The 144179-nt window shown below is 38.7% G+C and overlaps 2 long non-coding RNA genes across 3 annotated transcripts; both read right to left on the bottom strand.

The window, feature by feature from the left end:
- Positions 1-45531: 45531 nt before the first annotated feature.
- On the bottom strand, positions 45532-62704 carry LOC130543041 (uncharacterized). The gene is made up of 4 exons (XR_008958061.1): positions 62618-62704; positions 60028-60170; positions 49961-50027; positions 45532-48595 (listed from the first exon to the last, which is right to left on the bottom strand). It is a non-coding gene; the product is annotated as an uncharacterized LOC130543041 (long non-coding RNA).
- An 814-nt stretch (positions 62705-63518) lies between these two features.
- Positions 63519-132598, bottom strand: LOC113251909 (uncharacterized). 2 transcript variants are annotated; one of them, XR_008958060.1, is made up of 8 exons: positions 132281-132598; positions 126726-126860; positions 93850-94005; positions 92577-92610; positions 92349-92476; positions 90668-90761; positions 83209-83381; positions 63519-63771 (listed from the first exon to the last, which is right to left on the bottom strand). It is a non-coding gene; the product is annotated as an uncharacterized LOC113251909 (long non-coding RNA). The 2 variants fall into 2 exon arrangements; XR_006408946.3 differs by lacking the exon at positions 92577-92610.
- Between the last annotated feature and the right edge of the window lie 11581 nt (positions 132599-144179).

Here is a 144179-nt window from a genome sequence, read left to right as displayed (position 1 = left end):
ATCATGCTCAGACTACCATCCATTCAGGAGCCAGGACTATGAAAAGAAAGGCATCTCTCCCTAGGCCATTTGACAGTAGGTGATGTCCCGATACTCTCCATAGTTTCACCCCAATTCAAGACAACGTTTCTTATCAAATGGGGCCTTTCTACATGACATGCATTATTTTGCTAAGCTTGCCAAGTGCAAAACTAAATCTTTGCTAATTTTAAATCTAGCTTGACTTTAACTAGAAACTCAAGCTTATAATCTTTCAGTTAAGCTTTTATAGCCTTATGTACTTTCATCTGTAACCCTGATGCTTCACAAAACCAAGGAAAAACACAGTTTATTTTAATAAATTTTTGATTTAGCAGTCCAATAAACTCACTAATAACTTGCGAGAATAAGTCATTGTTGGACTGAAACCAACAGCATAATTAGCCTGGTGTACCCCTGTCTTCTTTATCGTAAAATAGTAACCTCATAAAGCTTGAGGGAATTTAACAGTTGAATAACCAGAAGAGATTTTCTGTGGAGGAACAGGAATTTCTTAAAATTTTACCTTCTCTTTTAAAATTTTTTGTAAAAAATCATAAACAGGGTTTTCTTTTGAATAAGTGTAGTATTATGCCATCCTGAGCTCAATACAGTTTTGGTACAATTTTTCTTTGTAGTTATTTGTTCCATTTTATTGTCCCATTGTTTTATCATATAGATGAAAACAGTCTAAAGCATGAGAAATTTAATAGCTTCTCATTATACAGTCATATATATATATATAGATATATATATATCACCTGTCTATAATTTTATTAATGTTTACTTCATTTATTTTAAGATGGCTCTTTGAATGATAGAAACAATTAAAATAATTGAAAAGCAAAAAGTCCCTATCTCTAGGATCTTTGTTTCTATTAAGAATCAAAATGAAGACGAGAGAAGAAGGAAACAGATTTGGGTTTTAAAAGCCTGGTGATCCCTAATAGAAGTAGATGCTTCATGAAATCTGCAAAATTGGGAACCATCAAACAAGTCTGGACACTTAATGAAAATCATCCTACAGGTACCTGAAAGCTTTGTGTTATAATTTTAACCTCCCCTTTGGAGAGTGAAAACACACACTCAACAGTCTCTAACTTAGTCACCTTGTGTTGTTCTAACTGCTTGGATTTATTGAGAGTGCATTATATGTCAGGCGCTGGATACTAGATACTGGAGGCTGCCCATCGTCTCCCTATAACCTTAAGCAGAGGTGCTATGATCATCTTCATTGCACTGATGAGGAAGCTGAGGTTAAGAGCAGTAAATCGCCTACCTCACGGTAGAGCATGGATCTAAGAAAACAGATGGATTTTAAAACCCCACTAACTCACACTTGAGTTGTGAGGAGACAATAATTTCATACCACACGCTTCTTGTCTAGCTTTTTCCTCTTTCTTCATTGTGTTAATTGATATGTCTATGCCCCCACTTTCAGCTTCCTGAAATCAGATGTCACATCTTAGAGGGAAGGAATCTTACAATGAATATAGGGCTCCTCTCAGAGTCTAGCCAATGGCACTGCTGAGTCAGTGGCAGAGTCCTTTATTCCCTTAGTAGGTAAAGCTGTGCGTGAAGACATACTGAAGGCCCCTGGTTAGCCAGGAGGATTTCTCAGCTCAAGACACCCACGCATGATCTCACCAAGAAGGCCCTTGAGGCCTAGATTCTTGTCACCAAGGGAAGGCCCTACAGGTGCAATCCAGCAGGACAGAAATCATTCTGTAGAGAAGCATTGTTATTCAGGTCTCTAGACCAGGTAAGCACACAAAGACCAGACACATGAATTTAAATAATCCAGCACCTGGTACAGAGTCTGACACAGAAATGACACTTGTTAAAATAATAATGTCACAGCATTTGACAATAAGTAAACATCAATAACACTTTTATGAACACTTTTTGTTCATTATTTAATACTCCCTGAGTTCTGCTAATTTACATACTACTACATTTTTTAAGAAATATGAGGTTACAGAAAATATATTAATTCTCTCATATTCAACTTCAAATAGTGACCGAAGTTTTAAGAAGTTTGCTTGAATCTGGAGCTCTTAAACACTAAGCTGTTTTTTTTGTCCTATAATCTCAAGACATAGCCCAACTCCTGGCACATAATTAAGTCTCATTAAATTTTGGAGACTGGCCAAATAGGTATAAAGCAGGTGTCAGACACAACAATTATAGCCAGGCATGGAGTCACCAGAAACCAGCAGCCACTTAACTATAGGGAGTTTTGGCTCAGTCTTCATGGCTATTTGAGAGATGATGATAGTAGAGATGGAAATAGTTTCTGTTCTTGTGCCACAGTTACATCATCCTTTCTCCTCTTACCCTAATCTTTTCCTTAGCTACTTACGTAGTCCAGATAAGGAGTCTTGGTGTCCTCAGCAGTACAGCCATGCAATGATGCGTTCAAGGCAAAAGGTGAGAACAATGACAAGAGGGGCCCCACCCACCCCCTGTGTGTTCTATAGCCAGATCTACATACTTTATTAGTAATTAATGCGGCATTTCATGTTCTCCACTTTCTCTGTGCTAATTGCCTGCTGCAGTGTTATCATAGACTATTAGGAGGAACCACAGAGGCAGCAGAACTCTCTCATCATCTTGTACACCATCAAGGAGATTTAATTCCAGCCTTTGGAAGAAACTTTAGATGATACTACAGTCTTAGAGAATCTGAAAATCTATGTCTTATTTTCTTTAATTTTATTCTTGTTTTACTGTCCGCCAGACAGTAAAATACATTCCCAGGTCACTAGTTCCAGGAAGTCTGAGCAAGACGGCTAATTCTTGCTGCCATGAAATTCAAGTGTCATAAAATATTTGTGAAAAAGAAATGACAAAGAATCAAATCTTTAGAACATTGCCTTCATCCATCATGTACAGTGGACTTGGCCCCAAAAGAATTTTGATTTTAATATTGTTAGAATAACTATATAGCATCCTGTAAGACACAACGTTTCCTCTCTTTGTTGTAGTTGTTGTTTTTTAAAACAACAGCACTTTTGGATGCAATGGAAAGTCTCCTCTTTTTGCCACCAACTAACATTTGACAATTTATCCTGTAAACACCATTTATTACGCTTACCAGCACTACTATAGATATTGGTACATCTGGCAGCCAGTAAAAGCAAGTGAGGTTAAAAAAATATATACATGCATACTTAACTGTGAAATGCATTATTTACTCATGGCTGCAAAGTAAGTGGCCCTATACACCCTATTAAGCTTATTCAGAAATTTAAAGTGAATATTCCAGTAAATCCTCCTGTTTAATTCCCATCTAATCCTTTAAATGCTCCTGAGCATTCTTTTTTCTTGCAACATCTTTTGCCCTAGCCTACCTACCCTAGCCTATTTTATCTTCCCATTCCCTTAAACTTTCTTTTAGAAAGAACTGGTTTTGAGGTCATACTAGGTTTTAGACACTCAAAGGAATTCAAAATACTGAGATATTCTAGAAACTGCTTTCAAGAATACTATTTCCTGGTTATATACCCAGGCACAGGAACACATAATCATAGAAGTGCAATGATGGCGCCACTGTAAACAATTTAAAATAAGACCTGCGGTTCAGATGTATTGGTGTGCTGTTAATCACTGCTTCATGCAGTCTTTGTGATTTAGCTACCCCATGCTAGCTAGCTCATTCAAAATTTACAGAAAACCTCAAGGAGAGTGGCTAAATATAACTCGTATCAAAAACACATGCAACTTTTATCAATAATGAGAGCTTCATTGCTTCTCTTATTTTATTTGTGCAGCAGGTAATCATTAAAATTAAGCCCTTGGTAAAATGAAACTCAAGGTAATTCATCCTGGGCTACATCTCACATATTGGGGAAATGACTCATGAATAGTTATAGGGCTCAAGCTTCTGCGATTAAAAAAATGTAGCATTAATGGAAAGATCACAATAATTAAGTGGAAGCCAACCTTTGGATATCAATAGCCACTCACAGACTCATTGGCAAAGGTAATGAAGGAATTACAGCTATCATGAATATTCCATATTAGGTTTTAATTACCAGGGCAGGAGCCTGAGCCTTGATGATTTTTTAATGAAAGGTGGGATGATTTCCTAATTTAGCATTTTTCATTTTAAAAGCTCATTAGCTCACCAAAAAAAAAAAAAAGTACATGAAATGTATATGTTAATTAGCTTGACTGTAGTTATTGTTTCACTGTGTAAATGTATATCAAAACACCATGTTGTATACCTTAATATATACAAGCTTTATTTAAAGTTGTTTTAAAATGCATAAATAATAAGAATCGGGAAAATATTTTAAAAATAAATAAAAGTTCATTATTCCATTATATTAAGGATATTCCACAATGCAACGAGACTTAAAAAAACAAAAAAGAAAAAAGTGAACCAACCAGGGGTAAAAGTATTTAAGCTACATCTTCCAGAGCAGACTTCTTCAAGATGTATTTTATATTTTTTGTTACCTAATAAATCGTTCTTTGCCAATTTGTCCTGTCCTCATTGTGCTATAAAATATGAGCCCTTTATTCCCTCCCAAAGACAGAGGACTTTGCGTTACTTAGTACTAGGGGTATTTTGGATGCTGCAAACTCTGGAAGGCTAAGTTCAGGTGAGAAAGAGGTGGAGCTAGATCCCTTGCCTTGAGGACCTCAGATAATACAATACTTAGGCTCTAACACATCACTAGGCCACTGTAATGTAGGAAAGAACGTTAGGGTTCAAAGTCAACAACCAAGAAAGAATTCTTGAGATGCCTTTGGTGCAAAAAGGTGGTTTTATTAAAGCATAGGGACCAGACTTGTGGGCAGAAAGGGCTGCACCAGGGGCGTGAGGAGTGGCCGATTATATACTTTCAAGTTGAGAGGGGGTTAGGGATAGCATAAGTCTCTAAGGAATTTGGAAGCAAGGTTTCCAGGACCTTGAGGGGGCTAGCTATTGTTGGGAAAAGGTCATTTATTACCATCTAATAAAACCTTAGTCATGAGACCATTCAGATGTATATTGGCAGGCCATACGCTTGGGGGGTAATTGCCAACATGTATCTTGGGGTTTTAGAGATAAAGGAAATTTCTAAATGAATTTTGATTTGTTAAAGTAGACTTACAGGATTGGGGGGGAGAGGGGGTGCGTCAGGCTAGGATTGCCTTTTGCCCTTAGTGAAGTATAAACATCCAGGCATTTGAGCCCTAGAGGAATGTCACTCTGGCTATTTCAAGGACTTGTCAGTGGGCTGTAGGTGTAAAGAAATTTAATAATTTTTCTTCTGCCTTTGTTTCCCATATCAACTGGGGTTCAAAATAATATCATCGAAGCAAAGAAAAGGCTTCAAGACTGAGTCCCACAAACCCATCTGCAGTATAAGCTGCTTGGTAACTAGCACACAAAAACAAATGAACCAAACTCTTATTGGTTTTACAGTAACAATTTCTATTAATTCAGCAAAGGAGAAGAAGCATGGGTTACTGTCCAGAGAAGAAAACTGTTTAGCAGGAGCTGATGATCTAGTCAGTATATTTGGAAATAAGCTTTGGCTTTTTTTAATCCTTCCTCTGAAATTTGCAGGCAGGGCTAGGTTTTTAAATTACATTAGTGTGGATTTTCATTCTTCATGGCAAATACATTAAAGGTAGCCACTGTTAAAGTTTCCTTTCATATATATTGAAAAGGAAATGAATTGCCACCCTATTAGACCTGTTTTAATGTTCTCTAAGCATATTATTTGCACATTTGATTGTAAGCCATCAATAAGCAATGTCTGGATTAATTTTTTTTCAGCATGAATAAGAAGAGTAGGGGTGTATTTTTAATTATAGTGACATGCACCCTCTATCTTAAACACCCAAGAGAAACATAATTTCATAAATCCATGTGATAAGAGGAATGTGGGAATAACCACTTTTTTCTTATTAATAATTTCTATTTCTATAAGGGAGATAGATTGAGAATCTCATCTGGAGGTTATACTTTTAAATAGTCAGATGAAAAGCAGTTATGAAATAGCTTTTGAAGTTTGGATGCAATTGGAGTTCATTTGCAGCCCATTTCCATCATAATAGGATCTTAGAAGTGAGCACAGGAAATCGGGCTGATTCAGCCCTTGACACAATGTGGAGTTGTTCTCTATAATAATATCTGTAAGGTTTTGTCCGGACTGGTAATACACCCCTATCTCACGGTCTCATTATTCTTAACTTGAAAACCTGTTTCCTAATACTGGTAATGAGTATCCTACCAAACCCTTTCTCTCATCAAAAAATGAAAAGAAAGCAGTATTTTAAGAAACTAAGCATGAAGGAAAGTTGGCACACAGGTGCCCAGCTACAGCCAGGCAATGCCCAAGGGAGCACAAATGCTTTTGTTATCCCAGCTTAGTGCTGTCTGGTGGAATAAGCATTATTTTAAAATGGAGTTGAGACAATAAGAGGGAACCCGAGGAAGCTGAAAAGACAATTATAAATTGGGGGTGCTAGAGAAACTTAAAGCTAGGTATAGATTTTGATTTCTACACTTCTTCTAAACTGGTAAAATTATGACATCGGTGGACTTTGATAAGTTATGTACATATACTGTGATCCCTACAGCAACCACTGAAAAAAGACATATACAGATACACACAAAAACACCACAGGTAAATTAAAATAAAATTCTAATAAAAGTACAAGTTACCCGCAAGAAAGCAGGAAAGGAAGCAATGAAACAATGAAAGGAGAACTAACATATAATAAAAAGTAAAATGTCTGACTTAGGTCTTAACATGTTGGTAATTACACTAAACAGAAATGACCCAACTATTTACTATCTGTAAGAAACTAAATTCAAATGTAACAATGTAGGTGTATTGAATGTCTAAGAAACAAAAAAATAAATGTATATCATGGAAACCTTAGTCAAAGAAAGCAGGAGAATCTATATGAACATCTGATAAAGTGGACATTAGAGCTATATCTGTATCTATAACGGGAGACAGAGAAGCGCATTACACATTTATAAAAAAGCCGGTCTACCAAGGAGACGTAGTCTTAAATATGTTTTCACAGTAGAAAATATGCAAAGTAAAAACTGGTATAACTGAAAGGGAAAATAGAAAAATCTATACTTACAGTTGGAAGAATGCACATCCCATCTCAGAATTGATAAAACAACTACATAGAAAATTAGGGGCGCCTGGGTGGCACAGCGGTTAAGCGTCTGCCTTCAGCTCAGGGCGTGATCCCGGCGTTATGGGATCGAGCCCCACATCAGGCTCCTCTGCTATGAGCCTGCTTCTTCCTCTCCCACTCCCCCTGCCTGTGTTCCTTCTCTCGCTGGCTATCTCTATCTCTGTCAAATAAATAAATAAAATCTTAAAAAAAAAAAAAAAAAGAAAATCAGGAAAAAATGTAGAAGAACATAGCAACATTAACTACCAAAATCTAATTGACATTTATAGAATATTCCACCAAACATTAGCAGAATATACGTTCTTTTCAAGTGCTAATGGAATATACCAGAACAGACAATATTTTGGCCTATAAAATCCCCTTCAATGAATTTGGAAGAACTAAAACCATATCCAATATGTTCTCTGACTATAAAGGAATCAAACCAGAGATCAATAACAGAGATAGAAAAAAATCTTCCAAAATTTAGATACTAAATAATAAACTTCTGAGTATTTCATAAGTTAATAAGGAAATTTCAACACACTGAGCTGAATAAAACAGAACATATCAAAATATGTAGGATACAGTAAAACAAGTATTGTGCAAGAAATGTATGATACTAAAATGCATAAAAAAGAGGAAAGTGTAGAATCAATAATCAAAGCTCCTACCTCAAAACCTGGAAGAGCGAAATAAAGCCAAAGCAAGTACAATGAAAGAAATAATAAGGATAAGATCAGAAATCAATGAAATTGAAAACAAAAACAGAGAAAATCAGTGAAACAATAAGCTTCTTTTCGGAAAATCTTTTTTAAAGATTATATTTATTTATTTGAGAGAGAGAGAGAGCACAAGCAGGGGGAGGGGAAGGCAGAGGGCAGAAGGAGAAGCAGGCTCCCCCTGAACAAGGAACGCAATCCATCCCAGGACCCTGGGGTCATGACCTGAGCCGAGAACACCTGCTTAACCAACTGAGCCACCCAGGAGCCCTGGAAAAGATTTTTAAAAGTTGGCAGACTCTAGGAAGACTAACAAAGGAAAACAAGAGGAAAAAAAATCAACAATATCAGGAACGAAATGAACAATGAACATAAAATCAATATCAGATAGATACATGAAAAGGTGCTCAGTATCACATATTATCAGGGAAATGCAAACTAAAATCACAGTGAAATACCATCATACCTGCTAGAATGACTACCAGCAGAAATATAAGAGGTAACAAGGGTTGGTAAGGATGTGGAGGAAAGGGAACCTTGTATACTTCAGTCAAGGTATACGTTGGCACAGCCACTATGGAAAACAGTTTGGAGGTTCCTCAAACAATTAACTACAGAATTGCCATGTGATCTAGCTCTTCTGCTTCCAGGGTATATCTGAAGAAGATGAAATCACTATCTCAAAGAACTATCTGTATTCTCATGTTCGCTGCAGCATTATTGACAATGGCCAACACATGGAAACAACCTCATTGTCCATCAACAAACAAACGGATAAAAAAAAGTGACACATGCATGCGTGCGCGTACACACACACACACACACACACACACACACACTAGAGTATTATTCAGCCATAAAAAGAAGGAAATCCTGTCATTTGTGACAACGTGGATAAAACTTTAGGTCATTGAACTAAGTGAATTAAGTCCGATGCTGTAAATGATATCTTACATAAACTCTGAGTTTTATTACAATCCTCTAGAGGATGTTGATATTTTCAGCTTAAAAGACAAGCAGGTTAGTTAGATTCCACCTGGGCAGGATGGTACAAATCTCAGTTCAGTTCTCAAAGCCTTCGATCTGCTGCTTTGGGGCTACTTTGTACTGTTGCCAGTTTCAGGAATCAGACTGAAATTGAATGGATGCATACACGGAATTAGGTATCATCTTCTCTGGCTTTCTCCTCTCTGTAGTTTCCTTCGGTCTCTGGCTTATATCTTCTTCTTTCTGTAGTTCTTTTGGTATGGTTTCTACTGGAGTTTTAGCCATGCTACCTTGCTCCATTTTGGGGGAATATTCTTGTAATGAAGCCACCAGTAAGGGAAAGTCACAAATTTGATCTAATTTCATGCTGATTATTTACCCACATTTTAAACTTCCTCCTAACAATCTGCCTATTTTTATTTGTTCTGTTTAATTTTCAGGTAGTCACCTTCTCTTTTGAATTTTGTCCATCATCTTATTTGTAATTGGCTGGAGGGCTGGTCTTAATGGTTCTACTGAAATAGTAGAACTGGACCTATAGGTGTATATTTTCATAACAAAGGTAAAGGGATTATATTATATATCAGCTACTGATACAGAGAAAGAATTCAAGAATGAGTTCATAGATTTTGGCCTGACAACTGATCTAATGCCATTGCCATTATTTTAAAAGTGGAATATTTCAGAAGGAATAGGTTTGGGGTGGGGGTGTAAAGAAGTCAGTGTGAACACGTAGAGATTGAGATTGCTATTACACATCCATCTGGAGATTTTAAGTGAGAAATTCATTATACAAGTCTTTATTCAATGGAGATGTCAAACTGGAGATAGTTTTGTGAATCATCAGCATGTAGATAATATAAAAAGATATGGAACCAAGTAAGATTCCCAAGGGATTGGATGCAGATAGGAAAGAGAAGACACCAAAAGAAACCCAAGGCTGAGACCTGACTCACTTCAAGAAGCAATACAACAAAATGTGAAAACATGCTCAAAGCAATACATAAAATGGAATTATGAAAAGGAATGACTATTCCAGTTTGAGGATATCAAGGAAGTTTCATAAGATACCTCTTAAAATGAATCTGAAAGTTTGAGTAAAAGTTAACTAAGAACAGGAAAGGATGAAACTTTCCCCGGTGGTGGGACCACAATGAGCCAAGGCAGGGGATAAACAGCATGCCCTCTAGTTCAGCAGTGCCAGAGAAAGCATGGGTCAGGGAATGGGAAAGGCTGCCCTGGAGAGGAAAGAATAGGGTAAACCACCACAGAACTATTTGTCCTGTTAAGAAAACATCCCTTATCAAGAGAGTTTGTGGTTTTAAACTCATCCTGAAGGTAGACTATTTTACTTGAGTAACCTGAGGGAGAATTTAAATTTACAAAACAAAAGGGGAGTTTCTCTGTTGAACTTAGCGCATTTAGAGAAAGGCGGGGGTTCCCATTCCCATTTTGCCAGTCAGGGTGGCAGCCCCTAATATACCTACCTGCCCATGATCTGTAGAACATAGACTTTGGAACACATGGAGCTAGTGAGGTGTTTGCAATGACATGACCAAGTTTTCGTTATAAATATTGTACTATCACTTATTATCATTGGAAATATTATCAAATTCAGGGAAAGAAGAAATGAAGAGAAGGTCATGTAATAGTCTCTGAAAGAAGTGACAGACCCAGTAGAAGTGGCTTCTTACAGAAAATTCTATGAAGTCTTTGAGGATAATAAGATTTGGGAACTCTGTGGTAAGCTGAGTCTTTCTTTCTTAGAAACTAGACTCTAGGGGCGCCTGGGTGGCACAGCGGTTAAGCATCTGCCTTCGGCTCAGGGTGTGATCCCGGCTTTATGGGATCGAGCCCCACATCGGGCTCCTCCGCTATGAGCCTGCTTCTTCCTCTCCCACTCCCCCTGCTGTGTTCCCTCTCTCACTGGCTGTCTCTATCTCTGTTAAATAAATAAATAAAATCTTTAAAAAAAAAAAAAAAGAAAAAAAAAGAAACTAGACTCTAGTTCATAATGATGGGAACTCTGCCATTCAAATTAGATTTTCTTTAAAGAACTCTAATTCATAAAACAAATGCAAAAGGAGTTTCTCTTTGAAATTGAAAGTGGATCAATATGTATTTGAGGTGGATGGAGGCACCTTCCACAAATTCTTCACTCTCAGTATCAGCACCCACATCCTTCAGGGCCTTTCTACAATACAACATAGCATTTACACACAGTGACGTTTACTGATAAACAGTGTACCATTCTTATAAGTTTTTAAAAACATATTAATTAATATAACCACCATCACAGCGAAGACATGAAACAGTTCCCTTACTGCCCAAATGTTCCCTCTGGAATTTTGGAGTTATCTTTTTCCCAAATCTGGCCCTTGGCAATCATTGATGTGACATCAATCTCTAGGGTGGTGTCTTTCCTGGATGTTATATAAATGGAATTATACAGTATATGGTGTTTGTAAAACTAGTGTCTTTGATTTAGCTCTGTGTATCTGAGTGACATCCATATAGTTGAATGTGACAGGATTTTCTCCCTTTTTAGTGCTGAGGGCTCCTCTACACATGTGAACCCATTCCCTAGCTGTGGGCCATTTGGGTTGTCTCCAGGTTTGGGTGATTATAAATAAAACCAGTATAAACATCTGACTAGAAATTCTTGTGTGAGCATATGTTTTTCTGTCCCATGGGTGAATATCTGGAGAGAAACAAGATAACTGAGTTGGGTGGTAAATGCATGTTTAGCTTCATAAAAAATTCTCAAGCTGTTTCTGTATTGTCCGGACATGCTTCCACCTGAGGACAGCAAAGATGAGTTGTGATGAGTGAGATGATATGGTTCACAAAGCTTAACGCATTTATTATTTTGCTCTTTATAGAAGAAATTTGCTGAACTTTGGCTTAGAATATGGTTTAATCTTGGCGAACGTTCCATGTGTACTTGAAAATAAAATCTTTGGGGGCGCCTGGGTGGCACAGCGTTAAGCGTCTGCCTTCGGCTCAGGGCGTGATCCCAGCGTTATGGGATCGAGCCCCACATCAGGCTCTTCTGCTAGGAGCCTGCTTCTTCCTCTCCCACTCCCCCTGCTTGTGTTCCCTCTCTCGCTGGCTGTCTCTATCTCTGTCACATAAATAAATAAAATCTTTAAAAAAAAAAAAAAGAAAAGAAAAGAAATCTTTGCTATCATTGGATGAAGTGTTCGCATTCATGGATAGTGATGTTCTACTCTTCTACCTTCTTCCCGACTTTTCTAGTTATTTGTTCTATTGCTTATGGAATGTGTAGTGTTGAAGAATGTTGATGTTTCCAACACAAATTTTGTATCTGTCTCTTTTTCCTTTCAGTTTTATCTACTTTTGTTTCACGTGTTTTGAAGTTATTAGGTTCACACCCATTTAGGATTACTACGCCAAATTGCTGAATTCAACGTTTTGTTATTATATGATGCCTCCCTTCCTCAATCTCTGGTAATATGTTCTGTTTTTAATTCAATTTTGCCTGATATTAATATAGACACACCAGCTTTGATTAATGTTTGCATGGTGTATCTACTTCTATCCTTTTTTACTTCCCATCCATCTAGGCTTTCATAGTCAATCTAAGTTTCTTATAACTTGTAGTTATATCTAGCCTTTTTAAATTAATATATTATGTTTAGATCAGTTTTAGGTTTACACAAAAATTGAACAAAAATTGAGCAAAAATTTAGTGTCCTTGTAGAAACATCTCCCCTCTCCCCTTCTCCCTTAGAGAAGGTGTCATATCTTACATTTAGTGTGGAGAATTTGTTATAATTGATGAACCAATATTGTGCATTATTAACTAATAGCCATAGTTCACAGTTCAACCTTTGTGTACATTCTGTGGATTTTGACAAGTTATAAGGACTTGTATCTCTCACTATAGTGTCATACAGAATCATTTCACTGCCCTGAAAATCCCCTGTTCCACATATTCAGCCCTCCCTCCCCAAAAACCTCTAGTGATGCACTGAGCTTTTTACTGTCTGTATAGCTTTGCCTTTTCAAAAACGTCATACAATTTGAATCCCACCGTGTGTAATCTTTTCTTATTGACATCTTTTACGTAATACTATACATGTAAGTTTCCTCCATACATCTTCATGACTGAATTGTTACTTGTCTTTTTGTAACTATATTGGCTTCTTTTTATGGCTGAATAATAATCCATTTTATGGATGAACCACAGTTTCCGTATCCATTTACCTCTTGAAGGACAGCTTGGTTCCTTCCAAGGTCTGGGGATTATGAAAAAACTTATAAATTTTGGTATGAAGTTTTTATTTGTTTATGGACATACCAAAGAGTGTGAATCTGGATCATGTGGTAAAAGTTTGTTTCATTTTTTAAGAAACTGCCAAACTGTCATCTAAAGGGGCTGTGCTATTTTGCATTTCTATCAGTAATGAACGACAGTTCCTGTGGCTTCACACTCTTTCCAGGGTTTGACGGTGTTACTGATTTGGGTATTAGCCATTCTTATAGGTGCAGAGTGGTATCTCATAGTTGTTCGGTATTGCTTTCTTTTTGAAAGAGATTGAGAACACCCACAAGCTGAGGCAGGAAGGGCAGAGATGGGGGAGAGAATAAATCTTAAGCAGGTTCCATGCCTAGCACAGAGCCCGACAAAGGGCTTGATCTTACGACCCTAAGATCATGACCTGAGCCAAAGTCAAGAGTAGGGACGCTTTAGCCAACTGAGCCACCCAGGTGTCCCTAGGCCTTGCTTTTTAAATCCAGTTTGACAACCTCTGTTTTAAGTAATATTTTAAACCATTGATAGTTAATTTAATAATTATGGTTTGATAAAAATCTATAATCTACTATCTTGGTAGCTATTTTCTATTTACTTTGATCTTTGGTTTTTTTTTTTTTCCTTTTTTACTGCCTTTTAAAAATCAGTTGCATCTATTTTACAACATTGTAATAACTTGACTATTGGCTTATATTTATACCTCTTGATTTTTGAATACTTTTCCTAGGTTTTATAGTATATATCATTATCTGAATCTATCTTCAAATACTACACAGCTTCTTGTTTAATATATGGACATTACAACAGTATAGTATAATCCCAATTCCTCCCTCCCAATTTTTGTTGTATTTCTGTCATACATTTTATGTTCACTTTCTACAAACACATAGTTTACTACCACTGTTTTTGATCTAGACAGTCATAAAAATATATATTTATATTTAAAATTTAATGTGTCTTTTCTGGCTTTATTTCTTTCTTTTTTTTTTTTTTTTTTTAGATTTGTGTCTTTGAGGTTTCTTTAATTTTTTTTTTTTCAATACGGCTCTGCTGACATTGAATTCTCCCAGCTTTTGTTTGTCTGAAAAGGTCTGTAGTTCTCCTTCATTATTGAAAAATATTTACCCTGGGCATAGAAATCTGAGTTTACAGATATCACTTCATTATCCTCTAGTTTATTGAGTTTCTGATGAAAAGTCTGCTTCGAACATTTCTCTTGACCCTCAGTATGTCATGTGTGTTTTTCTTCTGGCTGCCTTCAAGATTTTCTCATTGTCTTTCATTTTGAACAATTTTAATAAACTATGTCTAGGGTTTTTGTTTATTTGGTTTGTTTTGATTTTGTTTAGTATTTGTCCTTCTGGAGTTATATCAGCTTTTTGGATCTGTGACTTGGGGGTCTCTCTTTTATTTTGAAAGTGTCTCAGCCATTATCATTTCAAACAATTAATCTTCCCCATCCTCTCTTTCTTCTCCTTGTAAGATTCCAATTACTCATGTATTAGACTATTTGATATCATTCTATGCCTCTTAAAGTCTCTGTTCCTTTTTTCTCTATTTTATCTTCTTGTGTTTCTAGTATAGTAGTTTCTATTGACCTTTCTTAAATTATAAACACACACACACAAACACACAATATATACTGCATTTTGTTATATTTTGTTGGATTAAAATTGGCTCTTTAATAGTTAATAAATTATTTCATCATATTGAAACATTGACTTTCTATTTTAAAATTAATGATGAGTATTGGATAATTTTACTTCACATAATGAAGGTTGACATATTCCAGAAAGTTATACATAAATTAAATTTTTTATATACAAATATATATAATTTAATGAATATGAAGAATATTGTGGCATGCCCTTTAGGAAATAAATAATCTCTACTAAACATACTTAGCTCATAAATTACTCTTTTATGTATAATTTTTAAAAAATGAATCCAACCCATAAGACATTTTGTCAAGGGGACAATTATTCTTGTGCCATAGTCTCATTTTCAATGGTTAAGGGATTGTATTTGCAGTTCTTTTAAAATGTCTTAATGGAAGGTTACCTTTAATCACATTTTAGCAACAGTATCTTTTACTGCAACATATTACTATATTTTATTTCCTAGCAAGTACAAAGTTAAAATAGTATGGGCAACAAGTTAGAGTTCTAGTCTAACCTACAATTACCAGAACACATCTTGAGTGACATGCTTTGTTCTGTCAGTTGAAAGCCATTGACAAGGTAAATGTAATGTAATCCAGAGTCTATATGCAGGCTGACAGGAGGCTAGAGGCCATCTCCTCTAAAGAATAATTAATGGAGCAGAAAGTCAAAGTGAAGATTCAGTTTAGACATAATAACACTTTCCAAATATCTGCAGATATCTTCTGAGGAAAAAGGGTATAACATTGGAATATTTCAGAGAATTGAACTAAGATCAACAGATATGAATCATAATATGAATTGTAATTATAATAATTACTTATCTTTGTTTAAAAAAATTTTTTTTAATGATTAGAATTTCCCAACCATTGAACACCCTGGCTCTTAAAGCAGTAAACTCCCAGTCACTGGTAGTGTTCAGATAGAAGCTGGGTAACTACCTACCCAAGATCTTATGTCCTGTATCATTTCTAAGCACCCTACCTACCTCCTGGCACTAAGACTCTGCGTATAGAAACAATGCCCAATAATAATTAGATATAAAATATCTTAATGAATAAATTAGGGAAAAAATAGTGGTTTTAGTTTGCAAAAGTCAAGAGATTGTAGAGATTTCTTAATGATATATGACTTACATTGCACCTTGGCTGTTGAGTAAAATTTGAATACAAGGATGAAGGAGTACCAAACAGGCTATTTTGTGAACAGAGTGTATCAATGAGGGCTCTTAGTTATACGAAACAGATTACGAAGTTCTATGAGTGTGATCATAAAATATTTACTCTTTTATATTATTTTTGGCAGCAATATTTCTGTGGTTCATCCATATTACAAGTAGTCTTTTTTTTTCCCCATTACCATGTATTATCACATACAGAACTATCCCATGATAATAGAAATTAGAATACTGGTTGCCTTATATGTAGTGACTAGGAAGGTGCAGAAGCAGGTTTCTGTGATACAGGAAATATTTTTTATCCTTATTTTCAGGTGTTTGCATGGGCTTATATGGGTATAAAAATTCATCAGTCTGGACTCTTAATATTTGCATACCCTATTGCATATGAACAGCACAACAATAATTATTTTTTTATTTTGTTTTTCATTTAAATTGCATGGAGTGAAGATCTAATTGGCCTAGGAGGGTCTCACCCTTACTCTTGGGCTTGGGCAGGACAGAGTACCATAAGTAAGAATTTTGCAAAATCACAATAAGGAGAAGGGGTTTTCCAAGAAAATTAAAACAATTATTACCATAAAAGGAGGATAGGTGGTTGTGCAGGCAAATCAACAGACGGTCACCAAATATGGTAAGGGCAAGACATTAATAATAACTGACAAGTTTAAATAGGACTTTAATATAATCTTACCTCCTTTAACCTCAACAACAATTCTATAATCAAGTAATGTCTTTATTCATATTTTACATTTAAGGTCAATAAGACAGAGGGCACTTAGAGGCAGATTTGGGATTTGAACACAGATTACCTGTCTCAAGAGTCTACATTATGAACTTCTGTTACACTGCTTCTCAAATGTGCACTATATGTTCAAGGGTGTTGAGCTAGACCAGGTAGAATGGAGCAAAGGGAAAACAAAGACATGGATGCGTTAAGCTATTTCATTGTTCTGTTACATTCTGCTTATGCAAAAGGTTTTCAAACCTTCATCTTATAAATCGGAAATTTATGCTACAAATTCACTAAAGCCTGGGAGATTATAAACACAAGTACACACACACATAATGGTTTTGTTTTTAATGATTTATCACATATAATTAGAAATTGGGAGTTTTTGTTCTTTCTAAAGCTCAGTATCTTCTTTTTCAAAATTAGACACTTTAGTTTTTGTGTTACCATGACTCATCTTGCTATTCATTCAAAGATTAGAACTTCTACTTGGAAGTGGATAACTGAGAAAATGTCATTCAGGTCTCTCATCATAATATTGAATAGGGTCACATAATTGGAAAGTTATTTAAGCATAGCAAGTGTTATCAGGTGCTGATACAATCAAATACTACGGTTATCTTCCTGCTTGCAAACCCAGGTCATTTCACAGTGGAAAGGGTACCAGTCTCAAAAGGGACAAAGGAAAAGAAGTCTCATGAAAGAAATCATTCTGCAATGGCAAATATACCAATGCCCTCAGGAAACTGTAGCAACAATCAGGCTTTAATCCAACTGCAGCAGGTACTGTGGGACACAGGAAGGTAATGTCAAATAAGAGGTTTTATTGGACTGGCCTGCAAAACAGATAAATGTGCAAATGCAAAGCTGATGAAAAGAAATGTTTGCTACTACAAATTAAATGGATCAATATGAATCTGCTAACTCCGATCTTTTTGTGGCAGTTTTCATTATAAATAATGACCTGCAGTTTTAAACAATCCACCATCAAACATCTAGCTTTGAGTGAAATTAAGACTTACTTTTACATATTATTAATGCACTTGCTCCTGAATATTAACTCACAACACGTTTGTCATTTCCCTTACAGGCAGCTCACCTTTGTGGTCTTTCAAGATCCTTATGTTTACATCATTCTATTCGGCTTAAAATATTCTGATCTTTTAAAAATGGGCAGAAACCATAGCAGAAATTCATGAGCTTCCATAAATCTTGACAATTCAGATAAACTCTTATGTATGCCTTCATGACAAAACAGCTTCTCAAAGTCACTTCCATTCTGGTGTCAGTATTCTCATTCATACCCACCCATGGGCAACTTGGAGAACAGGGACAACAAATGTCCACATAAAGAAGCTTTTTTTAAGGATGATAGAAATGAGATAGAAACAGGAGTAAGAATCACATGATACATTTTTAAGAATATCGTATTTTAATAGAATATTTAAAAAGTTCATTTGGTTTAATCTAGAATGGGGATTTTTGCAAAGATAATTTGATCCATCTTTCTATTCTCAAATATAATTTCCTTGTGTACGTCTTTCTCCAAAATGGGGAGTAATAGCAGCCGTTAATATGAGGGAAGAGAATCTCTCATGTGTAAGTAAAATATTCCTACTGGTGTAGCAGAAGAAGCAGGACAACTAACTAACTATCTTGTATATTTCAACCTGTTGTTCTGAGACCAACAGTGTTGTCTATCCCTAACATTTGAAGAAAGTTCCTATGATAGCATAGGCCTGCATAGGAGAAGCCTTCAGAAGGAAGTTACTACATTAACTTTCAATCTTGGGAAGACAGGAGAAAGGAAGAATAGAAACCCTATAATAAAACAAATTATTATAAAATAGATGTAAATTAGAAAAAAAACTATCTAGAACCAAAGAAAGCAATAGAGTTGTGAAACAAAGGTAAATTGAGGCCAGAGACAAGAAAGTACAACTTAGGAAGTAAATAGATACTTAAATGATTTCTCTTAAGGTGATTTCATAAAGCCTCCAAGCTAGTTAACAGTTCCTAATATTAGAGAAAAGAAGTTAATGAAACCTCCTTAACACCAGCTAACAAATGAGCGGATGTTTTAAAAATTAAAGGAGGAAGAAGGCAGAAAGAGACAGAAGAAGTGATGGAGACAGGGAGAGAGAAAAATTTTGGTAATAAAAATGAAAGAAAAAAACCTCCTTCTGGGACTGCAGAAATGGTCAAATATATATACATATATTTGCAGGCCAATCATATATATATATATATACACACACACACACACACACACACACACACACACACACACATATATAGTATCCATTTATACACACACACATATATATTTAGCATATATTCATAAAATTAAAAAAATGGGAGTTTTATATGCCAGACATTGTGCTAAACTATGAAGTCCAAAGATGGAAAATACTATGCATGGTTTAAAAAAGAATTAAAGTGCAGACTCTGATTGTTGCATTAGAGGAGAAAAGGCCCAGCTCTGGACAGACGCAGTCCTAAGGAAAGGATGGAACAACTTTCCAGATAGAGATAGAGATGGGCATTTGCCTAATGGCAAAAAATGGAATCAGAAAATCCTCAGGATCTCTCTGATTGTATTGTATCTTAAGAGGAAGAGTAATTGTAAAAGTGGAACATTGGATATTTTACCAATCAAATCTGCTAGAAGTTCAACCATCCCGAATTTAATATTCTACATATGGCATGTGAAGATGGTCATATTTAAATAATCCAGTTCTAACATCCCTGTCTTGTTCTTTCTGTTTTTATTCACATTTCCAATCTAGATAGATGTTTTAATTTGGAAGGAGGTAAATTTGAGTAACTACATTTTTAATATAGTTATATTTATTTAAAATTGCATATGGAAGGATGTATACTGGTGGAGGGAGGAGAGAATGAACACACTCCAGAATAAGATCCGAAATTTAACCTAAGTTCTGCTCTTTATTTAGTATGTGGCCTTGACCAAGTTTAATTCTCTGCATATTCAGTTCTCTTATCTATAATATGAAGGTAATAAAACTACAATGTCTGGGCCACATATGTTAATGTATGAACAGGGCTAGCCTAGTATCTATGATAGGATACACCCTGAAAACATTGATATTAGCTAAATTCTATTAAGCAATTTCTCTATTTCAAATATTATGTCAAGTTATTTACATGTACTATCTCCTTTATCTCTCAATACAAGTCTATAAGTTAGTATCTATTATTTTCAGCAGTACTGAGATGTAAACCTATCTCTCTGGCTTCGGAGTTAGGACTTCTAACCACAATTCTCTACTGTGCTCCATACACTGCCGTCTTAGTTACTTCTTTCCTTCCCCCTCTGTTCTGCCTTTTTCTTCTCCTTCTGGTATTCCCATTGCACATACATTACACCAGTTGTAATTATCTTAGAGTTCTTAGATAGTCTCTTCCATCTTTCTCATTCTACTTTTCAGTTTGCTTTTCAGTTCTGGAAGTTTTTATTGACTTATCTTTAAGCTCACTGGTTCTTTCCTTGGCCATGTCTAGTTTATGGATGAGTCCATCAAAGGCATTCTTAGTTTTGTTAGAGTGTTTTCATTTACAGCATTTCCTTTTGATTCTTCCTTAGAGTTTCCATCTCTCTGATTACATTATCCATTTATTTTACTGTTTGTCCACTTTTTTTCATAAAGAGCCCTTAGTTTTTTAATGATGGCTATTTAAATTCCTGATCTATAATTCCAAAATCCCTGCCATAATTATGTCTAGTTCTGATGTTTGTTTTGTCTCTTCAAATTGTGCTGTTTGTCTATTAGTATGTCTTGTAATTTTTGGAAGGAAGCTAGACATGATGTACAGTATAAAAGGGCCTGAGGCAAATAGGCCTTTAGTGTGAAGTCTTATATTTACCTGACTAGGAGTTAGACCATGTTCTCTGTTTGCCACAGCTGTGGGTTTCAGAGCCTGAACTATCCCCTATTGCTCTTGTCTTTGTTTCCTCTGTTGTCTTTGTGTTTCTCTAGAGAATTCTTAAATAATTTCTGACATGGGCAGTTCTTTCAACTGCAATTCCCTAATATAGGAGCACTGTTGATATGGTGATAAGATGTGGGAGGAAAGGAAGCATTCTATAGTCCTACAATTAGGTCTCACTCATTTTGTGAGTCTGTTCCCTGGGTTGTGTCACCCACAAGTGCTTCTCAGCTCTCCCCCCAAAACACTTAAATGAGATAGGAAGACTAGAGGGGGCTGGAGTTTGGGCATTTCCCTTCCTTGAACCCAGTTAATCTCTGGTAAAACTCAAGGTAGTCAGGATCTAGTGAAATATTTTCCCTTAAGGCACACTTTTGTTAAGACAAACAGAACACACTGGGTGTATTTCAAAATGGCTACTTTCCCCTTCCTCATGACTGAAACAGTGGCATTTTTTTTTTCCTGATTTTCACCTTGAGAATCTGATGGGACTCCCACAGGTAAATCTTAGGAATGTGTGAAGTCCCCCTAAGACTAAGGGTTTTTAACTCTCAAGCTTATCCATACTGATCTTCCAGTAGTTCATCAATTAAAGCTTAAGTTTTTGTACATCATTATTAGTTCAAGTGATGAGCTTATGGTCCTAGAATTCTGCTCTAGTTAAGTTCTGATTCTCTATATCTGCCTATCTGTCTCTCCTATTTTCAAGGCAGTTTTTGCCTTATGACCTCAGTTTTCTGATGAATCTAAGAAGAATTATTAATTTTTAGTTAGTTCAGCTTTTTTTTTTTTCTTTTTTTCTTTTCTGTGACAACAGGAGAGACAATTTCTAAGCTCCTTATATGCTAGGCTGGGAACCAGAAATACTCCTTAACTTTTTAAGTTTCTTAACATCTTCATAGTCATAGTCTTCTCTTTTCCTTTCCTCTTCCTTTTCCCAAGCTGTCATTCCTTCCTCAGGAGTCATCCCTGATTCTTCATTCCATTACTTCTTCCTCATCAAACTTACATTTTCCTTCCATCCATTGTGATTCATGGAAAGAAGTCTGTGTTCTCATGAGAGAATGAGAGACACCTCCATTTCTACCTAAGGTGAGATGAGGGAGCTTCTGGGTTCTGAATTCAGCATAGACTGACTGAACTGTTTGAATTCAGCATAGACAGAAAACTGTTCAGTGCTGCTGTGGTTTTAGGAAAGATCACGGATAGAGGCTTGCATAAAATACAAACAAAGAAAAAGTAAACAGAGGGCCTGCAGCATTTTCCTGAATAGAAACATAAGAATAGAGAACTAGAGAGCTGGAGGAAATGTAGAAATACTGCCCTATTTGTCTGCACACACAAAACATGTTTGAATAATTTCTTGGGGAAGAAAAGTTTAAACCACTGACTGAGTAAAGTGTTCTTCTCCACTGAGCTGTCAAAGGAAGCATTGAATGTACGAGAATGAAGAGATACTTTCCTGGTAGACAGTGTAAATACAGGCTCCTTTCAAAAGTGATATGAGTACTTTGGAGTTATATACAACAGAGAGATAATTAAATTCGCAGGTTGGCTGGACTCAAGCAATCCCAGAAATATAATGGAAGAAAGAGGACAGGATAACTAAGGGCCTCAACACCAGCCTAAAAGGGTAGCTTGTGTTTGCCAATTTTTGTTAGGTATCAGGTCTCGTTTGGCACTTTATACAGAATTTCTACCACTTAATCTTTACAAGAACCTTATCATAGAAGAATTATTAGACTTATTATAAGGATGAACAAATTGAGCTTCAGAGTATTAGGTAACAAGGTCATGGTCACCTCATTACTTTTTTCTATAACTAGGATTCAAACCCAAAACTGCATTATCTCAAAGCTCATGCTTTTAAACCATTCTGCTCTCCTCTTAAGAAAGCCACTTTTTGTTATCACCACTCCCTTGTCAAATTAGGAACTGAATTTTCTAGCTGAGAACTTGTGCTAACAAAGAAATTGAAAGCTCCAATGCCTTAGAGAAGTAGCCTCAATTCCCAAACTGGAAAAGCAGGGGCTTACTATGTTATTAGTATTTATTTAAACCCACCATACTCTTTGATTCTTTTTAAAATTTTATTTTTTTAATTTATTTTAATTAATTAATTTATTTTTATTAATATTTTTTATTATATTATGTTAGTCACCATACAGTACATCCCTAGTTTTTGATGTAAAGTTCCATGATTCATTACTTGCATATAACACCCAATGCACCATGCAATACGTGCCCTCCTTAATACCCATCACCAGCCTATCCCATTCCCCCCCTGCCGAAGCCCTCAGTTTGTTTCTCAGAGTCCATAGTCTCTCATGCTTCATTCCCCCTTCTGTTTACCCCCCACTTTTTTCTTCCCTTTCTTCTCTTACCGATCTTCCTACTTCTTATGTTCCACAAATGAGTGAAACCATATGATAATTGTCTTTCTCTGCTTGACTTATTTCGCTTAGCATTATCTCCTCCAGTCCCGTCCATGTTGCAGCAAATATTGAGAAATCATTCTTTCTGACGGCTGAGTAATATTCCATTGTATATATGGACCCCATCTTCTTAATCCAGTCACCTGTTGAAGGGCATCTCAGCTCCTTCCACGATTTAGCTATTGTGGACAATGCTGCTATGAACATTGGGGTGCATAAGGCCCTTCTCTTCACTACGTCTGTATCTTTGGGGTAAATACCCAGTAGTGCAATTGCTGGATCATAGGGTAGCTCAATTTTTAACTTTTTAAGGGACCTCCACACTGTTTTCCAGAGTGGCTGTACCAACTTGCATTCCCACCAACAATGTAAGAGGGATCCCCTTTCTCCACATCCCTAAATTCAATTGATTAACATATATTATATTTTTAGTTTCAAAGGTAGAGGTCAGTGGTTCATCAGTCTTACATAATATCCAGTGCTCATTATATCACATACCCTCTCTAATGTATATCACGTAGTTACCCCATCCCCCCCCAACCCTGTCCCCTCTAGCAACCCTCAGTTTGTTTCCTATGATTAAGAGTCTCTTACGGTTTGTCTCCTTCTCTGATTTCATCTTGTTTTATTTTTCCTCTCTCTCTACCTTACTCTTTATGGACACGTGGCTTTTAGGTATGGCCTGTTAAAAACATATCATATCTTTCTGGGTCATGAGGACCCACTTAAATATGTAATTGAGCTTTATTTTTATTTTATTTTTGTCTATCAGCTCCACTTACCCCTCATTCTATAACATTAAGGCAAATGCCATATTAGGCATAAGAGTACATGAAAAATGTCTCTGGGAGCAGTGAATCTGATTATAGTGAACAGGAATGAAGACATTTTCTTTTATGATGCAGTCTCCTTTATTAGCTAAATCTCTTCCTGGGATGTATTGATGCACCATGCTTTGTTGGACCCTTTATTATTATGGAGGAGTGCAGGGAAGATTGGTCATGGCAAAACAGTATAACTTATTTCCAAGACACTTTTTTCCAAGACACATCAGTCAGGATGTTGAGGCAACTGGTATAATAAATAGGGCGTGTTCTGGGTGATGTAGAGCTTTTGGTGATTCTGTTACTTGTTACTATATGTTTGTAGGACTTCTTGGTCTCCATAACCACATGAGCCAATTTCTATAATAAATCTCTTTATCTATCTATCTATCTATCTATCTATGTATCTATCATCCATTATCTATCTATCATCTATCTCCTACTGATTAGGTTCTCTGGAGAATGTTTGTATTACTCAGAATTCTCCAGAGAACCAAACCAGTAGGAGATAGATGATAGCTAGATAATAGATAGATAGATAGATAGATAGATAAAGAGATTTATTATAGAAATTGGCTCATGTGGTTATGGAGACCAAGAAGTCCTACAATCTGCCATTTATAAGCTAGGAACCAGGGAAACTAATGGTATAAATCCTCCTGAGTCCAAAAGCCTGAGAATGGGGGGACCAATGTAAGTCCATGTCTGGGTCCATAAGTGTGAGAACCAAGAGCATGGATGTCTGAAGGCAGAAGAAGATGAATGTCTCAGCTTTAGCTGAGAGAGCGAATTCGCCCTTCCTCCACCTTTTTTGTTGTACTCGGGCCTTCAGTGGATCAGATGATGACCACTGGCTTTGGAAGAACCATCTTCTTTACTTGGTCTGATTCAAAACTGTCACTTCTTTCTGAGACACCCTCATAGACATACCTAGAAATAATGTTTTACCAGCTATCTGGGCATCCCTGTAGCCTAGTCAAGTTAACACATGAAATTAATTATTATAACCTTCAAGGAAGGGTGAAGGAATTTAAATAATTTCAATTCTTGGAGATTTCTTGGTCCAGGCCAGGGCTCATGTTGTGTCAGCTTGTTACTTATTTTCAATTCAAGAGACAATGGTTTACTAAAAAGTCAGTTTATTCAAAATCAGAGGAAAATCAACATTGGGAATCTGTGTCCTATTTGAATAACAAAATAAATAGATTCATTGCAGATGTTACAAGTCATGATTGTGCTTCACAGGAAACAGACTATATGTACGATTATCTTCTCTACTTACAATTTATCCTGAAATACTAAAGGTTTAACAAGATCTATTAAAACACAAAGGAAGCAATATTGTCTCTCCCTCTCTCTCCAACTCCATCTATAGATGTGAACATTATTCAGTTTTCTTTTCAAACAAGCCACTTTTTAAATAGTTCAAAATATATTGGTTCCTATGATACTGTAATTTATAATAAGAAATATGCATTGGTCTTTGTCCCTTTCCTGGTACAAAGCTCCTGAAATCCTAGGAATTTCCATAAGTGATAGGAATGGTAAAATGCCTTTTGTTGTGTTAACAAACGTAACAAATGCCTCAACCTCTTCTAAGATGAGGACGAGTTGCCAGGGGAACCAACCCTTTGATTAGGGGTTGGAATTTTCATTCCCATCCCCTGACCTTGGGGAGGACAGAGTGGCTGGAGGTTGAATCAATTGACAATGGCCAATACATTAATCAATCATGCCTATGTAATGAAGCCTCCATAAAAAAATAAAAGGACAGGTTCAGAGAGCTTCTGAGTTGGTAAACACACTGAGATATGGGGAGAATGGAATCTTTGGGGAGAGCTTGGAAGCTCTGTGCCCCTTCCCCAAGCCTTGCACTATGCATCTTTTCCATCTGGCTGTTCCTGAGTTAAATTCTTTTATAATAAGTTGGTAATCTAGAAAGTAAAATGTTTTGAGTTCCCTGAGCTGCTCTAGCAAATTAATTGAACCCAAAGAGAGTCATGGAAATCTCTGATAACCAGTTGGTCGGAAGCACAGGAAACAACCTGGGCTTGTGATTAGTGTCTAAAATGTGTGGTTTCTTGGGGGACAGGGGCATGCTTACAGGACGGAACCATAACCTGTGGAATCTGTGGGACTGGAATCTGTACCAGATGGGGTAGCGGCAGGCAGTGAGGGTGGTGAAAGAATTCACCCAAGGCAAAACAAAGGAGATTGAAGTTTATTGAATAAGCTGCAAAGGAGCAGTGGGCAGGACAGCAAAGGAGAGACTGTCTGCCAAGGAGCAGTGGTGGGCTGTAACTAAGAGGGGGAAGTGAGGAGGTATGGGAACATATGGAATTTTCTTTTTCTGGTACCTGTGCTAGGTTGTAAGTAGCCCATTGGTCAGCTAGGGCTTATGGATACTTTGAGGTGGGTCACCTGATGGGTCTGTGTGCATTCAGCCTGTTGTTACTGTGAGCGCCTTTATCTTACTCAGGTTTCCTTTGCTCAAGTCTGTTGCCTAAAAGCCACCTCTGCAGAATCTCGTCTCTCCAGGTAAAGAGTGTTAGAATTCAGCTGAATTCTACAACACCCAGCTGGTGTCCAGAGAATTGCCTGGTGTGGTGCGGGAACCCCTTCTCCAATATACATTTTCGAATTGGGTTCAGAACCCAGAATGGTTACCAAAAGACACAGTTCAAGACTATACTCCCATTTTCCTCTAAGCAGTCCTGAAAATTATAGAGTTTCTGTCATTCTATATATCTAGGTCAACAATTCCATTAAATGGATAATATTAAAATCCTGTAAACTAGTATATGTAAAAATCATAGAGCTTTGTGGGGAGAAAGATAATCTTTTAATCATAGTTCCTATATTCTCAGAATCGCAAGATGCCTAATACATAATGGGCACACACTACGCACACACACACACACACACACACTGTACACACACTGCCAAATATGTATACACACACACACACATACACACACATAAACACTCACTGCCTATATGTGCATACACACATACACACATACATGTATGTATGACATGACAGTAGAAAGGCAACAGAAAATTTAGAGTGGCTTGAGGTACTTAAACTGTCTATTGGCATATATTTTTTGCAAGAATATCACATAAGAAGATATTTCCATTCTAGTTCTAATACCCCCTAAAATTATTGTCAAGTGGCACAAAAAAATTATCTGTGAAATGTCTGGTTATAGCATGTTGCATAGAGATTCAACCACACAGACCACCGTTTCTTCTGGCCCCCAGATGTGTGGGTCAATTCATTTCATGATGACCACTAAACAGTTATCAGTAATAATTTCTAATGACCGTATTTGATTTCCTTATTGGTTTCCTGACTCTTTGATCTTGAGCCCACAGGCAAGGTGGCAGGTCATCAGCCATCCAACACAGGCAGAGGGATGAGCAATGCTGATGGAACTCTGCTAAAAGCCTCTAGGCCATGTCTTACAACAATAGCACTTCTGTTTCTTGGCAACTCTCTTAGCAGTCATTCATGGCCATGATAAAAAACATATAAACAAACGCAAAAGAAAAGTCAAACAAAGCAAGAGGGGAGTTATTAAGGGTGGTATAAATATGAATTAAGCTGGTGGCAGAAACGAAGGAGGAGCAGGAAGTATTTTGGTAGTTTATTGGTCTAGATTGCTTTAGCTTAGAGGGTTCTCAGAGTATAACCTTTCACTCTACAAATACAGACACTGAGACTCAGAGAAGGGAATGAATTAGTCCATTTCTCATTCTATATCATAAGTCCAAGTGATCAAGGAACATGATAATATATATCTTTTCATCCTTATTTAAACAATGTGCTCTGTTAAGCAGAAAGTTTTACCTGTTTTTCTCAGTTAAATGTACTGTGACTTGAGTAACTGAACTTCTCCAAGTCTCCATGGAAGGCCAAACGAGACAATGCATGGGAATACCTTATGCAGCCTGACACACAGGAAATGCTCAGTGAAAATTCAACATGAACAATGGGCATGATCACCCTATATTATGTCACAGATACAGATTGTATTACGACAAGAATAGTTTTCATTCGACTAACAAAAACCTTAAAAATGAGTCAGAACAATATGATGGATTACAAGACTGATGTTCAGAAATAAGTGATTTGTTTATATTTACACAATTTAGTGAGGCCATAGAGTTCATCAGTAATTAAATATGAACTTCGTAAGAGCACTCCTTCCCACAGTACTTTAGCATATTAATTGCTGAAGGACATTGGGCTATGAAAAATGTCTCCTAATGTTATTACATAACTGTATATTTTAATAACTCAAGGAGATTGAATGAGGGTGTAAAAGGCAAATTATACAAATTGATTCTGAATTCTGACTAGGTTATCCCATGGGCCAAGAAAGTCAAATATCCAAGTGTTTAATTACAGAATAATTACTAGTTAAAATTTAGATGACTCATTTTTAAACCCATAGATAAAAAACGAAGCATGATTTTTGCATAGAGATAAACACAAAAACAATAGAAAATAAGAGGAGAACCTTCAAAATAATCCATTAAAAACTGAACATGTTTTTCTGGAAGCCATATTTGGAAGGAAATGCATTGGGGAAGTTAGGAGAAGCATAGATTATTGTAAAAAACGAAGATGCAGAATTGAAAGTTAATGAGAACAATCCCGGATTTCTACATTGACATATGCAGCATCTCTGTCTTCAGTGCTTAGGTCACTTTGAAATCACCTTCTTACGGTGAGGACTCAGAGTCTCTCTGCTTCCCATCACAACATAACCCACAGTGACACCTGCTACCTCTAGAACTAGGAAATAAATTTCACCAGGAAAGACTTACAAGAAAATAGCAAGGTATATGTACCTGGGAGTCAGATAGTTCTGAGTCTGAGTCCGAGATAATCAGTCCAGGATTACACATGGACAAAGTGGACATAGTCTATTCATTCCAGAAACTCCAGTTATTAAAGATGTTTCCAACACAGGGGAGACTAAGAAATACTGGCACTACCCTAGGCACCGTGGGGGTCAACATGTTCATGACCTAGTAGAGAAGATAAGACAGATACCAAAGGGAGGCAAGATGGCGGAAGAGTAGGGGACCTCATTTTATCTGGTCCCTTGAATTCAGCTAGAGGTCTATCAAATCATTCTGAACACCTGTGAATTCAATTTGAGATGTAAGAAAAGAATTTCTGGGATTCTACAAATAGAAAGGCGACCACTTTTTGCGAAGTAAGAAGTACGGAGACGTGCGTATGACGGGATATAGCGAAAGATAAACGGCGGGGGGAGGGAGCCTCCGTAAGCCAGCTACAAAAAATGATTTACCCCTGGAGAGCAATACTGGAACTTTTAGAAGTCTGCTCCAGTGAGAGACGTCCGTGCCTGAAAGGTGCTCAGGTGGCAAAGTGGGGCAGAATCCTAAGTGGGACAGTGTGGTCTCAGGATCCCCGGGGTCACAGAAAGAACAGGGGTGCCTGAGTCGGCAGAGTTCCCAAGCATTGGAGCAAGGAAACTAGCTATGGTCAGTGAGTCCGGGAGTGGGCTCTCAGCTTGGTTTACCATAAACCACCAATTTTGGCATGATTGGGCAACCGCTCTCCATGCAGGCAAGCAGCAGGCCCGTGGCAACCCTCCTCCCACCCGGGGAGGACTGGCGCAGGAGCACACTTAAGGAGTCTGCACAGTTTGGCCCACCCAAAAGTGAAGACTGCTTTTCCCTGTGGGTTTACTGAAGTGTGGGGGCCAAATCTTTCAGCTCTAGGGCTGGAGATTGGGGCACCACCATTTTAATTTTCATCCTCTAAAGTGGAACAGAAAGCCTTCTGGAAACAAAAGCCACATAGAGCCACCCAAAGCAACTTATACTGAGCCTGGCCCCCTGGCAAGGGGTGGTGTAAAGACACCTGAGAATCAGTGCAACTGGCTCCTTCCCCAAAAGACCAGCTGGACATCAGGGGAAACCGAGTTTACTAAGCACATGGAACGGCAAAACTTCAGTAGAGGAAAATAATATATAGAATTGAAAGTTTTTTCTCATGATTCTTTTATCTTTCAGTTTAAAATTTTCCTTTTCTTTTTTCTTTTTTTCCTTTTCAACTAGTTTCTTATTTAATCAACTCTTTGTTTTTAAGTCTTTATTTTTAAATTTTCATTTTTGCATTTGCATTTTATAGATATATTCTTTATTTTGGCTTCCTTTCACTGTATTCCTGTCTCATATTTAAGTCTTTCATCCATTTTGAGTTTATCTTTGTGTATGGTATAATATAAACAATTTTAAGACCATATTATGAGCAACTATATGCCAACAAATTAAGCAATCTGGAAGAAATGGATGCATTCCTAGAAATGTATTAACCACCAAAATGGAAATGGGAAGAAATAGAAAACCTGAACAGATCCATAACCAGCAAGGAAATTGAAGCATTAATCAAAAATCTCCCAAAAAACAAGAGTCCAGGGCCAGATGGCTTCCCAGTGGAATTCTACCAAACATTTAATAGACATAATACCTATTCTTCTGAAGCTGATTAAAAAAATAGAAATAGAGGGGAAACTTCCAAGCTCGTTCTATGATGTCAGTATTACCTTGATCCCAAAACCAGACAAAGACGCCACCAAAAAGTAGAACAGACAAATATTCCTGATGAAGATGGATGCCAAAATTCTCACGAAGATACTAGCCAATAGGATACAATGGTCCATTAAAAGGATTATTCATCATGACCAGGTGGGATTTAATCCTGGGCTGCAAGGGTGGGTCAACCTCCACAAATCAATCAATGTGATACATCACATTAATAAAAGAAAGGACAAGAACCATATGATCCCCCCAATTGGTGCAGAAAAAGCACTTGACAAAATACAGCATCCTTTCTTGATTTAAACTCTCCACAGTGTAGGGATGGAGGGAACATACCTTAATATCATAAAAGCCATCTATGAAAAGTCCACAGAGAATATCATTCTCAATGGGAAAAACACTGAGAACTTTTCCCCTCAGATCAGGAACATGACAGGGATGTCCACTCTCACTGTTGTTCAACATACTACTAGAAGTCCTAGCCTCCGCAATCAGACAACAAAAAGAAATAAAAGGCCTTCAAATTGACAAAGAAGTCAAACTCTAACTCTTCACAGATGACATGATACTTTATGTGGAAAACCCAAAAGATTCTACCCCCAAATTGCTAGAACTCATACAGGAATTCCACAATGTGGCAGGATATAAAATCAATGTACAGAAATCAGTTGCATTTCTCTATACTGACAATGAGACAGAAGAAAAAGAAATTAAGGAATCGATCCCATTTACAATTGCCCAAAAACCCATAAAATACCTAGCAATAAACCTAATTTAAAAATAGAGCTACAGCAATTGCACAACTAGGTATTTACCCCAAAGATACAAATGTAGTGATATGAAGGGGCACATGTATTTCAATATTTATAGCAGCAACACAATAGCCAAACTATGGAAAGAGCCAAGATGTCCATTGACAGATGAATGGATAAAGAAGATGTGATACACACACACACACACACACACACACACACACACACACAGGAATATTACTCAGCCATCAGAAAGGATGAATACTTACCATTTACATTGACGTGGATGATGGATCTGGAAGGTATTATGCTGAGCAAAATAAGTCAATCAGAGAAAGACAATTATCATATGGTTTCACTCATATGTGGAGTATAAGAAACAGAGAAGAGGATCATCGGGAAGGAGGGAAAACAGAATGGGAAGAAATCAGAGAGGGAGACAAACCACAAGAGACTCAACTATAGGAAACAAACTGAACGTTGCTAGAGGGGAGGTGGGTGGGGGATGGGGTAACTGGGTGATGGGCATTAAGGAGGCCGCATGATGTGATGAGCACTGGGTGTTATATGCAACTGATGAATTACTAAACTCTACATCTGAAACTAATACTGTACTATATGTTGGCTAATTTAGTTTAAAAAAAGATGGATACCAAAGGAAATTACTAACATTCAAAAAGGCATCATAAATATCAAGGATTCAGCAAGGATTTTGAGGACTGAATGAGTTCATAAGGGGAGACCATATGTGCAATCACTGAAAACCTATACAGTCTTATTCAAACTAAACCAGAGTATTGATACTTTACTTGAAAAGAGCCAGACCTCCAGATAAAAACCTGACCTAGCTTAATTCTCAGGCCCATACTCTTACCTCCAGAGATTTTACTGAAAGTCCATATTTGTGTCACAAAGTGGGTCGCTAATAACATTTCTTGGTTTATTGGTTGAAAAGTATTTATTTGTTGTAGGCATATACACATCAGGCCATGTGTAATTTTTTCACACGGTGTAATTTCTGTTTGTACTCGGCTGTCTCCTTCTCATACTTCATACATGCCTTAGCTTAAATGGCAGTCTTCTCTGACATTTTCTCTAATTAACTCACTTACCCTAGCCCCCAACCCACACACACATTTTATTTTCTCTCCTAACATCTGGACTTTTCCAGTTAGTTTCTCTGAAGAGTGGTATTTCCCTAAAGACCAGTTAACTTGGTTGTATTGAAATTCAAGATTCAGCCTCTCCTGCAGGGGTCAGTAGCCGAAATCGGCTCTCAATTCTGTGAGGTTCCAGTTGCTGCTTTCGCTCAGCTCCTCTGGGATCTTGCTGGCGCGCACGCGGTTTAGCAGTCAAGTCTTTGTGAGGAATTCAAATGCACAGTTTGAGAGCTCAACTCTTCTACAGCTCCCTTTCCTCCAAGACTTTTTCTTTAACTTTCTGCTATTCTACAAGCCTCCATATCTCTGTCCTCCGACACCTTGGAAAGTTAATTCTGTTGCTTTGCCTGTGAATGCGCAGGAAAAAGCCTCAAGCTTGTAAATCTCATCCTTTACAGTTTGTCTTTCAAAGGTTGATTTCCCTCTACTTGATTTCCATTTTTTATTATTCTCCAGAAATCCCCCCTTTTTTTCTCTAGGTTTTGTAATTTTATCTATAGGAGGTATAATCCATCCAAGTTATGCCATATGCCATCGTTACTGGAATCCAAAATTTCCTGAAATATTTCCATAAGGGTAGAAAAGAATTTTCTTTTCTTTCTTTTTTCTTCCTTTCTCTCTCTTTCTTTCTTTCTTTCTTTCTTTCTTTCTTTCTTTCTTTCTTCTTTCCTACATCTAGCAAAATCCATTAACAGATGTAGGGGATAACTTTTGGAAGAGAGAAGGAAGGGCCTGAGAGCCTAAAGGGAAGTTGAGAGGCAACATATGTAGTTCCCTCCCAGTTGCTCCGTACAATGCTGCAGAGGGGGAGAGGCATGGGTGAGCCTGCCAAACACTACACTTTTTTCTATCTCTTTTACTGGAATCCTCTTTTGGTTTTACAATGGCCTGTGTGCTAAGCTTCTCTACTCCTCTCTAGAATTCTCACAGAGTTATTCTGGTCTATATATTGCTGTTAATTCCATGTCTCTGTTGAAGAAGGAGGGGTTGTAACTTCCTAGTCCACCATATTGTTGATATCCGGTCACTGTAAGCATTTTCAGGGGACTTATTTTTGATTATTATTTTTTTTCTGTCATTGGTTTCCTCAGCTCATGATAGTTGATTTAGGCTAATATTAAATTTACTTTGTATATTCTGAAAACTCAGTTACTGTAAGTGGAGAAATATGACTGAGGCCTATGTTGGATGTCAGAAAGGAATTAACCTGCCATTAATCTTACTGTGTATTTGAGAGGTGAATAATACAATAAATTCAAATCATGCTTTTATTCCAATACTCACAAAGCAGAGATCACATTGTAGTTTTATTCAGATTTCCAGGAATTGACTCCCACCTTAAATACCAATTGACTATGTGTTCTTGGGCAAGTTATTTAAAATGCTCCTACCCTCAGCTCCTCACCTAACGTATAAGGATGATTAGAGTACCTACAATGTAAGATTTTTGTCAAGATTAAATAAAGTGATACATGTGAAATCCTTAGCATATTACCTGACACAGAAGTGTATAATAACTTCTAAAGTCATGTCCTTCTTATTAACTTGGGAGCTCCAGGTAATGTAGCTAAGGACTGTGAGGGTCTTATTTTAATACGTAAAATAAAATATCCTGATGTCACTATTAAATAGCATGATGAAGCATCAAAGTGTAAATTTACTTTTCACAGGGAGCTGAAGTCATGGTAGCATTGGGTTAGGATCTCACTTATTCCAATGGTATCTTGATGAAATTCAAAGCATAGAGCTCATTGTTGTCATCATTCTCCCCCCACACCCCACCCATTGGCAAAAATAAGACATACAGATAAAAGGAAAACTTGGCCCAAATTATATAGCAATTTACCTAATTTGTGTCAAAACTGAATCCAGCTTAGCCTTCCACTCAGAATTGTAACAACTGGAATTATGACTGATAAAGAATGAATCCTGAGTCCCATGTATGAGTGTATAGTGTAAGTTACAATTTTTTGCTTTTTTGCAAAGGAAAAATATTTAGTAATTCTTAAAAGGATCTAAATGACAAAAAAAAAAGAATGATAAAAGAAGATTATTGTTACTAGTAGTCACAGAAATACAAAATCAAATGTCACTTTTGGTCTACCCAAATACTAAAATATATGTGGGGGTGTGTTGGGTTTGCTAGTAACTACTCTCCGCCAAGGGTAAGGGACTTGGGTATTTATCCATGTTTTGAAAGCTGAAATTTGCTCATGTACTTTAACCTAACAATTCTCCATATAGGAATTTGTCTTATGAGTGTAATTATAAATGCACAAAAATTACAAATGTTAGGAGTCATAAAAATCTTGAAAAACTGAAGTTCCAAAAGGCGGCCTCTGGCCGACTTATTGCCAGTACATAAGAATGATGGCTAACATTCAAAGACTTAAAAAAGTCTTTCTTAGGTAAATAAATACTGAGAATTTTTGCTGCTAATACATCTGTTTTATAAGAAATAACTGAAGGAAATCCTTCATGCTGAAAGGCAATGACACCAGATGGTAACATGAAGAAATAAAGAATGACATTAAAGTTCTTATATACATAAATGTAAAGACAGTATAAATATATTTTTTGATTGGGATGCCTGGGTGGCTCAGTCGGTTAAGCGCCCGGCTTCAGCTCAGGTCATGATCCTGGGGTCCTGCGATCGAGCCCTACATCGGGCTCCCTGTTCAACAGGGAGTCTGCTTCTTCCTCTGCCCCTCCCCTTGGCTTGTGCTCCCTCTCTCGCTTACTCTCTCTCTCAAATAAATAAATACAAGCAAATAATGAATCATGGAACATCACATCAAAAACTAAGGATATACTGTATGGTGACTAACATAACATAATAAAAATTATTATAAAAAATTTTAAAAAAGAATGATGGCTAGCAATATTTAGCCGATAAAATCAAATTTTAGAAGAATAATTAATTACAGGAGAAAAGAATCACTAACCATTGAGCAAGAAAGCAGGTCAAATGTCAGGTGTTGTATGAACCAATTTTACAAAATATACATACAAATCATTGGGTGAATAAACAAGATGTCATCAATTTTCATTCTGGGGCATAAATTATGAGAAAATTTTGACTTTATTGTTTGTACTCTTATCTTTATTTTCTAAAACCCATTGACAGGCATAGGGAGTGAGAGGGGGGTAAGAATTACCACCCACCACTTGATCTGCATTAAATTTCAACGTAGGAGTTCTTAAAACTGAGTCATGAAAAAAGATATTTTGCTTCTTGGACATGCCACTAGCTGTGGAATTCAAATCAATAAAACTCTTTTCTCTAGCATTTCCTTTCACGGAGTAATGGCATCAGTCAGATGGTGTGAAGAAATACATACGCACAGAACACTTTATGTTACTTCCCAGCCGACTAGGACTGAAGTCATCAGGAGATAGAGCAGGTGTACAAACAAATTAGAAAGTTTCTTAACACACAGAATCAATACAACTCTTCTGGTACTTTGTGATTTTTGTGATCACTTTCTTTGCTTGGGGGATTTTCCCAAACACTTCCCTAGTCCTTTCCTCTAGAATGAGCAAGCTAAATTTCAATTAGTTACTTTTCTAAAGTAAATTACATTTGTAAGTGGACTTTTATATTATACTAATGGTATCAAACGTAGAGGATTTCTACTTTGTACAACTGTGTACAACTCTGTTTTCTCTTTCAGTTACCTAAATCACTATGTTAAGAATCACTTTCAGGTACCTGGGTGGCTCAGTGGGTTAAGTACCTGCCTTTGGCTCAGGTCATGATCCCAGGGTCTTGGGATGGAGTCCTGCATCAGCTCCCTGCTCGGCGGGGAGCCTGCTTCTCCTTCTCCCTTTGCCCCTCCCCCTCGTGCTCTTGCTTCTGCTCTCTCTCTCTCACACACACAAAAATAAATAAAATCTTAAAAAAAGAAAAAAAAAGAATCACTTCTTAGTGATCAGCCTGTCCTTAAAATACCAATACGCTGGACTTAAGATCCGTGCCTGCACTGACGTATGTAATATAGTTGTTTTCTCATAGTAAATAATCAATTCAAAAGCTTTCGTTCATTAGCTGCTGTGATCCGTTATTGGCTTACATCCTAAAATTTTCCTACAACATCTGCAAAGTTAATAAACCAATTATGGAAGCCATCTGGAACTTGAAGAGAGATTAAAAAAAAAAAAAAAAAAAAAACCAAAACCAAAAAAAAACCCCAAAACCCTCTCTTCTGAATAGCTGGTACTGTAATAGATGGTAAGTTACAGAACAGTGATATTACCAACCCCACTATCATCAAAGGAGAGAGGAAATATTTTTACATAAAAGAAATACTGGTAAAACCATGGTAGAGCTCCATGGAAATTGACTCCTGAAACAGTTTAAACATCTACGTGTATTGCTTCCTTGTCCAAAGGCGTGGAGCCCTTAGTTTCATCTATCACAGCAACCGGAGGGCTCACTTGTCTGCACGGATAGGGACACATTTAGTGAGCGGACAAGTTATTTAAGCTCTCTGGGCACTAGACTCATTGATAAAAATGAGAAATTTTGCCACTGACCTACTCTCTAGACTTAGCTGGAAGAAAATGTGATTGTTGTTCTAATGCGGAGCTCCATTATTCACAGGTAGCCGAGAAAGCAAGGCAAAAGTCTGGAATATTCTTAATCCATCAGTGCTGTTTTATGGCAGAAGGGGATACTAAATATGGGGTTAAATTAAATGTGTTGGTGTCTCAACGATTCTGTTTCAAATTCTAATTCTGCAACTTACAGACTGCCTGGTATTGGGAAATTATACCACTTCTCTAGGTTTCTTTTCCCTCAAATTTTATAGTGAAAATGTCGTACGATTTTAGTTAGAATTCAATGGTATAATTAAAAAAAAAACCAATTAATATAGTACTTTAGTACTCAATAAAAAGTTTTATTGTTATTACATTTCATTTTTATTACAATTCAATGATGTATATCTAAGTCACTGAATGAATTTCTTCTCTCTCCTCTTTTGACATATTCCCCCCAAATCTTGTAATTAGCCATAAAAATACTATAACAATTAGAAAGGAATCAATAGCAATTTTAAAACAAAGAGAAAAGATATACTCTCCCCTTGCTATCCTAGTGTACAGAAAATTCCTGAGACAAGAAGATTTTTGTTCTGGGTTTTCCTCAATACCTGGTATTTATTGGATCTTAGAAAATCAGTACTCTCCCTTTGGAGATTCAGTTTCTATAATCATAAAATACGGAAGTCATGTTTTACATGCTCTGTTCACTAGGCACATGTGAAAATTAACGACTAATATTTATGGGGAAAATTCTATCAACTTAAGAGTTTTATTTATTGTTCAGATCTTTTAACCTAGTCATCCCATTCCCGGGGGTTTATTTTCAGAAAATAATTCTAAAGAAGAAAGAAAAAAATGTATTCCAAAATGCTTACAGTGACCTTTCTCAACAATTTATTGTATTTCTCAAGTTTCAGAAAATTTGAAAGAATATTACAGTGAATACTTACATAAGAACTAAATAATATCTACCTTTAATGTTTAATATATGAGCTTTATCACAGATCTCCCTAGCTATCCATCAATTCATCCAATCATATACCCATTTTGTTTTTTCGTTCATGTATTGATATGATTGTATAATTTAAAACAAAATTCTCTTGAAATGGTGAATTACACTGATTGATTTTTATATTCCTGGAATAATCACTACTTGGTAATAACATATTATCTTTTTTAGATGTTGCTGAATTTATTTTAGCTAATATTTCATTAAGAAATTTTATAGTTATATTCATGGGGGACATTTGTCTGAAACGTTCCTTACTGTAAGTACTTTTGTCAGGGTTTGGTAATAGTCACTCTGTTCTCATAAAACAAATCTGGAGGTGCTTCTTCTTCCTCTATTTTCTAAAACATTTCGTGTAAGATGGGCATTATTTCTTCCTTAAATATTTGATAGAACTCACCTATGTATTTTTTTTCCTAATAAGAAGTCCACTATCATTCACATTGTATTCTCTCTGTAATGTGTGTATTTTCTGATTGCTTTTAAGATTTTTCTCTTTATCTGTGTTTTTCATCAGTTAGCCTATGATGTACCTCTCTAAAATTATCTTTGCATGTATTCTTGTTGATCCCTTTGACTCCAAGATCTTGGATACTTGGTGTGGATATGTGGTTTGATGTTTTTCACCAAATTTGAATATTTTACCTATTTCCTTAAAATAATTTTTCTGGCCTGTTCTTTCTCTCCTGAGGTAGTGGGAACCCACTTATATAGACTGCTTAATATTGCAGCACAATTTTCTAAGCTTCCATTTATTTTTTTAAACGTATTTTCACTTCTTTTTTTTCAGATTGGTTGGATAATTTCTGTTGATCTTCATATTAATAAACCCTTTCATTTACAGTCTTTTTTTTTTAAAGATTTTATTTATTTATTCGACAGAGATAGGGACAGCCAGCGAGAGAGGGAACACAAGCAGGGGGAGTGGGAGAGGAAGAAGCAGGCTCATAGCGGAGGAGCCTGATGTGGGGCTCGATCCCAGAACGCCGGGATCACACCCTGAGCTGAAGGCAGACGCTTAACCGCTGTGCCACCCAGGCGCCCCTCAATTACAGTCTTAAATATATTGCTCAGCCCATCTAATTTCCCCCCCCTTTTGAGAAATTGTGCCTTTAATTTCCAGAGCAGAATTATAGGTTTCAATTTTTTTGCTGGAATTCCCTACCAGTTCATTTGTTCTTATCACATTTTCTCTAAGTCCTCAAACCTAATTTCAACAGTTGCTTTAAACTCCTTGTCTTCTAATTGTAACCTGAAGTTCTTGGGTTCTATTTCTAATTGGCTGCTTTTGTTTGTTTATTTATTTATTTTTAAATCCTTGAGCCACATATTCCTTTTTTTTTTTTTTTTTTTTTTTCTTGTCAGGGGAGAGGCTAAGGGAGAGAGAGAATCTTAAGCAGTCTGCACGCCCAGCATGGAGCCAATATGGGGCTAGATCTCAGGAGCCTGAGATCATGACCTGAGATGAAATCAAGAGTTGGACGCTTAACTGACTGAGTCACCCAGGTGCCCCTGTATACTCTTGCTTCTTCCTGTGTTTAGTAATTTTTGTTGTGTCACGTATTGTATATTATATATGGTAAGAATTTGAAATATGTCTCTCTTGAGAGGATTTTTAATTTTGTTTGATCAGTAGTTTAGTTAATGGCAGACCTGTTGTCATTGATGGGCTTTTTTTCTTTGCTATTGTGGCTTTTATTCCCTGTGGCTATTAATCCTAATTCTTCCCTCATATGCTGGACATGCTCTTTCGTTCTCAGCTGGCTTTTCTGAAGTCTCAACTAAATGCCTGAAGTGCTTAGTGAGGTCTCTTCCCTTTGGTCTGGCTACAATTCCATGTCCTCCAACACTGCCCAACCTCTGGGAGAGTTTCTCCAGTCCCACGACACAGAAGCCGGTCTCTGCGAGGCCTCTTGGTGGGTGGCCTTGTATATCTGGAGCCTATTTCTGGGCCAAGGACTGTCAGGGAATCGGGATCCCGGTCTAGCCCTTGTTCTGCACAGTGCTCTCTTTGTTCCTCTGTCCAGCATATTCCGGTTGCTTGGTCTTCTGAATTCTCTCTCTGCCTCTTGTGTTCAGTAAAACACCTGTCTACTCTAAATCCTGCTGGCCCTCATTTCACTTTGGAAGCTCTCTCAGTGCAGTGTGTGCACAGTTCAGCCCCCATGCCCTTCTCCCTTTACTTACCCTGACTTGACTGAATCCAGTTCCCCAATTCCTCCCCGGCCCTACCCCTCTTTTTTATATCACAGTTAGGGTAGAAAAGAAAATAGCTGAATAATTCAGCTTTCCTGCTATGGCTCTCACCTGGTCCGTGAATCTAAAGTAAGGTTAGGTTATCTCCCTGTAAAGCTGATCATGGATGTGGGTCCCAGCGGTAAACTTTGAACTTCTGCTCTCCTCCGACTCAGTCATCACTGCTGTTTTGACCCTAAAGCTAATGGCCTCTGATTTCCTCACATCATTCATGTGTTCCAGGCCACTCCTGCATGATTTTTCTATTTTGCTCCCAGGATTCATGCAGTCACCCTCTTCAGCCATACACCCCACCCCACATTCCGATGAAATACCATTATCTAGTTCTGAGCTTCTTCGTGATCCTTTCAGAAATTAAACTGAGCCACACAAAATTTCTAGGCACAGTTTTATTCTTAGAGACTTGAATCAAATGGGATGCCTCGGTTTAAACATGTCCATCCTTTAAATGAGGTATCTAAGTTGTTTGGCTCTACAAGATGCTTGTTAAAAAAAGGAAAAAAAAAAAAAAGTATGTGGTCTAGAAGCATATGAGCAATGTTCTTAGGATCTTACATAAACCCAAGTAAGCTGGAGGGAGAAAATCTGTCCATAAAGTTTATATACAATATCTATTTATATCTGCATATCTATAGATAGAAAATAACTATAGAAATATAACAGATACACCTACTAGAAATATATAATCAATTTGCTCCGAATTCACAAAATAATCCCCATTAGTTCATCAAATTCTTATGATGAAATAAAAGATACAGTGAGTAATATCAAATATACATTTTATACACACTGGTCATCGTATATTTCCATATTGTTTGTCTCATTTAAGCATCACAACAACGTAGAGTCAGGATGGGGCAGGTATTCCATTTACCAATGAAAACAATGAGGCTCAGTGTGGTCAAGTGACTCACTGAAGGTCACACAGCTAGTTAATTATCCTATCCGGTGCTCTTTTGATTACACCACTCTAATTTGGCTTCTCCGACATGATTGCGACATCAAGACACTTCAGTAAGTTTAAGTGTTTGATCAATAATTCAAGGAGCTGCTAATTGAATGGGGCAATGCTTATGGATTCATTAAAAGGTATCGCTTCTCCACAGAGCACCACCAAAGGTCATGTGATAGCTGCCCGTACGTTGTCATAATCATCCTCAAAATAAATTATTCAGATTAGGAATTACATGCCCATCAGCTTTAGGGAAAAGGCTGATAAGCACATCTATTCTCAAGCTGCTCCCTAGGCACATTAATATGTATTTTCTCAAATATAAAAAACAAATACACTTCAACCATGAACAGGTGAAGGCATCAGGAGAGCCCATTCAGAAATGGGGAAACAGCAAATTAGTTTGCTGGTTTCAGCAAACCTACACTGTTAGGCCTGTACTTCCAGCAGGTCATTTTAGAATAAATGTCCTCTGGGAGGCAGCTACACAGATGCTTTCATAGCAGAGTGAGGAGTGCCTGACACGGCTATCAATGAGCAGCAGATGTCTGCGGGTGAGCTGGGATCACTGACTTTAATTGCAAGAGTAAAATGATCTTTGAAAAGGAAAAAACAGTGTTATCAGTCACTTTGTGGAAGCCCTGCACACTGAGTAACTAATTACGCGTGAGAGCCAGCTCCGTTTTTCTGGAAGAGGGAGGGGGCACATGACATTTATCTACTTGTACCTCATGGATAATTTTACCTCGTCTGGAAAACCTCAGGACAAGAAAAGCCTGTAGTCTTCAAACTCTCAGGAAATTCTTTTGAACTTAGTTATGTGGCTTTTGGTAATTGGAGAGTGGATAAACTAAGAACAAAAAGTTCTAAAGCAATTATAATGTATTTTCTTCACATTTCAAATAGAACTAAATACAAAGAAAATAGAGATACTGATTTAAACCAAAAATAAAATAAAGAATAAATTACCAAATTGTTAATATTATTCTTCAAAGCAAGTATCTACAGAGTATTATTCTTAACTGAGGAATCTTTAACACTGCTTTAGATTGGAGAAGAAATAGTTTCAAATCTTGGAGTCAGACAGATTTGGGCTTAAATCTCTAGTAGCTACTCAAAAGCTGTGAATTTAAAAATATACATTAAAGGTTCTTTTGGTCACAAAAGAAACCATCCTAAGGCAAATAGGGAAAGGTACTGGGGTATCTTTTTGAATCCACTAAATAATTGAATAGTTAATTCACGGGAAGTATTAGAACCTGGGCATTTCCGAGGACCTCAGCACTGAACATAGGGGAACAAACTGAAGTTCTGCCATTAAATGTACCAATTTCTCTTGGAGGTCACAGTCATCTTCATGCGAAGGAGAGGCTGACAATCTGAACCTCTTGTTAAGTTGAATGTGTTGGAATGAAGCTGGTTTTATTGAGGCATGTTACCTTTGGGTCACACATCCAGAAGTGGTGAAAAGTCTCCTGCAGGTGGGGGAGCATTCCCACCGGCACAGCTGCAATATATATTTCTTAATATAGAGAATTTCTTAATATAGAGAATTTCTTAATATAAAGAAATATATATATTTCTTTTTCTTCTACAGCTAGCCAGGTGTCCCTCCATCATAGCAGTTCTTCAGGTACTCACCATAAACCCCTTTCATAAACCATTCCCAAGGACCTCCTCCTACTGTCTGTACTAACTCTCAGTCTTATGACCAAAACATCAAGTCCTCCCAAATTATTGAATTCCTTCCTCTCATACCTGTGCAGAAAACTCCAGCTAAGGAGGCAATTCCTCCTCTCTCAAGGAATTGAAGGTTACCAGGTTTCTGCTTGGGAAACTTTAAGATAGAAGCCACAACAAAGTCAGGTTAGAAACCAAAGCGACTTATAATCAAAGAGAACTTCTCAAGGCTTTGCATTCTTACAACTGACCAGAAAGATGCTCAGACTTCTAGGATTTGTATGAGTTTAAGCCTGCATTATTTGTGATCTCTGTTTTATCTAGCTATTGCCACCCCAAGAGGGTTTTCTCTGTCAGAGATGAAGGAATGTGTAACAGGTAGCGTCTTCTTCCACATGAGGCAGAGACAGTACACTGAGCTATAATGCTGGGAACATATCGATCGTCTTCTGTGGATCATATAACAGCTTAATTGATCTCAAACAGGGTGGGAGAGAAAGGGCGGGGGAGAAAGAGGAAGGGAGCGAAAAAGAGATTGATTAATTTATTGTGAAGAATTGTGGTTATGGAAGCTGACAATGTCAAGATGTGCAGGCAGCAAGCTGCAGACCCAGGAGAGCTTGTGTTCTAGTCAGAGCGTGGGGCAAAACCAATGTCCCAGCTCAAGGCAGTCAGGCTGAAGGAGCTCCCTCTTACTTGACGGAGAGTCAGCCTTTTTGCTGTATTCAAACCCTTCTACCTTATACTTAGCAATCTTAGGTTAATTAACAGCACATAAGGGACTAGGCTGATATCTCCATGGGTGTAATTTTAGAAACCCCATCAAAATCCTTGCTGTACCCCCAAATAAACATCCTTGCTACTTTGATATTTGAAATGTTTTTAATATAAAATAGCATTTGCATCTCATTATGAGACAAGGATTTAAATGCAATGCAAATCCACCAGAAAAGTCTATGTCAGTATATTAACCATGGGGCTTTTTACTTGGAGTGATGGAAACCTAATTTCAAGCTTGTTGAAGGGGAAAAAATGAATTCATTTGATTATGTTACTGAAAATAATAAAATTATATATGTATCAGAAATAGCTGGATCTAGGGGTTCAAATCATGTTTTTAAGAAATACAGAAATACATCTCAGTACATTATCTCTCTCTCTGCCCTACTTAACTCTGGGACACCTTCATTCTCTGGCAGGTTCTCTCTTCTCTGATGGCAAAGACAGTAAACCTTCCAGGTTCACATGCTTCTTACAGCTTGTGATCTCAGGACAGAGGGCCTGTCCTACCAGAATCTAAACCTAGCTCCTAGGAGGCCTCTAATTGCCCTGACTGGGAAGCAAAGCCCTTTGATAAACTGCACACCTTCCTCTATCACATGGAATCTGGGAGTTTCATTCCCAAAAAGAAGGCCTGTGGGAAAGATAAAATGGGTAAAAAAAGTCTTTGACAATGTGACATTCAGACTAGAGTTTGAATGATATGAGCATTCAGAGGCAGATGAAACCAAATACTCCCTAACCATATTTTAGGACCTACCTATTTCATTCTCAAAACACCACCATGACATTTATTATACATATAAGGAAAACAGCTTCTGAAAATGGGTTTATGGTTCTTTTTTTTTTTAAGATTTTATTTATTAATTTGAGAGAGAGAGAGAGAACAAGTGGGGAGAGGGGCAGATGGAGAGGGAGAAGGAGACTCCCCATTGAGCAGGGGCCCCATGTGAGGTTGATCCCAGGACTCTGGGCTCATGACCTGAGCCCAAGGCAGCCACTTAACCGACGGAGCCACCCAGGTGTCCAGGTTTATGGTTCTTAACCCGCTTTTTGTTTGTTTGCTTGTTTGTTTCCTTGACTTAAATATATCTACAGATAGAAAATATACTTGTCAGAGTCACTGAATAACCAGCAATGAATTTCAACATCATATGTGTACGTATGTGTGTATGTGCAAATTTAGGGAGGAGGATCCAGTTAGTTTTTGCTGTGTAACAAATCGCCCTGAAAGTCAATGGCTTAAATTACAATGGTTTATTATTATTTATGTAAATAATACTTATTTATATAAACATATAATTATATATTGTTTTATATAAGAAATAATAATTTATTTGTTATTATTTCTAATTCTGTGGGTTGACTAACTGATTCCTATGCTGGTTTTCCCTGGTGTCACTTATGTGGCCATCAGCAGAAGGACTGTATGATCTAGCTGTCTCATGACGCTTGCAGGTGGCGAGCTGGGAATCTCAGTTTCTACAGGGCCTCTCACTGTCTCTGAGGTTAGCCTGTTTCTTCGTTTACTGGTCTCAGGAAAGTGTCCAAGCATGTGTGGGTGGAAGCCGCAAGTCTTTTGAAGACAGCTTCGGGAGTCTCCTAATGTGACTTCAGGCGAAGTCTAGTCATCAACATAAGCCGTAAGGCCCGTATAGTTTCAAGGCTTAGTAAATAGGCCCTACACCTTAATGAAAGGATTGACAATGGCACATTGAAGACTGGGGAACATATGGGGTGTGAAGAATTTGGGGCCATATTTTGTGATTGATTATATAACCCGAATTTCAAGGTTCAGACAAAAAGTAATTTGGAAAAGTCCTCCTGGTTGACGCTTACTATATCTTAGATCTCCCCTAGATCTTTATTTATTAATTTTTAAAGATTTTATTTATTTATTTGAGAGAGAGAGAGAGAGAAAGAGACAGGTGGAGGCGGGAAGCAGAGGGAGAGGGACAAGAAGACTCTGCTCTGAGTACTGAGCTCAACGCGGGGCTTGATCCCAGGACACTGAGCTCATGACCTGAGCCGAAACAAGAGTCAGACGCATAACCGACTGAGCCACCCAGGCGCCCCTGTCCTAGATCTTTAAACCTGGATTTTTCTGAGATAATTGCCATGTCCTCTTCATCAGAAAACACTGATTCTCAGTGGTCATCAATGAGCCATCTAGTGGCCAGCAGATCAGTAAGCTCTATTTGCAAAACTCGGCTTTTAATTAATAGTGAATTTTTAAAATCTATCTTAATTTAAACTTGTCACATCAATTAGCCTTGGGGATGAGTAAGTAAACACAAACATAATTTATCACTTTGTCAAGTTAACAAACACCATGCTGATGTGCTCAGAACCCCTGATACAGATTCATGGATTCATACATCTGACAGTGGTGAAGCCTACATGCGAGCTAGGCTGGCCATGCTCTTGCTAGAGACTTGAAGGTCAACAAGATGGGAATCTTCTTGTTCTTGCTACTCTCACAGTCTAGTTATGAGGCTGAAATGAAGGTATTAGTAAAATACTGTAGAAAACGAGGTTGACTGTGACTTACCCAGAGGGTGAAAAAGTAGGCAATATTCCTTGAAAGCTTCCTCCATGAATCAGCTCATTTAAAGTTTATAAACATCCTGTGAGTTAACCACGATAGCCATGTTTTATTTTAATAGTTTAAAAAGTCTCATTTAAGCTCAGAGACATCAAATAAGTTTCTGAAGAACACAGCAAATAAAGGCTGCGGCCAATATTCCAAACAAGGAAGATCTGACTGCAAACTCCTTTTATACAAATTATACACATTTTAACAATATATTTATAATTTGATGTCTATTGTATTAGCTATATGTTGTTGCATAATAAATTGCCAAACACTCTATGGCTTAAAACAACACAGGCTTATTGTCTCACAGATTCAATGGGCCAAGAATTCAGGCTGAGTTTTATTAGTTTATCAGCTTCAGCATCTCACCAGACTCCAATCATGGAGTTAGCCAGGCTGTGTTCTCAACTGGATTGCTGGCCGAAGAAGAATTCACTTTCAAAAATCCCTCAGGTTTGGGGAAGATTTTATTTCCTTGTGGTTGTGACTGAGAGCTTGAGTTTCCTCCTGACTGTCAGCAGGAGGCCACCGCCAGCAGCTAAAGGCTGCCCTGTTCCCTCTCAGGTGGCTGTCTTTATAGGCAGCTCACAACATGGCAGCTTGCTTCTTCAAGGCCAGCCGGAAAGCAAGGTGAATCAGCTAGCAAGAGGACTTTTATATCATGTATGTATTCATGAAAGTGAACTCCCATCTCCTTTGCCATGGTCTGTTGGTAAGAAGCAAGAAACAGGTGCTGCTGCCCTTAAGGGAGGCGGATAATACAAAGTGAACACCAGCACACAGAGTGCTTGGGGCCACCCTCCAGTCTGTCCAACTGATGGCAGACATTGGCATTGACTGAGGGTTCCCTCATGGACTTGTAAGTTTATGAGTTTTGAGATGCTGTAGCGAGTGCACACATGTGCACACACACACACACCGTGTCACACCTTCTCATACACATACACTCACATGTCCCTCCTAAGCTTGACAAAGTATTTTGCAAAAACATTTCGTTCATGGCACCAAACTGTGAACTTTCAATCCAAAAGGAAATGACCTGTATCCTCACTATTTCTTAGTCAGCAAAGAGGTGGGGGAAGGGAGTCGAGGGGAGGGCTGAAAAGCCAAAACATTCAATTATGTTCCCCTCAAGACTGAAAAGCAGAAAGTCATAGCTTTCATCAAGGAACTTGGCAGGCCACAAAACAGTCCAAAACATACACAGCAAATGGCCCCTGATAGAATTCTATCCAGAAGGCAGCCCTGCAGCCCACTGAAAAGTTCTTTAGCTGGGCTGGCAAACAACATATACTGAGGGAGCTTGGAGTTAGATAATCCTTTCGCTTTGAGTGTGGTGATAAACACGGGGACTGGGGAGTGTGGGTGTGTTCTATAGAAGGGAGAAGAAAGGCCAAGACATCCTCAGGGTTTTAGCCATTCCCCATGGATCTCTCTGGACTTAGAACCTGAACCTGAAAGAAGGTTGCTCTTTGGGGGTTAGAAATCCTATTCCTCTCTAGTAGATGGGTTCACACCAGCACTATACTATCCTGGAATAATATTCTTATTCCCAAGAATAATAAGAAAAATGGTGAGCCAGTTGGGGGAGGAAAAAGCTCACTCAACTATGTACCCAACAGAAGTGCCACCAAATGATAGAAAAATCAATAGAGCAGTAAACCAGTGTCTTGGAACATAGACTTTGGAGTCTGGCAGAACGGAGTTAACACCTAACTTGCTACATTCTAGCTGTTTGATCTTGGGCTGATTACTTGTTTCTCTGAGCCTCAGTAAAATAATATTAGATGCAAAAGTAAAGTGAGTTGTTCCTATGTGTAAGATTGTGTGTTAAGCACTTGTCATTTATCTACCTCATTTAATATGGTAGCTCTATCTCATTGTCCTTAATCAGAACTTTTCAAATTCTAAACAAGAAAAGTCTAAAAATTTGGGGTCAATTAAGCAAAAATAAAATATAATATTAGTATTAAAATAATGAAGAGGGCTTACAAGTAAAGATTCTGCTGAAATGGGTGGATTAGGCATTTCTCGATCCACTTCTTATACACTTTCTCCTCCCACTGACTTTTTGTGCTTTAGCTTTACTCTCTGTCCATTCCATAGATGTGTTTCCTCTCTACGGTAAAGACGATGGACAAATGCAGATGCAACAGGCAGCTAGGGATGATCACATCACCAGGTAAGGCCCAAGGAAGACATTAGCTGATCTTCCTTGAGTAAACATATCTGTCCTTCTGCCAATTACCACAGTCATGGGGTTGGAGTTCTCTGGTTCACTTACCCTAAGTCACATGTCAAACCCTAAGGCCCAGGGTGAGAGCTTTCCATTAGTAGGTCCACTATAATAGATCTGATGGGTGAAGGAAGCAGACCAAAAAAAAAAAAAAAAAAAAAAAAAATCAGTTAACCGCAACAGGGAGGTATATTTAGTTAACTATTTTACAGATAAGAAAACTACTTCAAAGTTTAGAGCAATTAAGGAAATGGTGGAAGATCATCCATGTATAGGTGGTAAAGCAAGGTTTGATTTGAGGCCCGACTATGTTTATAGCCTATTAGAAGAGCTGTTATCAATATACTGTATGATTAAGTCAGGACAACCAGAGTCTTCTCATTGATTCTACGAGTGAAAGAGGGAGTATTTGAGCGGACTACAAAGTCTTACAAGACTTCTTGGGGGAAAGGTATCTTACACGGATTTGATGGGTAAAACAGAAAAGCAAGAGAAATGCTACTTTGCTTAATCAGGTTTAACCAAAAAACTTTTCTTTCAAAGATTTCCTTTTAGTTGAAATAGTATGGAATTTAGAGTGAAGGAGAGATGGTTTTCTTCCCCTTCTAGTTGAAGATTAGAAAACTAAGTTAAAAGAAGCAGGTTCAAGTCCAGGCTTAGCTGCTGACCTCACATCTGATTTTGGACAAGTTATATATACTCCATGAGCTTCAAGCTCCTCTTGATCTAGAAAATAATATTACTTCACGGAGTCTCTTGAGATTCAAATTGGGAAGGAAATTTAAAAGTGTATTGAAAACCTAAAAACACAATCCAAATGGAAGATGATATTATCACTTCATAAAACGGGCTCCCTTCAGGGCATGCTACGTGCCTCTGTTTACTGATATCATTTCTAAAATCAGAGAGAAAGTGGGTCTTTATCGCTACAATAGTTTTATAACTTGGTAACAGAAGAGGAATTTTTTGAGCTAATTTACCTACCAATTTCTATCATTTTTCTTCTTACCGATCAGTATTATTATTTATTGTGGTGAAGATAACTTTTGTATGTACTGCTACAGAACAAGATACTTAAAGATTAAGTGTTGTACCCAACAAAAGGCTTTGCTCTAACTCAAAATAAATGTATTTTTCTTTATATTTATTACTCTTCAGCAAACAGGGATAGTCTATTGGCTTTCATTGTACTGGCCCTTCATTTATATGCCTTGGCACTGTTTCTCCTGGACCTTTTCCACTACGAGCTCAGCAGTCCTTTTCACTTTCCCTTGTAAGAAATCTCTCCTTCTCTCCAACATCTCTAATCATCTTCCAGCCTCTCTTCCTATGTAATTCTAGATAAGAATAGGGTATTGATTTATAGTGAGTCTTCACCCACTGCTGCAGAGACACAAAGTGAAGTGCTACATCTTGTGAATAATTACTTTAGAAAACAAGCCCCCAATGCAGCAAGATAAAGCAATGGAATTCATGCTCCACCTCATTCCTTTTGACAGTTGCAGGAATCCAGGTCCAATTGTGCTGCCATGAAAACCACAGGCAGAGGCTGGCAAAAAAGAAAAGACATGTTCTTGTCAAAGCGACGCTCATTGCAGCTGAAAGACCTTTCAGTTTTGTCTGAAGGACACCAAACTACTTTCTGTGTTCTTGGCAAGCTATTGCTCAGGAAGGGGATTCTGAGTGATTTTGCCTATGTCACGTGACCGTTAAGTAAATAACCCACTAAGAGCTATCATACAGGGACCCCGTGTTTCCACTGATGTCCCCATCTGTGACTGCTCCAAGCTGACATTTGATCCCAGGTCAGTTTCTCTCCTGGGGGGCAAGAATGCTGTAGAGTCTTGCAATGTAGGAAAAAGAAGAGGGAAAAATTTCTCCTTGTCTTTTTACTCAGTTTCCCTTTTGGACACAACTTTGGGTTAGGAAAATAATTAGAAGTGTTCTCAGAAAACGAAATGAGGCTCTATAGAAAATAAAGATGATTAGGTCTAAATTTAACAAATTAACACATAAAGTTTTAAGAATACTGCTTAAGACCTATGAGTTAACAACCAAAACACTTAAAAACAAATTATTAAAATTAAAAGCCAGGATTTATTAAAATAAAACTTTTCCGGGAGTAAGGGGACAGGCAATGAGCAATGGGGTGAGAAACTGATTTTCTTAATAAATCCATAGATCAGTTTTTACTATGTCATATACTACTTTGATAAGTGTAATTAACAAAGATACTATAAAATATGGCTATGAAATAAAAAATGATTTTGTATAGAATGCAAACTAAGCTTATTAATTAATTATATAAATTTTCACATTTATTTTCTAACTGGGACTTTATAATAATAATATGGGAAAGTCAAAGTTTATTGTCACATTTGTCAAGTGAAAAAAAAAGATTCACAAAAGTTAAGGAATCTTCCAAGATTATTCGGAAGTCAGAGAGACACTGATTAGGAGAAAATCCAGGTCTCTGACTCAGACATCAGTGTTCTCCCCATCCTCCCCTCCTCCGATGGATATTCACAGGTGCCACTCACTAGAGCAAAACAATTTTAAGGCAAGTGGCAGGAAGAGAAAGCCACAGAGACGTGACCTCTGATTTAAAAGGAGGGCGCGTGGGGCGCCTGCGTAGCGCAGTCGTTAAAGCGTCTGCCTTTGGCTCAGCGCGTGATCCTGGAATTCCCGGATCGAGTCCCACATCAGGCTCCTCCGCTGGGAGCCTGCTTCTTCCTCTCCCACTCGCCTGCTGTGTTCCCTCTCTCGCTGGCTGTCTCTCTGTCACATAAATAAATAAAATCTTTAAAAAAATAAAAAATAAAAAAAAATAAAAGGAGGGGGCATATTGCATGGTGCACTGGGTGTTATATTCAACTAATGAATCATCGAACTTTAATCAAAAACCAGGGATGTACTGTATGGTGACTAACATAATATAATAATAATAAAAAAATAAATAAATAAAACAAAAAGAAATAAAACAGATCAAAAATACAAACTGGATCACGATTGTTTTAAGTAATGTGTAAGTGAGCCCCCGAGTCATGAAGGCTAGGAGATATTAGATGTAGTGGGAAGCAGGCCTCACACGGCAAGGGTGATGAATATACCATTCTACTTATCGTTTCTGACAGACAGAGAATACTGGGACCGTAAACTCACTTACAGACTCATATGAGTCCACTGTCGGGTGCAGTGCAGTGAGGTTGAAATTTAGGAAAGAGCGGAGCCCGGGAATATACTTGTCTCGCTGAAGAGGGGCCGGAGGAAAGAAGTAAGGAGGACGCAGACCAGTACATAACTTGTGCAGATGAATGGCAGGGGCAGACCCGGCAGCCTGGGCCCCTCTCTCATCAGTAATTGCAGCACACGTGTTGGAGGAGGGGGCATCTGCTCTACCCAGGGCTTTTCTGATTGTCTTGACTTCTGTGAAGTGTAAAGCCTGTTGCATCGAGCTGTCTGCAGGGATGCTCGAACAGTTTCTCTTTGGAGATTAATTCAGAAGGTATCTGTGCATTACTTATTCTCTCTCTCTCTGTGTCTCTCAATGGAAATGAGTCTTTTGGGGAAAAATTTGGAGTGCAGGCCTTTTATGCTATGTGTCAGACCCCACCTCCTTTCTGTATGTACATTTCTGCATTGGCCTAGCTCTGGGTTTGTAAACTCTGCGCAGTCTATACTTCTACAAATAATTTTATCATGATGGCTTTGGATAAAAAGCGACTTAGGAGTAGAACAGAGTGTGGACAAGTCAGAGTGCTCCTGTTGCCCTGCAGGCCACCTTGTCACCCTGGTGCTGAACACAGGGAAGGAAGGAAGTCCTGGAATTGTTCTGGAAATAAGATTCTATAGGTTAAAAAAGGAAAGAAAGAAATCAGTGTCTTTTCATTACACACACATACTCCTCATGACCCATTCCCAGGGTCCCCACCCCAAGAGAAGTGTCCCAAATCTCCTTCCCAGTGGGGACTCAGCAGATGATAATAGCCCCTCCATCCCTCATCTAGACCTGTGGTTGGTCTAAATTCCAAATCATAAGAGGGGCAGTATGGTAATGGTGGTGGTGGTGGTGCTGGTGGTGGTGTGTGTGTATAGTGGGGTAGATAAAACCAATAAATGAACTTCAGTTTAAAGTAACATTCCTCTCTGATACAGGTTATTACCCCTTTGTAATTTTGCAACCACTGAAAACATTCACTGGGAATCAACTGAAAATTAAAGAAGGCTGGGAAAAAGTTTAGGAGTTTTCAGGGGCAAAGTTGGAAGTGGTAAATAAAGTAAGCAGCTATTAACTTTTCATCAGGGATCAGCAGGAAACAAACAGCAATTATTCCCCACAGAAAGTCACTCTCAGACTGCACTTTGTCCTGTCCGCAGGCAGAGTGTGGGTGACATAGCTAAGCAAAGACACAGCCTGAGATGCACCACGGTGGGGATGTGAGGGGTGGGCAGCAGACAGGGGCACCTGAAAGAGAGGCAGACACAGAGCACACGGCGAGGGGAGGACAGGGACACAGAGTGGGAGAGGCAGACACCAATAGCAATGAGAAAAGCAGACCCAAGCTCAAGGACGTACTGAGACCTAAGAGATAGCGGCAACTTTTTGGCTCACCTCCGTCATTTTTACAATACCATTCTGTGTTTTTGGCAATATCCATTATCTATCTGTGTTATTATTGTTCTAATATTTTCTTTAAGCATTAAATAATTTTTCTGTAAACATTTTAGCAGAACCACCTATGCAAAGCCAGTGCTACATTTAAGTTTTAAAAGTTGGGGTAGCAACAGTAGGAATTATATGATGGCTTTCCAGCTAAGTGTTGCAGCCCGAGAAAAGGCTCTGAGACTGAAGTTTCTTGTTGACACCATCAAAAAAAAAGGGGGGGGGGGAGGGGAGAAGAGAAAGAGATCAACGAGTGTTAAACTATAACAACAAAAATGAGGCTTATTCTAGGCCCTCGGGTGGCGCAGTCAGTTAAGTGTACGACTCTTGATTTCAGCTCAGGTCATGATCTCAGGGTCCTGGAATCGAGCCCTGCATGAGGCTCCACACTCCGAGGGGAGTCTGCTTGAGGTTCTCTCTCCGTCTGCCTCTCCCACTTGTGCTGCCTCTCTCTCTCTCTCTCAAATAAATAAATAAAATCTTTAAAAAATTAGAGATTTTTCCTTGATAAAGATCACAGGAATAAAAAAAAAAGAATCATAAAGTATGAAAAATGTTTTTCTCCCTGAGCTGCAATGTGGTATTCCATGGTGTTATGGCTCTGTACCATGCAAAACAATTTCAAGCTCCACCTGAAATCACCTGCAACATGCCTAAATAACACACTTTGAGAATCACTGATGCGGTGGTTAAGAGTGTGAGTGGGCGTTGGTCATGGAACTGGACTTAATATTGGCTCATTCATTCTAGAAATGTGTGGTGACATGCTGGGCATGTCAAGTGCTGTACAAGGTGCCAGGAATAAATGGTAAAATAATAAAGGAGCCTTCTTTAATGGGCCTTTTTAAAAATTGTAGTAACCAAATTTTGTATACATAACAAAATTTAGCATTTTAACCATATTTAATTGTACAACTTAGTGGCATTAAATACATTCACAATGTTGTGTAATCACCTATTTTTTTCCAGAATCTTTTCATCATTCCGAACTGCAACTCTACATCCATTAAATAATAATTCCGCATTTCTCTCCCACAGCCCCTGATAATCTCAGCTCTACTTTCTGTCTCTGTCATTTTACCTTTTTTAGGTACCTCCGATAAGTGGAATCACACAATATTAGCACTTTTGTGTCTGGCTTATTTCACTTACCATAATGTTTTCAAGGTTCATTCATGTTGTAGCATGCATCAGAAGTCCATTCCTTTTCATGGGTGAATAATATTCCATTGTATGTGTCTACTGCATTTTTGTCATCCACTCATTTACTGATGGATACTTAGGTTATTTCCACCTTTTGGCTATTGTGACTAGTACTACTATGATCATTCTTGCACAAGTATCTACTTCGTTTCCTGCTTTCAATTATTTTGGGTACATACCTACTTCCTTCATGGGTCTTGCACTTTAAAAGGATGTAAGAACAGATAAATTTTAACTTTTGAATATTATGTTATTGGGACACACATCTTGTGACAAAGGAGCACAAAAGAGCCCAACAGAACCCAGATGGAGGAGATTCTGGTAGGAAAAAAAAAGGAATGGCGTGGGTAAAAATTCCAAATTGATTGGGTGCATAGTCCATTATAAAAAAAAGAAATTCAGGAATGATTAGAATGGGGGAAAATGAGATTAGAGGGAAGGGCAAGGAACTGTGGGATTTATAGACCATATGAAGATCATTGAATCTCCCAAATACCCACATGGTCCTTCACATCATTCATTCTCATAAATGTCTTCTTTGATCATCATGTGCAAACTGACATGTTAACTCATCAAATTCTAGTTCTTATCTTAATTTTTATCCATAGCATTTGTAGTCCGTGTGTGTGTGTGTGTGTGTGTGTGTGTGTGACCTTCTGCCCCTCAGAATAAAAATTCCATGATGCAGAGACTATGTCTTTTATTTTACTGCTGCATCCCAGGACCAAGGAATGTGGCACATAAGTGAGCTATAAATATCAGTGGAATTAATGAATGAATGAACCAATGAGTAAGTGAATGGACTCATTTACTAGCTTTGTGACCTTAAGCAATGTATCTCCTTTATTTAAGTTCAAGCACCTCTTCTGGATAGTTGGGTGGATGAAGTAAATGTGCATAAAACACATAAGACAGGGCGTCTGGGTGGCTCAGTCAGTTAAGCATCCAACTCTTGATTTCAGCTCAGGTTATGATCTCAGGATCGTGAGACTAAATCCCATGTCAGGCTCCATGATGGGTGTGTAGCCTGCTTGGATTCCCTCTCTCTCTCCCTCTGCCTTTCCTGCCACCCACCCAACTTACACTCTCTCTCTTGCTTTCAAAAAAAAAAAAAAATCTGTAATACAGGGCCTAGAACATACTAAATGTCCAATAAACATTAGCTCACAGAATTTAGAGAAAAGGACATAAGCAGCAAAAGGTTGAGGGAGATAAATATAGAAAAACAAAGCAAGATAAAACTGTCCATTCATTATTTGTTTTGGTGAGAACTCCTTCCTTGTATTAGACCCATCCGTCACAAACAAAACAAAGCAAAATTAAACAGAGTCAACAAATACATGTTATACTTTTGACTGTCAGAGAAAAAAATAAAATAATAGGAATGAGATTGATGTTGAACACAAGTAGAATTTAAACCTTTGTTTCATTGAATCAAGTATCAGATAGTCAGTCATGAGTTTTCCTTTCCTACAATGATTTGCAGGTTTCCACACAAACTGGGATGAGTGAGCAAATGTGTGTGTGTGTGTGTGTGTGTGTGCGTGCGCACGCACTATGTAAGTAAAAACATACCTGTGTCGAAATACATAGAATCATATGATGTGTTTGGAGTGAATTTGAGCAACATGACCCAGGCGAGTATAATAGTTACTCTCTTGTTCCCTTGCAATACATCAAGAGACACAGAATAATGAGAAAAATCAGGAAATTTGAAGGTGTTTTTCATACTTCCTTCTCACTGCCCCCCAAACATCACTGTCTACTGTTGGGGATTTATAAACTGTAGTGATGCTTGTTCTTAATTTAATGAAAAACAAAAATCAATAATACAGCACTGATCAACATGGACCCCAGGAGTAAAAGAGAATCACATCATAGAGGTGTTAAAACACATACAAAATTGGAGATAAATGAATAAGGTGTTTTAACTGTAGCTTTTGGCTTGGACCTGATAAGAGATAATACCCTCCCACAAGGAAAGGCTTTCATTTCACACCTACTTTGTGGAGCTGGCAATAATTCTGAGGCAGGTTGCAAGGACTAGGACTTACTTTGCCAAATTCATATCTGCTCTTGTATCTGAGGCATAGAGACACAAGGCTCCTTTTAGAACTCACTGGGTTGTTGTTGATTCTCTAATTTATTTATTCATCAGCTATACCTTTTACTTACAAGAGGAATTAGCAATGATTTAAAGCACATATTCTTCTGTACCCACCAGGGCTATGTTTTATCTCTCTTCCTGCTCTGGGGAAGGAGTTGGAGCTAGTTCTGTTTAGTTCCAGCAAAGGATGGCTCTGGGTATGGGTGTGGTAAGGGGGAGATAAAGGGGTTTTCATTTAATATATAAAAATGGAAAACCATTTATTGTGAAAATTTTATTTATTTGTACCCCATTTAAAACTCCCACTATAATATGTATACACTAGGTCAGTGGTTCTCATACTTAGATGATTGCCAGGGTCACCTGGAATCATGTTTCAAAGGCAGTTTTTCAGGACCCAGGTCCAGACCTTCTTTTGCTATGAGTCTGGAGGTAGGTCTAAGAATCTCAATATTTAGCAAGCCCTAGGTTGAGTCTGCTGGGCTGGGAACCACATTTTGAGAAATCACATAGTAATTAACACTCTCTGATTGATTTGTTAATATTCTGTTCGTGAGTTGCTCATCAGTTCCTGTTTCTTTCTCCCACTGACCCTACTGCTATTCTTATGGTCCATTTGGGGAAGTTAAGCTGGTTTCTGGTGGAAAAATCTCCCTATAAGACTAAAATCTTCTTTTAACAGTTGAGGAAAGTACTGTTTGGAGAGGACAATGGACTGGGTCAATGTCAAAGAGGAGTGGGAGAGGAAGGAAGAACACAACATGTATGGGTCCTGTTAACAATGGCTATTTCTTGAGAGGCCAGTCATCAAGAAACTGTGTTAAATCATGAGTCCTTGGGGAAAAAAAATAACATAATAAAGAAAGAAGCAAAATTAGGTTTTGTCATAAAAGTCACAACGGGAAAGCCATTGGGATGTAAAGCATGAAAGAATCAAGGTGAAAACATAGGATCTAGTTTCTCTTTTACCTAGAGTCAGGCCATGTCAGGGAGATGAGTGTGTGTGTGTGTGTGTGTGTGTGTGTGTGTGTGTGCGCGCACGCAGCAGACTGTAGACTGCCAGGAAAGGAGATAAGAGTCTTCTCCATGCAGAGAACAAGCTGAATCCATGTTGATCAAAAACTGACATCAAACATACAGCCATAATTAAACCTGCTGTTTGTAAACCCTCATTAGAAAGCAAGAAGGATCATTATGAGTTTCTCAGGTCACAGGTATTAACTCCATATCATTCTAATTTCTAGTCCCTGGTCACTTTCTGCTGCATCCTTTTGCTGAATCTCAAAATCAATTTGCAATTTAATCTTGTGGGATCTGCCAAAGAAGTTATGTTCTGTCACCAAAGTAGCAAGTAACAGTCATTAACATAAGAAGTGCTAAAAATCAAGGTGACATCTGAGGGTCTGGTCTCATTTCTACCTGTAGTCAGACTATGTGAGAAGAGAGGGCCCAGCCTACGGGTGTTGGGTGTGAATGTGCATGTATGCAGGCAATAAACCTCCACGAAAGGAGACTGACACGTTCTCCAGAGAGAATGAGTTGAGTTGGTGCTGAACAAAAGCTGTATCAAATATATGTCCTCAATAATGAAATCTGCTATCTCTAAACCCCCTTTTGAGAGGAGGAATCTTCATTTTGAGTTTCTCAGGAACATGTGTTAGCTCCATGTAGTTTTAATTTCCAGCCCTCAGTCACTCTCCAACCCATCCTTTCTCTGTCCTCTCAAATCCAATTTGCAATTTAATGCCATGAGGTCTGCCAACGATGAGGTCTTCCATGTCCTCAGTCACATGGAAAAACATACAGCATTCTGTGCAGGGACCTTACCCATAAAACACCAGTGGCACTAAGCCATCAGATTGAAAGGAAATCACATTTCATAAATTCTAAGTTTAATCTATATGTAAATTTAGCCAACATTTTTAAAGAATAATAATTCATGAGTATTGATGTTTACATTGCTTGGCAATGGTTTTTTTTTATTACTTTAAGTAATGATCCAGATACAAACAACATTCTTTTATTTTATAAAAACAGGTGCTTGGTTGACTGAAGAGATGCTGAATAGAGACCCATCCCCTACTTTCAGAGAACAAAACCACCAGGATGTTTCCTGAGCCAAGAAGAAAGAATAACGATACTAAACAGAAAGCTTCCAATTTCCAGTAATTTATATCAAAATTTTACTAAGGAAAATGTAAAGGTTTCCTCCAAATGTCCACTTCTTTTCAAAATAACTATAAATCAACAACAAAAAGCAACGAGTAATAACGGAGACATTGCAATTGTTCTGACACAGAGTTACAGTGTTCCTTTCAAGCATGGATATAGACCAGCATCGCTAAGATTTGGTGACTTTATTTAAAAATGTAGATTCTTTGGCATTTGAACAACAAAAAACCACATATGATTTAGTAAGTGTGGTAGGGTCCAGGATTATTATAACCAGAATCACTGAATTCTAATTCATCCTCTACCTCCAGTCTAAAACACAGCCAAACCCACACTAAAATGCCCACACCACCCTGTAACTTGACATTTACATGAAAATCCTGAGTTGGGGGCTCATGAATCTGCATTTTAATAAATTAATTAAATAATGGAAAATAATAATGCCTAGCCTAACATTTTTTGGCTGCTTGCTAAATGCCACTAAATGTCCTAGAGGCTTTAGTATAAGCCAACTTATTTGGTTTATTCAATTATTTTCCTATTTTTGAAAATTTAATCTTCAAGAAACCCAATGAGGTATTACTACTTCCATTTTACAGAGAAAAAAACTGAGGCACAAAGACTAAGTTGCCCAAGTTTATTCTAGAAAGTCTCTAAGCTGATTCAAACCAAAGCGGAAGGAACCTAGAGCTTTTGTCTTCCTCATTATACTGTACCTTGGTGATTTTGATGCATATTAAAAGCACTGAGTTAGGAAATGATAAATAAGGCCTTCTGACATAAGTAGTCTAAAAAGCACCTTCAAAAACACGGGAAAAATACTAAAAATATTCCTTACTTTAGCTTTCAAACTTACATTCCCTGTCCTAACATTTCCGAATTCCAAATCTGTACATTCAAATATCTTTTTTTACAGGTCTCAGTTCAACTCTTCATGCCATACAATAAATTCAGGAAATTCTCTTCTAATTTCTCTTTCTCCAGTGCTCTCTGCCGCCTTCCACACTGTTGAGCAGATCTGAAAAGGAGGCAGTCATCCTCACTCTTTCTTTCCCTCATCATCAACCTTCCCTGCCATCAGTGACTGATCCCTATAACTTTCCTATTAAATCTCTAGCAAATTCGGCTCTCCCCTTCTATAGTCCATGCTGTCATCATCATCATCATCATCATCATCATCATCATCATCATCATCACCATCATCATCTTTCCTGCACTTCTGCAATTGCTTTGCCTCTTGTCTCCCCCTTGTCCCCTCCGAGCCATTCTTCACACTGTGGCAAGAATGATCTTGAAACACGGTGGCTGAAGCCCCAGGTCCTTGACATTTCCCAGAAAAATTTGCATGTGCTCTCCTTCCTATGTCCGTGGCCTCAGATCAGACCACTTTCCCCCAACACTTACATTTCATGCATGCTGGTCTTCCTTTAGTTCCTCTATCTCCCGACATTCCTTTGGCTTTGCGTTTTCACATGTTTCTCTCTGCCTGGAATGCTCCCATTAGAGGAGCATAAATTATGAGTAACTCCAGGCCTCAGCTGTCTCATCTATAAAATGGGAATAAAATAACTTTAGATCAGGGTTGTTAATACTGTGAAATACAAGTATTACACATTCAATAAGTTTTAATTTCCCTAAATATGTTCAAACATTTTTAGATATCTTCTAATAATCTTCATATTAAAAAATACTGAATAATGTATTCCTTCCCACCATTTTACCAGTCGTAATTTCATGGACTCTCAAGGTTAGATGTGTCCTTTAAAAAACTGTTTATCTCATTTCAGAAATTCATTAAAATTATCACAAATCTTGCTGTGAAGTATTCTTGCAATTTTTAATTGCTGGCTAGTTAACAATATCCTTCAGAATGTTGCATCTTTCTAAAAATGTACCTATTGGATAGCTATAATTTTCAAAATTACTACTTTGTTCTACAATCCATCAATGAGTTAGTAAAAATAATTAATGGAATTTTCACATTTTTGTGGGCCCTGACAGGAAAAAAAAAAAAGATTACAAATAAATGAGCAAGTGAAGGAGCATTAATTAGCATCTAATTTGTAATAGCAGAGTTCAGCACTCAATAATTTGAAAATTAATTGAACTTTTATGTTGATGTAAAAAGTAAAACATAGCCAAGTTCTTGTTGAGAAAAGATTAATATTACCTTACTAAAAACTCTCAAGAGTACTAATTTGTTGAAGAAATAAATGTATATTGTATAAAGGTTATCAGTAGTATAATCCAGCAAGAAAGATGTTATAGTATCATGTATGTGAAATATGGAAATGGAAAGAGACAGACAGAGAGAGGGGAGAGAGAGAGCGAAGGGAGAAACTGGGAACAAATGTTGGGAAATGAATAATAGGGAATTCAGGATTAAGGGGATCCATGACATGTCTGTATCCATCTTGCAACTTCATACATTTGAATTGATTTCAGAATGACATTTCTGGAATCTGGATGCAGAGTATTCTTTTAACCTTTCCATAAGTATAAAATCATTATATAATTTTTAAAAATTGCCTTTTGTCCCTGGAGCACCTTCATTCATGTCCCAATTTTCTCTACAGCATTCTCTATTGTTTAATATACAGCTGACCCTGGAATAACAGGGATGATAGGGGTGCCAACCTCCCACGCAGTCGAAATTTCACTTATAACCTTTAATATTTTTTAAAGATTTCTTTATTTATTTGAGAGAGAGAGAGCACAAGTAGGGGGAGGGACAGAGGGAGAGAGAAGAGAGAGCAGGCTCCCCACTGGGTGTGGAGCCCAATGTAGGGCATGATCTCATGACCCTGAGATCATTACTTGAGTCAAAACCAAGAAGTAGATGCTTAACCAACTGAGCCACCCAGGTGCCCGTCCACATATAACTTTGACTCCCCCAAAACTTAACTGTTAATAGCCTACTGTTAACTGGAAGCCTTACCAATAACATAGTCAATTAACACATATTTTGTATATTATTTTATCATATACTATATTCTTATGATAAATTAAGCTAGAGAAAGCAATTCAGCCACCCTTTTCCTGAGAAGAATTTCCCACCAGGGTATCATCTCCAGTTGTGAATGGACACATCAGTGAAATGTGATGTGGACAAAGAATGAAATCTCTATGATCAACATGGCATTTTTCTCCCATAGAACCAGTGAAATGTGAAAAAGTCTGTCCTGAAAAGTATCTGGCAGTGAAAGTGGGGCAACCATTTATTCTGCTCTTGGGTGGACACAAATGATTCAAGGACTTAATGTGTGAAGGAAATGCCCTCAGGGAGACAGAATCCTTGAGACCACCTGACTGGCACTGGACAGTCTGAGACCCAGTGAACTTGTTGTTTCATATAATGGTGCTTACAGCCTGAGGTAGCACACATGAATCAGTATTTTAACTTCCATTTTATTATTTTTTTAATTTTTAATTTTTATTTTTTTTATGTAAAGTTCGATGATTCATTAGTTGCGTATAACACCCAGTGACCATGCAATACGTGCCCTCCTTACTACCCATCACCGGTCTATCCCATTCCCCCACCCCCTCCCCTCTGAAGCCCTCAGTTTGTTTCTCAGAGTCCATAGTTAAATTAAACAAATGGAAAACCGTGTTTTCCAAAGCCTATTAGCACCTTATGATTAAGTCCTTAACAGAGGTTCAATCGTAGAATACTCTATCTTTTAAGGAAAATTAATTGTTTTTTTTTTTTTTTAAAGATTTTATTTATTTATTCGACAGAGATAGAGACAGCCAGCGAGAGAGGGAACACAAGCAGGGGGAGTGGGAGAGGAAGAAGCAGGCTCATAGCGGAGGAGCCTGATGTGGGGCTCGATCCCACAACGCCAGGATCACGCCCTGAGCCGAAGGCAGACGCCCAACCGCTGTGCCACCCAGGCGCCCCAAGGAAAATTAATTGTTGACACTTCACTTTTAGGTTGAGTGTTGTTAGTCTTTTACCTAAATTGTGACTTCGTGAGAACTGAGTACTTACAGATTCTTGAAGAGAAGCCTTTTGCGTTCAGGTGTCAGTCTTTTGTAGGATGAAGCAAGGCCACATCAGCAAGCAGAGATCTGGGCTGCAAAAGGATCACAAAACTGTGAGCTTCTTAATGTCCAGGATTGTGTTTTATTTTGATATTCACCTGCAAAGATCCTAAATGGGAGGGCTTCATAATATTCTCTTTGCTAAATTAGGTGATAGATACATGCATGTGAATCAACAGGAAATGTCAGAATGCAAAGATAAGAGCAGAGGCAAAATGTAAGAAAACAGGAATTAGTCTTTGTCACTAAGTCACTTAGTCACTAAGATTTGGGTCTTAGAGGTCAATATCTTTATGTCTGAAACCTCCCCTTTACATATTATTCATGAGTTTTCCTTACTTCTTTTCCTCCAATCACCATTCCATTAACACCTATTCTCAAGAAGGAATCTGAAACTCATGCACAGAAAGGGGTAATTGACTGATGTGCCAACTTAATGACCACTCTAGAATCCTAACAGCAATTAAATTCTCAATTAAACTAAGCTAGACACTTTTGATTGTCACAACCCACAAATGGGGAGTGGTGGGTGGGAGGTTCTTCTGACGCTGACTAGAGGCCAGGTTAAATATCCTACAATTCACAAGGCACCATCCCCCAATAAAAAGAAGAATTATTTGAAAAATTAATGGTGATAACATTGATGAGGTTGAGAAATCCTGGGAATAGGGGAATAAAGCCTAAGCAGTGTAATTCTCAGCATAATTGGCAGTGAAGAGAGGAAGAAAGAATATTTGTTGAGAAGAAATCAAAGCTTGTCTTTACAAGGTATCACAGTGTATAGAGACAGTGACATCCTCCTAGAGAGGGAGTCTGTGTAAGCAGCAGAATATAGTCAGATCCTTGCCTTCAAAAGGGAGGGTCACTATGGCAGCATGATGGCTGAGCCTTCTGCGGGCATCAAAGCATGATTTCAGAGTATGGCAATGGTGTTGTTTCCAATCTTGGGACCCTTGGCCTCAGAGTCACATCTCTTTCTCTTAATTTTGCAATTGCCATAGAGCAAGTCTTAGTCCTCCTCATCTCACCATTCCCCACTGCTGGTCCTTCCAGGGGATTTGTATAAGGCTTCCATATCTCTTTAAGCCCATGCTATCTCATCTGTAAAATAGGAATAAGCCACAACAATAAAAGTGATTCACTGAATGGGTTTCTGTAAAGCCTGAGATTTACCTGGGACAGAGAAAGAAGGAGTTGCAGCTCACTTTTAGCATTTACTACCAATTTCGTTCTTTTTTAAATTTTAATTCCAGTGTAGTTAACATACAGTGTTCTATTAGTTTCAGGTGTACAATACAGTGATTCAACAGTTACATTACTCAGTGCTGCTCAAGATAAGTGTCCTCATAATCCCCTTCACCTATTTCACCCATCCCCCCCACCTCAACCATCTGTTTGTTCTATGTATAGTTAAGAGTCTGGTTTTTTTTTGGTTTGTTTCTCTCTTTTTTCCCCACCTTTGTTCATTTTTTTCTGTAATTCCACATATGAGTGAAATCATATGGTACGTATCTTTTTTTGACTGGGTTATTTCACTTAGCATTATATTTTTCAGATCCACCCACGTTGTTACAAGTAACAAGATATTTTTCTTTTTAATGGCTGAGTAATATTCTATTGTGTATGTGTGTGTATGTGTATATATATATATATATATATTAACACCTTATGATTAAGTCCTTAACAGAGGTTCAATCATAGAATATATATATATACTCTAGAATAGAATATATATATATATATATATATATATATATATATATACACACACACACACACACACACACACACACACATACACGCATTTCTTTATCCATTCATCTACCATGGAACTTGGGCTACTACCAGTTTGGCTATTGTAAATAATGCTGCAATAAACATAGGGGTGTATATATCCCTTTGGATTAGTGTTTTCATATTCTTTGGGAAAATATCCACTAGTGCAATTACTGAATCATAGGGTAGTTCTATTTTCAATTTTTTGAGGAACCTTCATACTGTTTTCCACAGTGGCTGCACCAGTTTCCACAGTGGCTGCACCATTCCCACTAACAGTGCAAAAAGGTTCCTTTTTCTCTACATCCTTACCAATGCTCGTTGTGTCTGTGTTTTTGATTTTAGCCATTCTGACAAGCATGAGGTGATATCTCATGGATGTTTTGGTTTGCATTTCCCTGATGATGAGTGATTTTGAGCATCCTTTCATGTGTCTGTTGGCCATCTGTATGTCTTCTTTGGAAAAATGTCTATTCATGTCTTCTGCCCATTTTTTAATTAGATTATTCATTTGGGGGGTTTGAGTTTTATAAATTCTTTATACGTTTTGGATTCTAACCCTTTATCAGATATGTCATTTGCAAATATCTTTTCCCATTCAGTAGATTGTCTTTTAGTTTTGTTGGTTATTTATTTCTTTTGCTGTGCAGAAGCTTTTCATTTTGATGTAGTCCCAACAGTTTATATTTGCTTTTGTTTCCCTTGCCTCAGGAGAGATATCTAGAAGGATGTTGCTATTACCTATTTCATTCCGAACTAATTGCACAACCTTCAATGTTCTCATTTGTGGGATGCAAGTCACCTACATCAATAGGACATTGTGAGGATTTAATGGGAAAAGGGAGAAGAGAAATTAGCTCTAGTCCTCTCACACCGCAAGTGTTGAATAAATCATATTGCTGGTGGGATCATGGTTATCACTGATAATCTTTTCTATTGATTATCATTCATTGATTCACTGATTGGTTTATTTGTTCATTCATTCATTTATTTGGCCAACATTTGGTAAGATCTTGCCATAGCCTCGGTAATAAAGAGATAAGTGCATCAAAATGCCTCTTTCTTGGTTAAAATTCTTTGTGAAGCTGAAACTCTGAACTTGGGAGAAGCAGACAGAGCTAGCAAATGTAGAGAATGAATGAAAGTAACTTGTGTCTGCAAGTCATCTACTCTAAGAGAGCACATCAAGCCATGCTGATCCACACTGGCTTCCTCTTAGCTCTTTTTGTCTTATCACCTTTGTTGTTCCTTCTAGGGCTTGATTCAGCACCATGTGATATTCTTTTTTTGAATTTTATTTATTTATCTGAGAGAGGGAGAGAGAGAGAGAGAGAGAGAGTGCAGATGAGCAAGGACAGACAGAGAGGGAGAAGCAGACTCCCCTGCTGAGCAGGGAGCCTGATGCAGGGCTCGATCCCAGGACTCTTAACCGACTGAGCCACCCAGGCGCCCCACAATGTGATATTCTTTATTGCAAAGAACTTCACCATGTTAACTCAAATAAATAATCTTATTAAATCTGAATTAGAAGAAAAGGGCTAGAGAAAGACAAAAAATCAATGAAAGGAAAAAATGACACTGTGCCTTAGGATGAATGGACTGTGACCACAGAAAGCATGCATTCCTGTGGTGGCCACTCCCCACAACCACTTCTACTTTTTTTCCTAATAAAAATTATTAGCTAGGTATTTGGATTTTATTGCTGTGTAACCAACAGGCACCAACAGTGACATACAACAATACACCTTATTTCTCATAGTATGGCTCCGCTTCATGCTGTTAGGTCCGCTGTCCCCCAACTCATGCTGCATGCAGTCTATGGTGAATGGTCAGCTGGGGCAGTCCTGACTGACATGAGTTTTATTCAGGGATCCAGACTGAGGAGGCAAGGAATACCCAGAGAAAACTCTTCTGAGAGATGCCAGGAAAGAAATGGAGCCTGTTACCTATTCCCATGCTCCATTGGCCAAAGGAGGTCACAAGGCCAAGCACGAAGGAAAGTAGAGAAAAGTATACTCCACGTTTTGTGGGGTTTTTTGTTGTTTTTTAGAGATGGGAAGCATGCATTGAAAAAAAAAGATCAAGAAATGAATAAAGAATAAGGGCCAATATAATGACCTTGCATATAACCTATGGGCTGCAATGTCCTGGAAAATAGATTTAGGCACAACTGATGTAACCCAATATGTCAGCCCTGGACACTACCAATTTGTTTCATTTGATCAACAGGAAATGGCAGGTTAGTTGAAAGTTTTTGAAAGAAAAGTGTTTCGCCAAATTGTTCTGATCCAAAGAAATGGTCAAAGAATAATACCTTGTCTTGTTATTGTTGTAGTTAAATATTTTTGCTGTGTTACCTGTAATTTGCTGTATATTATCTTTAAAGCATAAATAATCATATTGTCTAACTCACAGGCTATATATAGGAATTAGGTAAGACCATGCATAAGCAATTCTTAGCATAGGGCTTGGCATATAATAAGCACTCAATAAATATTACCCAATAATAACAATGAAAAACAGAATACAAAGACTTATTTAACGTGTATTTTAGAAGCACCTAATATGTGTACGACCTAATACGTGATAGATTGTGCCACAGAGAACAAACCTCTGCTTCCAAAAACCATGTACTAAAATTGGAAGGTGGAGTTCGGAAGCTCTTACCAGTCATTAGTTCTTAATGACATGCTTTTTAACCCTCTTTTTCCCCCTTACACCCATTTTAGTGGTCCAATCACTGGTAATCAAAATAGCCCAGGCAGAGAGACTCTGCTGACCTTACCACTGATAGGACTGGAAGAGACAGAGCAGTAGCACTGAATGAGGGGAGTCAGAGAAGACATCCTAGAGGAGGCAACAGGGGAAGCCCAGTAGGACTCTCGCGTGCAGGGATCAGTGGAGCGGTGCTCTAGGCACAAAAAGCCTAGAGCAAAGGCACAGTGACCTGAAGGAATAGATGCGTTCAGGACAGGGAGGGCAGCTGAGCCCGAGCACAGGGGAGGAGTCTGACCTGTGCCTCCCACAGGTGTTTAAAGGACTGTTTTCATATCCTACTGGTATCACCACAGGTTTCATTTCGCCAGTGTGACCTTGGCTGATCACCTTGTCTAGTGTCCCCAGGGAAACCACACTATATTTTTGTTTTACAGAGTTTGTCCCACTTATGGTCTCTGAAATTCTCTTGTTTGTCAGTGTGTTTATGGTCTGCCTCTACCCTGGTCTATGAGCTACATGAAAATAACACTATTGTCTCTCTTGCTCCTTCTCACTTCTGTGTGATCGCAAGAAGTTCACGGTCAACACCTGTCGGCATAACAGAAGAAGAGATGAGGAGTGTAGAAAGTAAAATAAAGCTAGAGTCAAAACTCAGAGGCTGTACAACATAGAAGCATGAGCTATTAAAGAAATAATTGATAAGATGAACTTCTTTAAGATGAAAAATGCTCTGTAAAAGACAGTGTCAGAGAATGAGAATGGGAGAAAATATTTGCAAAAAACATGAAATAAAGGACTGGTATCCAAGATGCAAAGAACTCTTAAAACTCAACAATAAAATCCAAACTTCTTTAAAAATGGGGAAAAGGTCTTAACAGCTATCTCATCACGGAAGATATACAGATTGCAAATAAGCATATGAAAAGATGCTCCACATTGTATAATATTAGGGAAATTCAAATTAAAACAACAGTAAGATACCACTATGCACCAATATAACGGCCAAAATCCAGAACACTGACAGCACCAGACGCTGACAAGGATGGGGAGCAGCAGGGAATCCCATTCGTTGCCGGTGGGAATACAAAATGAGGCAAACACTTGGGAAGGCAATTTGGCAGTTTCTCCCAAAACTAAACACACCCTTACTACATGATTCGGCAATCATACTATTTGGTATTTACCCAAAGGAGATGAAAACTTATGTCCACACAAACACCTGCACATGGTTTTCATTCAGAATTAACCAAAACTTGGAAGCAACCAAGATGCCCTTCGATGGGAGAATGAATAAATAAACAATAGTACCCCCATACAATGGAATATTATTCAGTATTAATAGAAATGAGCTATCAACCTGAAAATACATGGAAGAAACGTAAATACATATTACTAAGCAAAAGAAGCCAATCAGAAAAAGGTACACTATATAATTCCAGCTATATGACACATTGGAAAAGGCAAAGCTGTGGAGACAGCGAAAAGACCTGTGGTTGTCAGAGGCTATGGGGAGAAAGGGAGGAATTGGTGGAGCACAGAGGATTTGGGGGGCAAGGAAACTACTCTGTGTGATGCTGTAATGGTGAGTACATGTGATATACATGTGTCAAAACCTATAAGAATGTACACCCCCAAGAGTGAGCCCCGACATAAACTATGGACTTTGGGAGACGATGAGGTGTCAGTGTAGGTTCATCGTTTGTAACAAACGTACCACTCTGGTTTGAGGCTGTGCTTCTGCGGGGGAGGGGGTATCCACTTTCTATACTTTTCTGCTCAGTTTTTCTGTAAACCAAAAACTGTTCAAAAAGAAGGGGAAAAAAACCTTCAGAGAATGCAGGATCTGGACTTTATTCAGAGAATGAGGGTCTGGGGTTTCTAAGAATGAGAGTATAAATTTCAGAGCTCTGCTTTTGGCTGATTTGGACGTATTCAAGAAGCACAGGCTAGACCTGGACAGAGGTCTTGACAGTAGTAAGGTCATCGTAAGCATTTGAACAAAGAAGTAAAGTTTATCTAATAAAGGGAATGATCTATGGGAGCCCCGTTGTTTTTCTCTACAGGACGTCCATACCAAAGAGAACATCAACTGATTTTTCTGTCTCTCAGGACTGGCTACCCTGCAAAAGACTCTTATTTCTTCAGATAAAAGTTTTGAAACCAGAAACTACCATCTTCCACATGAATCTACAATGGCTCTTTCCCCCCAGGTAATAATAGCCTTGAAAAGAGACCGTGTCTGTGGTTTCTTGATCAGACAGCGAAAGCATAGCAACACGTAAAGCTTCTACAACAAAGTGCAGCTTTTCGCATGTTTCCCTACTCCAGGCCTTCATGTGCCCTGGGCCAGATACGGCAACCTTACAACCTTCCTCCCTTCACACAAACCAATTTCTATTTCTATCTTGACTTTTTTTTTAATCAGTCATGTTATTCACTCTTATTTTTCATGCTTTTGTATTTAGTTGAGTACATTTCTCTGCATTTTGATTTTTGAAGGTTTTAGAGATTTAGCTAAATTGACAGGTGTTGTATTAGTGCAATGATTTCCACTATCTTAGAGCTTTTCATTTTGTGACTATATCATAATTTATTCATCACTTTTTCTGTTGAGGATCATTTAAAATGTTTTCAATCAATCTTAATTTTCTTTCCCCCCCCTCTTTTTCTTTTTTTTTTAAAAGACTTTATTTATTTGGCAGAGAGAGAGTGAGAGAGCACACAAGCAGGGGGAGTGGCAGGTATAGGGAGAGGGAGAAGCAGACTCCCCACTGAGCATAGAGCTTGATACTGGGCTGGATCCCAGGACCCCAGGATCATGACCTGAGCCAGAAGCAGATGCTTAACTGACTGAGCAACCCAGGTGCCCCTAATCTTAATTTTCAATTTAAGATGTGCTTCCCAACCACATACAATAATATAATGGACAGTCAAGCATACATTGTTTTTTGCACATGGATGAAAATTTCTTCAAGGTACATACATAGCACTAAAGTTACTGGGTTAAGAAGTATGTACATAACACAATTTATCCAACATTGTCCTTTGCCCCCCGAGGGTGTGTACCAGCTTTTACTGTTTGGAATTCCCAAATTTGCCACATCTGTGTCTAGCGCTTTGGCATTCTTTGACTTTAGATTTACGTAAGTCTCAGGGGTACAGAATAATAGCATTCTATTGTTTTAATCCACCTGTCTCTGATAACATGTCAGATTGAGCACATTCTCATGTACTTATTGGCCATTTGTCTTTTATCTTGTGTGAATGACATTTTCATATATTTTGCCCATTTTATTCATTGAATTGTTTATCTTTTCTCATTTTGATTTGTAGAAGTGCTCTATAAATTCTGGATACTTAGCTTTTGTCAGTTTTATGCATTGCAAATATCTTCTCAAAATCTGTTCCTTGTCTTTTTACCTTGTTTATGATGTCTTTAGATGAACAGATGTTCTTTATTGAACGGATTCAAACTTACCCACTTTTTTTCCTTTATGGTTCGTCCTTTTTTTATGTCGTTTAAAAAGGAAAATCTTTGCAAACCTAAGATTGTAAATATAATGTTTCACATTTTACTCTAAATGTTTAAAAGTTTCACTTTGCACAGTTGGTCTTTTGTCCACCAGAATTTAATTTTGCATTATCTCTCGTTCTTCTTATGCACCCTCCACTAAAGTACCCTCCTTTATTGCCTCAATAAATCTTGATTTGTTATAAGACAGCTTCATTCCCACTTTTCTTATGAAGCCATCTTTGTGCTCTCAATGCTTTGCTGACTTTCTCTCCCTGAACTACCAGAACATCTGTCTCTGAAATTGTAATGATTTTATCTGAATACTGGGAATGTTAATAGATACCTGCAGTGTCCAGACAGGTACCTTAGAGAAGTGAAATGGGTCAGATGAACATAATTAGTGGGGAATGTGACGGATTGGGATGCATAACAGAGCATGTGACCTACTCATTGGTGACGCTGCTACATAGGTTTGGTCAATTATTGCCATGGAAACCATCAGTTCACAGTTGCCAGATCTGATTTTCATTTTTAAAAGACACCAGGAATTTAGACATTTACATAAAATCTTCTAAGTTTTAAAATTGGCAACAATTTGAAATGTTTAAATGAATAATAAGGGGACCTGGGGTATATGATCTAATGTGTTTCTCCACCTTTTTGTCATTATCACCTTCTTTAAGGAGCCTTACCTTTTTTTCCCCCCAATCGCTTATCCATGGAATTAAATACTAAAGAATTTCATAATCACACTCAGTTTCTGAGGAGAGAATTTAGAGGAAATTCTACAATATAATCAGGATGCTTTCTCAGTTACTGAACATTTTAAATTCCAGCCAAACCCACACCCCAAGAAAATGGCAAACAGACAAAACATCTTCCTGAAGTTCAAGTTGTACCTCCACGCTTGTGGGTAGAACGCAGTCTCCTCCAAGAGCGTTCTGAGACATCACTGGACCAAATGCTAGTGAGGATAGTTTCACAGTCCTCAGAAAAGCAACAAACGAGTAGAGAGAAGTAGACAGAACCCTATTGCCTTCCAGGGAAACCCAGGCTCCTTTGGGGGATGTTCAAGGCATGGCCATTGGGTTTTTAATTCAATCTTGATTCCTAAGCTTCAGTTTCTTCATCTAGCCCAGTTCACATACAGTTCAAAAGCTATTTCAAAAGCTCATTTGTCTAGTGACATCAGTCCTAGAACAGGAATCAGAATATTAGGTTTAGGGGCGCCTGGGTGGCATAGCGGTTGGGCGTCTGCCTTCGGCTCAGGGAGTGATCCCGGCGATCTGAGATTGAGCCCCACATCAGGCTCTTCTGCTATGAGCCTGCTTCTTCCTCTCCCACTCCCCCTGCTTGTGTTCCCTCTCTCGCTGTCTCTATCTCTGTCGAATAAATCTTAAAAAAAAAAAAAAAGAATATTAGGTTTAGGTCTGTGTGTGCCCCTGGGAGCTCAGCGTAAAGTACTCTGATCTTGAGCTTTCCCATATGTAAAGTAAGAATAGCCAAAAGATCAACCCTAAGCCCAGTGTCTGTGGAGGCCTTCAAACACAGCTGCCAAGAGCACTGGCTCATAAGTCCAAGAGACATGAATTTTGACTTCTAAATATGCAATTTAGTGGCTGGATGACCTAAAAAATGTTACATAGCTTCTCTTGGGAGTAATTTCAACAAGTGTAAAATGTTTATAAAAATAATTCTTCTTCATTTGGTTACTCTGAAGTTCAAATGGGATCACAGGGAACAGCTCTGTGATATCATTAACTGAGTTAGTAGGTACAAGACAATTTATACGATAAAAGGCCATAAAGACATTACTTCTTTATTGTCATTATTACAGGGTATTTTGTTCTACTGTCTGGATCTCTGTCAGCATTCAAACCCCAGTGAAACATTCTTTACTTGCCCCTCAAATTTGCAGGTTCCCATGGGAGGAACATTTTCAACAGAATCTCCTTTTCCAGAAAAATATGTATAATTCGCTCCTCGGAGGCTGGAATTTCAATCCTGCCTTCCAAACGACCTACCTGGGCAAGGGGCCAGGGAACTTGCAAGTGAGTTTGGCGAAAGTGTTATCCACCAATAGACAGCAAATAACACCACATGTCGCTCCAAAAACCTGCAGACACAAAGAAGTTTCAGAGCGACTAAAGGAGATTTCCTGGGTTTGTATGTCTCCTCTTCCATCTTTGTTTGCTGGCTGTCTAAGTGTGTCTCAGCAATTCTTACTCTTAATTTTTCAACGGCTTTATTGAGATATAATTAAGAAACCATGAGATTCATTCTCGGTTACTCTTTCTGTTTTTGAGTATCTCTAATGGTCTTTCTGTGTGTTTGCGGCTAAGCTGATACATGTGGGCTTTTGAATCATCCAAATATGTATGTGTTGGGGTGCCTGGGTGGCTAAGTTGGTTAAGCGGCTGCCTTCAGCTCAGGTCAGGTGGGATCTAGTCTCACATCAGGCTTTTTGCTCAGTGGGGAGCCTGCTTCTCCCTCTGCCTGCTGCTCCCCTTGCTTGTGCACGCCCTCTCTCTGACGAATAAATAAACAAAATCTTCAAAAACAAAACAAAACGAAAAAACTAAATAGGTATGTGTGTGTGTTTATTTGTGTCTCTGTACCAACACCTAAATCTGCGTGACTCTGGAAGTGTGGATCTCTTTCCTAGGAGGTCTCGGGGTCTACGTGAGTCTGGGTGTGTACATGTCTCGGAGCCTGTTTGTGAGGCTCTAGGAATGAATCCGTGTGCGTGAATGTGTATCTGTTGCTGTGTGGTGTACGTTTCTAAACCTGTTAGTGTTGTCTCTCTGGGCTGGCTCTGTGTTGTGTGTTTTGTGAATGCATAACAGTTCTGAACATGTGTATGCCAATTTTTGTTACAAATGACAAGGCTGAGCAACTGTGATTTGGCCCATCAAGGTTACTTAATTGTTCAAACATCGTGAGAAACACAGGTGAATGATGTTAAATGCTGATTTTCTTTGTTTACATCGGGACCTATATCCTACTCCTCAAGTTGGTTTTGGGAGGATTCTGAACAGTGATGGGTCTTAGGTGGCCCCAGTCGTAAGAAGGTGTAAAGGTCCCCAGGTAATTCTAATGTGCAGCCAAGGTGTGGAACCTCTGCACCTGTACAGTGGTCCCTGCTGCTTCTTGAAATCTGCAACCTGCTTTCCTTAAATGTAACGTTAAGTCTGTAACAGTAGGGAGGGAGGTTAATTTGATACTTTATTGGATGTGAAAAAGAACTTATCCTCCCTTTGCCTGTGGAGCAAGGAAGTGTCCCAGGAGACTGAAGCCTGTATGCTAACAGCTCCTAACAGCTGAGGAGGAGTTCCCCCTAGCCCAATCCTCCTCCAATTCCAGTAGGCAGTGGGCTCCTTTTATGAGTACATCTGTCTAATTAGGCAGATGTAGTGCTGCCTTAATTTCCATATAAATCCTTCAGACCCACTGAGGGTATTTGGCAAATCCAAAGAAAATTTACTAGTATAATAAACAAAATGTTTTATTAAAAAAAAATTGCGTGTTCTGCAACATTCCTTTAATGGGGAGGTTCAGGAAAGAGAAAATGCAGAGTGGTGTAGTTAAGAGGAAGGGAGAACAAGAAGAGACCATGAGAAGAATAAAGTCTTTGATACTTAAACCCCAAGAGAGGGGCATCCAGAAGCTGCAAAGTAACTATATAAAAATTAGATGAAAAAAATGAACCCTTTCTTTTAGGTTACAGACCTCACTTTGGATACCCATAGGACTCTGGAGTGAGAGTCTGATTGCTGACTCTTTCTAAACCCATCACCCCCAACCACTCTCCATGGAGAGCTTTCTCAGGTCCTGAGACTTTTAATTCTGACACTCATAGCAATGAATTCAGATGGGTAGCAGACTTTCATTCACTGAGACTAGAAAAAATTAGATTCCTTAATATTTGCACTATCTACTACTGCAGCTAGAAGTTTACATGAAACACAGTAACTGCTCAATAAATATTTGAGGAATGAATAAATGACAGGTCTGGCTTTAACAACCTGCCGGATCTGAATTGGCTATCCAGAGGTCTCTCTCTCTAACAGAAAGAAAGTGAAATAATCAGTGAGAAAGCTCTTAGGTCTCTAAATTGCTCACAAGGGAACTATTACATGAAATAAAGTATTCCTACAAAAACAAAAATTTAAGAGGATAGAGGTAGAAGTAGAGGATATGAGTCAGTGTTTATTAGCATAATTTAATGATGCTTACAGATGCTTATAGAAGGAAAATAAAGTGGGAAATACCTTAATACCACAATCCATCTGGAAGTTTCAGTTATATTTTACACAGTACTTTATATCTTCTAAACATAATTCAGTTAAAAGGGTTTGGGTTGATAAAAATAATAACTAACGTTTATTGAATCACCGATATGTACTAGCACCATGATTTACATAAAAGGTCTCATTTCATATTTTCATTTACCTCAGTAGGTTGCTTTATGATACCACAATTCACAGGTAAGAGAAATTAAGACTCAACAGGTTAAATAACTTGCGTAAGTTCACGTGACTAGTAGAAGGGACTCTAGAATTCTAAAACAGGTCAATTGACCACAGAGCCCATATGATTAACTCCTACACTATTTGACTTGACTTTCTGAACAACAGTAGTACCAGGTGCCAACCATTCTGACCTCTACTGAGGTCTTGATGGAAGAACAATTACTGAATATAATGGAAACGCTTGGATGGGGACTACTTCAAATGCATGATTCACTTTCCTTAAGTCCTATGCCTCAAGATACTTAGATATAACAAAAGGTATATACCATCCATTGCGGAAAGCATGAGACTGCTTTGCTTTGCAATTCTTAAGATAGGCAAGATGGCCATCCCATAGACCTTCATAGCTATCCCTGGGACAGTTCAGTTTTATTTCTGTTCTATTATAGTTGAGGGTCCTATGGTCCTTCTACCTGGAGAAAATTTTCCAGAGCAAACTAGTCAGTGATAAAACCAGGATGAGAATTTAGTTCTGCCAACTCCCTAGCTATAGATATTTTGATGATATTAGATGTTTAATCTTTTTCTTGAAACATTTCAGAGATGAGAAGACAGATTTGTTGACCTCAGTGATCTGTGACTGCAATAAAGTCGCCACAGGAGGTTGTTATCCATTGATCCAAAATAAATTCTTAATAGAAAGATTATTTTTTTTTTCTCAAAGAGGAACCAAGAAGGACTCTTTCTCTTCTCTAGACTTTGGCATTTATAACATGGCATTTATAACATGTAACATAGTTACAAGCATTATGCAGTCTTATTCCTTTGCAGACTGAATCCTTTGGAGAAGCCATTATTTTGGCCTCCAATATAGAATGATAGATTCTGGAATAGGGGAAAGGTTATCCTTATACTCAAACAACAGCATATCTCTGCACCACAGTAAGAAAAGTCAAAACAAAAAGAAAAACAAACAAGAAGTTTTGTTTTGTATTTTTTTTTCTAATTGTGATTTCCCCAAAGCTTCCCAGAAACAACCAAAATTTTGGGATTTTCATGCAGTATCATGCAGTCTTTTAAATCAGGCTATCATTAGAAATTAGTCCAGCAATTTGCTGAATTGTTCCTACTTTTCTGTTAGACACAGCTTTTATCTGACCATCAGTCTGTTATCTCCCACACAGCAGTCCCCACTTAACACCACATGCAGCTGCTTCATTTTACAATGAAATGAGCTTCAGTTTATTGATGAGAAATCTCCCTGAGAAAGAAAGAAGACAAAAAGGATCTTAAGACAATTGAGATGAAAGACCGCAAATTCTAGGTTAAAACTTGGCATGTTTTAGAAGGAGCTAAACTGAGTGGCCATTAGATAAATGGTATCAACATCTTGTTCCTTGAGGGGGGAAGGTAAAGAGTAGAGGGGAAATGAACCAACAGAGGCAGCATCAAAAAGGGGGAAAGGATCCTAAAAAAGTTTTTCTGCTCTGAATTTAGCACTTTGAGATACAGCTCATTTCTATGTATTCTTTTATCGCCAAGTACACAGTCAGGATTCAAAGAGACTTGAAGGTCTTTTATTTCAAATGTTACTAATTGTCTCTGACACATTCCAACCAAGTAGTTGTTTAGCCCATGTTTAAATAGCACCTGGAACGTTAAACGTATATATAGCCTTGCTCCTCAGCTCATCCCTTCTTTAAATGTTCTGATGATGCTTCTTCTTCATGAACAAAGTTTAAGTGGGATTCTCAACTATTTCAACAAACTTGAAATACTGTCATTTTCTGATAATCAGGGACTTGAAAATTAAAACAGCAAGATGTCATTTTATAAAAAGTAAATTAGCAAAGTATATTTCTCAATGATGATACCCAATGCAGATTCACAACTTTTCTTGATCCTATCAGAGATATAACTGGTAAAAGACACACACACATATACATAGGGAGAGTGAGAGAGGGAGAGAGAGACAGGGAAAGTTACCTACAAGAAAGACAAGATGCAAACACCGGCTTGAGTTGGGTTGGAAAGTGGGTGAAGGACAAGAATGCATGGTGCGAAAGTTTAAAGCCCCTGGGATGACTGAAATTAGAGGAGTCAGCATTCTCTTTGAGATTTTTTCTGTAATAATCTCAACAGGTGCTCATACAAAGATTGTAGAAAGTCCTAAGAAAATGTCCCCCATTAGGCAGACCTGGGAGAGAACAGCAATCACATCTAGTGAGGCACAGGACTCCACTTGGACATGCCTTCCTCTCCTATTGAACAAATGCCTGTATCTGAGTTAGAAGATGCTGTGTGTTGGGGCACCTGGGTGGCTCAGTCGGTTAAGCGTCTGCCTTCACCTCAAGTCATGATCCCAGCGTCTGGGGATCAGGCCCCACATCTGGCTCCCTGCTCAGTGGGGAGCCTGCTTTTCCCTCTCCCTCTGCTTGTGCTCACTCTATCAAATAAATAAAATCTTTAAAAAATGATATAAAAAAAGAAGATGCACTGTGTTGAATGGTGCCTTCTCCCTTCATGAATAAATGTCCATGCCCAAATCCCTGAACCCTATGAAAATTATCTTAATGGGGAAAGATATGATTAAATTAAGGATTTTTGAGAGGAGCAGTTTAATTGGGATTATCTGGGTGGGCCCTTGTAATTTTAAACCCTGACAGTTGCTTCTTTTTTTTTCCTTTTCGTAATGCAAGTGCCTGATCTAAGCTTTGATTGCTGGGACATCCATTTCAAAGAGGCATCCACTTAAAATGAATAAATGCATTGCAAGAAACAGGACTAGATAAAGTGCCAGGCCACCTCTCACGATTGAGGCTCCTTTTAGTTTTATTTATTTATTTAGGAAAAATTATTTATTTATTATTTAGGAAAGCGAGAGAGCACGAGGGAGAAAGAATCTGAAGCAGACTTTGCAGATGAGCACAGAGCCCAAGGTGGGGCTGGATCCCACAACTTCAAGATCATGACCTGAGCTGAAACCAAGCATCAGACACTTACCGACTGAGCCACCCAGGCGCCCCAGGTTTTAAATTCACCAGTAAGAAAGGAACCTGTGAAACCCTAGGCCTTCATCCTTGACCTCAATTAAAGCAGAACCAGCTGCCCATGTACTCTCCCTGCTCCCTGGCTTGACCTCGCTGTGTGACCCCAGGTGAGCTGTGTCATTTCCGGGTCTTGTAAATAATAAACCTCCATATGTTTCAGAGTTTCCTGACGGTTGTTGATGAAGGGCATCTTGCAATCATAATAAGAACCACAAGGGCCTATCCGACCACAATATCTGTTATCGATACGCTGAGACCTTCACAAAACAGCCCTCAATGCAACAACGTGTATTCTCACAAGACAGACAGCAGAGAAGAAAACACAGCGAGGAAAGAATGACGTGAAACAGAGGCAGAGACATGCTAAAAGCACGGAAATATTAGGGCAGCCACCAGAAATTGGAAGAGGAAAGGGCCAGATTCTTCCATAGAGCCCCTGGAGCGAGTGTGGCTCTGCTGGATTTCAGATTTTGAACACCCAGAACTGTGAGGGATGGAATTTATTACTTTAAACCACGAAGCCTGTGGCAATTGCTGCAGCAGTCTCAGGATCCTAGTCCAGAAGGGCAGCAAACACTGATACGCTAAGGACAGTAATGAAACCCTGGAGGGAAAACCAGAAAAAAAATTCTACCCCTGGAGGATGGGCAGGGATAGGTGCTGGACCCACAACAACAGCCAAGGGGTGTTAGGAGCACTGACAGGACCACAGACCCAGGGCCATGGTGTCACTGAGACTGAGGCTTTATCAGAATAACCTTTATCAGAATAACCACATAAGGCCCTACCGCCTGCCATTGCTGAGGTAACAAGCATCGAGTAACAAGTAATCGGGAAATCATGCCTGAAGGGGTAGGAGAGGGACGAGAAGGTGGGAGACCTGGGAGGTCTTGTTGAGATGGAGAACAAAAGCTCCACGTGGAATAGACACTGAGAAAAGCTATCTGGCAAATAAGCCCCTGCTTTAAGCACAAAGTTTAGCTAGAGGAATTTGAAGCCTGTGGCAACTGAGGATAAACACAGGGACCACAAACTTCAAATCCCAAGTTCCAATTAGAATAACACCAAACTTCACTGTAAAGTCCTAGCAGAGGGAACATTTTACCCATAAATATCTTATCTAGCATGAAACTAGTTACCTCAGTCTCCACTGTCCTTCCCAAGATAGTCACCTTGCTACAGAATATTAGGAGTCCTACAAAAAGTAAGAAAGTACAACACACTTTCAAAAGACAAAGCAATCATCACTACCAGACTCAGATCTGACAAAGATTGAAACTATTCTTCAGCAGATTTAAAATAATTATAAAGGATAGGTGCCCAGGTTTAAAAAGGTGGAAAGCAAGCAAGATCAGAGGAGTAGTGTCAGTAGAGAGATGGAGGCTATAAGAGAGATTCAAATATAAATGCTTCAAATGAAAAATATAGCAACTAAGATGAGGACTGCTTTTGAGAGGTTCATCAGAAGACTCAATAGTGCGAAAGAATCAATGACTTTGGGAATTTTCAGCTGAAAGACTCAGAAACAAAAAGTGAAAAGCTAAAAAAAATAAAAATGAAAACAAAACAAGAACAAAAGCAGTGTAACTAAGAGCTCTGTGACAATATCAAGTGCTCTGAGTAACTGGAATCCCAGAAGAAAAAGAGAGGTTTGAGCAGGACAGAGTACAAACCTGAGGAGGTAATGGCTAAGAACTTTTTAAAATTTTGGAGATCTAAAAAGCTAAGAGAGTGCTGAGCTTTATCACCCTGCAAACACACATACAGCCCTACACCTTTCTTATTTAAATTGTTTAAAACCAAAGAGAATATCTTGAAAGCAACCAGAAACCAAAAGAAGTTATTGAATGAGGACACAGATAAGAATTATAGTAGACTTCTTGTTCAAAATCACACAACCTAGAAGAAAATGGAATGGTATCATTAAAGTGTTTAAAAAAAAAAAAAAGAGTTCAATAAATACAACCGTCAACCCAGAACTATAAAGAGCAAAGGAAAAGTAAACACGGATTCAGAAAATCCAAAACAAAAATTGAGGGTATTCCTTACCAGAAGATACACGCTATATGAAATGTCAAAGGGAACTTTTCAGAAAAACAACCTGATAGTAATTGGCAACTTGGGTCCACAGAATGAAATCACCAGTATTGGAGATGGCATAAATGGAAGTAACATGAAACTCATTTTTCTTATTTTTAATTTTTCTAGGAGATTACTGGTTGTTTACGGCAAAAATAGTAATAATGCATTTTATATTTATGACATACGTAAATATAAAATATATGATAATAATGGCACCAAGTATTAATGACACCAGTATTATTCTAAGGCAGGACTTGGAAAAATACTGTCATAAATATTGGGTTATATTATTCGAATGTTAATTCTGATTGTTCAGAAATGTTAAAGGAAATTCTTCAGGCATGAAAAATGTGTGTATTTATAGAACATGCAAAATATATGACAGCAAAAATACAAGGATGGGAAGACTTGAGACTACACAGTTGTATGATCTTAAATTACATATTCAAGCTGTATAACATTCTTTTAAGGTAGTATTTAATTGAATAAAGATATATAATGTAAGATGTATAATCCTAGGAAAACCATTACACTTTTTTTTAGAGTTTTAATAATAAGTCAATAGAGGAGATAAAATATAATCATAAATATGTCCAAATAATCCAAAGGAAGACAGAAAAATAGAAGAAAATAAACAAAAGTAAATGGAACACATACATGAACAATATGGCAGACTGTAGTTCAATTTTTTCAGTGATCATATTAAATGTGAATTATGGAGGTAAATACATGACTCTATGCATTTTTTCCCCAAATGATAGAACTGTACACCACATAGAATAAGTTTTACTGTTCGGATTTTTTTTTTTTCCAAATCTACCAGGATATGCAGGGATTTCAAGATATAGTAAAAACTGTGAAAAGCAATTCTGTGTTGCCAATGAATCATCTCACTCCTCAAAAGGGGATGGGAAAGAAAGGAGCTGACCTAAGTAACTTTGGAAACAGTGTTTTGATTGTGTATTATAAGACTTAAAGACAACTCACAGAAACTGTATTCTGGTTGGTCAATTTGTTTAAGAGTTAGCAACTCTGTGTGTACACTAGTGTGAATGAGAGTTAGTTCCTCATTGTCAGAGAAAGAAGCTGTAAGAGTAAAGACTAGCGTAAATGAGCCCCGAATTGCCAGATTGAAATCAGGGATATTATTACAAACCTTTTTTTTATATATAAATAGTATATGCAAATAATTCTTTGGAGGTGGGTTAGTAAACATTTATATATTTGTCAGGTCTGTTCACTAGAAGAACCAAGGAGCTGTGTCACCACAGTAGCCATAAGAACACCTAACACCAGGAACCTGGACGGCTCAGTCAGTTAAGCATCTGCCTTCAGCTCAAGTCATGATCCCAGGGTCCTGGGATTGAGTCCCCCGTGGGGCTCACAGCTCAGTGGGGAGTCTACTTCTCCCTCTGCCCCTCCTCCCACTCATGCTCTCTCTCTCTCTCTCTCAAAAATAAATAAATAAAATCCTAAAAAAAAAAAAAAAAAAAAAAAAAAAAAAAAACCTAATACCTACAACTTAGTTTCTGAATTCCATGTTCCGACAAACACAATCTTCTTGGAGAGATGATTATTTTCAGGACTGAGACAAGCAAAACACAAGATGACTCCAGAGTATCTTGTGGTATGCAAAATAAGGGAGTCCCTCCCCACTCTTCCAAATAGAATGGGAATAGGTTGAAAGAACACAGGAACTAATCTGAAAGAGCTCCAGTGGTCGCAACTAGAAGAATTTGAGCAACATAAATAGCAAAAGTTTGGATCATAATCCAGGGACTAAAATACATATCCATGGATCCATGTTAATATAAGTACATAAAAGATAAATGAATAAATGGAGGCAAAAGGATAATTCTTCCTTACAGAGTAGTCTCAATATAGAAGAAATAAGGAAACCAGAAAATCACTATTAAAATAACATAGTAATATTTGCTTTGGTTCTTGAAGTGCATGGTTTCAAGGTCTTTGTAACAACAAGAGGAGACAGGATACTGATGTATTTTCAAAGCATTCCCACCCCCAAGTACTTATTAATCGCAGGAAAATAGTTATATAATACCTTCCTATATGATACCCTGAAGCAGTCCCATCACTTAACATAATGAATATTTCAATTTAATCATTAGAAAATATCACACACACACACACACACACACACACACATCACACAAACTCAGATTGAGGGGTATTGTGCAAAATAACTTACTAGTACTCTTCAAAACTTCGGAGTTGGTAAAAACAAAATAAAACAAGAAAAGATTAAGGAACTATTACAGATTGGGGGAGACTATGAAGACGTGAAAACTGTATGCAATGTGGGATTCTGGAATTTTCTTAGTTTTGAAGGATATCAGAGTAAAACTAGCAAAATCTGAGTAAAATCTGTAGTTTAGTTAACAGTACTTTACCAAGGGTAAACTTCTTAGTTAATTGTAAGATGGCTATGCATGATGTTAAAATTAGGAGAAATTGAATAAACAGTATTTGGGAACTCTTGCTACTATTTTTGTAACTCTTCTATAAATCCAATTATCTCAATGTAAAAAAAAAATATGAAGCAAAGTCTTAACATTTGTGGACTTTAAAAACTAACACACTTATTAATTATATTTGGAAAAGTTAGGAAGTTAAGCAGGTAACTAATTAGGTTAGGCAAAGCGAGTTGGTTTGGACAGGTAACTAGGGAAATAAATAGGTAGAGAATTAGAATGAGTCTCGAGACTTCCATTCCTTCTCCCACACGAGCTCTTTGACCACAGCCATAATCCACAATCTCAGACAAGGTACCAAGTGTGGAGGGCACAGTGGGACAGGTTGAGACTGGGGAACAAGAGTACATGGTAACAACTTGAAGGCAGAGGTGAGGACATCAACTACTGTGTCTAAACTTTCCATAAACTAAAAAACATATTAAATATCATACCTTACCACATAGTGTCTGTCAATACTGCATGCCTGGAATCCCAAATTTCACAGCACTCTGTGATACCTCTGATTCTTACATAGAAATTCTTTGCCCCAAGGAACATGTAACCAGCTTCCAGAATCCCTGCCAGCCAAGCTGCACAGCTATTTGGGTATAAAACTCAGCGGGAACTAGAATAAAAAAGAAAGAATGAATGAAATGCAGCCAGGCAGGCAGGAAGAAAAGATGGGTGGATGGATGGATGAATGGATGGATGGAAGGAAAGAAGGAAGGAAGGAAGGAAGGAAGGAAGGAAGGAAGGAAGGAAGGAAGGAAGGAAGGAAAATGACAGATTACAATCAACACAGTCAGAATACTGATTCACTTCAAAGACTGAACAACTTAGTTGAACAATCCTCTTTGAAATGGTACAGGAAATTCAAAGCTTTAACCAATAATAATTGCTTTTTAAAATCTTTTTAATTATTTTTTTGCTGGTACTTTTCCTTTATTTTATAAATATGGAAATCAGCAGTCTTTAAGTTAAAAACAATCTCCATATCCATTTGTCCCATCATAGACACAAAACACTGTAAAGAAATCAGCAATCTTACCAGCTGACTCAGCACTGGTTGGGAGAATTTATGTAGCTGTTTGCAACCAGGCCAATGGTCTATGATCATCAAGTAGTGAATGTGCTGGGTGTGATGACTCAAATTTATTAACTAGATTTACACAGTACACGCTGTCCATTTTTTCTTTATATTTCTCTTTTTTTCATTAAAATATTACATAGGAATACAGGCCTATGATGAACATAAGTATATTTATTAGCAGTCTTTGGCCTGCTTAGCCTTCATCCACAAAAAAAAAAAAAAAAAAAAGGATGAAGAAAAATCAAACAGAAGCTGTTTGAATGCTGCATGTGTTAGAAAAAGTTACCAACTTTTTTGTTCACAGTTCAAAACATTCAAAGAGAGGCCCTTGCTGATTTTGAACACTTATAATTTGAAGAACAGAGTTGGATAAAGAAAATGAGGTACAGTTGTTTATATTAGGGAATACAAATAAATACGTATATTGAAATTTTTAAGCTGCCTAAGACAGTAATATGCACTGTGAAGACACTCACAGTTAGGGCAGTAGCCACCAAGAAACCTCCCCTCCCCACCCCCCGCCCCTGCTCTGCTATCTTCACCCTTATTACCTCACCCTCACAGGAGGGACACGAGAAGTCTAAACACATTCGATGCAAGCAGAAATGTCTGGTACCTGAGACCTGCCTCCTATTAGGATGCTTGACCTTTACTAACAGTGCTCCCATTTTGTGTATTTGACCATAACTGAGTCACCTAGCCCCCCTCGCTGCAAGGAAAGCTGTCAAAGGGACAACACCATCATTACACTTCACACTGCACTCCTACTCCCAGCCCCGGGAAGGAGCAAACGTTGCTTTCGGGAAGCAGCACTAACACTAGATAGAAGGACTACTGAGGCGGTGGGGGTGGGGGCAACAACGAAGAGTACCTCCCAAGGCTTTTAATCTGACTCAATGCCCTGATCTATCTAGGACTCTGACAGAGACACCAAGTTGCAAAAGAGTCATGGGATGAGCCTTCCTAATATCCACCTTTTAAAGGTTAGGTGTGTGCCCCATGCTATTTATTAGATTGAAACAATCAGGATGAAAGTAAGCCATCTAAATCAGCTTTGCCAAATGTCCTCTCCTGAAGATTCGTCCTGAAATGAGGCCCAAGAGAAAAATGCTCCTGTTGTCAAATACATTGAAGCGTCTTACTGTTCGGTAGTATGTGAAAGCCTCTGGCAAGTCCTAAAGTTAAATATACTTAACATAAAGTTTCCCAAATGACAAAACATACTTTTTGTGACACGTATTACCACTCTTTAGAATTAATTTGGACAATATTGGTAAATATTCTCTCACAAGCCTGGAAGGCTAATCCTTGTTTTCTGCAGAGGAAAATTTTCTGTAGAGGATTTCCCAGTAAATCCACTGATTTCAGCTCATTGTTAACAGTGCTGCTTGTCAAAATTGTTTGTATTTTTCCTTATTATTTCAGTTCAAGAAATTGGATCAGGTTGGAATGAGTAGGCAGTCTTATTCTCTGACAGAATCCGATAGGTTTTACAGAGTAAACTGAAATTTAAAAATATGACATCTTGAATTATAATATGGGAAAATAAATACCATGTGAGAAATTTAGAGAGATTCTGAAAAAGTAGAAATAGACAATATGTTTTGTGATTCCTCAAATAAAAATTCCATGTAGCACACTTTAAATATGACCCTTTTTTACAGCCTAGATTTGTTTCAAGAAAAGGAAGAGAAAAGCCACTCAGAGGATCTCTAATGACATTTTATTCCACGCCTTTCTCTCACCTCTGTCCCCCTTCAGCCCTTACTGCCTACTGTCTTAGAGTAGTCAAATCCCAACTAATCAGAGTCTGAAAAGTAAAGATGGGCTATGTCTTAGGGTTCAACATTATTGATCCCCATGCTCATGACCTGACATGTTAATGGGCATAAAATGTGTTCTCTTCTGAATATTCTAAGTCCACATTTCAAGGGATGGACTGAGGAGAAACACAAGCATTTGTTGGCACACATGTGGGGGGGGGAATCACAATAAAATCAGTTAGACAAACACTTGGTCCAGACGTGAAAGTTAGAAAATGTTAAGAATGGAACACAACCACCACAGAAATCCCGTTTTACTTCAAAGATAAAGACGTGGCTTTAAAGTGTGATGAGTTACCTACAAGTATTAGGCTTCCCCCTTGTATAGTTAAGTAACCAGAACTTTTCAATATGCCTGGAAAACTTTTTCCTACAAATATTAAACTCAAACCCAATGGCTGTAAGGAAAGTCAAAATCTTAAGACCTTGCAGCATTTTACTATGAATTCTGACTGCAAAAGGACAGGTCTATCAGAGCTTTGGAGTCTAGATGTCTATATTAAAACCCACACTTCCCTCTGATGGGGTGTCACCCTCAGTCTCACATTAGATGATGTAGGTTAAGTGGAAAGCACACACAGGGATAGAAACCTTGGTACCTGGGAAAGATCCAATGAATTCATGTTAGAAGGGGAAATTCTGAGGATTTAATGTAATTGTCATCTTGAAGTGGTCAACTTTCCATCCCACCAGAATGTCCACATCAGTCAGATCCTTTCAATCTTATGTTACCAAATGCAGCTTTGGAGTTTCGCTATCTTAGAATCACCTCCATATTCTAGGTCTTCCACATCTGTCTCTTCCACAAAGCTTCCCTGGCCCTCGCAGCCCATGCGTTAGGGAAGTTAAGGGACTTATTCAAGGGTGCCCCACTAGTAAGTGGCAAAGCTCAGATTTGGCCAAGAGTCTATCTAAATCCAAAGTCCATTATGATCTTAATTTCCTCAAACAGAAATAATGCTCTGCATCTTCCCTAGGAAAAGGTGGAGTTGTAAAATCTAATCCAAATGGTATAAGTGCACAGTCTACACCCCTGATGATCTCTTACCCTGCAGAAGACATGCTGGGACTGGTGTCTAGACTCCACTGAGTGAAATCTACCTACTTTCCCATAGTCCCCACTTGTCAGCCTAGAATTACTGTTGTGTTGCTGATTCAAGGGAGGAGTATCGTGGAGACAATTTGGAGGAAAAAAACAGTCTGGGCACTTCACAGTAATGTCCCTATAGATGGTCAACTAGTGGCTTTATTGGCAGTTTCGAAACAACATTTTGGACATGCCTCAAGCAAGCGATTACTATAAAGTGAGATTCAAAATCCAATCAACTTTATGAGGCAGCTGACACATTGACTTCACTGTGACATGTTCATGTGAAAAAAGCATCACAAAAACAGCTCCATTTATTTCTGGCAAGTGTTAGCTTCTTAACAAGTGCCAGTTATTTTATGGAAGGCACAAGATGCTAGAAGATCCTTTCCAAGAGAAATTCCAGTTCCTTTCCAACTTATACCAAGCTACTAAGCTACTCCACTGGACTTAACTGGGGACAAACATATTTTAAATCACTGTTTTCGGGGCGCCTGGGTAGCGCAGTCATTAAGCGTCTGCCTTGGGCTCAGGGTGTGATCCCGGCGTTGTGGGATCGAGCCCCACATCAGGCTCCTCCGCTATGAGCCTGCTTCTTCCTCTCCCACTCCCCCTGCTTGTGTTCCCTCTCTCGCTGGCTGTCTCTATCTCTGTCAAATAAATAAATAAAATCTTTAAAAAAAATAAATAAATCACTGTTTTCACAAATCATTTTCATCTGTGTGCACTTTTAAAGTTATTAGCTATTATATTTTCAGTTAAAAAAAACTAGATTGAGGATTTAAACAATTTACTTAGAAATATCATTTGGAAGGTGGTACTATCACTGCTACCATATTTAATTGTCTTATAAGAAAATGACCTAGCAGAAAATCTACATAATACATTCAATTCCTTATTATTCCTCCAGCACACCTCAATTAATCCTTACCATAACACTCAATACATCTATTAATTAACCTTTAAAGAATTAAAGTGTCCCAAGGATATTTTTAATTAAAAAAATTATGGATCAAACCAATCTTCTCAGTGGTGATTTGTAGCTCAGTATTGCAATTGTACAGTTTCCTTCTGACTTTGCTCTAAAGATCCATCACTCTTTATAGCTCAGTTCATAGGTTCTCATCCACTCTCCGGATAGAATCCCTCCCTCCTCTGGACTCCCATAGTCTTTTGTTTATTCTTGTCCTAATACATTTATAATCTGACTTGCTTTTGAGATACTAACTCTAAAAGACTGCAAATGCAATGAAAACATATGGGACTTTATTAATCTTTGCACCCTCCACCACATCTAGAAAGAACATAATTATCCTAAAATATAATCATATTGAAATGAAGTAACTCGGTATCCATCTTACTAAATGAGAATATGTTCCAAAACCCAGTACTTTGATAGGCAGCATTATTTAGGTGATCAAACACCTTCAAAAAATAGTCTGAATCATACAAAAACAGATTAATACAAGCATAATATTTAATATCAGGCAGCCTGAGATTTCAACTCTGCCAGTTACTATCTAAGACTGTGGGCTATCGTTAAAGCTCTGGAAGTCTTGAGTTTTCAATCTGTAAAATGGATGATATTAATGCAACACAGTTCTGAGGATTATTGTGAAGAAATACAGTGCCTACCATAGAATCAATTACCGATGTACGGTCATCATTTATATTCACTTACATAAATCAGGGTATCCTCTCTGCCTCGGTCAAGACAGCCTAAGGTAGTTGATTTCAAAGCACGGACTTTGAATGAACAGTGTTGGCATCATCCAGCAGCTTGTTAGAGATCCTCACATCCCTCACCGAGCTACTAAATGAGAAACTCTGGAAGTGGGCCCAGCAATCAGTTTAAAAAGTCCTTCAAGTGATTCTGATGAACACTAACATTTGAGAAGCTACTCTCAACCCCTAGTGGCTTAAAAGGTTTATTTCTCTTGGATAGTACACGCCCATTCGCTGGGAGCTCTGCTCTGAGTCAACCTCAATGGAAGGCCAAACCTGAAGTTTTCTCCAGCACATGTTACTTTCATTTACATTTCATGATACAAAACAAATCTAAAAGCCACACCTGATTACAAGTGCAATCTTCAAAGACACCCAGAAGATGAAGAAAAAGAATATGTACGGAGACCCCCAATGACAACCGCGGTTGCTTCCAGCTTTTTGTTTTCTTCCCTTGGTGGAAATGGAGCTTCTGGTTAAGTCAAATGCTAATATTTTGATCTTGCCTCAAAGGAGTGAGGAGGTTATCAACCTCCACTCATGTAGAAACCTGAATGAAATACTCTGCTGCTTTAAAAGGGGCACTTTACCCAATTGTCATCAAGAAACTAAATTATTGGGTTAAAATTTTCTCAAGCTTAAGTCTTTCTTTCATAATTATTTAATCCTCAGAGGTTGATTCAACTTGCTAATATTGGATCTAATATACATGACGCCTGATACAGACTGAAATATTTGTATTTTATTGATATTTCAAGATACTCTGTAGAGACCCCTATAACCTCTAGGCATTCCACCTCTGCCAGGTGAAGGTGTCATAGTATCACCCCTGCCACCACAAATGGTCAGCACCACACCTTCCTTTCCTTCCTTCCTTCCTTCCTTCCTTCCTTCCTTCCTCTTTTCTTTTCTTTCTTTCTTTCTTTCTTTCTTTCTTTCTTTCTTTCTTTCTTTCTTTCTTTCTTTCTTTCTTTCTTTCTTTCACAAAGGCAGCTGAAGTGTTAGAGTTGACCTGTGTACCATTTGATCCAAGATTCTGCTTTAGGCATCGCCATATGCCTACTCTGTTTCACAACCTAGCTATAGTCTTAAAAAGCTACTTATAGAAATTGAGCTTTAGCAAATTAGACTCTTTCACAAATAGAAGAGGCCCAAAATATGCAGTATAATAGTTTAAAGTCTGAGTCCTTTAGTAATACTAGCCATCACCATCTAGATATACCCTGGATATATTTTCTCAAATCAACCTGTTTGGAGATATGTATATTTGCATGTGGGGGAATTTCTGCTGTTTTAGCTCATCTAGGACTAAGCAAATTTTACAAAATAATAGAGAATAAGAGAATGATCCATAATTACTTAGAATGAAGTCTCTAAATGGGAAGTTCTGGGTCAGTTAGGTAAAAGTTTTGGGAAAACTTTTGTTTTTGATTTCCTTAGCAGCCTTCCCATAGTCCTGACTCTTGTTATATCCATTTCTACACTACACTGTGATCACATTTGGATAAATAGTTTGCAATTAACAGTCAACATGTTAAGCCTACCACATTCTTAAAAGACTATGTAGGAGCACCGGATTCATGAGGAGAGCTGCACTGCGTCCGGTATGAAAGTACCGGTGTGTACTGACACGTATTAATAAAGATGCAGCTGGTGGGCTCACTGCAAGGCTGAGAAAGCAGCGGGTTTTGCTCCCGCTCAGTGTTGCTATCGTGCAGTTGCGGCCCTACCTTCTCCCTCACTCACAGCCCTTCTGCTGGACTTCTCCCAAGGTTACTAACAGCTCAGCCAAAACCAAAAGCTTGGGTGTCAAACATCCTGCAAATATACCAGTCACCTCTTGAGTAGATCCCTGTGAATGACCTTCTCTGGGGATAAATTGCACAAGGTGTTTGAAGGAAAATTCTGCTTTAAGCATCCTTAGGGATATACAAATTTGAAAGACTGAAGGGAACCTTAATTTGGGAACTGAACTTCAGAAATTACACGCATGGCTTCGAAAACTGGAGCCAGAGTCCTTCAAAACTGTTAGTCTTACTTCACACATTTATTTAATTTACCACAATTTTACTTTTAGAGTATTCAGGACTTTTCCACTGCACTAACCAGTCATTTAAATCAACCCTTCCTACTGCCAGCAAAACTTGGCACAGGGAGAAAGAATGCAGAGCAAAAATAGAGCTTACCTCTTCCTATGGACTGGATACGTGGCTTATAAAAGCCGTAATGCATGTGGTTCAGGCCTGGAACACTTTCGGGTGACCACTGAAGACACATGATCTGCAAAAGTAATTACAAAATGACTTGGAGCTCTTCATACACTTTTTTACGGTGGTATGAACATTTAACATGAGATCTACCCTCAATGGATTGTTAAGTGTAAAATATAGTAACGCTGACTATAGATACAGTGTATACAGATCTCTAGTAAATCCTCATTTCAGGGAAATGCACATGACAACCACAATGAGATACAATCGCATGCCTGTCTGGTCGGCTGTGATCAAAAAGACCAAAGACAAGTGCTGGTGAGGATGTGGAGAAACCGGAATCCTTGCACCATGCTGGTAAGAATGTGAACTGGTGCAGCCACTAGACAAACCCTGTGGAGGTTCCTCAAACACTGCAAATGGAGCTACCATGTAAAAAAGCAATCTTACTTTTGGGTATTTATTCAAAATAACTGAAATCAGGGTCTTGAAGAGATAGTAGCACTTGGATGTTCATTGCCACATTATTCACAGCATGCAAGATGTAGAAACAACCTAAACATCCATCGACAGATGAATATGTAAAGAAAATGTGATATATACTAGGTTTTGTGTATATATACATATAAAATAGAATGTGTATATATACGTATAAAATAGAATGTATTCATTTACTTTCAGAACACCTACTACAGTGACCTTTACTCTATCCTCCTTAAAACACCTTTAAAACGCCCCCAGAGCTATAAAACTACATAGAAATCATAACTCTGGGTACCAATGAGAAATAATACTGGAAAAAGAGACTATCATCATCATCATCATCATCATCATCATCATCATCATCATTTTCACTTTACCTCTATTGTTCTCCTCCCCTTGCACTTTTCACAGGTATTTCAGTGGAATATGAGGAAAGAAACAAGATTAAGAGAGGTACAACGCTTTCTTTAAAGCTCATGAGGAAATGGGAGAGAAGAATTTTGGAAATCTCTGTCCTTTCTATCAAACATATTAAATTAAATAAAATGTAAGACTTGGCTCCTATGTTGTTTTGTTTTTTATAGCCATGTTTTCAACTTTCCTCTAGCTCTAGCAACAAATTATCTGTAAGCATAACACCCACGTGTATAGAGGATCTTTTCAACTTCTACTTTCTTTTAAGTACTGGCGTCTAGGACTTAGCAGTCATTACCCAAATTTAGTGCTGACATACCAAGAAAGTTCTATGAGCTTGAGCTTAGAAAATAAAGAAGAGGGTGGTACGGGTTTCCTTTTCATCAAAGTGCTGATTGTTGCTTAAAGAACACTATTGGATCATTTATTTTAATAGCTTTTCATTTCCTGTTTCAGTTGGTAACACCTATGGGACTTGGGAAATAAGTGCTATTCTAGGTAAGTTTCATTTGGTAAACATCGATTCCTTTGCTCTTATTCTGATCAGAGCTGAAATAAACTATTCTCCTTCCCTAATTTTATTCCCCAGCACCCCAGATGGATGTCCTGAGCTGACCTGTGGCTATTGGTCACAATGTGCTCTCAGCACAATCCCTGCCTCTCACTTTCCCACCTCAGCAAAGGGTAAAAATGAGGACTTATCTTACTTCCTTTTGCATGGAAAACAAACAAATCTATTTTAAGAAAGAGGAAAACAAACCCTTTGAGGAAACAGTATTTGTTAAACTGTATTGATCAATTTTCTGATAGATCTTCCTTCGTATCATAGACTGTCCATCTCCACGGCTTTGAACAAGTGACGTCATTTCACCAGACCAGTTCCTGCATCTGTAAAATGGAATTAATAATAGTATTGTCTTCAGAGTACTATTGTGAGGATTCAATAAACAATGCTTAATGAACAGAAATGTAGGCAAAATCATATTACCTCAATACCTATGCATTCAGCCCAGACCATGGTACTAGAAAAAAAAAGAAACAGCAAGATATACACTGGAATAGCATTGGAGGAGAGAGACACAGAGACACAGAAATAGAGAGACACAGAGAGAGAATGAGAAAGAGAGAGACTAGTGGTATATTGTCTTGGAAATGCATAAAGAATAATCTACATAATAATTAGAAAAAGAAAAAAAAAGAATAATCTACAGTCCACATTCACTGTATGTGTTGAAGATGAGTGAAAGTACATAGAAGTTCATCATATTATTCTCTTCTTTTCTGGATAAGTTTAAAATATTGCACAAATAAAATATTAAGGGAAACCAAATTCTTGGTATATAGGCCCCTTCAACTGTGGGAGAAGCAGGAAATTCGCATGAGCTTAATTTTTCTTCTCTGCTCATACTTTTTAAATTTTTATCTAGAAATAGCCTATCCTCATTCTTGCCTTTATTTTTGCCAGGACATGCTGCTGGGTATGTTTTTTGAGGAGCTCTGAGAATATGCTTGGCAGTAGTAGTTCCCCTTAGAGAAGGGGGAGGCAGAGGGCAAGAGAAAGCTCCCAAATCCCCCAGGGAAGGAGGGTCTCCCTAGATACTAACATAAAAACTGCCATAGGCTTACAGGAGATTGCAAATTACCTCTCCTGTTCTTTTGGGATCCTTGACCTAAAGGAAGCCAGGGAAACTGACTCACTGAGAAATAATGCATGGCATCCAAGGAGGCCATCTGGAGCTACTGTAGTAGAAAAGGCTGTGTTGAGAAGATTAACATGACAGCAGTTCCACTCCCTTCCTGGAGTTAGCTTCTGACCTTCTGTTCATCTTCTTTAGCCTAAGGTGCTGGGCACCATAGGCCTGAGAAGCCCCAAGAGGCTTGTCTGAACATGAGGCATTATCAGGATTAGGGCATAGTGTCTGAATAACTGGATGTTTCCATGTCAATCAACCACAGATTCAGACTTTTATGACTCTGAAAAAGCCACAAAGTATCTAGCTGTGTGGTTAATGGTTTGTTTGATGTCTGTGTTCACTAAAAACAATTATGAGAAGAAATTTTATGAGCCTCTTTTTCAAGGCTTTGGACAAAGGCTTCAAGGAGAAGATACATGAAAATGAGGCTGAACATGTCTTGATCCCAGCAAGGAATAATGTATTAATTATCTACTGGTAAGTCACAGATTACCCCAAAACTGAGCAACTTATACAACAGTAACTTTCTCAAAGTTTCTTTGGGACCGCAATCTGGATGTGGCTTACCTGGGACCCTCTGGTTCAAGGTCTCTCATAAGGTTGTGATCCAGCTGTGGACTGGGCTACAATCATCTCAAGATTCTCCTGGAGAAGGTCCCCTTCCAAGCTCATCACATGGCAGTTGTCAGGATTGAGCTCCTCACTGGCAGCCCATCACAGACTCTATGAAAGAATCCCTGGGATTGGTTTTGTTAATAATTTTCTTGCTTTTTACTTTTGATGGGATGCAACCCACAAAGTTATCATAAAATTAAACTAATATCCATCTGTCTGGAGAACACACACCTTCAAAGTGCCTCAGTGCAGCCCTGGCATCTGTCACCTAGCCAACCCTCTACTTACCCATCACTTCCCAACTTCAATGAACCTATCTTTGCTTCCCCAAACAAAACCACGTGTAACAAAAAATGATATAATTAAGATTCTGTGATTATTTGTATTATAATGTTTTGTGGGCACTACAGTTTATGGAAAATAAAACAAAGCCAAAAAACATCAAACATCAAACACGAGATAGGAGATGTGGATTCAATGCCCTTGTTGCCTAAAAGGGAACTGAGGTGAAGTCACCTTCTCTGTCGGAGTCTCAGATTCTTCATCTCCCAAATGTGGGACCAGATTGCCCAGTTCCCTTATGGTTCAGAGGGCATGACTTCCTTTCCGCCAAGATGTAAGGGCTCCTGCTTCCCTTACCACCACCTCATCATGATGTACGCCTTTGAATACTTTCAATATTCAGCCAGAGCACATGTAGGCAGAATCATCTTCTAGTTCGGCAGATGGTGAGCACTGAGTGTCCACACCTACCACCTAGTCTCCAGGAACATTGCTTTTCCGCTCTGGGGAGGATCCATCTACGTTCTCCCTGGGTCTATATAAGAGCAGCACCACTACTTGTGCTGAATCTCTCCCTTTCTCCAGAAATACAGACTTCACCTAACTCTCCTGGAATCCAGCAATAATGACTTTAGGATAGCTCCTCCATTCACAAAGTAAATGCTCAGCAAGTGTTTGTAGACAAATTTTTTAAATAAACAAATAAAAATAAATGGATGAATGCCCGAGGGACAGACTTCCAAATTAATGTCCGCCACCTGGTTCTGTGAGAGCACATGGAGACATTTCATGATTTGAAAGGGGTCGGTCGGTACCCAGGGCTAGAGGATGGTACCATTCACCCAAATGCATTGATGACAGATTTTAGTTTCAGTAAACAGATAATGGGTAGATGGATGTGTTACATTGATTAAAACGGTAATAATAACTTGGAGCGCCTGGGTGGCTCAGTCAGTGAAGTGTCTAGCTCTTCTTGATTTTGGCTCAGGTCATGATGTCAAGGTCCAGGGATGGAGCCCCACATTGCGTACCACATTCAGAGGGGAGTCTGTTTGAGATTCTCTCCCTCTCCCTCTGCCTCTCCTCCCCACTCTCTATCTCTCTCTCTAAAATAAATAAACAAATCTTTTTAAAAAAGCAATAATAATAACTCTATATACTTGCTTTGTTTTCCAAATTTGCAAGGATAAAAGGCTCGAAACTTTAAAGCTAACTAAGTGTTTCATATTCCCCTTTCCTCTCCTTTCCTCCCTGTTTTTTTTTTTTTCTGTTTCTTTCATCTTTTATAAGGGAAGAACGAATCCCTCAACCTGTTTCTTTTTCCCTATTTCCCCAAATTACCAAAGACTGATAGGAACACCAGGAAAGGATATCTGCATTTTACCATAGAACCTTCCCTCCCTGAATTAGCCTTTTTCCTGTCTTTCTCTGTGGAGACTTCCCCTGGAAGGAAAAATCAAATCCAAGCCTTGGAGTTGCCCCAGCCCTCTCTATCATTTATTTTCCTGATTCACAGAGGAAGGTAGAACCTTGACTTGCACAATGCACACTGAAAACCTGCCCTGTTTAAAGAAAGAAACACAGAAGTCAATAGAACTAACATTTTGAAATTTGTTAAATGAAACAAGATTGAGGTTTTGCACATGTACTGAAAAGGTCGGTGTGAGGATTCTGGCCTGTAAGGCCCCTGTTCTTTAAGACCATCTGTCCTACTACAGGAAAGGAGCAGAGCCTGCGTTTTGAGGGTTTTCCTCACAGAGTCATCCAGCACATTCTAGAGCTAGAAGGGCCACTGTTCTCCTCTCATGGTGGCACCTGTTGCAATGGAAAGAGCACTGGCTAACCAAGCCATCCATTCAGCTTATGAAACGTGTGCAAAAGAAAAGAGAATGCATGCTTGTCTTAATGGGTTGCTCTGAGGATGAAGTGACATGACGTGAATGCACTTCGTAAATTGTACCTGGGAAGATAAATGGGAGGAGTGCTTTAACTGGTTCTGATTTACATCATTATTAGCATTGAGAGCTGACTATGTGCCAGGTACTGTGTTAGGCAGTGTATACACTCCACTCACCCAACCTTCCCCTAAACCGTAGGGGACATGTATTGTAATGCTTATGCTACAAATAGAGAAACTGAGATCCAGAAAATCTAGGTGACTTAACCTTACTCTAGATTGTTACATGGCAATGTGGGGACTCACCTTCAACTCTCTGACTCCAGATTTTAAATTCCACCAATAATTCATCTCTTTCCTTTGCCCTTATTTATCTTACATGTAACACATATGGAATAAGAGAAAACCTTTGGCCCAAAATCTTTACTTTCAGCAAAGTTTTAATGAATACCCCTACCAAATCTTGGAGAATGACTGCCAATGAATCTGTGATTGGGTCTCAGCCAGCAATAAACCCTGTCTTCAGTGCTGCGGTAGGGACTTAGGAATAGGACTCATGAAGAGAGCAGTGTGTTGAGCCAAAAGGTAACATTTTATGTAGTTCCTTTGTGGGTTGTAACTGCATTCCCTTTAATGCCCTTTCATTTCTCACTCTCAAGTGTGGGGGTGAGAAAGGAATTAATTATAGTGAGCCAACGCTCCTGCCCACGACAGAAAGCTGCTCATAAACTGTAGGCTAGGGATAGATGTTCCTATAAAAAAAATAAAATGAGAGGCCATTCCTCCCCTGGAAAAGACTGAGAATAGGCATTGCTCTACTTGTGTTGAGAGATGCTTAGACTATTCAAAGAGTAATTCCTTTTCTTACCAGGAGCCACATCCCTTAAAATGACAAGATCTTCTCTCCCTTGTTCTAAGACACCTATTCAAGTGCATGTATGGACTCACATGCACACATTCCAGACACAGATGTCTCATTTATGTGTACTCAGACACATGCAATCACACCCACACACACTCAGGCATACACGTGCACATGCACGCGGACGCACGTGCGCACGCACAGACACACACACACACACACACACACCCCAAACTGAAGAGAGAAGGAATCAAGCCTCAAAGCTGGTTCTGAGTCTGACAGATCGCTCCTTAGACTCTAGTTCCATTCATGCATTATCTGTAAAACTTCCATTCCTTTCCTGCCCTCTCTGAGATTCAGTTTTGCACATCTATAAATTAGGTATAATACTACCTCTTTAAGGGATGGTAGTACAAACTGCATTAAGGGATACAATGCATGTGAAAATAACTTAGTACAGGAACTTGATGTAGAGTAAACACCAAAGAAATCCTTCACAGAGCACTTACATTCCAAATGTGGAAAAATCTGAAATATGGGAGTTTGATAAATTTGATACAGCCGGATAATAACAGGTAAAGAAATATTCATTACATCATTCCCTATTGTTTCTTGTATGCATATAATATTTCATAATAATATTCAAGGTTATGTTTAAAAATCTATATAAGTACATAGAACCTTAACGCAGGATGTCTCCCAGAAGCAAAACTGGAAAATGACACCATTATTTAAAAGTGTGTACTCTTGCGTACTGTATCAATTGTTCCAAAATATGTGTAATATTTTTGCAAAATGTTGAACTTTATACAATTTTGTTTGCTTGTGTGTTTAATATAAAGAAACTGTATCATGTATCTACAGTTAGCCAGTGAACCACCAGTCAGAACCACCAGTCAAAATGTTCTTTCCCATTCCTATGTGGCTGCCTCATAATGAAGCGACCTCTAGAGGGCTTCTTACATTTTTGAGCTGCTCATACTTGATTTTAACAAAATGTCTCGTAACTGGTTGGGTTAGGAGGAAAGGAGTACAGGAAGTAGGTTCAGTGTGCACCTCCCTAAACCTAGCGGGATCCTCTCTCAGAGCCCAGAAATAAGCCCTTCCTTAGATACCTCTCCATGCTTGGCACTCGTTCCTCTGAGATCTCGCCTTTACCATTGTTCACACCACAGTAATTAAATAACCACAGAAAGAATCCTTTAAACCTAGCCAATGAGAAGATGAAAACAGAGGGCTGGGCCCAGGGACAGATACCTGAAACATGTCAAGAGTCTCTGTCATGCTACCTGGAGGAAAAATAGACCAGAGTAATTAAATATTTTCAAATTATATTAAAATAATTACCAGGTCCCATCAAACAAATAACAAAAACACATATTTAAATCACTAAAAGGGAATTGGAGAAGGTTGTAAGATATTGGTATACTCCGGGCTTGCAGCAAATGAATTTTTTCCCATTTTTTAAAAAGGCAATCTGAACAGGTAACAAAAGCCATAAAAATGATATGCACTTTGACTCACTAATCCCAATGTTGGGAATTTATCCTAATGAAAAATAACCTTCAAGCAAGCAAGCAAACAAACAAACAAACAAAAAATAGCAAAGAATGGGTAACTCAGATTCTAATAGGAGTTTGCAAGGTAAATTTCAGGTTGACAGCTCAATAGACCACCGTGTAACGACAACAAACGAACTCTCTGAAGCACATGTTGATGCTTGGAGAAGTTGATATGAAATTATCAGAGTAGGATGAGCCTTTGGAAATAGCCAAGTTCATCATACTTTTGGATGCTCAGTATGTTTTGGAGCTTGCTAATGTAGATCCCAAGGCCCAAAATCTCAACTGCCCGTTCAGCCATGCCAGAGCCCAGGCTTCATTCCCATGCTTGGCTCTCCAGAGCCGGCTCTTTGCCACCTCATTATCCAGTTGGGTGTCTGAGATAGCGGCAGATGTATTGTTGCTGCCCTACTGAAGTCTAACTACAGGTACTCTTACAGTCTCCTGTGGTCTTGACTAGGAGGAATTCAATGAATAATCCAGAACATGAGTTTATTGCCAGCAGGATCAAGCTCTGCTAAGCCCAGCCTCTTTTTCTTTGCCAGTCTTCCTGCTTGCTAAAATGATCACCAGAGAAAGGAGGTGTTAAAAAAAAAAAAAAATTGCATCAGAAGCTGTTCAATAGGCAAGGAAGATATTTTTTTTTAAAGATTTTATTTATTTATTTGAGTGAGAGGGAGAGAGAAAGCATGAGCATTAGGAGGGGCACAGGGAGAAGCAGACTTCCTACTGAGCAGGCGTGGGGCTGGATTCCAGGACCCTGGGATCTTGACCTAAGCTGGAGGCAGACACTTAACCAACTGGGCCACCCAGCCACTATTATTTCATTTAATTTCTTTAAAGCAGCTGGTGAGCTAGTGGAAAACTACTAGAGGGCATTAGGAAAGAGTTTGGTTAATGTGATTACACCATGTCTGTTTGCTAATTGGTGCTTATTCAAAGTTAGCCTCAATGACTGGGAGATAAGATGCCTATCTTCCTTGATGATTATATTTCAAAGGGACAGCTCCTGTCCTTGAGAAAGACATTACTGGGTCATAAACCTGGCAAGTCTTGGGGAAGATTTACACCTTAAAAGGCAGAGAAAGCATTTATAATTCCAAGTTTTCTAAAGCAAATGCTCTAAGAAAATGGAGGTCGGGGACTACAGTCAAAAAGAAACTTGCCTGAAATTGAGTCAAGCTGAGGGAATGTTCAGGCAGCGATGGTCAGAGAGAAAATCCAGGAGGGGACAGCTGGCTGTGATCATGTTTGTTTGGGAATCAGGAAATGATCCTATCTTCATGGACTTGTATCAATAATGATACCATATTGCCATCAATTTCATTATGGCTGAATAGACCCAACGTATTTTTGCATGGTCAACTCCTTATCAGTTACATCGTCACAGGTCATGTGAAAGCAGACTGTGGGAAGCCGACTCTACAACAGAAATTTGTGTGCAGGAAATTTACTAGGGAGTGTTCTCAGGATGGAAATCTGTGAGGGAGTGAAGAAAGCAGGGTCAGACAGGAGAAGTTGAAATGTGATGACTGCTCAGTGAAACTCTCAGTCAACGCCATGGGGAGTTTTGGAGTGAAGAAGGTTCTGTATAGTTGTCCCTTATTAGAATGAGGTACCCAGGTCTTTATATGCGTACTTGGTGAGTCATTGCATGTGAACTGCCCCCATACTTCCCTGGAAGAGAGCATGATCTTGGGTGAAGCAGCACTCTTCAGCCGAGGGCAATCACTGGAGTGGGGAAGTAATCTGCAAGGTTACCATCCAATTTAAAACATCCCATTCAGATTCTCCTTATCACAATTATAAAGGATGCTTTTTATTTTTTACATGCATCATCACCTGAAACTATCATGTTTATTTGTATCTCTCCTTCCATCTAGAATGCAAGCTCTGTGAAGACAGGGATCTTTGTGTGTTATTTGTCTGTATTCTGATCACTTAGCATAGTTTATGGGTTATAATAAATAGTGGTATTTGCTAGATAAATCAATAAATGAATATTTCGAATGCTTTCTGTGTATGAACAATTTGAAAGCTCTGTAGGAAATTTTTGACCCTACTTCCTAGGAGGCCCATCTCTGAAAGCTCTGGTTCCAAAGAGGTTCAACTCCTGAGGCAAATCTCCTTTGTATCTTCCTTTGGAGCATTCCTATTCCTAGGGCATAGATTTTTTTATTTTTTCTCTGTGACATTTACAATAGTTGGCATTTAGTTGATGCTCTGTAAGTATTTATTTAATGAATAAATGAATGAATGAAATAATAAGTTAATCAATCTTAATTCTGCCCCTTGGAGCCACATGAAATCAACACTCCTCCATTTAGTCTCTGAAACTCCTGTTCCTACTTAATCTCTCCAAGGCAATAACCCTGACATCTTTTCATCATTTCTCAGATGACCAGTTTCCAAACTCCTTCAACATCCTGGCCTATCTTCTACAGACTAAAGTCAAGATGGTCAAGAGGCTTACTGGTTTAAATTTCCCTCCACAACGAAGACAGAGGATCCTGGAGAGCAGAGGCTGTGCCCTATTCTTCCAGTTCTCACCCTACCTAGCAGTAACACTTCACAACACTGCATGTAGGAGGTGCTTAATAAACATTTGCGAATGAAGTTGTTAACCACTTCCAAGAACGCAAATTGATAAAGTTTCACTAAGCTGATTAAGTTGCCATGAATAAACCTCTTTACCTTCCCTTCAGTCTTTAGACTTTTTTTTCCCTTTCTGTCTCTTTTTTTCTATGTAACTTACTCCAAGGAAATGTTCCCCCTTTCCAGAATCTAGTTCAGGTTTTCCAATAATTATAATAATTGTCAGAAGACACACCATGCCTGAGATTCTAACAGCAAGCACTTTCCTAAAACCAAGGTGACTCTGCCTACAAATCTTTTAATTTATATAGTAAGTAATAAAATCCATTAAAAAATTAAAGAATTAAAGGTCAAATTTAGAAAAAAAAAGCAAAAACCCAAACCCCCACAAAGAATAAAGGTAGAGAATATGGGGCCAAGAACATGAATTTGTTGTAAATAAGGTGTAAATAATACAGAAGAACATAGACTGGAGAAAATTAGAATCTCCAGCCTTATTAATACTCCCCATATTTAATGCAAATGGCCTCATTCCAACAATTCTGAAATCATTTGCACAATTCATTAGTCCATAGAAATCTACCATTTATCAGCTGTGCAAGTCCCATAATTTCCACTAAAACTTTATTTCCCTAATCCCTCTTGTTTGTCTAGGCATTAGTTCACACTGACTTTGTATTAGAAATTATGTTTAGTACCAGGCATCCAGTGGTAGAGAAGACAGTCAAAGCTCTGAATGCTTGGAATTGCATTCAAGCATGGAAGACAGATATTCAACCCAAAATGATGCAGTTGATTAAGTACAGTGGTAATGCATTTTTCTGGTTAATCTCGGGCATATATTGTCTTGGAGTAGTATCAATCTTTCATTTATTAGGTGCTAACTTTATGCCCAGCACTTCGGATGATGGCTCACTACACAACATTCTCAGCGAGTAATCATTAGTTTTCCCATTTCATAGTTTTCTAAAATGGATTGACTTTTTTGATATAGAAGATTCTTATGTACACTATTACAGTCACTCTCATACCTAACCTATTGAGATGAAGAAGCTCAGAGAAGTTAAGAGACTTTTCTAAGGCACAAACCCAGAGTGTATCAGTGGTAGAATTTAATACACTACCAAATCCCATGTTCTAAACCCCAAGCTGAGATGAAGATTTTGGGGGCAAACTGAAGCCTTAGAGTGGTGAAGTGATGGGCCCAGGATCACATGCCTGATAAGTAAAAGATGTAACCCAGCATGTCTGACTGCAAAGTGCATGTTCTTATCATTAAACATAAAGGATTGATTTCCTCAATGTTTTAACTGAGGATGGAGAATATCTTGATTTGGGGCTAAACTTCAGGATAGAGCCAGCCTTGCCCCTCAGGCATTTGAGGAAAGAGACATTGCTGCTTCTTGTCCATCTGCCCTTACACACCAGGATAATCTTCCCTCCCTTTGCCAGCAATACTGTTGTTCCCCTTCTCTATTCCTTCTGCTAAACCCCCCTTCTCTGCCAAGCCTTCACCCATTATACCACAAAACCAATAGGCTCTCCCTACTCTGCATCTTTTCAGCACTTACCAACTCCCTGGGCACTTCATTAATCTGCACCTGTTTATGTGCTGCTCTGAAAATGTCTCTAAGTCATTTTCATGTGTGTGTGCACTCTTTCTCCACAATTCAGCTTTATGTACCTGCAAGGCAGAAATAGAGCCCCTTACGGGTTTTGTAGTGACCTTCTCAGAGCTTGGTTCAATTCTCACACAGAATGAGGTTAGTTAAATTAAGCAACTCTCCTTCTTTCCCTGGACAGACTGATATATACCGCATGATGAAGGACAGAGGACAGAGAAACAAGGAGAGTAAGCATTTGCAGGTGCTGTTCTTGTGGGGGGAAAAAAACTGTCTTCAGATAGAACATATTGCCGAAAATGTTACACCTACTGGGGAGAGTTAGGGTTGCATGGGTTAGAGAGAAACCTTCCATTTCAGGGGCAGAGGACGTATCAGGGAAGTCAAAAGGAAGATGACATCTGAATTGAACTTTAAAAGATGGTAGTAAACGGGCATTTAGAGAGGGGAGAGTATTGAAAATGATGGAACAATGGAAACAATGTCTCCAATGGGGTAACTGCAGCCAGACTTGAGGAAGAGAAGTGTCCATTCAGTTGGGCCACCAGATGCAGCAATGTGTGCAAAGGAGAAATAATGTTTGAAAGGTAAGTGATGGGCCCAGGATCTAGATACAGGGTCTAGATATGGGAAAGCATGCTAAGCAGAACCTAGAGCTTGAAATCTAATCAGTAGATAAGGAGGAACCACAGGAGTTCTCAGTGTCAAAGCCTGCATGATCAGAAATGTGGTTCTGGAAAATTCAGTCCCTTTACCATGGACAAAAGATTGAATGGGGACAGACTGTAGGCAGCGAAACAAGTTATGAAGCTATTCTAGTACATCAGAAAGAAGGAGCAATGGTCTCAACTTGAGTAAGAGTGGCGAGTAGGGAAAGGGAAGGATTTGTGAGGGCTCCCAATCTGTGAGATTTTTGTGAATTTAAAAACAGAGATTCATTAATATGAGCTCCAGGACCACAAGTATCTACTGTAGCAATCCCAGGAAAATGAGGATGTAGGGACACCCTACGAAGATGACGTGGGCATCCTTTAAAAGAATAGTGTCTGCAGACCTGTGAGAGTGGAAGCCAGAGGATCCTGGAGTGAGGAGAGAATCGGAGATGAGGAACAGGAAGAATTAATGATTACATATTTTCTTCAAAAAATGTGAAGCTGTAAAGAAGGAACCAAAGAGGAAGATTGGGTCTGACTGTGGGCTGGGCTGACATGTGGAGACAGGCTGGGCACCCAACACTTACCTGATGACTCACTATCGGAGACAAAGAAAAGGGCTACTTTTGTTTATTTTGCTTTGGTTTTATCTTATTTATTCTCCAAGAGGAATATTGACCATATCTGTAGGCAGAGAGGCAAGACCCAATAGGAAGAAAGAGATAAAAGGTGCAAATGGGAGAGGAAAAAAATCAAACAAGAATGGTTGAAGAGGTTCAGGTGTTCAGGGAGAGGAGTCATCTTGGAAAGAGAAGAACTGATTTTCTTAAAGAGATAATACCATGGCCAAAAGATGGACAAGTGTGAAAGAGACCACTATCTAGCAAGAAGTGCCCAGCATCCTGGTTGAAGACAGGTAACAGAAACATTCATTCTGGGCTGCAATCAGTAAGTATAGATGGGTTGTCTACCAAGTGCCTAGCACCTGAATGAACACACATAGAAGTTGGGCCCTTCCTTGTAAAGACTTCTCAAGTTACAATGGTTATCTCAGGATAAAGGCCCGGGCAGCATGGCAAGGGAGCCAGATTAAGCCAAGAAAGCTCTGTTCCCAGTGGGATCACTGGTTTGTTTCACAACTTTGAACAAGACAAGACGGTTTTCCTTCAGGTCCTCAGTTTCCTCATCTGCCAAAAAGGGAAACTAAACCATATCAGCGATTTCCAAATGCCTGTAGGTCTATACAGGAAGATGATGACAAATCCTTTATTTTCAATTTTTTTTTAATTGAAGCATAACGTACGACAAAGTTCACGTAAAAGAGTGCACAGCTTGCTGAATTTTCACAAGATGAACAGATGAGTGTAACACCACCTGAATCAAGAAACAAAATGTTACTAGCACTCTAGAAACGTGCCCATCCTCACTCCCTTCTAGACTCTCCCCATCTCCCTCTTGATGATAATCCAGTGCCCTGGCTCCTATCAGCAGAGATTAGCTTCACCTGTTTATATCATTTCTGTAAATGGTACTATACTGTATGAACTATTTCGTGTCTGGCTTCTTTCACTCACCATTAAGTTTGTGAGATTTATCTTTATTGTAGAATGTAATGTTGAAGAGTTTAGTGATGCATGTTTTAAATATAAGAAAAAATAAGAAAATAAAGTATGTTTTTCATAAAGCTAAATTTATTCAAAATAAATGTCATTTCACTTGAGATTATGTGCCTCCATCCTTGTGGTGACAAAAACCATCTTTCTTTTTGGAAATCTTTTGTTAAATTCTGGAACTTAAGGTTTGGTGCTTTATTTATTTATTTATTTATTTATCTATCTTTTATTTTAATGTGGCACCTTATCAAATTCAGCTCTAAATTATGTCATACTAAAATTTTTGATTGGGGCTTAAAAACCCCAATTTTGGGTTCTAGCAGCCCTTAAGTTCTTTGGCTCTGTGATTTACAGGCCAGCTAGTGGCTCTGGGCTTTGGTCATAGCTACCTTCGATGACCAACTCCTGTGGGCAAATTCTCAGAGGTGCCCACAAAAACCACAGTTACCAATTATTGATGTATCTTGACAGGGACAAAAAGAGGGGAAATATTTTTTTTTCATGCTTGTCATCCACAATTATAAATAACAAACAACAGTGTCAATTTCCCTAAGTATCAGGTAAGATTGAGTTTTATCAGAAGCCCTTAAGAATTGCCAGAAAGTCTGGACTAGGAGGGGATAAATGATCCACATGCAAGGGAGGGAGAAGAGGACAAAGATAATAAGCATGAGATTTCTGTGTTCCAGTGAAGTTTTGGAAAAGGTAAATGTGCCCTGGACTGGTGGTCCTTAAGGAAAGTGGAATCACCAGAAGCAGACTCTAAAGAAAATCTAGGGGCTCCTAGCATGCATTCAATCACATAAGTCAGAGTTGAAGTAGCATGCATGTTTGCAAACAAGAACCATATACATGCTCACACAGATGAAGAAAAAGAAAAGAGAAAGGAGTCCCAGTACATTTGGTTCTTAAGGGATAATTGTCTGGTTGAAGTAATGGGATCTGTGATGGAATTGTCCATCAAGATCTATTTTAAAAAGAAGCTTCCTGAAGGCAGAATTCAGAATTTCCTTCCTTAAGGGGACTCAATTATGTATTCAGTTTCTGTCCCTTAAAGCAAGCCATTATGGGATAATTCTACTTTTAAACAATTTGAGGCTTGTTTTGCATTTGCATTACTAGCTGTGAAAAGGTACAGCACCCAAATTATTCCAATTAGATGGTTACCCTTTACAACTGAAATAAGAGACATTTTAAATACAGTTTTTAGAAACCTGTATGTTATATAAGGCAAGATAGACACACACACACAACACTATATATATATATATAGTTTTGACAATGAACTTTCTAGAAACCTTGATGTCAGTGCTTTTAGTGATCCCAGTGACTCAATGGCCCTCAACCCAGTAGCATCACCTTTTTTGTTGTTGTCATTATATGAAGGTGACACAGGTGACCCAACTTCTATATCAAATTCTCTTTGAATGAGGTTCCCAGGGATAGTGGTCAGCTGCACTGATTCATCCTTGCTCTCCCTTGCCTGATTGCTGCTGTGTCTGGGGCTACAAAGGAGTAGGCCTTGTGTCCCATGACTCTCCTGTGAAGGGAAAGAGATCAGAGCATGCCCACTTGGATGGTCAGCAACACAAACATTCAGAAACAGAGAAACAGTGTTGAAGAGTAAGATGAATGCTGGTAATTTAGGCTGGTGGTCACTTCAGAGAAATCTATCAAAAAGGAGGTGCCCTGCCAAATGGGAAGAACACGGTCTCGTGCCATTTGAGAGTCAGCAGATCTGGACCTTCGGGCGGATGGTTGGCATCAAGATGTAGCGCCTGCAGCCAGGCCCAGAGAGAGGCCCAGGATTGAAAAAAAAAAAAAAAAAAGATAGGAGAATGGGAATGAAACTTTCTATGCACAGATGCTTACTATATCTTATTATTTCTAGTTTTCACCATACCTTACAAGGCAGTATTATTAATCACCGCCATCCCTTTTTAAGAAAGAAGGAAAGTGAAGTTCAGAACCAGAGAACTTAGGTAAGTTCTCACAGCTACTATACAGTGGAACAAGAATTAAAATTAGACCCTTCTTCACCCCACCTTGACAGTACCTTTGCCCTCGGAACCACAAGGGGTCTGGGTAGGAAATCAATGCTGTATCTTAGACCAGGACTATATTCAGTAGTTTAATTCCCAACCTGATAATTAATAATGCCAAGGACACTTTCTTAGACATAGACACAAGGAAGTAATGGGAATCCTTTGGCAAAAAGAATCTAGAATCAGCTTAGCACTCAGCTTGACTCCTCTTGACTGATAACTTCCCCTTTCAAGGATTTTGCCATGGAACAGGCAGTCAGGATCCCTGTTATTTTTCAACAGTCTAGGGACACCTATTTTTGCAGTGACCCTCCAAATCTATAGAAGGTGCTCTGAGAAGCTTTTTTTTTTTCCCCCAGCAGGGGAAGATTATTTGGAGCCAGGTGTGGGACTCAACCTGGGGAATGTTTTTGGTCCAAAATTATGTAAACAATGAAATGACAGTATTGATTTTCTTGTGATGCTTGTAAACATCCATTAAATGCCCAATGTTAACCCTATTTACTCCACTCCATTAAAGACTATGAAAGACTGAGGTAATGGAATAAAATATTAATTTATCTCTAGGTAGCTTACAAACTGTTAAGAAACATAAAAGACAAAACATACAATGAGTGCCTTTAATTACAGTATTTAAACTCTCCCTGGCTTTCCCAACACTATTTATGGGGAATTTAATTAAATACTATCTTAATTCAGCATAAGGAGACCCTAGGGAACATATTTTATACCTTCAAACTGTAAGTGTAAGGACAGCTTTGTTTTTTGAAGCTTTTGTTCTTAAGATATTTAGACAACTTAGAGAACCCTCATGAGTCACCAAAATGCTCTTCCTCTGGTCACCTAGGATATGAAAGAAGATAGCACTGACCTGCTTTAATGGAAGGGCCCATTCACCACACACTCTCCAGGTTCCCCTGTTCTTAAGTTCTGACTCTGTATTGCATCATGCTGACAACATCTATTTCCACAGATAACCTGAATCTAAGGAGCTAGGCTTTAGCTATACTCACAAACCACCACTATCCTCCTGATGAAATTTTATACAATGAGCAGGATTTTTGCATATTAGCATCTTCAAAGTTCTGGATGCATCTTAGAATCAATGGAATATAATAGGCAATGTCATCTCGGTGACAGTTACAGTGCCACTGAACAAAAACCTTCTACAGACAGCTTCTGCAAATATCAAGAAGGCACCATTATCAAAGCACCTTAGAATCAATGAAATATGAGTGTATATAGCTAATATTTATTGACCACTTTCCACGGACTGGTGTACCAGTTATCTAGAACCACATTAAGGCTGTCTAACCAACAACCATAAAACCTCAGTGTTGTGTAACAGGCAACATTTATTATTTCTCATGAATCTATGGGGTGATTGAGCAATTTTGCTGATCTACACAAAGTCCAGCAGGACTCACTGTGTGTCTGCCATTGGCTACAGCTTACATGAGTGTTTCTGCTGATCTTGGTTGAGCTCCCTCATATTTGGAAGTTAGCTGGTTCTAGGCTGGTTATCTGGGATATGTTTCCTTCCTCTTGTGGTCTTCACTCTCAGGCAGATTAGCCTAGGCCTGTATTCATGGTAGGGGGACTCCAAAAGAGGAGAAGGACTCATGCAAGCAGTTTTTCAAGCTTCTGCATGAATAATACCTTTTAACGTTTTATTGGCCAGAGCAAGTCATTTATTTGCCTAAGCCCAGAGTGAGCCTTAAAACAAACTTGAGGATTTTCAGCTCTTCCTCTGAGTTCTCTTTGGCATACTGTAACACTTGGCTGGAGATGAACATCTGCTGCCCCCTTTAGGGTTGGAGATCACTTTTCAGTCTACCACCTCCTGATCTGTCAGTCTAACTCATGAGCCTTATCTACCTTATATCTGTGGCTTTATAGACCGCGCATATTAGTTAATTCTTAACGTCTATCCCTTTAACTAACCTTGCAATAAAAACTACGGTAGAGCCTTGAAAATGTGCAAACACATCTTCTTCTTAAGCCCATCCATCTTCCACAAAGCCAAAAGTGCTATTGCTTAAAAGTGTATCAAAGTCCCTCATATAAAATCCTTGGGGCAATTCCATTACATCTTTTCCAATGAACTCCAAGCTCAACAATTATTGATGAACACCAAGGTCAAAATCTTGCTCAAGATTGGTGATCACAGTTGCAATTCCTTCTAAACCAGCCTGTTAAAATTTCTCACTCTAAATCAATCTGATGAGAATGATTGGTAATTGTTGGAAGCCAGTAATGTTAGGGCTAGGCTTATACTGATTACCAGTCTTACAGATAAAACTTCAAGTAATGGATAAAACTTTAAGTAGTGAGTCAAAGAAACAGGGTCTGCTTATCTGGATTTATTTTGTAATTTTAGCCTAATGACCATTCTCTTCAAATATTTTTAAAAAACATTTGAACAAAAGAGGGAAAGAATAGTTCTTTCATGCTACATGTTTATCATCAAATCATCCTTTTGAGATATGTGTATTACAATTTTATTGTGGTCTTCAATCTTCATGGGGCCATCTCACAAAGTTTATTTTTTCTAACTTAAATGCTAATTGATGGCAAGGCCCAGGAAAAAAGCTTCAGACAAGCAGGGCACCTAAATATTTTTATTCCTTGTGCTTGAACAATTAAATAAAACTTTGCTTTGTAGCCTGCCTTGGGAATTGACAGGCTTAATAACCTGATGAATGAACAGTGGAGTTGTTATCACACTTGAGGTAAGGTCCATTTAAACTTCAAATCAGCTACAATTCAGGGCTCACATTTCCTGAGCAGGTGGAATGGAAGAGGTTTCAGGATATCACAGAGAAAACTGACTAAATCCTAAAGAGGAGGTTTCTAGATTTTTAAAGGGGATGGCAAACAAATAATAAATTGAAACTCTCCTTAAATGTTCAGAGAGAAACCCCCTATAAAGTCTTATCTTACGGAGTACATCAGAGATATGAGCATGTATAAATCAAAGGTATCCCCAAATGATCTCTAATGGATAAAATCTAGACTACAGTTACAAAACATCACTTTAAGCTTCCCTGGCGTGGTTATACATATAACCTGAGCAATATAAAAGTGTTAAGGTTCTTCTATACTATCTTGAATTAGTGGTTCTTGGAAACACACAAGAATGAAAGCCCATCTGTCTATCTATCAGACTAGGTTGTTTTTAGGTACTAATCTTTGAGTAGATTCTCCCCATTAGTATAATCTAGTTTGCTGCTATTTATGCTGGTGTATTAGACAACTATAGCTCTGGGTGATAAATATAGATTGGTGTCCTTAATTTTCTGGGCATCCAGCTTGATCAAGCCATGTGTCACCATTTCTGCTTTGGCGGGTGGCCAAAGGTATGCTTTTGTTTGTTCGGTTTTTAAAGTTATCCAAATTAAATATGCACCAAAGAATTAATGAAAGTTCTTAAATACATTCATCTAATAGACTTTTTTTGCAGCCATTAAATAGGGTGATATAACATTAGTATCGGAAATGAAGTACTTAGGTATAAATCCAAGAAAACTTTCAAAAGAGCTACATGAAGAAAATTACAAAACTCTGTGGAAAGAACTCGAAGAAAAACTAAATAAATCGAGAGATATTTCATATCCACGAGTAGGAAGTCCTAGTGTTAAGATGTTGTTTCTTTCCAACTTGATCTGTAGATTCAAGGTAATCCCACTCAAAAATCCCAGCCAGTTATTTTGTGGCTATCAACAAATTGATTCAAAAGCCTACATGGAGAGGCAAGAGACCCAGAACAGCCGACACAATATTGAAGGAGAACAAAGTTGCAGGATTGACACTACCTGACTTTAAGACTTACTACAAAGTTACTATAGTCAAGGCAGTGTGGTATTGACAAAAGAATAAACAAATAGATCAATGGAAAAGAATAGAGAGCCTAGAAATAGACCCACACAAACACACCTTTCACAAACATTAACTCAAAGTAGATCATACACCCAAATTTAAAATGCAAAACTATAAACTCCCTAGAAGATAACAAAAGAAAATATAAATGATTAAGATTCCCAATGACTTTTTAAATACAGCAGCAAAGGAATGATTCATGAAAGGCACAACCCACTTTGAAAGACAGGATGGCAGGTTGTTTTTCACAAAATTAAACACATTCTTATCACACAATTCAGCCATAACATTGCTTGGTATCAACCCAAATGAGCTGAGAACTTAGGTCCACACAAAAACCTGCATGCAAATGTTTACAGCCACCTATTCGTAATTTTCAAAAGTTGGAAGGAACTGAGCTACCCTTCAGTGGGGAAAAACTGTGGTACATTCATATAGAATACTAGTCAGCTCTAAAAGGAAGTGAGCTACCAAGCCATATCAAGGCATGGAGAATCCTTAAATGCATATTGCCAAGTGGAAGAGGCTAATCTGAAAAGGCTATACACTGTATGATTCCAAATATATGAGATTCTGGAAAGGACAAAACTCTGCAGATGATAAAATGGTCAGTGGTTGCCAGAAGTTCAGGGGGAGAAGGAATGTATAGGCAGAATACAGAGAATCTTTAGGACAGAGAAACTACTCCTGATTCTGTAATAGTAAGCATGTCACTACACACTTATCAAAATCCCTAAAGTGTATATACCATTATGGGTGATTCCCACCGTCGACTATGACTGATAACCATGTTGGTGCATGGATTGGATGACGAGTGAGGGAGGCTGCAAGTGTGACCAGGAGAGGGTATGTGGGTACCTTTGCTCAATTCTTCTTTGACTCTGGAACTGCTCTAAAAATTAAAATCTATTACTTAAAAAAGAAAAAAAGAATGAGGTAGATTTGCATGGATCAAAAGGGGAAAAAATAGGGGTGTCTGGGTGGCTCAGTCATTAAGCGTCTGCCTTCGGCCCAGGGCGTGATCCCAGGGTCTTGGGATCGAGCTCCACATCGGGCTCCCTGCTCTGCTGGGAGCCTGTTTCTTCCTCTCCCAGTCCCCCTGCTTGTGTTCCCTCTCTCGCTGTCTGTGTCTCTCTCTGTCAAATAAATAAATAAAATCTTTAAAAAAAAAAAAAAAAAGGAAAAAATGAAATCTATTGTCAGGGAAGAAAAGTTGCATAATATGCATTATAGGAACTGATGTCTCTGTGTGGGTGTCTGTGTGTTGAAACATTATTTTATAAATGTACACAAAATCATTTCATATGTTCCTGAAAGCATTGAAAGAAAGTTGCAAGAATATATACTGGTTAATGGTGGTTATCTACAGCTAGTAACTTAATAATGGGTGATTGTCACATTAGATTTTCTAATGTATATTGCTAGATACTTGTGTCAAGTATTTGCTGCTCTTATTGTCAGAAAAAAAAAGTGGAATGATAAGAAAAGCAAACAAGGTTTACCATCAAATAAATCAGGCAGTTTGAGGAGCTGCCTGAGTTCTCTCCTCAAGTTGGGGCAGGTGGAATGTCTCTAGAATTTTTGTCCCTCTGGCTCCTGTCCTCCTGTTTGGGCCCGTTTTGTCTGCTCTATGTCAGCTGTACCTGAACTAGTTATGATCCATGGCCCTGCTCTTACTAAAACACGTATGAGTTCCCTCGGGCCCTGCTCCAGGGCACCGAGCCTATCGCTTCAGCACTATCACCCTTCACTGAAAGGGTTTTCAAGACTTAAACCTTCTGGGCCTAACTGATGCCCAAACTCTGAGAGTGACCAGTTGTTTTTGCGAAGGGTCTCAGACCCAGCATGACCAGAGCCATCTCCACCTCTCTCCTCCTGCTTGGGAGAACTGGGCACATGCTCATGAAACCTGCCTCTTATTTCCCAAATGCTCCAGGACACCCAGGCAATGAGCAAATAGCCCTGAGGCTCATCTGAATTTCTTGTAGGGAACAACTCTTCAAGGGAGGGGTGCCCACTTTGCTGGGGTTCCTGCTCTGCTGGAAGCCAAGTCCCTACAGCTCCTGTCCACAAAATCTAACAACGCCACAATACTGACGGAACAAAAAACATGCATGCCTCTTGCAGGTGGCCTGGCAATGAAGCTATTCTTATTTTCAAGCAGCTCACACTTCTGAATGTTTTTTTTTTAATGTGGAGAGTAGAGAAGGCTGGTCATACCTTTCTCCCACTCCTCCTTCCCACCCTTTCTTGCTTTTTCAAAAGATAATTCTTATCTATTATTTTTGTCTGTGTTAGGACCAAAGTTAGAAGTTTAAAGATCTGGTTTCCCTAGTTATTGAAATTATACCATAGGAAAGGGAAGAACCTAGAACGTTTACTCCTCTTTCCCACAGCCTACCACGATGAGGACTTGTCCCCCAGATACAGACACCCTCACTACTGGGACCAGGTCATCTTGGGAGGTGATTTTTCATCTTCCTGATGGGCACATGAGATATACGATTAGTAGTTTCACGTCTGTACAAACAGAAATCTGTGCCCTTAGGAATGTCTGGACAGTGTGCTGGAAGCATCCCAGCACTCCAAGCCCAATAAGGTTGTTCCTCTGGGCTGGAGATAAAGCACAGATGGAGTGAGGCTGTGTCTGGGCTTAGTAGTTTGTACTGGCTTTTGAGAATTCTACCAAGGCTAAGCACCACAAGTTTCTGTTTGGTTTTATTTTGATTTAACAGTCAACCATATGCTACTGCCTCAAATCAGCCAGTCCCCATAGGTGATAACACAGTGTGTATCCATTCCACAAGGGTGGTATTGGCCCATGATGGAGGGAGCAGCTGGTCTCTATTAGTGGCAATGCCTTTGGGGAGAAGTAGGATGCTTCTTTCAAAAATGATCACTTCTATATTGGAGAAAATCCCTTCCACCAGCTTTGCTAAAGGTTTATGAAGCTACTCCTTTCCAATCATGTCATTTTGATAGTCATTAAAGATGAAACAATTCATTAAGTAAAGCCTGATATCTAAGATATTAATACTCCTTGGAAATACAGGTGCGGGGCAATTGTTTTTCAGGCTAAGCTGATAGCCTAGAAATGCGTCATGATCCATTTCTTAAATTTACCTGACAAAATGCACTTGGGGATTTTGTAAAAGACAGATATCTAGTTCCCTATTTTGGTGACTGGTCTGTGTCTGCAGAGACATGGGGTATTGCCCCCTTAACAATTACCCCAGATGACTGATCTGATTATAAATGGGAGTGGAGCCTTCATGCTGCCAGGGCTATGCTCTAACAAGAAAGGGAACCCAGATTACAGTCATGGAAAACATATTTGGGATTCTTGGATTTTCAGCTGGGAGTTCAAGTGTATTGAAAGTTTTCTTCCTGACATTGAAGGACAACAATTTCTTGATACTTGAATCTCCTTGATCGAGGGAAAGTCTTCTTATGGAGGAAAGAGGCCACTCAAGGCCTTGGTGGACCCAATTTGTATAAGTAAATGAAACAAACCCAAAGCTCTTGTTATTCAGATAAATCACCAGTATAGCATTTTAAATTTGAATTTGTGAGTCGCAAACACACACATCTCAACCCCTTTTTTTCAGCTTTCCAGTTCTAACAGGATCTGATCTATGTCCTGTTAACTCTGCCCACTAAGGAAAAGAAGAATGGAGTGAAGGAATTACTAGGGGTAATCCTTCTGCAGGACTCTAGAGGTGTTGTCTTTTCCCAAACTTCCATTTCTCAAAGAGAACAGCCCTGAAGCTCCTAAGAACCAGGAGATTGCAAATTAGGGATTACAATAGGGTGTAATTCATTATGTAAATTATAGTGTATTCATTCAATAGAATATTATGATGCAACCATTATATTGACAACACTTAAAAATAAATGGTAATGGCACTGGGAAAAGAACATAATATTCAGTAAGACAGCAAAACGTAGAACGACAGAACCATGTGTTGCTTAATTTCAACAATTACACATAAATGCATATATGTAGAAACACAACCAAGGTATAAGGTATAAAGATATAATTTTATTTTTTTACAAATAGATGGGTTACAAATGACTTCCATTTTATTCCTTAGATTTCTTCTCTAGGTCTCTCTTTTTTTTCTTTTTTTACTAAAATTTGATATATCTCTATTATTGTTCAGAATAAAAAATAATTCAAGGTGATAGAAGGGGAAATATATCCAAGTTAAATAAAACAATTTAAAGCATGTTAAGAAGCATGTATTACCAATTATGGCTCTAGGATTTGTGCATTCCCACTATGGGTGGAAACACCTGCCATTAGGGATAATTAATAACACCTGCCCCCAGGGAACTCCAGGGAAAGTTTTATAACTGATGCCACAAGGATCCCTGAGAACGTTCAGAACACCCTGCACCATGTCCTGCTTTATGCGCTGTCACTCTAGGTCAGAACTCCACAGGCAGAGCAGGCAAAGACGCTGAAAAGATGACTTGACAGCTAGTTAGAAAAACTGTGGTGGGACTTTTTACAGTAATCTTCAATATACAGAATACTTCGGGATAAAATGTATTGTTGAGTCCAGAGATGAAACAGAAACCAGCAGGTGAAAGTCATTGGAGGGTTCAGATTTCAGCCCAGTCCACGGAAGACTTTTCTAATGACTGGAGCTTGAGGAGTGAGCTTCCCCAGCCAGAGCTGTCTGAAGCCGGAGGATCATCTGTCCAGGATGCCAGTTAGCGGTGGCTCTTTGAAGCAGAGGAAGGCTGTGTGAGGTAGCACATCCCCAGCTCAGGGACCCTAAGTTTTCAGACTCACAAAGTTGGGATTTTATTTGATCAAGCAAGTAGGGCAGGCATGACTACTCCCATCATACAGAGGAAGAATTTGAAGCTCAGAGAGATTAACTGAAGGTCCCAAATCATACAGCTAGAGTGGCAGAACCACAAACTTCAAACCAGTGCTGTGAGCACTTGTATACGCACTCAAATACCAGGGAGATGTACAGTCAGGAAACCGATAACTCAAAGATTCAGAGAGAGAGAGAGAGAGAGACCTTTTTTTTTTTAAGATTTTATTTATTTATTTGACAGAGATAGAGACAGCCAGCGAGAGAGGGAACACAAGCAGGGGGAGTGGGAGAGGAAGAAGCAGGCTCATAGCTGAGGAGCCTGATGTGGGGCTCGATCCCATAACGCCAGGATCACGCCCTGAGCCGAAGGCAGACGCTTAATGACTGTGCCACCCAGGCGCCCCAGAGAGAGAGACTCTTGGCGGGTAAATGGCAAGGAAAAATGGCAATTTCCCCTCAACCTTTGGCCTTTGTGACTGGATGATACTCTGCAGAGAGCATCTTCTTATGTCATCCAACATATAGTTTTCCAGGAGAAAGAGTCACAGCTGAAGCCATAGTCCAATCCAAAGTTTTGTTGTCTGAGAGGCACTCTGAACTCTCTCATGGGGCTCAGAGAGACTCCTCCAGGTAGCAGCCCTACCTATCTTGACTTGGTCTGAGGCTGGAGGTGGGAACTGCTGAAACAGGAAGGGGAAGAAATGCTTGATTCTCTGAGTGAGAACGTGAGCCTGCCATAAGGGAAGCAGGAACCTTCTGCCTCTGTTTCCAGGAAAAACTGTACTCACAGCTCCATGGCTCCTGAGGAAATATGGAAAGCATTCCTGCCAAAGAAAGCCCAGGGGCACAGAAGAAGACTAGGGAGGAGGGGTAGTTTTTTTCATCCTTGGTTTCTGGCAGTTTGGCCTCAGACTGGAGTTGTTGGCATTGTTGTTTTTGTTGCTGCTCTACCACAAAGAGATATCAGGGTTAGGAGAGAGAGAGAAAAAATTCAGATGAAATAAAACTGGGAGCATGAGACACGTTTTCTTTTTCTTCAGAGAACGGCTGTGGCATGAACACTGCATTAACAGTGTACTCAGTGTTCTTATTTCCATGATATGGGTGATTTCATTCAAGCAAGGACTAGGAAGAAATAAAAATCATTCAATTAACATTTATTGAGCACATACCAACTAGGTACTCTCTAGAACATTTTCCATGTGTTGGTTCACATCAGTTTCTTGAAGATTGTATGAGGGGGTTAGTATCATTATGCTTATTCAACAGGTAAGGAAAGAGGCACAGAGAAGCCTCTGCAACCAGTACAAGGTTTTGGACTATATTTGGTATTTATTAAATAGTAGAACTAAGATCGAAACTCGAGCAGTCTCACTCAGAGCCCAAGTTACACTGGACTGCGATGTTGTGCTAATAGTCCAGATGAGGGAATGAAATGGTCAAGAAAAGTTATGTAACCAGTTCAAAAGCCACACACAAATGAAGGACAAATCAACACTAAAACACTCTAATATTCCAGGATGAGGTCAGACGACGGTCCTCAAGCCCAAGAATATCCTGGACCAGTGCTCACAAATCATGAGCACGGGCATTTCATGAAACCTTCTGAACAAATGTCTTAGGAAAGATCGATGCAGATGTTGAGCCGACCATACACTAGACACCTCCAGTGAGTCAGGCTGTCACCACATCAGCCATTCTCCTAACTGAAGGATCCCTCACAACCAACTTTGTGAACAGTATTTTTATCTCCTTATTCATGGAAACTAAGCACCATATTTGAGGTCACAGAGCCAGTTAACAGCAAAGAAAGAAAGAGCAGGTCTCCTGACCCAGCCCAGGCCCCTCCACTTCACATTTCAGTTTGCCTCCTCAAATGTAAGAGAGAGTTCTTGAAATAACACAATTTCTAAAACATTTAAATGTGAATCTTATCACTTTGACCTTAATACAAGGCTGATAAAATTTTTTGAAATGTCCTAGCCTTTAATAATTAATTAAATGGAGCACATAAATGGGACAAGCCTGACGCTACAGTAGTGAGATGTTTTATTCTCCCTCATATAATTTTACTGATGTTTGCAATCACTTTTTATGAAAATAATGTCCTTCTCAAGGAAGCAAGTCTCTAAGGTTTGGTTTCCATGTTACCTTCTCATAGACTCTGAGGAACCCAAAACCCAGAGTAAGTGTAATTGGTGGAGGAAAGCCTTTCCAAAAGGAATAGAAGAGATCCATTTTTTAATCAAAATGAGCCTCTGGAAACAGAATAATTGAAAGATAGATAAATAGATAGATAGATAGATAGATAGATAGATAGATAGATAGATGATAGATGAAAGAAAGAAAGAAAGAGAAAGAAAGAAAGCTAGAGAGAAAGAACGAAAGAAAGAAAGAAAAAGAGAAAGAAAGAAAGAAAGAAAGAAAGAAAGAAAGAAAGAAAGAAAGAAAGAAACTGAGAGAGAGAGAGAGAGAATGAATGTGTATTACACAAACAGCCGATGTGATAGGAATGAACTCAGCCAGCCCTTGGCACTTAACGAATTACCAATTTCATGGGGGTAGGTTCAGTAAAGCTCTGAAGTCAGCAGTACAAGGAATTCTATAACGCCAAGACAGTGTAAAACAGCAGTCTGTTTTCAGAAAAACTGGACTCGAACTGGAAGCCAACTACTCAAGCTAGAATGGCAAGAGATTCAGGGGCAGGCACTCTGGGGATAGAGAGGTGCCAACTCTTAGGATGACCTCACCATACATTCTGAAATAGAGAATAATACCTCTTGGGATTCTGTTAAAGTTCATCAGGGAGAGAAAGTCCCTGCCATTACTTAAAAAGCCCTAATACTTACAGTTGTCTATTACTATTAATAGAAACTCACCAATTCAGTCAAAAGTCATGCTTTCTACAGAGTCAGTTTAACGTGTTTCTTAATTAGGTTGTTCCATTAGCCACATTCATAGCTTCCAATGGAAATGGAGCATTAAAGGTCATTGCTGTGAGGCACTGGCCAAATCACTGACAATCAGTCACACATTCTCTTTAGACACCACTTTGCACCCTCTCAGTCTCCCACATCAAGACCCAAGCCTTCGGTTCTTTCCTGAGATGCTTAAATAAAGGATAACTTGGAGGAAGCAAGACGTGAGAGAAGAAAATCATCAATAAAGGGGCAGCCTTCATGTCTCATTCATTTACTAATTCATTACGGATTGAATAAATGACCCTCTCACTTCATAAGATCCCTGGACACTTGTTAGTATAGAAGACTGACGGACAGTTTATTGGGGTGGGGCAGAAGATTTTGAACGATTCCCAAAATTTAACTTTTTAACATAAAAAGCCCTCTTTGCCATGGAATTAACATGTACATCTGATAGTCTTTAATGAGAACTGAATCACATTAGGATATTTCAAGAAAGGGTAGAAAAGCACAAAAATGATTTCATTAGTAGTAGACGCAGGATATACCTGGCCGAGCAATCGTGGCTGGAGCTCAGTTATTCACCAATTCAATTCTCTTGACATAACTCATTTAAGGATTACAGCAGCCTACAGTCACATACTTTCCTTGACCATTTGAACAAATAATGTATACCTCATTTAGGAAGCTTCAAAAAGATGGTCAGATGATACAACGATTCAAGAGTGGCAGCTCTCGAATGAGTTTATAATGAATCACCGTGGGGCCACCAACCTTGAGGATTGCTTTGCTCATGACAATGCTGGTTGAATCTCTGAGCCATACCTTCCCTCTCAGGGAAAGGTCTTGGGACAGGTCCTTAATTTTGTTCAGAATGGACTTATAGGAAAACACCTGTGATTTGTATTTGCTCTCCAGGATGGATTTTGTCGGTAACCACACAATATGTTTATTCAGCACACAGGACTTAATCAAGCAACAGAAAATCCCCCAATATCAGAAGCTTCTGTGTGGTAACCATTGATTTAAAGTCCTGCAGAGAGGACAGAGCCAGAGGAAATTGCACTCTTGTGAGCACGTTAGACTAGCTGAAGTCATGTGTGCACATGCACATACATAAATACACACACACACATACAGGTACTCAGTGGTACTGGGTCTTCACCTGCTAGCAAGGTACTAACAGAAGCAGAATTCAACAGGCTACAATAGCCTTTCTTCCCCCTTACTGGCAAACCCAAATCCTGCACTCCTGACTTGTCCCCTACTACAACATATATTGCCCTTGGCTGCTCATACCTGGAAACATGTGCATTACCTTCCTTAACCCTTCTTTCCCCACCTTCTTTCCTAAATTTCCCAGGGTTACTGATTATATATCTTAAAATCTGTATCAAATGTTTCTACTTTACCGTACATCAATCCATCTTTCTAAGTAACCTGCTAATTGTGGCCACCATAACCTCCTGCCTGGATTAGCCTTTTAGCTGTTCTCCTTGCCTCCATTCCAAGAGATCTGTATGAGTTTGCTGCACAACACATGTGCTGAATTCTGAGGATGTACAGGAACACAAAGAGGCAAACCTGCAGTCCTGCTGTGCTTCGAAAACAACCCACCAGGAAGAGGAGGAGGAGGAGGCAGAGGCCCCGTGCGGGAACTCATTAAAGCCCTAGGAGGCATGGTGAACTGATACTGAGAATCTAAATCACATTTCACCTGGGGGCACATCCCAATACTGGTCAAAGCTAGAGTCTGGGGACCAGCCTGGACTGTTGGCAGAAAGCTACAGTTCCTTAACTGACAGATAATTAACAGCCATTTCTGCTTAGTGACAAGTTTGCGGGTTTGGTGGACACCAATCCATAGCCATTTTCCACCCACAAAAAAAAAAAAAAAAAAAAAAGGAAAAAAGAATATTACATGGGGGTAGAAGATCAAAGCTAAGCTAAACATTTGTGGAACAAAACCCTGAATTTCTAGCTGTTTTCTAGGGGTGAAGACACGAGAGACACCAGAATTTCAGTTGGAAGCCATGGAGAATCACAGCATGGTAGCAGGGGCTAACCAAAAAAGACTGAATCTCACCAAATCTGAAACAGAGACAAAACCCAGATCAGTCCCTGATAAGACTGAGATGGTCTGTTCCCTATTGATAATCCTACCAGAGGAATAGAGACATTTCTCTTTTGGAAGCAGAATCATTTGTATTCTCTGGATTATTTTCTATGCTGTTCAGCACACAGTGAAAGAAGATTGCTAAACATGTAAAACCTATGATGAAGCCATATAATTAAAATAATATAACATTAACACAAGGCAAAACCAATGAATGGGTCGGAGTGGAGAGTCCAGAAAGACACTGACAAATATATAGTCAACAAATCTGTGGCAAAGGTCACTCAGCAGAAAAATGAAGAAACAATAATCTTATCAGTGAGTAATCCTTTGTGAACTGCATAGCTATAGAGAAAAATCATGAAGGTATGTATCTTTACTTTCATATTAAGCCATACATAAAAATCTATTTAAGATGAATTACACATCGAAATGCAGCAGATAAAGTAATAGTTTATAAGAAAATATAGGAAAACATGTTTGATGACTTTGATGTAGGCTGGTTTTCTTTTTTTTTTTTTTTTTTAAGATTTTATTTATTTATGTGACAGAGACACAGCCAGCGAGAGAGGGAACACAGCAGGGAGAGTGGGAGAGGAAGAAGCAGGCTCCCAGCAGAGGAGCCTGATGTGGGGCTCGATCCCGGAATGCCAGGATCATGCCCTGAGCTGAAGGCAGACGCTTTAACGACTGCGCTACCCAGGTGCCCTAGGCTGGTTTTCTTAAACCAGTCCCTCAAAAGTTCTGAGCAGCAATAATTACGCAGGAATAAATTACAGTCGAGAACCTCTGTACGTTACAAGATACACCACAAGGATAGTGAAGAGTCAAATCACATATAGGAAGATATACATATATATGACAAATGACTCAGCCAGATTCGATATACAACAACAAATATAATAAAAACCAAAAATTCCCAAAAATCAATATGAAAAAGACAGGAAACAATAAAATTCAAAAGATTTGAACAAATAATTTGCAAAAAGAGATACTGATATCCAAATGAACAACTAACCTTAGCAGTAATCAGGGAAATACTTATTAAAATCAGTATGTGATACTATTCCATAATTAAAGGATAGATAAAATAAGAAAGATGGAAAATCTTTTTTCCATGTGTATGTGTAGTCACCAAAAACTCTTATTCTCTGCTAATGGAAGTATCAATTGGTACAATTTGTAAAAACACCCGGCAGTATCTACTAAAGCTGAACATAACTGTTCTCAGAATTAGAGATGGGAATGTATATGTTCACCAAAACACACAGAAGAGAATATTTATAGAAGAATGACTCATATTAATCTCAAATTATATAGTTTAAATAATTCACAAGTAAATACAATATGGAAGAAATTCAAAAACATAATATTGAAAAAACAGGTATAAAGTAAGGACACAGAATCGGATTCCATTTATACAAACTTAATATGAAGTAAAAAACCAATAAAACCAACCGACGCTATTTAAAGTCAAAATCGGTTATCCCAGGGGAAGAACCGACTATAAAGGGGTATGAGTCAGGCTTCTGGGGAGCTGCTCATGTTCTCTTCTTGACCGCAGTGCTGGCTACATAGGAGTGTTCATTTATGAAAATCCTACAAGAAGTGCAGTAATGATGTGGACACTTTTTAATGTACACTAACTTAAAAAAAAATTCCATGGTGGAAAGAAGGGCTGGATAGGAGTCACTGGAGAAAAAATAATTTCTACAAAGTCTGGTAAGAGTTAACCTTCTTCTTTGGGAGCAGTTTTGAGAAAGGTTAAAACTAAGAGGTAAAAGTACCTACTTAAGGTACACAGCCCCTCGTCACATTTATATGTGTATAACAGGTGGACTGTAGATAATAACGATATCATTCCCTCTTTCGTCGATCATCACACTTCCCAGGATAACAATACTGCACTAATAGAAAATGACAACGGACTTGTCATAATGCACCCCAACAGTCACCCTGGTTCAGGCCCCACGCCCAGAAAAATGACAGAGTCACTCATTCCCATCTTGTGTAAAAGGAGCAACATAACAAATATCAAGGGGAAAGAAAGCTCGTCACAACCATGCTAGTGAAACTCGACTGTAAAGAGAGGAGAGAGCACATGTGTTTGAGAGCTCAGTCTTTGGTCCAATCAGAGACATGACGCTCAAAGGGAAAAAGGAAATCGAAGATGGTATTTAAGGACTGTTAGACTGAGTCCCAAATGGCATGGACACAGATGAGACTAAAAAGGAAGGATGACGGGTCACATCCTGTTAAATGTATGAAGAACCGCAAGGTGGATCTAGTTCTCATAAAAGGGAGGAAAAAATGGCTACACAGATCCTTTCCCCTCCCAATAGTCCCCTCCCAAAAGCTTGGCAAATCCCTAATCTTGTTTAAAGGCCAGCTCGACTATTGATTCCTTATGAAGCTACTCCTTCTCTCTCCCAGAGATCCTCACAGGGCTTTGCACAAATCTTGATTATACTTACTATGCAATTATGATTCTAACTTGCATTTTTTGTATCTGTATAGCTGGCTACTCCCTCCACTATGTGTATGTAACCTCAGGGACAAAGCATCTTAGCAAGTAGCACAGTCATCTTAGATGTTTTCGTAGTCTTTTTTTTTTTAATCGTTTTATTACAAAGGGAATACATACACATGCCCCCCCTCCCCCCAAAAAAATCAAGTATAAGTAGAAACGAGTATAAAGGGGAGGGATAAAAGTCTCCTCCCCATGATCTAGCCCAGCGGTTAGCAAGCTTTTCTTGTAAAGGGCCAGATCGGAAATATTTTAGGTACAGCAGGACTATGGTCGCTGTTAGAGCTACTCAACTCTGCCGGATGCATCACAAAAAAAGCTACAGATGATGTATAGAAACAGATGAATTAGGTTGTGTTCCAATAAAACTTTACTTTGAACAACAGGTAGCAGACCAAATTTGTCCCAGGGAACACAGTTTTGCCCACCTCTATACTGAGCGATGGTCTGATGTCCCAAATTAATGACTGTTACAAGTGTCTTATAAAACGTAGTTAGTTGAGTATGTCCTTTATGCAGCCCCACTAACCAAAATGTAGCTTTTAAAGACAGCAAAAATAGACAGTGATTGACCTGTGCCAGTTTCTTCAAAGAGAAAAAAAATATTCCTAAATCACTTTTTCCCCCCATAAAAAACAGGTATATGTGGTTGGGTAGCTACCAACTACCTTTGTGCAATGTCTGTAGAGTCAAAAAAGAAAGCAAATGTATCCAAGTCTTTGGTGCCCCTACATCGCCTCAAATGTACAGTTTTCACCAGAAATGAAATTACTAATTCTAGTTTTATGCTCAGATGAGCCTGTAAAATTATCGAACCCATTCAACATCTAAGTTACAACATAAGCTCTAATACAAGGACTCGAGGCTCTTGGGGGCTGCCTAGAAATCTAACCACAAGGGTGACTACTGTTTCAAAAGTAAAACCCATTCCAAGCCAAAAAAAAAAAAAAAAAAACTGAAGTATGCTTTCTTTGTAACATCAGAAGCCATATGCACATATCTTCAAAAGGGGACTGAGGTGTCTGTTGGTTTGCCCTGTGCCCCACAATTGGGCGTACGTTTTAGGTCCTTTAGTAGTAAGACATGGTACCTATGAAAAAAATTTTAGAACTTATACTAAAACTTAAAAAAAAAAAAAACGTTCATCAGTAGGAAAGGTTCTAGTGAACGTTAAGATCAAATTCCACTCTAGAACTTTTAAAAACATCAATGAATTACAAGTTTTCCATTGTCACTGGCTTCCCTCAGTTTTTCACTCTGCCTATAATTCTCTTTGGATCTCTGGGTCTACATGTTTCTGACATAGCCTCTTTCTCTCTTTCTCTGTCTCTCTCTCTCTCTCACTCTGGTTCTATCAGACTTTGGGGTCTTTTCTCTTTCTCTGTCTCTCTGTACCTCAACCTCTGTCTGTTCTGTCTTCTATTTCTCTCTCCCTTTGCCCGTGGTTGCCTTTCACTTAAGCAATGCAATCAGCAAAGTTCTTTTCCACGGCTACGCAAGACTTTCTAATGACTCACCTTCATGGGTGAGGGGTTACAGGTAGAACATGAGTGCTTGACTCACTGTGTATTCATATGGCTCAGGATGTGCATGCTGTGTGTGTGTGTGTGTGTGTGCATATATGAAGAGCCCTGTGTCCCATAACAATGGTGGTCCCTGATGGGCAGGAAGGCAGGCTTCAGCCAAAACATAACTCTGTCCCCAGCCCATAGCGAAAAGGCCTGAGCAAGTGCAGGTGTCAGTGGAATTCTGTGTCCTAGGTTTTAGTCTCCCCTTCTTCCAACACCTGACATGTAAATTACACTGCTAAACCAGCCATCCCTCAGCTTCATCTAGCACAAAGTGTCGGTAATAATACTTGTCCTTCTTATCTCTTAGGACTATGATGATAATAAAACTGAAGAAATATGACAAAATTCTTCAAAAGTGAAGCATTTTGAACAGTAAAAAGGCACATTACTGATCGAAGGTAGTACAAAAATATTCAGTAGATCTCAGCAGAAGCAGAGACATGACGGCTTTGATGGACACGTAAAAAGTACATGCAGGGTTTTCTACAAGAGCATCTGGGTCCTTTTATCCCCATCATAATTTTAGAATAATCTCTGTTCTTTCAGGATGAACATTGCATAGGAAGATTTCACCTTTGTTTCTTGCCAAGTTTTTAACCATTGTGTCTTTAGGGGCCAAGAGTGGACTACCTCCAAATATGCTATTTTGGCATACTGATTATTTTAAATAAAAGTTACTTAAGAGACAGCCAGTGCAAAAAGAACACTCTAATAGCCCCTGCCCCTCAACCTGCCTTAGTCTCCACAAAGCAAAAAAATAAATCTCCTTCTATACTGCAGGTAAAGAGAATCTTTCCTGTATAGGAAATTTGAGCCAAGGAGGCTTCAGAAATACCCTTGTTACTTTTTTCTCTTTTACTTTCCCAGCCCAAATCTTGTTAAGAATTCCTTACCAGCTGTAGCTCCCAAAGTTACATTTCCTTGTCCTGTCAATTCCTCACAGATTTATCGTCTCTTTGTCTAAAAAGTGTAAAAACTGCCTGCCCTGGTCATTTCTTGAAGTCTCAATTTCATTATTGTGCTTCTACGCGCACTCCGTTTTTTTGTTTTGTTTTGTTTTGTTTTGTTTTAATCCTATTAATCTGTCTCATGTCGATTTAATTCCTAAACCAACTGGAAGAACCTTGGAGGAAGGAAGGAAATTTCTTCCTCTCCTACACATACATATGATGTGAGCAGAGTCTGCACTCTGCACTGACCATCACGTTCGAGGAGTCTGGCTTCTCATCACACTGGCCACAGCTCTTCCAGGCCATCACCTCTGGCCATGGCACGGATGTGGTCTGGCCACTTTGCCTTTGGAGACACAGGTGCATTCCTCACACCTTTGAGAGGTATGGGACAACAATCAAGATACATGTAAAGAAAGGCCATAGAATTTGCATATGAATTTAAAGACATATGGCAAAGTGGCATTTTGGGGAGCCTGGCTCAGGATGTCTCTGATGGACTTTACTAAACAAAAGACAGTCTTTGTTTTGAAAAATGTGTTGGAGAAATAAGTCAAGATAAAAAGAAACTATAACATCCAACATGAGATTTAAATGTACAAATAAGGGCAATCATATCTTTAAGGGATGGTGTGGGGAGGGGTTTTGTTTTTGTTTTGGGGAGGCACAGATTTTCAATTTCTCATTGGGCATGTAATATACCCATAATCATTCAAAACTGATATCATATATTAAGGAATTTCCTCTCTGCGTTTGCTCTTGCAGTTCTTTTGCCTACCATGAACTATGGCCATCTCAAAATTCCCCTTTTAGAGTCCTCACTACTATGCATCATCCAATTTAAGCGTCACCCTTGCCATAAGCCTTCTTAACCATCCCCGCCAGGTTTCCGTCTCACCTTTACCTCCCTAGCAGTTCTGCCATCAGATGACCTGCATCTTCTACAGCCTCGTACGAATGTTCATCACTTTTTATACCATGTCACACACACCTCTTCATCAGCGTCTGGAACATCTTAGGTGCTCAGAGATATCTGTAGAATGAAAAGTTAATAAGATTATTTGCATAATGCTATTAGTGTTGTGCCCACCACACGGTATTCCTTAAATATTAGCAATTATTCATATAAATAAGAAAATACACCATACATTTTTATGCCCAATTCTATGGTTTCATGTCCAATTCTATTCTATGCATACCTTTTTTTTTTTAAAGATGTGAATCATCCCCAGAGCCGTTTTTTTTAAAGTTTTTATTTAAATTCCAGTTAGTTAACACAGAGTACAATGTTAGTTTCAGGTGTACAATATAGTGATTCATCACTTCCACACAACACCTGGTGCCCATCACAAGTGCCTTCCTTAATCCCCAACACTTATTTAACGCATTCCCCACCCATCTTCCCTCCCCTCCCCCAGAGTCAATATTTAATGATCTTTTCTAGAAGGTACCAGCAAATTCCAAAAAGAAGTGTAATTTCTATTCTTAGATTATCCATTTTGCAGCTGAAGATGCCATGTTTGCCCACACAAAGGTGATATAAAACAAACTACTATGTCTTCATATCTTACTACAAATACCAGTACCTGATTTAAACAGTAGGTTTCAAACTTCAGGAATTTATGTAAACACATATGTATGTGAACAATAGGGAAATACCTAGTCATGTGAAATAGAAGGCTTGCTCACTCCCAAATCAGGCACATGGATCAATGTGTCATTTTTGTTTCCCCAAAACTTTACTTACAAATACAAGGAGCTGAACACTCTTAAACTGAAGACACTAAAATGTTGTGTCTGACCTGGGTGGAGCTTCGGAGAAACCACAGACTATGTGTCCTCAGAAAGCAGAAAGCAGACAGTCTCCCTATTTGAAGATTGCTAGTAAGGAGATTCAAACTGGTCCATCTGCCTCCACATCTTACACTTTCTTCCTCTACAACATCCTTTCCATGTCACAATGCATTTGCCTTCATAATTAGGACCAGAGCCCTGATCAGAAAAGGAAAACTGTAAGCTTATTGAAGAAAGCCAAGTCTATGAAAATTTAAAAGGTCAGGTGAAAAAAACCTTATATAAATCATCACCAAATCTGGTTTTCACAGCCGATGTCAAACTAAAATTAGATTTTTTTTGTTGACTCAGAAATGTATGAAGTAAGACAAGATCTCAACATTTTCCCACGAATGTGTACTCGGTGGATCACTCACGTGTTGATCTTGAGGCTCTCTAAAGATGAAGAGGAGAGTGTGAGAACAATGTAATCCCTACTGGAGCTCAGGAATGAAATGTGACAGGTATTATTAAAAGCGTTCCTTTTTCCCAAGGAGATGGCGCATCCATAACCAGGACGTGCCTCCTCCCAGCCTCCTCTGAAATCCATTCATGATAAATAATTTTACAAACAGATCTCGACTGGCTCTGGTTTCTGTGTCCTACATTAAAATCCACAAGGCAAGCATAGATTTGGGAGTCAGATCAAAAAAGTTTACAAATTGTGCTCTGTCCCTGACACTCGTATTAGAGCCTGAACAAGTGACTTACCTTTCTGAACCTTGGTTTCCTCTTTAATGTCATGGGAGTGATCACTCAACCCTCACAAGATTATTGTGACATTTTTAAAAATGATGAATTCACGACATTTTATAACAGCAACAAAAAAATACTGGCCCAGTTTAGGGGCGCCTGGGTGGCTCAGTTGGTTAAGCATCTGCCTTCAGCTCAGGTCATGATCCCAGGGTCCTGGGATCAAACCCTATTTCAGGCTCCCTGCTCGGTAGGGAGTCTGCTGCTCCCTCTGCCTGCTGCTCCCCCTGCTTGTGTGCTCTCTCTCTCTCTCAAATAAATAAATAAAATCTTTTTTTTTAAGATTTTATTTATTTATGTGACAGAGAGACAGCCAGCGAGAGAGGGAACACAGCAGGAGGAGTGGGAGAGGAAGAAGCAGGCTCCCAGCGGAGGAGCCTGATGTGGGACTCAATCCCGGAACGCCGGGATCATGCCCTGAGCCAAAGGCAGACGCTTAACGACTGCGCTACCCAGGCGCCCCCCCCCAAATAAATAAATAAAATCTCTAAAAAAAAATACCGGCCCAGTTTAATTGCTATGGTAGTGTGGATACATTTCAGGTCTAAAAATAGCTGAAGGAGAAGACATGCATGTCAGATAACCAGACAGTCACGGCAATTTGATAAATGCAACGTTAATACCATCATAATGATATAAGTTATGCATGCAGATGACTGTCTATGAGCAATGCTGCCAGTGAGAAAGAGACAGGGGGTAAGAAACGGAAACATTTAAATCACATTCAGCATAAAGATGTGAGGAAAAGATATTAATGCTCACCACCTACCTAACAAGAATTTCATAGGCATTAATGAGCTAGTGCCGGTTAGCATTTTAAAACTCAGTGGAGGAAAGAATAATAACACACAACACACCCCACAAGGCAGTGAACAATCATATAAAGTTAGATCATGTATAAAAGGAGTTGTGTAGAAGCATATGTTCTTGCTCCTGACAAAGAATCTGTACTCAGCATCCTGAATGCCACAGTATTCCCTCATTTGGTCCAAATCTTGCAAAGGTTCCCATCAAGAAAGTCTGTCCTGTATGACGAGGCTGCAAATGTCAGTACCTGAATTAAAATAATGGCTCAAAATCTTGGAAACTCCTCTGAACGCACTCTCTCTTAGTCTCTCTCTCTCTCCCTCTTCTCTCTCTCTCACACACAGAATAAAGATAGGCCTAGTCATGTGCAAAGTCAAATTTACATCCTCAAACAGCTGTCCCAAGAGCATCAGCAACATGCTCAGGAAGGAGACAAGAAGAAGAGGGGAAGTAGGAAAGAAAAAAATTCAGAATTCTTGAAAAGTTATATGGGCAGCTTATAATCACCATGCCTTTAGGTCAGGCTTTTAGCTAAAGATCAGACAGGTTCAAAGGATGTGTGATGCCTGTGCCCTACTTCTTTCTGGGGGAGGATCGAAGTGGCAGATCGTGACTTTCTGATGTTGTCTTCATATCTGGGGTTGATGAGCTATTCCCTTGACTGATCTGAGAGAAAGAAAGGTGTTGGAAATGGCAGTGACACACATATGGGACTTGACCACAATAGTATCCTTTCATGTACATCAAGATCTGTCGTTCTGCTGATAAATTCTGATTAGCACTGACCTCCCTTTACAGATAAAATCTAAACTCAGATTATTACGTCAGCTTGCCAAAGGGACATGACAACTGAAGAGGGCCAGCACTCAAATCTCCACTCGACTTTTCATTAAGTTGTCTCCGTCTGAGAAGTTTCCTCTGATTCTACACACTCCAATTAGCAAAAATAATAACTTACCTTCTCCATGATGCTGAAACAGATATATCTGCCTAGATGAAATTGATTAGCTCTGCCTTTGAGGACAGAGAGAGTGAGAGAGAGAAGGTTATGGGGTGTATATGTGTGTGGGGTTAAGATTTAAAAATGAAGAACTTCAGTCAAGAGAGAAAGTTCACTAGCTAGCAGACTTTGAGTGCTCGAACATTATCAGTCACCACCCTTTTTGCTAAAGTAACCCTCGTAGACCTACTGCAGGTCACCCATCCAAAATTTGACCCACGCTGTCCCTACGTGACTTATAAGCATAAGCATATGACCATGCTTGCAACACACACACCCCACCCTACCTCTACACAACCTGGCAATATATTTTAGTAATTTCTTAAATGAACAAGTATCCAGTTTGCCAAAGATGCATTTTCCCCTCTCTCATTCTGTTCAAAATCTTTCAAGATTAGGTAAGGGATAACATGCTGCTTGGATAAAAGCAGGTATTTCTAGTCCAAAGTCCTTTGTTTCATGGTACCTACATAGTTGATGTGTTTGAAACTTCCTTTACAGTCAGAAATTCTGAGCTAACTACTTGAAGAAGTGAAAAATTTTTTTAAATTTCAAATTTCAATGGAATGAATAATTTTAGCAGCAATGATATTAAAGATGTGATTATTAAAGTAGGGAGTAAGAGCAAAGGTCTCTAAGAGGTCCATGGAAATAATTTTTGCTTCAATTGTTTAAGTAAACGTGTGTATGAATAACATATGGACCAGAACCTGTATCCTCAAGGCTAGGTATTGGAGCAGTCTGGATGCTCTCAGGACAGGGCTAAGGAATACTAATTGCTGTTATTGTGACTTGCATCAATACAATCTAAACCTATGTTCATTCCTACTGAACAGATTTTATCTTAAAATACTCAAAATTTCTATTTCAGAAACTCACAGTGAGCATAACTAAAGTGGGAAGGTTTCTAGCCATCTTACTACTAATGAAGTCATGGTAGAAGTTGCTTAACTGGATAATCTGTGCATATTTCAAAGAAGAAACTCTCGATTTCCTGATTGAATCCACCACTTATTTATGTTTATTTTTTTTGCCTGCCCTTGTTCATAATATTCTCAATGTCTGCTTTATGGTATCCCAGAGAACTTTCACATGCTTTTTAAATTGTCTTTATTCATAACCACCAAAGCTTCTGTTTCACCATTTCTGCCAAGGAGAGTTTCCAGGTTCACTTTAAATTAACAGCTCCAACACCAAGGGGCTACAGACATATTTCCCAAATTCAAAAACCTCCTCTGGCATGGCCAGAAATCACTGGTGTTCATCCCTAAAGCCTCTCTGTGTGCAGCAGAAGCCCACCACACCTACTGTCCTCAGTGTCAACCTCTTATAATCTAGCAATCCTTTCACCTCATAAGGAAGGGTCAAGCCTTTACTTGCGCCCTTCACTGGAGGAGGGCAAATAGTGGGGGGACAACAAGGGGTTGCTGTCACTGGGGTGGTGATGTTTCTAGGACTGGATCACACTGGAAAATGGTCAATAATTCCCAAGCTGCAAAGCCCTAGCTCTAAACACACACACACACACACACACACACACACACACAGGCCCTTAGAAGGTGGTACAGGCTCTCTCTGTAACTTGCATCTCCTGAGCGCCCAGAGAGACGGACAGCACCAAAGGACAATGACTGTCCACTGCAGTTCTCACTCACTTTAAATTACCTTACTAATCTGTCATCTTGGACTCACTGGAGCCATCAGTAAGTCTGCAGCAAGTAAAGGGGAAATCATTCCTGAGACTGTCAGACTGCCCTAAAAGTTAACCCTCTCACCCCCACGTTCCAGATACTTACTAACAAACCCACTCTTTGCCTGGTCTTCAAACCCACAGACCCTTGTGACAGGGTGTAGGATTTGGAAGTTTCTTTCATGGTTGGGGCTTGGAGAAGATGGAGGTCCCGGAGGGATAGAAGCATTTTGGAGGTGATACAGTTCCTGGGGAAGTTGGGCAGCGGCTTCTTTTTGCACAGTTCCCAAGTTAGAAGCCTCATATGCCCCTGTCCACCTGACTCTTCAGCACACTTTAGCGCTTACTCCCCTCACCCCTTACTCCTCACCTCTTTGATCGCGCCCCACCGCCACTTCTCCACTCAAGACGCTGTGGCGATCAGCCAAGTGGAGCGGCCTTTGTGTGCGGAGTTCTTGTCACCTCCAACGTGCTGATCGTCAACTCAGCTCCTCCAGCCCCGAAGCCTGTAGCTTTGTTACTCTTGCTGAGGAGTTCCAGGGTCCCGCTGCTCGAAGTACCCCGGGTTTCCACTCCAGCTCGGCTCCCGCTCCCCGCTCTGCGCCTGAGGCGCTCCGGGAGGGGAGGGAGTGGCAGCGGCCGAGCCTTGTGGCTTCAGGTGCCGGCGTCCCCAGGGCAGGGCCCTGGGACCGCGGGACAGCACAGGAGCCGCGCCCGCAGGCGCCCGGGGCGCGGAGGCCCCGGAGCCCCACGCCCGCGAGGAGCGCGCTCAGCCCTGGGGGGAGCCGCCGCCCGCGCCCACTTTTCCCTTCGCGGGAGAGGAGAGCAGCGGAGAGGGGGCCGGAGCGGCGGCGGCGGTGGCGCTGGGCTCTTGGCTGGCCGGCTGTGGGGGCCAGGACCCCAACTCCATCCAAGTTGGGCTGCGGAGGGGGCGGGCCGAGGCGGCGCCGGGCGGGAGGCGGGGCGCGTGGAGCCCGACGCCGCCACGAGGACTGGAGCCCGGGTCTCAGGATTCCCCGGCCGCCGCCCGCCGACCCGAAGCGCGGGGCCGGAAGTGGCGGAGGCTCCCGCTCCGCGCCCTGCTCTCCCCTGGGCTGGGCTGCCGGCTGAGAGCGGGCTGTGAGCGCCAGGGACCCTTCTTCTGCTCTCCTCCTCTCGCTTTGTTCCCCTTCTGTCCTCTCCACCAGGAGTCCAGAGTTCTGCAGCCAGGACTCTTGCCAGCGTCTTTGGGAGAGGGATCTAGGGATTCCTCTTCTTTCCCGTTAGTCTCTGTGAATTGGCACCTTGATCTAATGCAGAGCACAGGCAACGTATCTTGGCCCCGGGAGAGAAGCCAGAAGGGGTTGTATGTAAGATGATGGATACATAGGTAGATAGGTAGGTAAGTAGGTAGGTAGGTAGGTAGATAGATAAATAGATACATAGATAGATGATAGATCGATCGATCTTAGAGATAAATAGAAATATATTCTATCTATCCATCTAAGATCGATCGATCAGCTAACTCTCCAATAATGATGATGGTGTGTGTATTTAGAGGCTTCTCCCATCAGTGGCCATGCTTTGCTCTCTTTCCCTGACCTTCCGTAAATTTCATTCTAAAGCCAGTCTTTTGTATAACTCATTTGAAAGAGCACTTTGCTACTAATCATGTTCTAAATATTTTGTGGACAAACACTTCCACATCCTCCAGAACAAGACAAAGTCCTGGGTGAAACAAAAAAGGAGCTCAAACTGCGGGCTTGAGACCATTTTGGTTTTTGCACAGTGTTATAAATCCAATGGCTTAGCACAAAATCCAAGACTTCATCGGTAATCAGTAATATGCTAGAGACGTATTGATTGCATCTATTTTAAGTGTTGTATAAATTCACCGTTTCCTTGTATCAGTCCTTGCCCTTCTAGCAGGAGACATGCCTTCTGAAATCTTGGCATGAACTTCCATGCAATTTGCAGCCTTCTCTGAGTGCTTAAGTCTGCTACTAATTTGCTGTGAGATCTCAGGGAATCATCATGCTTGGTTGCCTAAACTTGAGAGTGAAAGCGTTGCAACTGAAGAACAGTCTAAAAAATAAAGAACCAGTACAATTAAAAAAAAAAAAATGTCAGCATCATGAAAGACAAAAAACTGAAGATCTGTCCCCACTTCAAGGAAATTTAGGAGACAAGAAAACAAATGGTGTGATCCTGGACTGGTTCCTAGACCAGGAAAAGGACACTAGTGAATCAACTGGCAAAATTTGAATAAGGTCTATAAATCTGTTGACACTATTATATCACATTTAATCTCCCAGTCTTGCAATTGTACTGTGGTTGTATAAGATGTTTATATTTGTGGAAGCTGGATAAAAGGTATGTAAGAATTTCTATTTGCAACATTTTGTAGTCAGGTACTGTTTTCAAAGGAAAATGAAAAAAAATGGCATGAAAAAATATAATGAAAGGATTAGATTAAATGACCTTTAAAAACTTTCTGAACTTAGAATTCTCCTATTGTATAATATAAGATCTTCCAAGCCAGTTCTCCTGCTGATGTTGTTATAAAGTTCAAATGGACATTTTAGGGAGGAAAAATGACTTTTGAAATTTCAAAGTATTTCTTAAATTCCACAACATTTCACAGATAGGCTATTTTTAGAAGAGTGAAATGCCTTCAGATGTCTTGACAGCCTTCACAAAACTAATAACACTCCTATTAATAACACATGTAGCACCCGATATTCAATAAGTGAGTGCCAGAAAGATAATAGCTGTAATAATAAAATAGTAAAAATTCTTCTAAATATGTATTTTGTTTCTTCATGGTAACTTCATTGAAAAATATAATTTCTGAATGTGCGATGGGACCACTTTAAAGATAACAGAATAACTGTTACTCATGAATAATTAAACCTTTTTTGACTTGACTTCTGTAAGATGTGTTTTTGGAAGAATCTTCTGAGTTATTCATTAGACCAATCTAAGATGAGCAAATGTAAGCAAAGCAGCAGGACAGCCATTAAATTTCAGTGTTTCCATGAACAAGAGAATGTCCTAAATGGTAGATTAGTTCAGTCATTAGATGAGCCTGGAATATTCTTCAAAAAAAAAAAAAAAAAAAAAAACTACCTTTACTACTCATGAATAAGGGCTTATCCTTGGAAAACAGACCTATACCTTTCGAGTAAAACAAAGTACCTGCCAGTTGTGGTTTATACACAGGAGAAAAAACCTGTGGTTTTCCTTCCTCCCCCAAGCCACAATTGCTATTTGTTAAAACCCAGAAAACCTGTTTCTCTCTTTTCTCTCACAGTGGTTTCAGAAATTTGCAGATACATTTGTTTAGAGTCTTTTCTAAAAGTCTCCTTTCCTCCTTTCTAGCCATGATAAATGTGTGAAAATCATTTCACAGCTGGGAAACAGGATTAAAAAGTCAGAGTACAAGTAGGTCCCTATACAAATATGGAGCTGGGTAAAGAGAAGGAAAAAAGAAAGAAACGAATAAATAAATTGGAAGGGTAAGGACTAATGTTGATTTTGAAATAATGTTTTTAATATTCTTGTCCTAGACTATGGATTATCTGCCTAGCATAAAAACAAGAATGGATATCCCCACTGAAATAGTTCCCAGAGAAAATTGGTAAAGATACAAATGCTTTGGTTTGTTTTTGTTTTCCTCCGTATAAATGTTACTTTCCCAAACCTCCCAAATACACTTTCCTACAACTTTCAGTTAAAGAGGTGGTCGAGAAGATTCATTTATGGGAATTTACTAAGGCTGGGCATTTTTTTAAAGTGCATTTAAAAATGAAACTCTATTTTGCAGAGCAGTAGTGGATTTACAAAAAAAATTATGAGGATCCTCAAAGAGTGGGATCTGAAGGTGGGCGTTTCTCAGTGAGAGTGGCAAGCTAGGGAGATCTGGGACTGTTGCCACCTTGCATCAACTGAACGTTCAGCAACTCAACAAAGAAATTGGCCATTGTCCCCATCTCCAAGACCAGAACCAGGAGTCAGATATTTTGCCCATGGGGAGAGGCAGGCCAGAGAACAGAGCTCTAATCTCATCTCCAACCCCCAAGGAACTGATTTCAATTGCAATGAAGTACAGAGAAGTTCACGCCTAAGGGAACTCTGAAAAGCAATAAAAATTATGGTGAAAGGCAACTGAGAGGAGATCTATAGATTCACTGGTGATAAAGGCTACCTGGGAGGTTGTTCTCATTTCAGTGGAGAGAAATGAGGACAGTGACAGCTGGGAAGAACCCTCTTAAGTCAAATATCAGTCAAGGACCTGAGGAACTATCCCCTGAAAGGAGTCTAAAATTGATTGGATTCGTATGTAAAGGAATTTCTGTCTCAAGGCATTGTTGAAAACAACAGAGCAATTAGTAAGCAATTAATGGAGCTAACAGCCGTGTGTGAGAGGAAAAGAGAGAGCTCTACTATAATCCCTGTCATCCTAGGGTAACTGTGGACATACTTAAGTCTGTGTCCCCTGAAGAGAAAACTCAGAGGCTTCACACTGGGTGTGTGATGAGGGCTGGAGGGGGGGTGGATAGACTTCACTAAAATAATACAGACTAATCAGTAAACAAACAAGCAAGAAAATAATAATAAGCCCTGGGAAGAGAAAGAAAGTGCCTAGAATTGCTACAATATATAATTCAAAGTGTCACACTCACACACACACAAACACTGGAGACAAGGTGGTCATACTGGAAAAGTATGACCCACACATCAGAAAAAAAATAGATTATGGAAAGTGCCTGTGAGAATATTCAAATGTCAGATATTTTTAAATGAAGTATAATTAACATACAATGTGGTATTAGTTTCAGGTGTATAACATATTAATTCAAAAATTTTATACATTACTCAGCACTCACCTCAATAAATGTAGTCACCATCTGTCACCAAACAATGCTATCACAGTATTATTGACTATATTCCCTATGCTGTACTCTTCATCTCCATGACTTATTTATTTTATAATTGTAAATTGTACCTCTTAATCCCTCTTATCGTTATCACCTATCTCCCCACCTTTCTTCCCTCTGGCAACCATCAATTTGTTCTCTGCATTTAAGAGTCTGTTTCTGTTTGTTTATTTTATTTTATTTTTAGATCCCACATATAAATGAAATCCTTTGTCTTACTCTGAGTTATCAAATGTCAAATTTAACACACTTAAAGGAGTCATTATAAATATGCTCAAAAATTAAAAGAAACAATGATTAAAGTAAAAGTAGGATGGCAATATAATATCAAATAACTGATACCAAAAAAAGAGAAATTATAGAAAAAAGAACCAACTGTCAATTCTGGAGTTGAAAAACACATATAATCAAAATAGAAATTCATTGGAGGACTCAATGGTAGATTTGATACAGCAGAAGACAGCATTCAATGACTTTAGATAGATCTATGGAGATTATGGAATTCAAAGAACACAGAGAAAAAGAGGAATGAAGAAAAATGAACAAAGACTCAGAAAAATGTGGGGCACTATTAAGCTCCCCAGCATATTGTAATGAGAGTACCAGGAGTCAGAGAAAGGAGCAGATAAAATATTCAAAGAAATAGTGACAGAAAGCTTTCCAAATTTATTGGAAAACTTTGGTCTATATATACAAGAAGCTCAACCTTATTAGACTTTCCAAAATATTTATCTTATGAAAAAGCTTAGAATACATTATTAGATCAAAATTAGTCTTGAAATCACCTACCATATTTTATGTTAGTCTTGTCATTTCATACATTAGTCTTTTTGCTTGTTTGTTTCAAGTTTTTATTTAAATTCTAGTTTAACTGAAGAGCTAATTATAATTGTTCGTTATAATTTCTTTGGGATCATCAGCTAGAAGAAGGGCAGCAAGAGAAGTGGACATCTTTCCAAATCCTTCCCTGAGGAATAGTGACAGACCGTGTCAAGAGAAGTTTCAAAGAGCTCATCTAGTTTCAAAGAGCTTATCCCAAGATGAAAGAGGTTCACTGAAGCCAATTCAATAGATTTGGGGGTCTACTGTTCCAACAGAATATATTTGTATAAATTGAATACTGGCCATTGCAGTGACAGAAAAATAGAGAAGTCCCTTTCTTACCGTAGGTTTTGAGTTGATATAGTCTACATCTGGGGGACAGGAGAGACTTCAATGCTAAATTAAGTTCAATTTTTTTACTAGACTGGTATTAGGTATTCTAATTTCTGACTGGAGATTTCTTTGTGACTTAAAGTAAGATGTTTCTCTTACCAAAAAGGGAACATAAAAGTCGTGAACCTGGAGGATTTTTACTCAGGGCCAGAAAAAGATCTGCTTCTAAATATTGTAAAGGAACAATGAGAGATAAAATAAAGTTGCATTTTGATTATGTCATGAGTCATGCTTAATCAATACAGTGGTTGCACACATGTTGCATCTTAAACAATTTGCTTCAAATTCAGGATGTTTAATGAGCCAGAGCTGAGCTAATAGCGAGTCTGTTCATGGACAAATGCCAGATTTTCAAGGCAGCATCAGCTGTGAGTTTAATTTTTAAAAACCCTTTGTAATGATACAGAGTAATTTTGCAACAGCAATTCAGCATAATGAATGAAGATTTTCTGCCTTTCTACCTAGTCCTTCTTCAAAGTCCTAAGTCTGCCATACATTAGTTGTGTTATATGGAAGGTATTACACATTTCATAGGACCGTGTAATGAACAACTGGTATGGGCGATTTTTAATATCGATGGGTTGCAGTTCTACAGAATTATCTAAGGGTATTACTGTCTGAATGAAATATGAATTCCTGTTTCTATCCATTTACTTGTAAGGTGACCTCTGGCAAGTTGTTACTTTCTCTGAACCTCATTGTCTTGTATTTAAAGTGACTGCCCATATCCTACAGAGTGTGTGTAGACTTAAAAATATTAATATTTGGGGATCCCTGGGTGGTTCATTCGGTTAAGCTTCTGCCTTTGGCTCAGGTCATGGTCCTTGAGTCCTGGGATCCAGTCCCACGTCAGGCTCCTTGCTCAGCAGGGAGTTTGCTTCTCCCTATCCCTGCTGCTCCCCCTGCTTGTACTCTCTCTCTGTCAAATAAATAAAAGATTTAAAAAATATTAATATTTGATATCATTGTAGAGTTTTAAATACTCTGGAAATGCAAGATACAGTGGTAATTTTATTTTGTTTTTATTTTTTTAAAGATTTATTTTTTTTATTTGAGAGAAAGTGAGAGAGGGAAAGCATGTGGGGGGGATGGACAGAGGGAGAGGGAGAGAATCCCAAGCAGACTCCCCATTGAGTGTGGAGTCCAACACAGGGCTGGATCCCAGGACCCTGAGATCATGACCAGAGCTGAAACCAAGAGTCAGATGCTTAACCTACTGAGCCACCCAGGCACCCAACAATGGTAATTTTAAAAGATATTCTAAAACAATATAGTATGAACCCTGACTGAAAACATTCCATGGTGCTGTCAGTGGTGGGAGGAAATTTTAAAGGTTATCAATCATATCTTCTCCCTCCTCCTCACCCCATTTTTATCCTTAACCAGATGCTTTTCATTCCCTAAATATCACCAGCACAGATATTCATTAAAAAACCAAAGATGCCAAACCCAGATTCTCAAAAATCTATCTCATTTTTTAAAAAGATTTCAGTTATTTATTTGCTAGAGAGAGAGAGAGAGCATGAGCAGGTGAAGGGCAGAGGGGGAGAGACAAGCAGACTCCCTGCTGAGCTGGGAGCCCAACACAGCACTTGATCCTAGGACCCAGAGATCATGACGTGAGCCAAAGTCAGATGCTTAACTGATGAGTCACCCAGGTGCCCAAAAAATCTATTTCATTTTTAAAAAGAGGGGTTCAAAAAGCAAACAATAATATTTTTATTTATTTTATTCATTCTTGTCTATAGTACTTATTTATTCAACTTATTTATTATATATTATATGTTATTTATAAAAATGACATATTATATATTATATGTTATTTATAAAAATGACAAACTTTCAGTTATAAGATGAATAAGTTCTGGGATGTATTGTTCTGCATGGTGATTATTGTTAGTAATATAGTATTGTATACTTGAAATTTGCTAAGTGAGTAGATCTCAAGTGTTCTCACCACACGCAAAAGAAATGCAGCATGTGTTAACTAGCTTGATTGTGCTACAGATTCCAGAATGTATTTGTACATTATATCATTATATTGTGCATCTTAAAAAAATCACATTGCACGACCTAAGTATATATAATTTTTATTTGTCAATCATACCTCAATAAAGCTGGAAAACATGCACAAATAATATTTTTAAAAAAGAGAATAATGGGAAAAAGTAAGCCACGTGACAAGGAAGAGTATTTTAGGAAATAGAACTGCAGAGCTCCTAAGAAGAGACCAGATTTCATATCCTACAGAAGGAGAAAGAAGAACACTGTGGAGAGAACAGAGTGAAAACTGAGGAGAAGGGTATTAAACAATAGTAGGGCAATATTCAGGAGATAAATCACACAGGTCTTTGTAGGTTAAGGCAAGGACAAGAATCCTACCTGTAAAGAACTTAAAATCTGATGGTGTGTTAAATATAGCCTTCCCCCACAAATCACATTAGAGAAACCAGCTAGGGATTGAATCATCATAATTTATTCTATTAAAAATTGTTTAATTTTTACAGTTCAATCTAACTGTTATTTGTGGCCTGTTTTGAACTAGGTCGTGTAATAGGCACAAACCTATAAATGAGTTTGAAACAAGGTTCCTACTTTGAAGAACTCAACCTAGTTGGGATATTGTGTTGTAAATATCATAGTGGAGACAAGCACAGGGATGTACAGTAGACAGGCCAAATCAGGTATGACAGGGAAGGTTTCCTGGAGGAGGCAGCCTTAGCTGACTCTTGAAGATGAAAAAGAAGCAAAGGGCATTACAGATCATGTGAATTGCTTGATTAAGGATATGGAATTATAAGACAGCATGAGGCAACATGCAAACTTCAGTACTGCTGAGAAAAAGGTGAAAAGCATTAATTATACACTTCTGTTTCGATTGATCTTCCACCCATCTCCCTAACCCTGAGTTCTACATATGCATGTGTTTCCACCTGTTCTTACAGGCTGAGGCTCAATTCAAATATGACCCCCTCCCTCCCTGAAGTATTTTCAAATGTCTGTGGAAAGAAATGTTAGCATGTCGTGAGCTCATAATGAATTTTCACCAAATGTTAAATTCTTTGTAGGTAGGATTCATGTCTAATGTATCTCTATTCCTTCTATGATGCCCAGTAGTGGTTTACCCATAGTACATGGTCAAAAACATTTATTAAGTGAATTAAACTAATCTGTCTACAGAATCATCTCCAAGTTGATTATCAATACCAGCTTGTATCTCAAAATTATTTCACTAGGTTCTTACAAATAGCTCCCCAAACTAACTAGGCTATTATAACTTCTATTCAGAAGATACCGTTTTCATTAACCCCTTTAAATTCCAAAAATACTGCCCCGACTCACTGTTTCTATGATGTAACTACTATCTTATACCTAGAATTTTAGACATAAACCATATATTAAAATCATCTATTTCAGTGATCTCAAGTCTGGTTGCACATTTAAATCACTTGCACACTGTTAAAATATCTATATCTGGGCTCTACTCTCTAGAAATTCTGATTTAATTGATCTGAGATGGGGCCCGGAAACTGATACTATGGTTTAAAGCAATGAACTTCATTATATTGTATGTTATGAAACTTATTATCTATTACAAATAAAGAAAGTCTAATTCAGAAAGGTCAAGTGACTTGCCCAAGAGTCACAGATAAATCTAATTGTGATAAATCTCTACTTGGAAGCCAACTCTCCTTCCTCTCTTCCTTCCTCCCTCCCTCCCTCCCTCATTCCTTCCTTCTTCCTTCCTTCTTTCCTTCCTTCCTTCTTTCCTTCCTTCCTTCTTTTCTTCCTTCCTTCCTTCCTTCCTTCCTTCCTTCCTTCCTTCCTTCCTCACTTTTTTTCTTCCTCTCTCTTTTTCTTTCTTTCCTCCTCTCTCTTTACCTTTGGTCATAATATTCACCCTACCTGTAATGCAATTTATCCCTTTTGGCTTCTCGATTATCCTTCATTTTTTCAGGACCAACTTAAGACCCACCTTGATCTTTCAAATCTACCTCTCCTTTCTCTGATTTCCTATTGCAAGTGCGGTTGGAACATAAAAATTAGTGCTTCTCTTTGTGAGATATCCTTTAGTTAAAAGTAATATATGCTGGTCAAACTAGTTTAAGCAAGTAAGAGAAAAGAGAACAACAAAAGGTTTTCTTCTATAACCCAAGAGCATATCATGTATGTGGACCTTATGAGGGACTGGAACCAGGAGCAGAAAGCCTTTAAGAACCAAAGCTTTAAAGCTACATCTTCTTTTCTCTCTCTTCCTCTTTCTCTCCCTCTGTTCCTTATCATTATTCTTTCCCTACATGTGGTTTTTCTGTGCAACCTCATAAATATGATGTGGTCTGGACCTCCTAAATCATACATGTCCTTCTAGCTCAACTGTCCAATATAGACTCACATAATTCAAATTTTATGGGAAAGCTACTCTTACTGACCCAGCTGTACCCAGGTGTCCATTCCTTGTCTCTTCAGACTGTGATCCAATCACAGTTGTGGTAGAATTGTGAGTGGTTTAATCTACTTTATCATTTGATAAGCACTGCCTTTTATACTTTTTAATGTAGAATGATTAGTATAGATTTTGCATAAATGTAAAACTGAATGGGAAAGATAACAGCTTTACCTTATTTTGTGCCCCTCACAATGCATGAACTCAGCATCTTATGGTTTAGTTTATCAACTAATTGGGGGAAGCTGAAGGATACTGGTATCCTTGAGTCTTAATAAGTTGGAAGGTATGAAAGCAGATGTTATAGCACCCCACACTTCACCAGAATGAAGATACTGTCAAGCTTACATCCCAGGAGCAAAATCATTGCACTGGAACAAGCAGGTCTGAACAGAACAAAGTAGGACATGGGGGGCAGGACCTGAGTTAATCTGATCTCACTACACGAGGAAACATTCAAAGCAACCCTGGGAATGTTAGACAATATTGCCACTACGGAGAAACTTAAAGGGATGATCTTGAAGGTTTCCAAATGATTCCTAGGTCAGGGTGAACAGACTGGAGGAAGAGCATGGCCTAGGCTCAGCACCTCCAGGGAGTCCTATCTTCGGAGGTCTGGGCTATGTGGTATCATGCTGTGGCAGAAGATGGTATTTCCAGTTTATGTTTTGTTTTTCCAGTGGCCCCTACTTTCTGTAATAGAACAATAATTCCTTGTTATGATCAAAATCTATGTTGAAAAAGGCTCTGAGAATAGCAATTACATCTCACTACTGATTAAGGCTTGTGTATCTCTCCCTAGGAAGTGATGTATTTTACACCTGTCTCTGTAGAAAGGGATATTTTTATCTAAGTGTGTGTTTTTCATGGCGGCTGGTTCATGCCTGAGTATGTGGTGACCTTTCTAAAAAGTGCAGTTATTATATTCAATTTCCAAATGAACCTTGTTGGCTCATCTTGGTTCTGGTGACCATTCATCGTCTAGTGAATAGTGACAAGGGTTTGTGGTCACACAGGAAAACTATAGATGGCAAAGCCAATTGTGTGTGTGTGTGTGTGTGTGTGTGTGTGTGTGTACATGTATCATGTGAACAATTTCTTTCTCTATGAAGAGATCACCAAAATTCAGTGGATAATAAGAGAAGAACCATTTGAGTTAAGGGGCCTTCTTTCTGACCAAGAATGGGACTATCTGAAAAACCAAACCACCTGGGTAAATTTGGTTAGTTTGGCCTGCATCTCCTATGCCTTAAGGTGAAGTGGTCATTTTTACCTGTCATACTAGTGACAAAGACAGATTTTTTTAAAACATAGGAAATAGACTAACCATGATGGCTAACTCCACAACGTCTTAAACAAGACACAAAAAAATTCATGTATGAATTTCCTCATCATGAGAGAGGATGGATACCTCCCACGTATGGTAGGCAGAATTCTTAGATGGCCCCACATTTTCAAACCTTTTATATAGTCCTCTTCCCTTCTGAGGTGGAGCCTGTAAGTATGATGGGATAGTTACTCCCTTGATGAGGTTATGTTATACATGGCAAAGGGTGATAGGATAGTCACCCAATCACTATATTACTTTATAGAAGACCACTTCACTGCAGACTAAAGAGGAATTAAAAAGTCAGAGACATGTAATACTGCCACCTAGAAGAAAGCAGATAGCCTTGTTATGAACTGCCTTT

The sequence above is a fragment of the Ursus arctos genome, unplaced genomic scaffold (genome assembly GCF_023065955.2).
Source record: "Ursus arctos isolate Adak ecotype North America unplaced genomic scaffold, UrsArc2.0 scaffold_7, whole genome shotgun sequence".
NCBI lineage: Eukaryota > Metazoa > Chordata > Mammalia > Carnivora > Ursidae > Ursus > Ursus arctos.
The sequence above is the reverse complement of the archived record's forward strand: the minus strand, read 5'-3'. Positions and strand labels throughout refer to the sequence as shown.